This window comes from Pecten maximus, chromosome 16 (assembly GCF_902652985.1).
Source record: "Pecten maximus chromosome 16, xPecMax1.1, whole genome shotgun sequence".
NCBI classification, from domain to species: Eukaryota; Metazoa; Mollusca; class Bivalvia; order Pectinida; family Pectinidae; genus Pecten; species Pecten maximus.
This window is the reverse complement of record NC_047030.1, coordinates 5,041,311-5,165,945: the sequence shown is the minus strand read 5'-3', so window position 1 is coordinate 5,165,945 and position 124,635 is coordinate 5,041,311. Positions and strand designations below refer to the sequence as shown.

Sequence of the window (124,635 nt, the reverse complement as noted above, 5' to 3'; positions counted from 1 at the left end):
CTTGATCATGTTTGAACTGTCGGGTGAACATACACCATTAACTTGATCAGGTTTAAACTGTCGGGTGAACATACACCATTAACTTGATCAGGTTTAAACTGTCGGGTGAACATACACCATTAACTTGATCATGTTTGAACTGTCGGGTGAACATACACCATTAACTTGATCAGGTTTAAACTGTCGGGTGAAAATACACCATTAACTTGATCATGTTTGAACTGTCGGGTGAACATACAACATTAACTTGATCAGGTTTAAACTGTCGGGTGAACATACACCATTAACTTGATCATGTTTGAACTGTCGGGTGAACATACAACATTGACTTGATCATGTTTGAACTGTCGGGTGAACATACACCATTAACTTGATCAGGTTTAAACTGTCGGGTGAAAATACACCATTAACTTGATCATGTTTGAACTGTCGGGTGAACATACAACATTAACTTGATCAGGTTTAAACTGTCGGGTGAACATACACCATTAACTTGATCATGTTTGAACTGTCGGGTGAACATACACCATTAACTTGATCATGTTTTAACTGTCGGGTGAACATACAACATTAACTTGATCAGGTTTAAACTGTCGGTTGAACATACAACATTGACCTGATCATGTTTTAACTGTCGGGTGAACATACACCATTAACTTGATCAGGTTTTAACTGTCGGGTGAACACACACCATTAACTTAATAAGGTTTAAACTGTCGGGTGATATACACCATTAATTTGATCATGTTTTAACTGTCGGGTGAACTTACACCATTAACTTGATCATGTTTTAACTGTCGGGTGAACATACACCATTAACTTGATCATGTTTTAACTGTCGGGTCAACATACACCATTAACTTTATCAGGTTTTAACTGTCGGATGATATACACCATTAACTTGATCATGTTTTAACTGTCGGGCGAACATACAACGTTAATTTGATCAGGTTTTACTGTTTAACTGTCGAGTGAACATACAACATTGACATGATCAGTTTTTAACTGTCGGGTGAACATACAACATTAGCTTGATCAGGTTTAAACTGTCGGGTGAACATACACCATTAATTTGATCAGGTTTTACTGTTTAACTGTCGAGTGAACAGACACCATTAACTTGATCAGGTTTTAACTGTCGGGTGATATACACCATTAACTTGATCAGGTTTTAACTGTCGGGTGAACATACACCATTAATTTGATCAGGTTTTAACTGTCGTGTGATATACACCGTTAATTTGATCATGTTTTAACTGTCGGGTGATATACACCATTAACTTGATCAGGTTTAAACTGCCGGGTGAACATACACAATTAATATTAACTTCGTCAGTTGTTAACTGTCTGATGACAGCTATGAAGCTGAAACGTTTATCCTTCGATGATAATTGTTTGCTTTGTTTACACGTTTTTGTATGTAATATCAGCATTATAACGGAACTAATTATTTTGAGGATTCATGTGAAGAGATAATGTAGAAACGATAAGATAGTGGGAAAAGAAGCATTGACACAGTTGACAGTTAACAGTGGGGGAAGTGCTGTCTGTGGTGGGGTACTCTTCACACTAGTATAGAAATGTTACGATACTCCAGTAACCGTCGTGGTTTTCATTAAACGAGCCTTACGGTTGAAGTACATGATAGGAGTTCTGAATCAAGATTCTACTTCTGCTGACTGACTGAAGAACCGTGTAAGTGACATCTTTACGATAACGTTCCAGTCATTAATTACGGAGTCTACACTCCGCTCAGATTTTTATTGGAGAATGAACTGGCAAGGGACATAACTCTCAGGTGGACTCTTTCGTCTATCTTAAGCAATGGCTAATTGATATTGCATACCTGTTTAACGTAAATAAACACACATTTTCTAATGTTTTATAACCCCATGAAGTGGTTTTCGCCTGTGGTCTTCAGAGAAATACATTTGTTTTGGCCTATTTTAGATTTCCATTTTACAGCAGAGTCAGTTATGACGTAAATTACCACTTTGTGACATACTAGTAATTAAATATTTTCGGCAATCTAAGTAAATATTTAACTTCATCACTTGGTACATGGTCTTAATCCAAGGTATTGTTCCCATAGACATATCCTCTCCGCAACTTAGGAATAGTTCGTAGCGAAATCAAAGGTAATATTCAAGCCTCGACAGAACTTACGGAAGCGTTTATAACAGAACGTATGTGTCATAAGAGTTTACAACAATGAAATCCGGAAAAAGATGAAAATCATGGCGTGGCGGCATAACTTTCTGAAATCTTTGAAATATCAAACCATGATAATCAGTGCAAAAAAGATTTGTATATCACACTGTGGGTTTCCAAAGGTACATACCTTCATTCCCTCCATTTAAGAGCTAAAAATCCATTTCTAAGCCATTATCCGGACAGTGGTAGCCTATCGATCTCACGGAAACATCAGGTGACGGGTCTCTGTAAAGCTGTTTACGGGCATCATTCTGGAAACTAGAAATGCTTTTCAGTAGCAAAGTTGTACTTGGCTACTATTACCATTGTTTTTAAAAACAATACAATTTAAGGTGCCTATGATATATATTGTAAACTGTGCGTCCAGCACAAGAGCGAAAGTTACAGTCAATCTTTGAAGACAACCCTTATGCGACGATAACAACTATAGAAAATGTCACTCAAGAAGCACCTTGCTAACGATTTGTAAATAAATTTATATTTTTTAATTGGGGAACAAAGTAAATACTTAATGAAGAATGCGTTCTTTCTAGATAACATATATTGTATGTCTAGAAAATGACATGTTTTATCTTGTATGAATTCCTGCTTATCTTTGAAGGTTCGCATGTAGCAAATTCATGACAGGACTGAAATGGAGAGAGGACAACTGTCAAGGTGAGGTCATGTACAACATAACTTCTATCTACTCCATGTCCAGTGATTGATCGGGTCATGGATTGTATTCATGATACCATTTAACAACATGTCAAAGTCTCTGGACATTTTCACACTTTGACATATGCAGACACGCAAAACGCGTGTGGGGGAAGGTTTGGAATGAGCTATAGATGTTTCTACAGAGAAATCTGACATCTTCTGAACACTTATCTCCTTTTAATGTGTGAACAAATCATTGGAACTGATAACTTTTGACACTACGTTGCGGTGCGGAAGCTTATTGTAAACACGTTTGGGTGTTATCCGCCCATTATGATATATTATAACGCGGTCCGCCGTTTCTTGTAATTTACTGCGACGTTAGGATTGCCAAATTGATGGCAAGCTTAAAGCAAATCTAGGTGAGTGTAAGATATGATTTTTTTTTAGATCAAAATAATGATTCACGATTTTAAAACCGGCTCATACAATCCAAACAATATAGAATTGATGGACATTCTAAATTACCGGTTGACCACCTGTATATAGCAGGGCAGAACTTTGTGAATAATAATTTGAATCTAACCAGTATTTTAAATACACAAGGACAGATTACAATGTTGCGGATATTTTATGATCGAGATAGAGTCTGCCTGATTTTCATCTAGATTTTCTGGGATTCCTGAAACTTGTTTTGCAAACTGCATCATAATTATGACAGAGAGTTACAGATAGGTATCTATGTTAGACAGATGCTGAAGCCAAAGACAAGAAGCATGAACGTGTTAGAACGATATCTATATGTTACACATACCCTATTTTAACCAACCTTGTCTATGTGGTTGGCTTAGTATCTAAACTTGTTCACTTCTTTCGGGTTTTTAATCCATACCGGTATATGCCATTTACTTGCAATAAAATGTTATGATTCTCATATCTGTCTAAAGTCCACCTTGACAAGATTCCGAGTATTATACCCGTACATAAGTTTGACACTCAAATTTTAGAGTTCGATGTACATAAAACTATGATCATGCTATGCTGTCAGACGAGTAGATATCTAGGAACCATCTAATCACTCTCTGTAAACGTGTATATTCAAACTATGGTTTTGCGAGAATGTTATTAAACAGTTCAAAACTGAAATGTAACGTCATTGAAAAAATACGATTAGCGCAATAAGGCTCGCTGAAGTATGGAGATTATAATAATTATTCTGAATTGGGAATTGAAGTGTCAGTGTATCACATAAAGATCGCAGTGAAATGGAGAGGATATATCGAGGGTTTTATAAATCATCTCTTTTAGCATTATTTCTGTCACACGAAAGATATTGTTTGTTAAACCATTCATTGAAGCAATCGTATAGGAAAAGAAATAAGAAACAAATATACAAGCAAAGTAAACGGGACAACGATGAAACTATACGTATCTGATGATGTAAATAAAATACACAACTACGTCGAATGATAAAAGCTGCAATAAATCGCCGGTAAACAGCGAAAAAAATGCAATACAGAGTAAAATATAGCATATCGACAAAAAGTGTACAACGTTGTCATGAAAGACACGGATCGTAAAAAAATGGTAGTCATTGAAGATTTGGTGTCACCACAATGAAACGTCACACCTGGACACAGCATGACAACCACCCGGTCACATTAAGCTGAAAATAGAGTTCATCGAGTATGATCAGACCTGAAATAATAGTATAACCACTATGAGACGATTCTACCAAAAATATCCCTCGATATAAATACGGTAAGGTCAAACTACCGCTTAGTTTTCTAATACATATTTAAGTAATATAAGCACTAGTTAATTTCTGTAATTTAAATGTTTGCTGAATTTTAATTTCAAATAAACAAAGCGCACGCCGGACGCTCGAAGATTTCATTTCTATCATTTTACACTGATTGGCCTGCTTTTCTGTTGAAATAATTTATACTAAAAATCACTTATATGAAACCAGGAGATTACATAGGATCGTAAACATAAAATAATATGTATTGAAATTTCAAAAATATATTTGATAATAAGTGAAAGATAACACTTCTGTCTTAGTGGCGACACATCCTTCTAGGCCTTTAAATCTTTGTTCTATCTCTCGGCATTAGCCGGTGTTTCAGTGATGTGTGAAACTGGAGACGATACGATATTTTATCTCGATAGTGCCCCCACAGCATGGTACAGAAATCAACATAAAATAACGGAAATAACATTTCGTTTATGATACATAATGAAACGCTAATTAATTTTAACATGTTTCCTTTCCTCTATCTGACCAACATGAAGAAGAACCTGAAAATAAATATTATCATGATAGTTATGTAATTAGGGTCAAACATATTTTTTTATTTGTTATTTATTCTTGAATTAAATGGGAATAGGCAAACTTGTATACGTCTTTATTTATGCATACCATATACGAATTGTTAACAAAACAACCAAAACAAAAAACTACAGCATAGCAGACAAACAATTAATCAAAAGATATGGTGTAACAGATTGTTTATATGAACACCGGAAGTCGACACCCACTGCGTTTGAAAACGAAGCCAAAACTTGCATCTTTTATCAGCTAAAATGTTTCCAGGAGTCCCATTGAAAAGGCTTATTGTGGAATGCGTGTATTATATAACGAAGTAGACATTTTAATTACCTCTTCTTACCCTATAAAATAAATAATATAGTCATATTAAAAAAAACATTGAATCATTTTGAAATACATGTAATCAATTATTAGTTTTGATTTAAATGTTGATACATCATTGCATTATAATTATCGGTGTCCCATCATTGAATTACAGTTCAATGACAGGATTGTAAAGGTGTTGAATATTAAACTGAAATTGTTACGTATCAGTCCATCCGTCCTTCCGTCGTTACTCATTAGTCCATCCATCCATCCGTCGTTACTCATCAGTCCAGTCATCCATCTGTCCATCCGTCCATCCGTCGTTACTCATCAGTCCATTTGTCCCTCCGTCCTTCCGTCGTTACTCAACCAGTCCATCCGTCCTTCCATCGTTACTCATCAGTCCATCCGTCCATCCGTCGTTACTCATCAGTCCAGTCATCCATCTATCCATCCGTCCATCCGTCGTTACTCATCAGTCCATTTGTCCATCCGTCCTTCCGTCGTTACTCATCAGTCCATCCGTCCATCCGTCGTTACTCATCAGTCCAGTCATCCATCTGTCCATCCGTCGTTACTCATCAGTCCATTTGTCCATCCGTCCATCCGTCGTTACTCATCAGTCCATTTGTCCATCCGTCCATCCGTCGTTACTCATCAGTCCAGTCATCCATCTGTCCATCCGTCGTTACTCATCAGTCCATCCCTCCTTCCGTCGTTACTCATCAGTCCATTTGTCCATCCGTCCTTCCGTCGTTACTCATCAGTCCATCTGTCCTTCCGTCGTTACTCATCAGTCCGTCCGTCCTTCCGTCGTTACTCATCAGTCCATTTATCCATCCGTTGTTATTCATCATGCCAATTTACCCCTCCGAATTCACTCAACATATAGTTTTGGGGGTGCATTTATGATATCGATTCCGTCAAATTACCTTTGGCACCTAAAGGAGACGAAAGCAGCATTGATTTTAGTTTTTTTCTCCACTATTCCTCTTTAGACCTTTCTACACGTGTGCTTTCTAGCGACAGAATGAACAGAATTCAAAACAGATTTTATAACTTGTTGACTTGTAATAATTTGTAGGTGAAACACCTGATAAACAATAAAAATATGTGTAGTTATAAAATCGACACACAAACAGGTACTCTTATGATTCTATTGTTACACATTGTAGTTTAGCCTTTCAGGAACAAGATTATTTTTTCGCTTAACATTGATTCCCAGATATTCTTCGGAAATAATCATATTTATCAATCTAATCCCATTATGTCATGACAAAGTGGTAGAGACAATAGGATAGACAGAGTCAATGTTTTTTGAAGTTTTGATCTTCACAAGTCGCTTCTAAGTTTCTACTGAGTAATAGACATGCATTCACTTGTAACATGCAAGCCATGTTATATATTAATAGAAAGAATTTGTCTGTTTGAGTAGAGAACATAATTAATATGAATTAATGTCGGTTTTACGCCTTAATTAACATGGTGCCGATGGGCCGGGGTTGAAAGCACTATTTGAGGCTCATTAGGGGTTTATCGCGAGATTTCCTTTTATCGAGTGATTACAAGTGTAAAATAGGACAGAGGACACTCTGGTGCGTGTTATGTTAGTATGAGTAATGGGGATAATCACCAACACAAACAATTAAATACAAACACTATAATCTCATCACATTATACCCATAATGACATAACTTGTTACGTATAAATTGAAATGAAAGCAAACATCGCTGTCAGAATCTTCACACTCACTCTTTTGTAACAATGTTGAGCATCAACGGTTAATTTCGAGAAAAAAACACAATTTCAAAGAGAAGCTCTTTATATCAATTATCACAAAACATACTTCACGTGTACAGCTACACATGTACTATTTGTCATCCGATCGTGTTGATATTACCTTGAAGGTATTCTTATCATTAGTGCCTCCGGTACAGAATACACACGTACTACACACGTGATAAACACATATACAGTTTACGTTCTGATATAACTATCCAACATAAACAATACAAATTAATAACTGTAAATGTCAATGTACCTTCCATCCTATATTTTGATATTACTTTAGGTTTAGCCATTTTCCTCTGACTTCCCGTTTCCAACCTTCTTTCCTTTATCTCATTATTGCTTTAGCCATTTTCCTCTGACCTCTCGTTTCCAACCTTCTCTCCTTTATCTCAGTATTACTTTAGCCATTTTCCTCTGACCTCTCGTATCACCTTCTTTCCTTTATCTCATAATTACTTTAGCCATTTTCCGCTGACCTCTCGTTTCCAATCTTCTCTCCTTTATCTCAGTATTGCTTTAGCCATTTTCCTCTTACCTCTCGTATCACCTTCTTTCCTTTATCTCAGTATTACTTTAGCCATTTTCCTCTTACCTCTCGTATCTAACCTTCTTTCCTTTATCTCATAATTACTTTAGCCATTTTCCTCTGACCTCTCGTATCTAACCTTCTTTCCTTTATCTCATAATTACTTTAGCCATTTTCCTCTGACTTCTCGTTTTCAACCTTCTCTCCTTTATCTCATTATTACTTTAGCCATTTTCCTCTGACCTCTCGTATCTAACCTTCTTTCCTTTATCTCATTATTACTTTAGCCATTTTCCTCTGACCTCTCGTATCTAACCTTCTTTCCTTTATCTCATAATTACTTTAGCCATTTTCCTCTGACCTCTCGTATCTAACCTTCTTTCCTTTATCTCATAATTACTTTAGCCATTTTCCTCTGACTTCTCGTTTTCAACCTTCTCTCCTTTATCTCATTATTACTTTAGCCATTTTCCTCTGACCTCTCGTATCTAACCTTCTTTCCTTTATCTCATTATTACTTTAGCCATTTTCCTCTGACCTCTCGTTTCCAACCTTCTCTCCTTTATCTCAGTATTGCTTTGGCCATTTTCCTCTGACCTCTCGTATCAAACCTTCTCTCCTTCACCTCATTATTACTTTGGCCATTTTCCTCTGACTTCTCGTTTCAAACCTTCTCTCCTACACCTCATTATTACTTTAGCCATTTCCCTCTGACCTCTCGTTTCCAACCTTCTCTCCTACACCTCATTATTACTTTAGCCATTTCCCTCTGACCTCTCGTATCTAACCTTCTTTCCTTCACCTCATTATTACTTTAGCCATTTCCCTCTGACTCCTAGTTTCCAACCTTCTCTCCTTTATCTCATTATTACTTTAGGTATTTTCGTCTGACTTCTCGTTTCCATCCTTCCATCCTCTATAGTAATATAACACTGAGATGTAACCATTACTCCTTAAGGAACAATAAGCTTAAACAAAGCTTACAACGACATCAAGACAATGATTCTCTTATTGTACTTCAGACATTTCCCTCTGACTTTGCGCCTTCAACCTTTCCTCCTATATCTTATTATTACTTCAAACATTTCCTCTGAGTTCTCGATTCCAACCCTCCCTCCTATATTTCAATATTCCTACCTAAAGAGTACATGTACAAATTGTTATCTTTCCAATTTTCTATGTATGTCGGTTCATGCCCATTTTACTCTCCTTAACCTGTATTAAAGTTTAAATGTAGGCGCAGTCTTGGTCATGTAATAAACAGAAACTAAATCAGAATTATACTATTCGTTTTTACTGTTATTACATTACCGAAACTTCACTTGACCCTACATACATGTATCATAAAACTTGACCCTACATATTATAATATACGCTGCATGGTAAACGTAACTTATGTGCCCAACTCTTAATCTTTTTCTTGCAAAATCTAAAAAAAAATATTTTAGCAAAGTCTTTTTCTAGCTTTTTTTGATAGTGGGTCTATTTGATATAATTTTCCTTATATTTCCTCTAATGCTTCTCCATTGCCTGCCTTTCAGGTAGGGCCTAAGGGTTGTATATGTTGCCTTCAATACATGATTTGTAAGAGGCGACTAAATCTGGGATCTTATCTTTTCCTCTTCCTAATGTCTTCCTTGACATTGTCTGGTGTTCGCCCCTGTGAGAAAGTCAGATTCTGTAGCCTAATCGAGATAAACGAGTCCCTTAAATGGTAGTAACAACTCCTGATCAACGCTCATCAATTTGGGAGTGGGATGACTGGTTCGTCCGCAGTCAGTATAATGTGACATGCCACACAGGGCGTTATATATTATATTGTACCATGTCAATTAACTAGGAAATAAAATGCTTCAAGAATAACAGAAAGTACACATAGAACCTCCTAGTAAACTCTGTAGACCTTTGTTCATCAACTACCTCAATATTAACCCTACATCATGACAGCTTACAATTATAATGTACAATAAGCGAGATCATTTAAATGTTTAATTGTCCCCATCATGATCTCATTACGAAACACATGATTGATTCCCCTTGTGCTGTTCATAAGCTTGATTTGTGGTTTCATTGGCATTACCTTGGTTCCCGATTGAAGGATATGGTATCGCGTTAATGTCCCACTTTGATATGATATTAGCTTATCCGAGGACGTAAAACCTCTATTAGATTAAACAATAGATTTGCAAACGTGTATTTCATTAACTTATATTTATATTTCCACTTAATTCAGACTCAATGAACCTACCACAGTTAACTCAAGTCATTTTTCAATGAACTATATCAAGACCGGCGTAGGAATACATTTATCGAGCTGGGACTATATCATTTTCAAAAGTGATCATATTTATATGAAATAAATTCCATTAAAATAATATTTGTTTTAATTTGTTATTAAGTTTGTTCACGAAAGAAATCCTGAAAGTAATAACCATATGTAGACGAAGAGTGATGACGTACATTTCGGTAAGTTCCCTGGTAGACTTGCACAAGTCCCTATTTGTCAAGGACAAAATATATACAAAAATATCAAAAAATATAAATATAAGGATTGAATAAAGTTATGTTGAGGTGTATGGGGGTATAAACCTCAATAGGTCTTGAGATAAATTGATCATGAACTGCTTCGCAGTTTCGCAGTTCATAAAATTTGGCTCAAGACCTATTGATGTTTATACCCCCATACACCTCAACATAACTTTATTAAATCCTTAATTGTTCATATATTTCCTAGATTCATTCATTTACAGCCTACATTGTATGTATGTATTATATCGTAATGTGTGCTACTGTTATATAATGTACTAATGTGTTGAATGACCCCAAGGTAAAGATGTGAATCCCCTGTCGTAGTTGCACTGTGATGTATAATATTTATAGATATACATATATTGTATAGAGAGAGACAATATCAATAGATGTAATTAATGATGTTATATTGGCCTCTACAAAACCGATATAGCTTACATACAATAACACCATCCAGGTGTGACGAATGCCTGAAGTCATGCTAATATCTCGGCAGTAAAAATGTGTACCGTGTCGTAAAAACGTCGCTACATAATTATAAAGATGTTAACAGAATTTAAAATACATTTGTCAACATGTATCGCGAGTTTTATAATAAATAGAATCAAACACGCGTATTCCTGTAATACTACATTGAATAAACTCAAATAACGATACATACATGTATATATACAATGTATACTACACGATCCTCTTTATGTTAACAGGGTTATAAGTGACCAATCTAATTAAAATCTAGATGGTCATTCTCACTACGTTACATGAACATCTAACAACATCCCATAAGGGTCGCGTTCTGATGACCTTTTGTATTAGCCAATAAAATGACTACTTTCAGAATCTTGGAAGTGAATTTTATATGTCCGAATGCATAATCTGTCAATTTGTTACAAGTCATTTCGTCCTACATAGCATATAGCTATATACCTGCTGTGCTGAAATGGTTTAATTTAGATGCATGTTGTGACGAAATCGTTTGCTTCCAAGACATCGACAAATTGACAACTCGCCCTGAAAGTGAAATACACACATCTCAAAGGTCATCAGAACGTGACCCTGTAACGTAGTGAGAATGACAATCTAGACTTTAATTAGATTGATAAGTGACATAAAACTATGTTATATTGAAACAAAAAATAAGCCACCATAGGAAATATACTAATATCGCGCTCGAGTAAAATATCCAACCACAACTTGTAATAATGTGGAAAGACAATAATGTAATTTTAAATGTGTGTGATATTTTCTCTCCAAAAGTCTCGTAGACTATCAAAATGGAGGCTGCAAGTTTATGAGCAGCTTCCGTACCGTGTGTAAATCTGGCCATCTTACCTGCTATCGACCGTTGGTAATTAGTGGATCTGGAAGAGTGAGAACATGAGATAAGTACAGTGCATGTGAGAGAGATCTAATGGGCTAACGCGAGAGGCATGGACTGTTAAAAGTGGCGGCCTTACCTTTGATACCCCCTCCTTTACGTTCATCCCTACAACCTTCGCGCACGCTGTCACTTTCATGTTGTGTAAGACAAAATCAAAACAACTCAGCACTATGCCGTGTAGTAGGTATACTAGTAATGTTCAACTCAAATCAAATGCATAAGTAGGATATTTTGTCTGATACAACAACCTAGTTTCAGTTAATATTACAACAAAATACACGCTGTACTTGCAGTATTGACGTAACGTTTCTGTAACTTTAGGAATCGGTGGTTGTCTCTCAACTTCGTGTAAACAACCGTTTTATTTAGACTTTTTTTTTTATTTGAGCGTCAATATTTTGATGATGATATTTCTTTTTTGTTGTGTTCTGTTGAAATTGTTTGGGTTTCTTTTTTACAAATGCGCATATTTCCTTTATCCTTCAAACATTGACGAATCCCTGAACAGATAAGGTTATTCAAAATACACAGAATGAGAGTCTTGGTGTCTTTGAAAGCTTGGTTTAGCTAGAAGTTAGATTTGCAAACTTTATTTATTTTGCAACAACTGCGAAACATGTCATATCAACTTCTATTAATCATGATTGTTGGCCCGGATTGAAGCGTGCGAGTGGTCTTACTGTGGGAGGAAACCGGAGAACCCGGAGAATACCCTCGTTTTGGTGACCCCATACCTTTTCACTGCCGATCGGGGATTCGAACCCCGACCGCCAAGGTGAAGGGCAAATATGTTACTGGTCACCGTGGCACCCGAACACCCGACATACAGTTTTGTTCTATGTTTGTATTCTCTGTTTTTAATATATATCACATAAAACGTGGCCATGTTTAATATCATATGATTTATATGGTGGAACCCGTGATATGTTAAAACTAAACATATTTCAATTTAAATATTTTATCATTACAAAGATATACATAATGAAAAGTTTTTCATTTATATTCAAAATCGCATTATTCCCAATATTAGTGTACATGTTTTGATTAAGGAACCTGTTTATCTATATTCCAAATGTGTACTAAAAGGAAACTATACATGGAAGACTTTGAGTCCAATCGTAACACTGATCTCTTAAATTCACTCAATGAAACTATCGGTATTCTATCAGGTTCCATATAAAATAGAAATTTGGGTAAAAAACCCTATGTATGGGTTTCCTCGAGAGAATTTGGGAATTGACGTGATGTCAAGTTCGAACCGACACAAAAATTATTATCGATGTTTGTTGCCGAAGGAAATGCTTCATGATGGAAAAAAGACAGATTTTGTTTCCGTTAAACAACTGCTTCATCAATGAGTATAACAACTTGTTTAAAACGGTTTGATATTGTCTGGGTGTCATCAACATCAATGAGATCATTATTCGGGATGTTACTGAATGTTTGGTCGGGCGGCACAGTCGTAACACACCTAGACGTCAGGGGTTCGATTCCCCATTCGGACGTAGAAAGGTATAGCGTGACATCTCCGACCGACCCGTCACGAAGTTCTCAGAGTTCCTCCCCACAGTAAGAACCCTCGCACTTTTCAATCCCGGGCCAAGAGTAATGAAATTAGTTTTATCATTTAAATTCTATTGATTTTCAAAACAATCTTAAGACATTACAAACATATAATTCGACATGATCCATTAACCAAATGAAGATGTTTACACAAATAGTGTGCCAGAAGTAAAAATAATTTCTAAATTGCAATATTGCATACGCATACCGATATATGTTCTCCAAATGCTGGCCATCCTTCCATTAGTTCATCAGATTCATCCTTGATTTCAAATATTAGTGACCTGTCTGTTTCTGACAGTAACTATTCATTTGTCCATCTTAATATTCAAAGTATCAAACAAAAGCTTGATGTACTGTATACTGAACTAAGAAAATTTACTATATTATCCTTCACCGATACTTGGCTAAATGAAAATGATATTTCCCCGGAACTTAGCATGTCTCGTTATTCTGACCCTTTCGGTTATTGTAGGCCCGATCGTATTGGTGGTGGTATATCTGTATATGTTAAAGATTGCATATCTGTGAAACGAAGGCATGACCTAGAGCTGCCAACCATAGAATGTATATGGATAGAAATAGTTTTTGGTTCAGAGAATTTTTTTATATGGCACTTTCTACAGGCCTCCGAATTCTCCTGTTATCACTTGGCTCTATATCTCTCAGTCTATTGAATATGCTTTTAACACAGGTTTATCTAATATTGTAATTACATGCGATTTTAATGCTAACTTACTAGTTGAAAATCAGTCTTCTCACTTACGTGATATGCTTATTTTATTTAACTTGTCACAACTAGTAGAATCTGCAACATTTTATACTGAAGCTTCGTCTTCACTGTTAGATATAGTTTGTGCTAGTGATATCAATGTTATTAATAAGTGCATAGTTGGAGAAAGTTTTCTTGACCAACCTGTCAGATATCATTGTACACCTTACTGTACTTTTAACGTCATAAAGCCGTGAAGCACACTTTTAAGCCTAACGTTTGGCTCTTTGATCATGGTAATTATAATCTATTTAAAGATAAACTGAAATCTATTAACTTGAACGCATTAAGTAATGTTGACGATATAAATGTTTCGGTTAAGAATTTTACACATTGCTTCACATCGCAAAAACTTGTATCCCCAATAAAAATATTACTGTTAAATCTAACGAGCCTCCATGGATATTTAATAAAATTCAAAGACTAATTAGAAAACGGAAACGTGCACACAAAAGAGCCAAACGTACACGTATCAATGATCATTGGGCTAAATTCCATCAAATTCGTAATAAATGCATTAACACTATTAAACATGCAAAAATCACATATGTTAACAATCTCTGTGGTACACTCAAGAAACCATCTAATCTCAATGTGAAAAAGTGGTGGAAAACTGTATACTCGTTATTACCAAATTATAGAAAATCCCCGATACCACCACTTCTTCACAATGACACCGTACTTTCAGATGATTTCGAAAAAGTTTCCTTGTTCAACGATTTTTTCTGTGCCCAGTCAACTATTGATGACTCAAACTCTGAACTGCCAAACATCAATTACGAATGTAACCACACTCTTTCTAACATACATATCACTGCTACTGATGTAAAAGACGCTATATTAATTAAAGACTGTTCTAAAGCCATTGGCCCTGACCTTGTGAATCCTCGATTGCTTAAAGAATCTGTTGATATTATGCGTAAGCCCCTAAGCTCACTGTTTAACCTATCTCTAACATCTGGTGTTTTCTCAGCAGAATGGGAATCTGCTAATGTAACCCCTGTGCATAAAAAAGAAAAACAGTCTATATTGACAAACTATAAACCGATATCCGTATTATCTTTTGTTGGAAAATTAATGGAACAAGGCATTTTTAAAGATGTTCACAATTGTTTGTGCATGTCCACTCCCTACTATCTTCCCACCAATCTAGATTTAGACACGGCGACTCACCCGTTAATCAACTTCTTGTTATCACTCGTGATATTTGCTCTGCGTTAGACCATGGTAAAGAAATACGAATGGTCTTCTGTGATATGAGCAAAGCTTTTGACCGCGTTTGACATAAGGGACTACTAAGTTTGGTTTGGTTTGTTTTGTTTAACGTCCTATTAACAGCCAGGGTCATTTAAGGACGTGCCAGGTTTTAGAGGATGGAGGAAAGCCGGAGTACCCGGAGAAAAACCACCGGCCTACAGGTCAGTATCTGGCAACTGCCCCACGTAGGTTTCGAACCCAGAGGTGGAGGGCTAGTGATAAAGTGTCGGGACACCTTAACCACTCGGCCACCGCGGCTACTAAGTAAGCTTTCAAGTTTTGGAACTCAGGGTTCACTTCTAAAATGGTTCGAAATTATCTCTACAATCGTAAACAAAGAGTTGTTATCAACGGAAATTTTTCTAATTGGTCTGAAATTAAGGCCAGAGTTCCCCAAGGTTCGATATTGGGCCCCTTTTGTTTCTCGTATCTATAAATGACATTGTGAATGACATACGAGCTAATATAGAACTACTTAGTATTTGCAGATGACACATCTTTGTATGTCATTATCGACTCACCCAGGATTAGTGCAGTCGATTCATCCTCCTCTATACATGAACAATATTTTGCTTACTGAGGTTAGTTCACATAAGCATCTCGGTTTGATTTTGTCCAACAATGGCGGTTGGACCGACCATGTAAACTTTATCAAATCTAAGGTTTCACCAAAATTAAATATTTTACGCAGATTCAAATTCACTTTAGATCGTACTTCCCTTCAAACTCTGTATTTTACTCTTATCCGACCTATTTTTGAATATGGAAACATTGTCAAAGATAACCTTACAAAAACTCAGTGTGGCACGTTAGAAGATCTCCAATTAAAAGCAGCGCGTATAGTTACTGGCGGAACTAAACTCACAAGTAGAGTAAAACTTTTTCTTGAAACAGGCTGGCTTCCCTTAGAGCAAAGACGTAAACACCACAAAAATATTCATTTCCATGAAATAGTTCACGGTCTCCTTCCTCAGTATCTACAATAAATAACTTCCGCCCTCCTCTTTGCCGCACAAGTCTTTACATGAAATCCTTTCTGCCATCTGTAATCCCTTTGTGGAATTCCTTGCCAGGTGCAATAAAAAGTGATCCTTCCATAACAAAATTGAACAGTCATTTAAATATACCAGGCCACAAAGTTCCACTTTATTTCCTTAGCGGTAGTAGACTGGGTCAGATTCACCATGCTAGATTAAGGATGGAGTGCAGTCCACTAAAATTTTATCTATTTCATAGAAATCTTATAGATAGTCCTCTATGCACGTGTAATCAAGAAGATGAGACCAATGAACATTTCTTATTACGTTGTCAACTACTACTCTTCGATGATAACGGACCCACGTATGATGAAAATTTCTAAAAGATTTGAAATTATTTTTTTTTTCTTGACCAGTACACAGCTGTTACAGCAGGTTGTATGTTTCATGTTGTGGCATAAAATTCCACTCTAATCTTTTTCTTCTAATCTTTTCATCTCTCCTCTTTTCCGAATTTCCCCATTTCCCATCCATAAAAGTATTACTTGCTCACTTATGTATTCTCCCACTTGCTGCCGTTTACTTAATGTGTCATAAAAGGAAACGGATTGATATAAGTTTTATACCTGTTTCCGAAATCCCATTCAAATTATGATTGTATGATTATATATGTATGAAAGTTTATATTAAATCACAATCATCCATGAACATTTCAAGTATTGCACATTGTGCGTTATAATAGTGTATGTACTATTATTGATATGTGTCGCTATAATATATCTATGTTGTACAAAATGTATGTAGACATAATGTTCAACAAATCAGCATATTGTATGTGTATGTGGATATAATGTTAATCACAATTTGTATTGCAGCGACAAGATAAAACAAGACGAGACGACAAGCCAAGACTTTAATTACTTTTAGGAGTATTAATTGTATATGGATAAAAGTGGAAATAAAACTTAACAAGATGACAAAATTCCTTATTTTCATTATGCGTATGTTTGTAAAATTTTACATCAAATATTTTAATGTTTAGATTTGCAGAGTCATTTCACTAAGATGTCATATAGCAGACTAGGTTCGATAAGGTCGCCTTACTGGAATTGTCTCGGTCGGTCGGTCGGTCGGTCGTAAGGAAAGATTATTCTAACTTGGTGCAGGCATGTTGATCGAAATGACTTGGTGTTTGATAATGGTCTCTCTCATATGCATGTTAAAGAAAGAAACAATATTTTAAAATCTTAACGAATTTCTCGACGTTCAAAACGTCCGTGGACACTCTGGGACGACATCTTTCTCGGTCCATTATGCCCTTGCGTTTCCTGCGGACACTGCCTTGCTGAGCAGGAGACAGGAATACTTAACGGTATATCATGGCTTTGACACAGACTCCCAAGCCTTTCTAATTATCCAGACGAACGTTCTCATAATGACCAAAAACTAGGCAGTATAAACGGAAATATTAGGAAGAGAAAAAATATTATCAAAAAAAAAAGAAGATATCAGATCCCACATTTAGTCGCCTCTTACGGATCCTTACATGTTTCTGTTTTTTTTGTGGCTTGTTTGGAATAGTGTTACATTGTTCATAACGTCCTGGATTTAGAAAAAGTCGGAGTTAAATCCTTTATGTGTTTAGACATTGACACTATAATCTCGCGTGTTAACTGGTAGTCCGTGTATAATGACTGTAGCCTCCACGAGATATCCCGATAGATGTTTAACAAGAGACATCAACCCTACGTAACCGCACTTTACATTAAAACAAATAAACACAAAACCTATCGTGGTAAAGGGTATCTTTGAAGTATTAGACAGCTCAGGGGATTCTGTAGGTATTCTTTGATTTGTACAATAAAGTTGTACGCTCTGTATTTGATAACTAGCACCACAATCACGTCACGAGTTTTGTAGTGTTAGTTAATTAAAAGATATGTCATCCCATTCAGTTTGTAGATACCCCTGTGGTTAACTCCGTCTGGCATCTGGACCAACTTTTTCAAAACATTGTCAGCTTGGTGAATCGTCAAGAAAAAAATTAAAATGATTTTTTTTTCAAAAAGGTCTGAATTTTCATTCTTTTTATTTTTTGTTATTTCGTTCTTTTCTTCCGATAATCGAAGTGAAAGATATTCAGGTTTTGTTTTGAAAAACATAATGCATGAAGTTTTCTTTTTATTTCGTATCAAGTTGACCTGAAAGCGGTACATCGTTTTTACGTAAACTCTATCTGATGTCTTTGAAATACGGAATAGAAACTAATTAAATTAGCACCACAGGAACATTCGTAGCAGTAATTGTGTTGGGACAAATGCTATATTACGTTTATTAAGGATGTATGCCACCATCTTTCAGAAGCATGCACCTCTCTTCAAAAGAGTTCCACATGTACAAACCTATATACTATCTTCAATCAGCCAATTAGACAAGAACATTGGGTAATGGTACAATTGAATGGTGTAAATTAATTTATTTACTATCAGGGTTTCAACTTTCTGCCAACTCTCTGGTAAAAAGCTCGAGCTCAACTTAAAACAAGTTTACTCCTGAGTTAATATGGCAAAGATAGCTGTCTACATCACAAGGAGATGAGAGATTATATTAATTATGTGCATGTTTAAGAGAAAGAAATCATCTGCTCTCGTCCCCACCCCCACCAGACACCTCGACCAACACCTCCAATGCTTCAGTACTTTAAACACTTGCGTGTAGTTTCTATTTTATGCGACTAACGATGGAATCTTTTTCGGATTTGTTTTCCTATCCTGTCTAAGTCCGTGTCTGAATATGAAAGAAATGTAAACTTTATTTTACTACACTGTACAACTGCGAAACATATTATATCCACTTAGATTAATCACGCTTGTTGGCCCGGATGGGAACGGTCGAGGGGTCTTAGTTTGGATGGAAACCGGAGTACCCGGAGAAAATCACCTACTCGGACAGGTGACTAACCTTTTCACGTACAATCGGGGAATCGAACCCTGACCACCTACATACGGGTAGGTGAAAGGCAAGTGTGTTACCACTGTGTCACCTGACCACCCATAAACTGTCTGGGTATACTTACGGGACTAATTATAATATAAGATAATTACCAGGTTTAGTGTAGAGGTTATTTTAGCGCCGTTTGACTGGAATGATCTCGATGCTTGGTTGTTTTGAACGGCAAAAATAGTCGAAGGACAACAGAGTTGTGTCCCTTGTTTTCATATGGTTAGACTACACAGATAGCACAATATATCGGCCGTTAATTTGACGGGAATAGTGCGGCGTACACTTTATTTGTCCGCAGATCTTTTTACTGACCTTGAGCTCTTTGAAAATCGGTATGCATTATAATCATTCATAATATTAGTTATGTTTCGCTGAAAGGAATTTTTACTCCACTATTTTTTAAAAAGTCATTGTCATTCGCTCATTTCAGCATCAGAAATCTCCTACACTTTACAACCAATTTCTTTCAAACCAGGTAGGATTTTATGATCATGATATATAGTTGTGTTTCACTAGAACGCCATTTTTATTTGAACGTTATTGCAAAAGTCTATTTCAGTATTTTATTTTTGTCCCACGACATTTTTGAGCGAAATTCTTATTACATGTGAACGTCTATCTCACTATTATAGTATATATCACATCAGTGAAATTCTTTCTACTTTTACCTGAAGTGAAATTATTTACCTGCAATTTGTTCACTTAAGTGAAATTCTTTTTCGCTTTATTGAAAAAGAAATTCACTTACGTTTAAGTGAATAAATATCCCCTTAAAAATGGCTCGTCACAGATACAGTTAGTTTATAGCTGTTTCTACGACAGGCATTTTGATCCGACAATTTTTGCCGTGAAAACTTTATTTTTGGTTCTTTTAAATAGTGTCTGGAGATCTCCTACAGTTTTCTACTGATATCTTTGAAACTTTGATAAGCTTTATAATCATGATACATAATTCTGTTTAATGAATTGAAGACTATTCTTTGATTTCTCGTGTATTCCTCAAACTGTTAGAAATTTAAACACCGACTTTGTAGTGTAAGACGAGGGATAAACTAAACCATGTAACTACTCAAAGGTGATCAGGCTGACTTGGCCTTTCTTTTTCAATATACAAGGGAGGTAATAAGTCGGGCACTGCAGCATTAATCCTTCATTTACGATCTAAAACCCTTCCTATCCCCTTCACAACAAATTACCAAAATATTTCCCTTTTTTAAAGAAAACATAAAACTGGGTTACAAAAAAGAAGCTTTTATTATATGTTTTGATAGAAAATCAGAATTTACAAAAATTGCTGACAATCTATAATATGTGATTATATACCAGAAAAAAATATACTTTGTTACAAATGTATAAAGTTAGGAATTTATTGTTTTTGTTCATTTACATAAGTATATATTAAGATGTATATATTATTTTGTAAACCATTTCCTGTGGCATGACATTCTGTGCTGTCTAAGGTGACAATACTAGTATCTAAAAACCTAATCTACACACACCCTATACTACAAAGCAAAGTACTGGTCTTAATCAAGGCCCTTTAAGAATTGTATTGAACACACAGTTAACATAAAAACATTTGAATGTGATTCGTAGAGAAATGTATCTTAGATCTATATTTTATATTAATATTAGAAAGTATGATGAACAAGTTTAAATATAATTTGCATTTTATTTCATATATACAGTGAACTCCCAAATATCTGAACTGCTGAGGCTACACATGATTTGTTTGATTACAACTCTATAATAAATAAAAAATTCTGATGTGCCAAGTTCTACTGTAGAAAGTACATGTACTGGGGGTATATGACTCAAGAATTGTTAAATCCATTTCATCATCATTCTATAAATGCTGAAGATAAATATAAATCTGGAATCATATTGCACTTAAAAGTGTGACCAGTCTACTGGTATAGCATACTATCAAAAACTTCAACAAAGAATTAAATATTGTATATAGAATGTCTGGCCATGTTATAATAGGTAATAATCTGACAGTTCAACAATACCTCAAATATTACTGATAAACTAGCATATCCAACCATTAAAAAAAAATTAAAATTTAATTCACAAAAGTTTTCCAGTTGATTATAATCAACTGGAAAACTTTTGTGAATTAAATTTTAATTTTACTTTTGTTTTTCTTTCTATTCACAAAACGAATTGGAGCTCTTTTCTGATTGGAGATAAATACTGATTGGAGATAAATACAGAACAAACTGACTCTCTGCCTGAATTATACAGGAAAATAACACCATATTTTACTGTGATTTACATTATTTGTACAATGAAGTTTGTTGTCTGTCCAGGATGTAAGTAAACACAGGAAACAATTTATTGCTATATGTGCAAAATGCAATTGATAAGGCATTTTGTGGTGCATGTGGTGAGATGGTAAAATGTGTCTTTCCATTATATTGTCATTAATGGAAAGAACACAGGTGTCTGTTTCTGGTTAGTATTTATAGAAACAAATGTTAGACCCTACTCTAACGATATCAACAAGATCAGAAGATGTATCGACTGCTGAACGGAAGTGGGCGCTTGATTATACAGAGCTGTCAACCAATCAGATTACCCCGTTGCAGACTTACTTCTGTTCCACATGCAGTTGATACATCGTTGGCTATCACGACCGCTTTTGATCCATTTTCTTATCTTTAAATCATTGTACCAAGTCAAAAGAATAACATGCATTGATATTTAATGATTCTAAACCAAAGTACGTGACTGAAGTTTGTGTGCGTTTGATATTTTAGCCGGATCAAACTTAAATTCAAAGTGAATCAAAGTTCACCGCCTACTTCCAACTTTTCGAGTGTTTCACCTTGTTGATATTGTAAGAGTAGGGGCTAGAAGCAGACACCTATGGAAAAACTAAACAAACAATTAAGGAACAGACTATAAATCACTGTCCCTCCAATAACAAATTTAAGATACAAAGGGTCTTGATCAGATATGTAAAGAATGATATATCACTATGAATAGATGTTTCTGGGATCACAGCCTCACTTTGCAGAGAATTTGCTTTATGAATTATTCAGTATGATTTTGCTAAATAAATATACAGATCAGATGTTAAGGTATAATACTATAACATAATATTATGGCTTAAGCATACTTAAGAGATTTATTTCCAAATAAATTATTGAACAGAATGGATTTCAGGAATTATTAAGGAATAATTACTCTTATAATCAATTAATAATTGAAAACAAACAGAAAAAAAGATTCCATATTTGGTTTGGTTGCAAAATCTATAGCTGTTCTGATGAAGACAACTTTTATTTCAATTTTTTTATCAAATCAATGTCAACAGGCTAAGTTTTTACAAGACCTCTTCTTGCAGATATTTCTAAGTACCGGTAGTATATCCAAACAATTTAATACCTCTGGCACAATGAAACATTTTTTTGAAGATTAATAAAAGAAAACCAGGTATTTTTACTACCATTAATTGGTTCTTATGTACCAGAACAGTATCCTTAATTTGATTGTCAGTTTTGTATCAATGTTATATAGCTCTGATGTAGCAGTATTGCTCATACATAATGCACCAATTAAGCCTCATTCTGTCAAATATATACATGTATTGTTCTTTCAAGAATTAAATTGAAAAAAAAAACTTAAGTAAAAAAAATTAACAAGACATTAATAAGTAAATTCAACAATACCACAATTAACAGCTCCTGTGATAAATTATCTTGGTTTCACAGTATATCATCGTGAAGACAAAATTTCAACAAAATGTGGATATGTACAGCATGTTTGACAAGGAACATAATTTGATCAAAGTCCATCAATTGCTCTATTCTTACAGGCACAATCAGCGAATAGTAAATTAAATATACACATTCACTTCCTGCTCTAAAATGACGTATAATTACTTTTCTTAATGATCTCATTAACATATAGCAATACAAAGTTGGGTTTTTGTTTTTGTTTTTTTTTCTTTCAAATATTGATGAACCCATCCACACATGTCTACACTATTTCCATCTCTGACAAGCATTAGTAAGAATATCCGCATAAAGATGTATTATACATGTACATGTATATATATATGTATATATCAATTTCAGTTACTATATTTTCTACCTTAATGATATCTAACCAAGTCTTACTGACATATCTATCTGTACCAATCTTTCCTCTTCCATCAAATCTATTAAGTCTTTCTACAGAATTTTTTAAGCAAAACATCTTCCTATGAAGAAATCTACCAATATTGAAATGTTATTTTCAAATATTTGTGGTTGAACTAAAGAATGCTCAAAGCACAATCAGCAATCACTACAAGTCATGCTTTCTCATAAATTTTAACCTGTTGTCTATTGTGTTTTCTCCCTTTAAAACACTTAGAGTACCTAACAGTTTGGGTTTATAAGCATTTCTATATAGATACAGAGAACTACTTCTCAAATATAATTGAATTGTAAATAATTTAGTTCAAAGTACCAATTATAGAAATTCTTGACACAATTTCAGTTTTATGACACTTTTAGAAATACACACATGTAGCATATCATTTCGGTTAAATTCAAAATAATATAAATCTATAATCAAACTTCAAGCATAAGTATATAAGATACTTATCTAATGACCACAAACATAAGAAATATTTGTAAACTTCAAATTTCTATTTCCAAATATACACACTTTCTGAAGTTCAAAGACAACCTAAACTCCAAATCTTTCAACTAGAATAGAAAACTACATCGTTCTGAACTTATAAGTGTACGACATTAGACTTGGTGAATAACAGTCAATCACTATTATCGTCATTAAGCATCATATGTACTGGACGAAACTTTCCCTCCATGTCCTGTCCAGTTTGTGTGGATAAATTTACCCGGGTTGTCCAGTAGTTCGTACGTGTGTGCTCCAAAGTAGTCCCTCTGTGCCTGAAATGTGTTATAACAATATAAGTCAGTTATAACAATAGAAGTCAGTTATAACAGTATAAGTCAGTTATAACAATATAAGTCAGTTATAACAATATAAGTCAGTTATAACAATATAAGTCAGTTATAACAATATAAGTCAGTTATAACAATAGAAGTCAGTTATAACAGTCAGTTATAACAGTATAAGTCAGTTATAACAATAGAAGTCAGTTATAACAGTATAAGTAAATCTGATTTGGTATAAAAACGTAGATGTAGACCAAGAATGCTTTTAACATCACTACTGTAAAATGACGGTTTAAACCAAACTAACCGAGTTATATCTAGAATAGTGTCTTAATTTGACAAAAAAATAGCAGAATATTTTACTAAGATAAATAATTCAATCATTTATAGCATATTCAGTACATATACAATTTGATTCACATTTACTGTTATCTTAAATTTGGTAACTTTCAGTTGTGACATTGAAAATACCTGGAGTTGCTTCCCCTTATCCTTCAAAAACGATGTAAAAGCATGATTTTGTAAGATAATAAGAACATCTTTGTTCGTATTTTACATGTATACAATAAAACATTTATTCCTGATTCTAAGCTATTTATCATAAGTTTTCTGGATGATTGGAAGTGATTATCAATAGAAGGAAACAAAAGAGTGAATTTATTAATGATTAATTTGAACACCAGAAGTCTTAATTAACACATGAAATATATCAAATTTTGTCATGAGAAGCCTTTTTAAATTGGGTCTTCATAAAAATCGCTCTATTCACATCTCCATTTAAATCAAACCTGAGTAATCCATCACATTTCTGTTAAAAACAACACTATGAACAGAATTTTCCAATTCTATGAACTGCTTCTTAGAACAGGTCTAAGTGTTTCAAACTGAACCTGTCTAATCAAACACCTGTCTATTAAGAACAGGTATTTGATTAGATGTATAAATTTCACATTATCAAACTATTTACCTGTAACAAGTTGGCAGGAAGTCTGGCTGAACGGTAGCCGTCAAAGAAAGCGAGAGCTGTACTGAAGGCTGGTGTTGGGATTCCCAGTAAGACAGCGGTAGACACAACCCTTCGCCACGCCGCCTGGCATTTCTGTATCTCTGCCTTAAAGTAGTCATCTAACAAGAGATTACTCAGCTTGGAATTTTTGTCGAAGGCCTCCTTTATTTTACCAAGGAAACGGCTGAAATCAAATACAGTTTCTTGAAACATATATTTTTTGTCAAGCTATTTCACATTTCAATTGAAAACACTAAATGAATGAAAATCAACTACAGTCGTACATGTATATATAGATTGATGTGTATTGCACACTATTTTTATCTTGAAATTTTAAGTCAAGCCTTCAACTCATTTTGTGGTGGGTTGTGGGTTGTGGGGTTGGCGGTTTGCAGACTTATTGCAGGACAATGAATTAGTGTTTGGCAGCACTTGTTACTGATCTGTAATCAGGATGTAGTGTGTTGGTTACCGGTACTACTGTAAATCGCTTATATTTCGTGTGGGATTTATTTTCGCGTTAATTCGCGAGGAGAGTCAAACGCGAATTCAAATCCCTCGCGAATATTTATATAAGAATGACAAGAATAAGTGGCGTCCATTTTGAATATACTGTAATCTTTAGATGGTGAACAGACATCGTCGTTAAAGTAAGAATAGAATGATAAATTATATACATATATCAGAGTGTAAATTTATATCACAAAACACTATATATGAACGGAAGTGATAGCTTTATTTACATTGAAAACAACTCACTTCACTCTCCACCTTGAAATATCGCCTACCTAAAATTTAAAGTCATTTTGAGATCAGAATTCGCGAAATTATATATTCGCGAATAAGTCGAATGAGGTGAGATCGCGAAATTAAGTACTCGCGAAATATAAGTGATTTACAGTATATAAATTGGCCTACAGGAGGATGACAACAAAAACGAAAAACAATGCATGTACTAAGTTTTAATGAATCATCTGAACCAATAGTTATACACAAAATAAGATATAAAACGGGCTCCAGTGGTCGAGGTACATTTTATGATAAAACAGGCTTCATCCCTCCAGGTACAGTGTACATTTAAGTTATGTTATTTCAGGTATTTGTGTCAAAATAAAACTCGAAATTAACTATGGTTAGAAATTATGACCATATTCATATTTGACAGAAATATCTATCAAAGTTTACAAACCTTCGGATGATGCAACCTCCTCGCCACATCAAGGCAATACCACCGAAGTTCAGATCCCATTTCAGTTCAGCCCCTGCCTCCCTCATCAACATAAACCCTTGGGCATAGGAGACAATCTTGGAGGCATACAGTGCCTGAAGGAAAACATGATATATAACTTTACAGTGCCTGGAGGAAAACATGACTTAACATTATATGTTATATATAAACAAAACTGTTAGCGAATAACCTTCATGGTCAGAAAACAAGAAAACAATCTGTAACAAAATAACGGAAAATATAATAATTGTAACAGGTACAGTGTCAGGTATAACTATCAAACTAATGATCCTGGGTTGATAAAATTGGTCTCCTCATTGACGCCATACTAACATTTGTCTGCCATTAATTGATGATGGAACAACCAATGCATCAGCCATAAATTACTGATCGATCAACCCAACCATCGGCCATTAATGATGTATTAAACAACACAACCATCGACCATTAATGATGTATTAAACAACACAACCATCGACCATTAATGATGTATTAAACAACACAACCATCGACCATTAATGATGTTTTAAACACAACCATCGACCATTAATTATGTATCAAACAACACAACCATCGACCATTAATGATGTATTAAACAACACAACCATCGACCATTAATGATGTATTAAACAACACAACCATCGACCATTAATTATGTATCAAACAACACAACCATCGACCATTAATGATGTATTAAACAACACAACCATCGACCATTAATGATGTATTAAACACAACCATCGACCATTAATTATGTATCAAACAACACAACCATCGACCATTAATGATGTATTAAACAACACAACCATCGACCATTAATGATGTATTAAACAACACAACCATCGACCATTAATGATGTATTAAACACAACCATCGACCATTAATTATGTATCAAACAACACAACCATCGACCATTAATGATGTATTAAACAACACAACCATCGACCATTAATGATGTATTAAACAACACAACCATCGACCATTAATTATGTATCAAACAACACAACCATCGACCATTAATGATGTATCAAACAACACAACCATCGACCATTAATGATGTATCAAACAACACAACCATCGACCATTAATGATGTATCAAACAACACAACCATCGACCATTAATGATGTATCAAACAACACAACCATCGACCATTAATGATGTATCAAACAACACAACCATCGACCATTAATGATGTATTAAACAACACAACCATCGACCATTAATGATGTATTAAACAACACAACCATCGACCATTAATGATGTATTAAACAACACAACCATTGACCATTAATATTGTTAATACCGATCAAAAAACACAACCATTGACCATTAATTAACGTTTAACAAATCATACAAACTCATTACTTGTAGCAACATACCAGTTTGAGATCTTTAACTAATGCCTTCTTGTCACCATCGTATTTAGTTTTCTCTGGTCCCTGGATATGTTTACTGGCTTCAATTCTCTCTTTCTGAAGGGCAGACAGACATCGTGCAAAGACAGCTTCACCTAGAGTGAATCAATAGTGTCATTTATATCATCATTTATGACAAGATAGTTTTACACTTACATCACATACAAAAAAAAAAAAAAAACTTATTGTAGACATTTACAACTAATACAATTTACAACTGGGATACCATAGAGGTTCATGGACAATATATCGAATTAATAAATAAGATTATTTATTTATAGGTAATCAAATGTACATGACTGTATATGTTTTATAGACAATATTATAGCATATTTTTATTCCCCTTAAAATCAAGAAAAATATCCTCCTTTTTGAACTCCATGAAGCTATGAAATATCAAATCAAATTACCTATAAGAGACACTGGAACACCATATTCTAGTGCCGATATAGCTGTCCATTTTCCTGTTCCTTTCTGAAAAAAAAAAGAAAAAAAAAGAGGTTATATCATACATAATTAAACCAATTTTCTATGTACATGTATAGTAAGTGACCTTGATCTTTGAACTAAGTCCTTTATATACAAAATGTAATCCCAAGCAACAATTTATTTAAGACAGTATTGTACGATTCAAAATGTTCTTGATTTTACAAAGGCCTGCAACTTATACGAATGTCTTTTAAAGGAGAAATCAGAAGAAAAACGATATATCTACTAGGAATATTCTCAATGTGTGTACAGAGTAGAAAACTCACAGCAATTGTTTTAGAAAACCAGTAGTCATCCTGGCCAAAGTAAAATATACCTGTCCTGCTGTGTCTCGGATCTGTTCCAACAAGAAACTGCCATCCTCATTCTTGAAACGGAGGATATCCCTGGTGATTTCAATGAGAAAGGAATCCAGTTCAGTTTTATTCCAATCTTCAAAAACCTGTCAACAGAAACATATCTAAACTTAGAGGATACAAATCCCCTCACATGTTGAGTATACACACTGAAAATACCTTCTATAAATAGTAACAGTGACCTTGTCCTTCACCTTGGTACCCTGAAAAACACATTCTAGGTAATCTCCTTCTTGACCAATTTGTGAAGATTTATCAAAATTTGTTAACAGATGAAGTTACTAGACACAGCAAGAGTGCTGACGAAGATTTTCTATAAATAGTAAGAGTGAACTTGTCATTGACCTTGACACCAAAGCCCACTGAATAAAATGTTTACATATTGTTATTAAACTTTGTCAATGAAGTTAAAGCAAAGATAAGACAAATTCTTTTTGATACTAAAACATAGCTGTGGTACTCACATCGGCCATCTCCAGCTGGTTCATACCAAGTCCATCCTTCATCACATTGTAAGCCTCACAGATGAGTTGCATGTCTCCGTACTCAATACCATTGTGGACCATTTTTACAAAGTGTCCGGCGCCCTCACTTCCCACCTGTTACACAGTAAATAAAACATTCACACTCTTCCTTTATTTTAAGTGTGGATTTAAAGCAGAGATCACCATGACTATGTAATTATGAATAAAGTTTCATCTAAAAATGTAATATTTACCCCCATCCACTGATCAGAAAATAGTACACATTTGCCATCCAGCTATTTATAGATGTTGTGTTAAATAGGAAAATGTCTATTGACAGGTTTCATTAATATAACTGATATTTGTAGAAAAGCCCATGAAATACACGTCCATAATACCACACAGTCACATAAACCATTGTGTTGTGGAGAAGATATAGATTTTAAACTCACCCAATCACAACATGGCTCATTTCCAGATTTGGCAGCGATAGACTGGAAAATATTCTTGATATGTGGCCTGTAAATAACACCAATGTATTACCATAGACTTCATACTATATTCTTTATTAATTAAAAAACATTTGCAAATACATCACCAACACTCAATCTAATATGTAGTTTTGAAACAAATGTGTCTTAATGATCAACACATGCTAACTTGGAATTTCAATTGGGGAGATGGTGCATACTCAAATTCCCAAGCCTAAGGAAAATGTGTTTGTTGACCTTTCGACAAACTGAGTGTATAATCTAAATTAATATTTTTTTAAGCTGCTCTTTATTTTTCAATGAAAAAATTATATATGTTACCATGCTTCAGGTGACCTTAACATCAACAGAACTATCTAATTATATATATGTTACCATGCTTCAGGTGACCTAAACATCAACAGAACTATATAATTATATATGTTACCATATATCATGCTTCAGGTGACCTAACATCAACAGAACTATATAATTATATATATGTTACCATGCTTCAGGTGACCTAAACATCAACAGAACTATATAATTATATATATGTTACCATGCTTCAGGTGACCTAAACATCAACAGAACTATATAATTATATATTTGGTTACCATGCTTCAGGTGACCTAAACATCAACAGAACTATATAATTATATATATGTTACCATGCTTCAGGTGACCTAAACATCAACAGAACTATATAATTATATATATGTTACCATGCTTCAGGTGACCTAAACATCAACAGAACTATATAATTATATATTTGGTTACCATGCTTCAGGTGACCTAAACATCAACAGAACTATATACAGTTTAATTATATATTTGGTTACCATGCTTCAGGTGACCTAAACATCAACAGAACTATATAATTATATATTTGGTTACCATGCTTCAGGTGCTCCTCCGGGCATGAGAGAAGGTCCATATCTGGCTCCGTCCTCTCCTCCACTCACCCCACTCCCCACAAATAACAGGCCCTTTTCAGCCAGAGACTTACATCTCCTCTACAAACACAAACAATAATTTACCTACCTTGTAAAAACAAATCAGGACTACTTTGTTATTGTAATTTACAGATAGTAGACTCCATCATGAATCACATGACTAAATGTAATTTTAATCATATACAAAAATGTATAATATAACATCTGAGGGGTAATTTTTCTCATTTTTTTTTCATTTTTTTAGTAGATTTCAGAGATATTACGTGCCATTAACAATGAGTAGTATATATACTTAAATGAAACAGATGATGACTAATAACCATTTGTGTAAGCATCTTCATATAATAGATAAATTTCAAGTAATATATACAATAAGTTGTAAATGGAATGGTAATATACATGTAATACTATTGAGAATGCCTGAAAAAAGCATTAAATGTCAGTTTCTCATCTATAGAATAAATACAAATGTATCCTTAAAAACTGATCAAATCTGTTTCATGACAACAGTATGGTATTTGGAAATATTTACCTAGTAGGATGAACCTTATAATTGGATATCTTTGAGAGTAAGTTAATTAATATTACTATAAATGTTTGACCTCTATGACCTTACATTTGTGTCAGTGTATTCTGAATTCCCTCCGTCGATGATAATGTCTCCTTTCTCTAATAATGGTACCTGAAACAAATGAAATGAGAAGGAAATATCAAACATCTACAACGCCATTACAACTCACAGCTGTCCAGAACCTAGAGGGGCTGCCAACAGAGACATCTTGAGCTGTGTAACAATATACAGTGAGAAACTAGAGGTACTGCCAAATTAACAGAGTAAAGTTTAAAGAGCTGTTACAGTATAACTATATACATGTGCAGTCAAGAAACCAGGGGGCTGCTAATAGAGCAATGTCTTAAGAGCTGGGTAACTATTTACATTGTTCAGAAACTAGAGGAAATGTCTTAAGAGTTGGGTAACTATTTACACTGTCCAGAAACTAGAGGAAATGTCTTAAGATTTGGGTAACTATTTACACTGTCCAGAAACTAGAGGAAATGTCTTAAGAGTTGGGTAACTATTTACACTGTCCAGAAACTAGAGGAAATGTCTTAAGAGTTGGGTAACTATTTACACTGTCCAGAAACTAGAGGAAATGTATTAAGAGTTGGGTAACTATTTACACTGTCCAGAAACTAGAGGAAATGTCTTAAGAGTTGGGTAACTATTAACATTGTTCAGACACTAGAGGAAATGTCTTAAGAGTTGGGTAACTATTTACACTGTCCAGAAACTAGAGCAAATGTCTTAAGAGTTGGGTAACTATTAACATTGTTCAGAAACTAGAGGAAATGTCTTAAGAGTTGGGTAACTATTTACACTGTCCAGAAACTAGAGGAAATGTCTTAAGAGCTGGGTAACTATTTACACTGTCCAGAAACTAGAGGAAATGTCTTAAGGGCTGGGTAACTATTTACACTGTCCAGAAACTAGAGGAAATGTCTTAAGAGTTGGGTAACTATTTACACTGTCCAGAAACTAGAGGAAATGTCTTAAGGGCTGGGTAACTATTTACACTGTCCAGAAACTAGAGGAAATGTCTTAAGAGTTGGGTAACTATTTACACTGTCCAGAAACTAGAGGAAATGTCTTAAGAGTTGGGTAACTATTTACACTGTCCAGAAACTAGAGGAAATGTCTTAAGAGTTGGGTAACTATTTACACTGTCCAGAAACTAGAGGAAATGTCTTAAGAGTTGGGTAACTATTTACACTGTCCAGAAACTAGAGGAAATGTCTTAAGAGTTGGGTAACTATTTACACTGTCCAGAAACTAGAGGAAATGTCTTAAGAGTTGGGTAACTATTTACACTGTCCAGAAACTAGAGCAAATGTCTTAAGAGTTGGGTAACTATTTACACTGTCCAGAAACTAGAGGCAAATGTCTTAAGAGTTGGGTAACTATTTACACTGTCCAGAAACTAGAGCAAATGTATTAAGAGTTGGGTAACTATTTACACTGTCCAGAAACTAGAGGAAATGTATTAAGAGTTGGGTACACTGTTCAGAAACTAGAGGTACTGCCAACAGAGCAATGTCTTAACAGACTGCTTCAAACCTTTCTCACTAAATATGATGATCTCCATACCTCTGGCAGATTACTGACTTCTTAGACAAAAAATCAGTTAATCTCTGTTCAGGCTTATAGTTTACCTTGTTGATTGCCACATGATCTCTTCCTGAAGGAATGTGTACAAGGTAGATTGAGTTATGATCTCCCTTACCTTTCTATCATGTCCAATATGAACTTTTGAGCTACCGTATATCGGGAAATTTTAGCAGTCATAAAATTTGGCGATTTGGTCATGAAAACTGAAAGTTAAATTTTGGCGGGTTAAAATTTAGCGATTTCCCTTAAATCTAGGGTTTTAATTTGGCGTTGAGCATATATATTACCTACCGGTGTATATAGATAATTATGTTATGTCCATACCTCCGATCAATGTTGATTAAGTGTGTTGTGTATTATCGATCCTCTGTCTCGAAACCGGAAACTATTACCCAAAAATTTCAGGTGAACACATACATGTAGATTTGTCAAATTAGTGTTTATATGAGTATGTGTACAAGCAAAAGACAAAGAGAAATTTAATCAACCGTATGATATTGCAGTGGTCATCTATTGTGTATACATACATGTAAGTTTAACAATGAGTCTACAGGTAAAGTGTTAACATCAGTTCTTGCATATTGCTATACATGTATCGTGAGTAGTTGTTCACTAGCTATTTGTACCTATCAGCATTTTGGCCGACAGTTGCCAGGCAACAACCAACGTTATGCACCAGTCGTTACTCTCGGGAGTTATCAAAGGTAAATTGCGGTCGGAACGGAAACTATTGGCGAAATTGAAATTATTGTGTCTTTTTAATTGACGGTGTTCAAATTTGACGGGTTAAATTTTGGCGATTTATATGCGGACCCGCCAAATCGCCAAATTAAAGCCCCGCTAAAATTTCCTGCTACTAGTTTTTATTTCATTTGAAAATTTGCGAAAAAGCAATCTATTTATATGTTATAAATATATATAATACACGTATATGGAAATTGTAATTACAATAATCATAAACAAAGATATGATATTTAATATGTTAAAGTTCTATATAGATCTAGCTAGATCGAGTTATACACATTCACATGGCCCTGCTTGTGTCATAACAGGTTTGCTTGAATCAGAACTCTTCATCATTTTCTATATTAGCAGTCACAGGAGAGGTTTGCCAATGGGTTTGCTTTGTATTAGCTCAACAGTATGCACTATTTGTGTTCATTATAAAATCGACAGGAAATAAGCCTTAGGAAGCAATAAAACTGTGATCCCAGCAGAAATAATAAGTGAGTGATGTACACAACACACTTGTGTATCTACCCAATACTTCATAACATATATCATCAGTTGAGCTCTCGGTTCCGGATTCCCCAATACAATATTTAGTCAGTCTAATTATATACCGACAGACAGAAATTATTATTTGCCACCAATTTTGCTTGTCCAAAATGATGACAGGAAAGATGTTTTGATGTTGACAGTATAGGTCAGAAGAAAGTGTCCTTTTGTACAAAATACTGCAATAGTTTTACTTACAAGCAAAAATGTCAAAAGGCCCAATGGCCTAAAACTTTCACCTGAGTTCAGTAATATTTAAGTCAATTTCACCCTTTTTGGCCCTGCCCATCAGCCCCTGGAGGTCAGTCAGGGCCAACATGTGCATACCATCAAACTGTCACCCCATGCTGATAATGTTAACCAAGTTTGAACGAATTCCAATAAATTTTCAACAAATGATAGTCAAGTTTACCCCTTAAATTCCCAAGGGGCAAACATTAGACCTCAGGGCCATGAAATTCAACTCTTTGGTAAAGTACCTTGAGACCCTTCCACCTGGAGAGCAATGATTCTACCTTATTTAGGTCTTGAAAAGGTAATTTTTGAAAGTTCAGTCAGTTGGACCTCTTTTTGCCCTACCCATCATCCCCTGAGGATATAAGTCAGAGTCAACATACATACAATACATACGCTTTCATCAAACTACCCAAACTGATATCCCTTACTCTAACCAAGTTTTAATTAATTTCCGTAAAAATTCAACAAGTAATAAGTCAAAAATGTGATTTTCTTTTATTTAAACTATGGTTCATCCCCTTCCCAGGGGCAAATGCGAGAGCCCAGGGTCATAAAATTCACAAAAAAGCAATGTAAAGACCGTTCCGCCTATGAAGAGTATTTGATTCTACTTTATTTGGGTCACGATTTTTGAAATTTCAGTCAATTTGACTCCTTTTTGCCCGCCCTTAATTCCCATGATGGTCAGGTACTGTATAATTCATAATTTTGGTTGACCTTGTGCCATGGAAGGTTTCTGCAAAATTTCTTTGAAGATTTCAAAAAATAGTTGAAAAATGTAAACCTTTTATGAATGACAGACTAAAAGCAATGTGAATAAGTCACTTGAGACTTTCTTTCAGAAAATCCACAAGTAATCAATAAGAGAAATTACCAATTTGTCAATGAAGGCGTCGACGGCAGCTCCAGCCTTGACCAATAACATGACACGCCTTGGCTTCTTCAGAAGGCTGACCATTTGCTCCATCGACTTGGCCCCAATGATGTTTGTCCCTTTGGCTTCATTGTTCATGAAATCATCGACCTTGGAGACAGTCCGATTGAAGGCGACCACCTAAAATGTCAAGGTCAAAGTGCAAAGGTCATTACAATGCATTTAGATAATTAAAGCTGACAGTGCAAGTTAAAAAGTATCCAATTGAGATTAAAGAAAAATAATACATGTACAGATTTCCAAAAATCGTTTCCGAGACATCCCCCAATTATGGTAGTGTCGTATCTAAGGACGGGCAGACATTTTTCTTTTTCGTTATGCATGGATACGAACCGCTATAAAAGCGCGTGCGTTCATTGACAACAAGGATCAGTCTATCGATACATACGCAAAGCGACACATCTCTCCATTATTATATAGTATACGTTCTCAATACACACGTCAACGGGTTTTTGTTTTCATTGTACGCAATTGTAGAACTTGGATATGGAATTAAAAGAGATAATTATATCTATAAATTTTATTTTACAATAAAACTTAAAAGGAAGAAAAGAACATTTTGACAATACAATAAATTTTGGCATAAAAAAACCCATGTACCTAATAAAATTATAAACAGAGTATATATGAGTAAACTCCTACCTGAGTCTTTACAACTGTTACAGTATTATATCCATAGTTTCCATCGATATGTTTTCCTTGTCTTCGTATTATTTGTGCACGTGTCATAACGCAAGTAAAGCGTGATAAAACTGCACTACTGCACTACAACAGCCCTAGTGTAGTGTAGATAATATGAATGCATCCGAGGAGTTCCGAGTGCTAGACGCGAGTAAAAATTGGAACTCCTCAGACTGTTTACTTCTTATCGAAATGGCTGAAACCACGAAAAACACGTGAGAAAATGGATAGAGTATTTCGGATTAATTCGTTATGCATTTTCAGCATTTATTTGGAGATTTTATTTTGAACAACATTTGAAAGATAAACTGAGAGACACTGACCATCTTTCTGCTTAGGTTACAGGTAAGTGCTCCGTCTGTTTGGTGTCGTTCGCGAATTCAGTTGTAGGTCACGTGGTGTACAGATATAGTGTAGGTGATACAGGTGTGTCACCGTGAACACCTGAGGTTAGAGTGAATGCGAGTGTGACGAAGCACGTTCTTTTTATAGCAGCGGCGGCTTGGTTGTATCCATGCATAACAAAAAAGAAAAATGTCTGCCCGTCCTTAGATACGACACTACCATAACTGGGGAATGTCTCGGAAACGATTTTTGGAAATCTTTACATGTATTTTTTTTTTAATCTCAATTAGATGCTTTTTAACTTGCACTGTCAGCTTTAAGAAATCAACAAATTCTAATGTACAGAGGAAAACTGTGAATATTTATGACCGTTTATTATCGTCATAGCAATTCAGTGGTGGTGAGGAGGAGGATGGACGAACACTCCAATAATTTAACAATTTATTTTGCCACTGCTCATATCACTAGTCCTCATAACTATGACAGCAGCTGTGTTTTTCTTCATTAAGGACAAAGTGTACAATATTGATTACGATTACATCAACCAATAGCCTCACTCTACTAATGAGCTATAATCAGTTTACATATGCAACATGACACGAAACATTATTGGATCTCCCAAGGCCAATTATTGATCAATATATTGGTGATACCAGAAATACTAAGGCTAGCTAATGAAGGCTTAGTCTACAGGTTATTCTCCTTTCCTGGGGCTGCGGTGGCTGAGTGGTTAAGGTGTACCGACACTTTAACACTAGCCCTCCACCACTGGGTTGCGAGTTCGAAACCTACGTGGGGCAGTTGCCAGGTTTTTCTCCGGGTACTCCGGCTTTCCTCCACCTCAAACTCCCTGACAATCGTATAGTCCAGAAACTAGAGCAAATGTCTTAAGAGTTGGGTAACTATTTACACTGTCCAGAAACTAGAGCAAATGTCTTAAGAGTTGGGTAACTATTTACACTGTCCAGAAACTAGAGCAAATGTCTTAAGAGTTGGGTAACTATTTACACTGTCCAGAAACTAGAGGAAATGTATTAAGAGCTGGGTAACTATTTACACTGTCCAGAAACTAGAGGAAATGTATTAAGAGTTGGGTAACTATTTACACTGTCCAGAAACTAGAGGAAATGTATTAAGAGTTGGGTAACTATTTACATTGTCCAGAAACTAGAGGTACTGCCAACAGAGACATCTTGTCCTGTGTAACAATACAGTGAGAAATTAGAGGGATGCCAACAGAGCAAGGTCTTAACAGACTGCTTCAAACCTTTCTCACTAAATATGATGATCTCCATACCTCTGGCAGATTACTGACTTAATTCTTAGACAAAAAATCAGTTAATCTCTGTTCAGGCTTAGTTTACCTTGTTGATTGCCACATGATCTCATCCTAAAGGAATGTGTACAAGGTAGATTGAGTTATGATCTCCCTTGCCTTTCTGTCATGTCCAATATGAACTTTTGAGCTACCGTATATCGGGAAATTTTAGCGGTCATAAAATTTGGCGATTTGGTCATGAAAACTGAAAGTTAAATTTTGGCGGGTTAAAATTTAGCGATTTCCCTTAAATCTAGGGTTTTAATTTGGCGTTGAGCATATATATTACCTACCGGTGTATACAGATAACCATGTTATGTCCATACCTCCTATCAATGTTGATTAAGTGTGTTGTGTATTATCGATCCTCTGTCTCGAAACTGGAAACTATTACTCAAAAATTTCAGGCGAACACATACATGTAGATTTGTCAAATTAGTGTTTATATGTGTATGTGTACAAGCAACAGACAAAGAGAATTTAATCAACCGTATGATATTGCAGTGGTCATCTATTGTATGATGTGTATACGTACAGGTAATTTTAACAATGAGTCTACAGGTAAAGTTTTAACATCAGTTCATTGAATGGTATGGGTAAATGGCTTTGTTTTCAGAAAAATTATTATGATACGATATAAGTCATACTTGCATATTGCTATACATGTATCGTGAGTAGTTGTTCACTAGCTATTTGTACCTATCAGCATTTTGGCCAACAGTTGCCAGGCAACAACCAACGTTACGCACCAGTCGTTACTCTCGGGAGTTATCAAAGGTAAATGGCGGTTGGAACGGAAACTATTGTCGAAATTGAAATTATTGTGTCTTTTTAATTGACGGTGTTCGAATTTGACGGGTTAAATTTTGGCGATTTATATGCGGACCCGCCAAATCGCCAAATTAAAGCCCTGCTCAAATTTCCCGCTATAATGTTATAAATATATATAATATATGGAAATTGTAATTACAATAATCATAAACAAAGATATGATATTTAATATGTTGAAGTTCTATATAGATCTAGCTAGATCGAGTTATACACATCTACATGGCCCTGCTTGTGTCATAACAGGTTTGCTTGAATCAGAACTCTTCATCATTTTCTATATTAGTAGTCACAGGAGAGGTTTGCCAATGGGTTTGCTTTGTATTAGCTCAACAGTATGCAATATTTGTGTTCATTATAAAATCGACAGGAAATAAGCTTTAGGAAGCAATGAAATTGTGATCCCAGCAGAAATAATAAGTGAGTGATGTACACAACACACTTGTGTATCTACCCAATACTTCATAACATATATCATCAGTTGAGCCCTCGGTTCCGGATTTCCCAATACAATATTTAGTCAGTCTAATTATATACCGACAGACAGAAATTATTATTTGCCACCAATTTTGCTTGTCCAAACTGATGACAGGAAAGATGTTTTGATGTTGACAGTATAGGTCAGAAGAAAGTGTCCTTTTGTACAAAATACTGCAATAGTTTTACTTACAAGCAAAAATGTCAAAAGGCCCAATGGCCTAAAACTTTCACCTGAGTTCATGTAATATTTAAGTCAATTTCACCCTTTTTGGCCCTGCCCATCAGCCCCTGGAGGTCAGTCAGGGCCAACATGTGCATACCATCAAACTGTCATCCCATGCTGATAATGTTAACCAAGTTTGAACGAATTCCAATAAATTTTCAACAAATGATAGTCAAGTTTACCCCTTAAATTCCCAAGGGGCAAACATTAGACCTCAGGGCCATGAAATTCAACTCTTTGGTAAAGTACCTTGAGACCCTTCCACCTGGAGAGCAATGATTCTACCTTATTTAGGTCTTGAAAAGGTAATTTTTGAAAGTTCAGTCAGTTGGACCTCTTTTTGCCCTACCCATCATCCCCTGAGGATATAAGTCAGAGTCAACATACATACAATACATACGCTTTCATCAAACTACCCAAACTGATATCCCTTACTCTAACCAAGTTTTAATTAATTTCCGTAAAAATTCAACAAGTAATAAGTCAAAAATGTGATTTTCTTTTATTTAAACTATGGTTCATCCCCTTCCCAGGGGCAAATGCGAGAGCCCAGGGTCATAAAATTCACAAAAAAGCAATGTAAAGACCGTTCTGCCTATGAAGAGTATTTGATTCTACTTTATTTGGGTCAAGATTTTTGAAATTTCAGTCAATTTGACTCCTTTTTGCCCGCCCTTAATTTCCATGATGGTCAGGTACTGCATAATTCATAATTTTGGTTGACCTTGTGCCATGGAAGGTTTCTGCAAAATTTCTTTGAAGATTTCAAAAAATAGTAGAAAAATGTAAACCGTTTATGAATGACAGACAAAAGGCGATGAGAATAGGTCACTTGAGATTTTCTTTCAGAAAACCCAGAAGAAATCAATAAGAGAAATTACCAATTTGTCAATGAAGGCGTCCACAGCAGCTCCAGCCTTGACCAATAACATGACACGCCTTGGCTTCTTCAGAAGGCTGACCATTTGCTCCATCGACTTGGCCCCAATGATGTTTGTCCCTTTGGCTTCATTGTTCATGAAATCATCGACCTTGGAGACAGTCCGATTGAAGGCGACCACCTAAAATGTCAAGGTCAAAGTGCATTTAGATAATTAAGAAATCAACAAATTCTAATGTACAGAGGAAAACTGTGAATATTTATGACTGTTTATTATCGTCATAGCAATTCAGTGGTGGTGAGGAGGAGGATGGACGAACACTCCAATAATTTAACAATCTATTTTGCCACTGCTCATATCACTAGTCCTCATAACTATGACAGCAGCTGTGTTTTTCTTCATTAAGGACGAAGTGTACAATATTGATTACGATTACATCAACCAATAGCCTCACTCTACTAATGAGCTATAATCAGTTTACATATGCAACATGACACGAAACATTATTGGATCTCCCAAGGCCAATTATTGATCAATATATTGGTGATACCAGAAATACTGAGGCTAGCTAATGAAGGCTTAGTCTACAGGTTATTCTCCTTTCCTGGGGCTGCGTTGGCCGAGTGGTTAAGGTGTACCGACACTTTAACACTAGCCCTCCACCACTGGGTTGCGAGTTCGAAACCTACGTGAGGCAGTTGCCAGGTTTTTCTCCGGGTACTCCGGCTTTCCTCCACCTCCAAAACCTGGCACGTCCTTAAATGACCCTTGGCTGTTAATAGGACGTTAAACAAAAACAAACCAAATTCTCGTTTCCTGTAGACATATTTCTATAACACTCAGCTTCAAAATTATATACACCTTTTGTTTGCTAGGTTTTTTGCCAGGTGAACAGCCAGGGTCACTATGAGACAGGGTCTCCTTGTAGTAGTTGGTGACTACACAGAACAGCACACGGGTGGTGTGTCGTAAGCTATCAATAGCAATTTGCGTAAATTTTCTTACCTTAGGACACTACCACAACAGCACAGACCGGCCTGTTTCCCAAAAACACAAACTGACAGAGAGTGTCGAACCACACACCTCGGATCTTTACCCGAGGTTACGTGGCCAATACTCTCACCAACTGAGATATTGTGCCCCCACCCACTCACATCCAACCATGCACCACTAACTATAAAGACATAAATATAACTGGTATCACAGAAAAAGAAATATTTAAAAAAAAAAAAAACAACACTAGCTCAGGATATAGGAAAAGTAGGTTTTATTCAACTGTATTAGCTTTTAATTAAATTGTAATACTAAGGACTGTAGAAAAGGCATACAAGTCATAGCAACTTTCATCGCAAATTGAGAGTTATAAAAGTGGAGTCAAATTTTATTAATCTGCATCATACTTACTTTAATATATGCATAACTTTACCAGTTTCTTGAATTAAACGGCTTCAATTCAACACTTTGATACAGTACTAATAGGTAAGTTACAACAATACCATGAAAGTTCAAATTTAATATTACAGATGTCACACTCATAATACAAAAGTGAAATCTTAATCTTAAAAACAGCATTTCTTATGGAAAAGATTACCAATAGAATTTAAACACAGTGTCTGGAATCTAGAGCAAGTCAGTTGGTGAACCATATGATGGAGTCCTATTAACCATCTTGGTTACTTTTACTCAAAATATCCAGAGTTTGCTGTGAAATAGTATCCAATATGAATGATATTAGCTACAGCATACAGCTTTACGATACATTACATAATTTTTTAATTGTCTAGATTTTTATAAATTCATTTAAAATTGAAGTTTCTACATCCAATGAATCAAAGATATCAGCTAATCAGTTCAAATCAATACAACAACAAAATTTATTTTTCAACCAATTAATTCTTTTTAAGTTTGATAAGATTTAACAAAGTTTATTGTCCTTATATGACCATAGCTGTTGATAGGATATTAAACAACACAAAACTAAACTAACAAAGCTTAGACCTTGATTCCTTTAGTTAACTGCCTATAAATGAAATGTAATGGTTAACAGAAAGGAAGGTTTCAGTGAACGTATCAAGTTGCTAAGGATTTTTTACCTAACAACAGTACCAGGTATGACTCGTCACTGATACACCCAGTACCCACGCTATGTACATGATCTCGGGACACGCATCAATCAACCCAAGGATTTTTAGCCAAGGTAACAAGTATAACACACAGTATTAACACTATACATTTTAACTTCTGTACAAATTGTCCATCGAAGCAGAAAACACCACAGCCAGTTTTATCTCTTGAGCAAATAGTACAACAAAATTGATGAATAAATGCAATACATATTCAGCTTTTTCGAATTCACATTAACCATCCGAGGGGGATGCATAGATGATAATACGAGTACCTAACAACAGGAACACACTTTATATAAGGGGGAAAGTTGAAGCTCAGATAATTGAAATTACAGCTGTGTTCAACTTTGTAAAATCCTGTGACAGATTACAGAACACAAATCGTGTTTCACATACTCTATCATTAATGTACAAGGAAGAATTTCTAAGGAAACTGACAAAGATGTGAGCTGTAACACTTTGATGATGTATTTAGTTTGCTTTGTCTGATGAAGGAATTTAAATTTTAAGTCTTGAGGATATATAAGTCATTCAAAGTTTAGGATTTACTCTTCCAAATAAATAGATTAAAAGATAGATTTTAAATTGCCTTGATATCAAAAGACATTGAGAAATGTAGTGTGTTGTGAATGATTCAATTATACACATGTATTCCTGGGACCAGCAACCAAGCTTTTAATTTGTTAACCAAGTGTACAGAAAACTTGCATGATTGAGTGTAATAATGGGCAATTACAGGGGATAACCTTTACCGAGACCCTCCCACCTTCTGTAGGAGGAAATATCAGTAGGCTAGGTCATATCATCATTTCAATTTATAAAGTTACAGATTTTCACCAAAGGAAAGAGACATGTAATACACAAAGTGCTGTCAAATTCACTCCAGTCACAAATAGGCCATATACACAAAATTATCACCGTTTGATCAACTTTAGTCACGCAAATCTAAACCTGTCAAAAGATGTAGGATCATGGAATATGACTTTTTAGCTATAAAGAATCACTCTTACCATTACACCCACACACAGTGAGAACATGGCCATCATTATTTTAGTTTTATCTAAAACATTGATTCTTTTTTCACAAATTTTGTAAAGCTGACCAGACTTAGAGGACGTAAAATGTTGGTTAACAGGAGATACACAGACAGGAGAGGTCTAAGGCCATAACACATCCTTGTAGTACACCAGGACTTCCCACAGGAAATTGTTAAGTTTGAGAGGTGTCCATGTTAAATGTATCATAAGCCTGGAAGATTCAGTATAACAGACACACAAGGGTACATAAACTGCTACAAAAACTGAAAAATCATATAAGATATATACCAGTTATTAAACAATCAATTATATTATAGTAATTTCTTATACAAGTACATTCCAATGAATTTTAGAATTGATTGTAACAATTAAGTCTCTCATAGATGCCTAATTAATCGTTGCATTAATTATATATATGCCTTAATTCTCACCTGGCCGTTACTGATTTATTAAGATTTCCAATAGTCAAATGAAGATTATTATTTTAGACATTATTTCATCTTTGCAATGCACATCAACAACAAATCTGAAACTTCTACCCCTGTCCCCTCGCGGTACCCCGAGCTACATACTCAGAATTGATATATGTAAACATGGTGTGTCTACACAGCTCCGAGCTGACTACATGTCTAGATCTTCTGAGCACATATCTCGGGGATCTGACTGTTTACAAAGTTAAATTGATTTCTTGTAACTACGTTTAATTGGCAGATCAAACTGAGTTGGTTTCTGGTTTCAATTCACATAATATGAACACCAGGTGCTACATGTATACAGGAGAAAAGTTTTAGTGTCAATGAGAATATCAAATTTTACATTTACTAATGATATCATGAAGGATATACATACTGGAGGAATGTTATGTACATTAAATTGAGTGCAATATTGATCATTATCATTTGGTACACAGTGAGTATATATATACATGTATACAGCCCTTGCAGCAAAAGACAGCTATGTAGATATAGTGAGAGAGAACTGATTATTGAGATTTAATGAAGAGTCGTACAGAAGTAAATTATGAAGTTCAAACTCTGCATTAAAAAATTCAGAAAGCCAAATTAACAAAATAGAAATTGATAGAAATCTTGAATAATGTTCATTTCCCTTATGCAAAAAATAACCTCTTAAACAACAAGAGGCTCAAGAGCCTTAAAGGTAACCTGGGTTCTGATATACTGATAGTTGATGTTTTTGGTTTTAGATCAAGTATTTAATACGATTGACCAGTGTGACCTTGAAGGTAGACCATGCAAAGGTCATTCCATTGAACAAACTTTTCAGTCAACTATCAAAGCATGCCACTATCCTGGCCCAATATCATGACCCTGGGCCTCTTGGGTCTTACATCAAGGTAATTCATTTAAACATCTTTGTTATCCCTTCATCCCACCATGATACTGCTGCAATATCGTTGTTATGGGCCTCTTGGTTATTAATAAGTTGTATAAGATTCTAGCATATTTGACCCATGAGACCTTAAACGTCAGTCAAGGTCATTGATTTGAACAAACTTTGTAGCCCTTCCTCTGATCATGCTACTGGCCCAATATCATGACCCTTGGCCTCTTAGTTATTGAGATGAAGTTGTTTAAAGATTTTTAACATATTTGACATACTTTCAAAGTCAGAAGCATCTTAAAATCTTTGATAATATGACTGACTGAGGATGCATCAATTACCTTTAGACATGCTCCTTAGTGGTGTCATGGTAAAGAATTGATATAACTAGTAGTATTCTGATCGTTTCCAGTTTGAAGTGTGATTGGAAATTGAAGTAGAATGCTACTGGGCTGTCTCTGTGTTGTCTAATTGGTGTGGGTGTTCAAAGAAACGGAGACTAAATTCACGTTAAATTTGATCCCCACTGTATTATGCGTTAGGATCAGTTGATCAAGTAAACAAGAATATCTTAAAATTTTATCTATATGGGTGCTATATATCTCCATTACAACATTAACACAGCATTACACTTAGTGTTCTTCTGATTATGGATTATAATTGATTAATCTAATCCGAAAGGCAACCAATTCCCGATTATCAGTTATCAGATGTCAACATTGACGATTGTTTTCAAAACTGGAAGTGCAAGTTAAACTTTCATTTTCATTAAGAGAGAACAGAAGCTCTATATCATTTTACTCTTAACTGATAACTTGTTATCAATCATGCTATTTAACTATTTTAATAATCAATTGCAAAAACATATATGATGTACTGTTTATCAACAAAGATTATAACATTTAAATGGTATGATAAAAAATAAATGATACAAAACTACTCTGAGTAAAGCTATAGTGTAAAATCAAAATGGCCGCAAAATCGGCTTTGGAGAAAATATGCCTATTCAATCCCTGAGTAAAGAAGAAGGAATATTTTTAAATGATTATGTAACAGTAGGCTAACAGATTAAAAATTTAAAATAGATCGGCTGCATGACACTTATTTTATTCAATCAGCGATGTTGAAATCTCAACCGATTCTCAACACTAATTTTACCCAGTTACTGGTTTACCACATACATCACTCTGTCTATATTGCTAGGCTTCGACCACTCCCTCAACACCTTTGAACCTGCTTTGTCCATCATTATATATAAAAAATAGTATTCTTGCAAAATGTTTTGACAACATCTATGTTATCAAAATTACTTGAAAATGTGAAATATTTACATAACAGACAAGGTTGAACTCTTAATGTGTTATATTTATATGGTGTCAGATGTGTCAATCATTGTATCAGTGACTTACCGTAAATCCATGATCATTCATGTTAAGGATGATGTTCTGTCCCATTACAGCCAGTCCAATCAACGCTATATCTCCCCTACAACATAAATACAGAATTACAGCTAGTCCAATCTTATCTCCTCTACAACATAGACACAGAATTACAGCCAGCCCAATCATATCTCCCCTACAACATATGAACAGGATTATAGCCAGTCAAATCATATCTCCCCTACAACATAAATACAGAATTACAGCTAGTCCAATCTTATCTCCTCTACAACATAGACACAGAATTACAGCCAGCCCAATCATATCTCCCCTACAACATATGAACAGGATTACAGCCAGTCAAATCATATCTCCCCTACAACATAAATACAGAATTACAGCTAGCCCAATCATATCTCCTCTACAACATAGACACAGAATTACAGCCAGCCCAATCATATCTCCCCTACAACATAAATACAGAATTACAGCCAGCCCAATCATATCTCCTCTACAACATAGACACAGAATTACAGCCAGCCCAATCATATCTCCCCTACGACATAGACACAGAATTACAGCCAGTCCAGTCATATCTCCCCTACAACATAGACACAACATTACAGCCAGTCCAATCATATCTCCCTTACAACATCAATACAGAATTACAGCCAGTCAAATCATATCTCCCCTACAACATAGACACAGGATTACAGCCAGTCCAATCATATCTCCCCTACAACATAGACACAGAATTACAGCCAGTCCAATCATATCTCCCCTACAACATAGACACAACATTACAGCCAGTCCAATCATATCTCCCTTACAACATCAATACAGAATTACAGCCAGTCAAATCATATCTCCCCTACAACATAGACACAGGATTACAGCCAGTCCAATCATATCTCCCCTACAACATAGACACAGGATTACAGCCAGTCAAATCATATCTTCCCTACAACATAGACACAGAATTACAGCCAATCCGGTCATATCTCCCCTACAATATATAAACATCATTACAGCCAGTCCAATCATATCTCCCCTACAACATCAATACAGGATTACAGCCAGTCTAATCATATCTCCCCTACAACATAGACACAGCATTACAGCCAGTCCAATCATATCTCCCCTACAACATCAACACAACATTACAGCCAGCCCAATCATATCTTCCCTACAACATAGACACAGAATTACAGCCAATCCGGTCATATCTCCCCTACAATATATAAACAGCATTACAGCCAGTCCGATCATATCTCCCCTACAACATTAACACAGAATTACAGCAAGTCCAATCATATCTCCCCTACAACATCAATACAGGATTACAGCCAGTCCAATCATATCTCCCCTACAACATCAACACAACATTACAGCCAGTCCAGTCATATCTCCCCTACAACATCAATACAGGATTACAGCCAGTCCAATCATATCTCCCCTACAACATAAACACAGTATTACAGCCAGTCCAATCATATCTCCCCTACAACATTAACACAACATTACAGCCAGTCCGATCATATCTCCCCTACAACATAGACACAACATTACAGCCAGTCCAATCATATCTCCCCTACAACATAGACACAACATTACAGCCAGTCCAATCATATCTCCCCTACAACATCAATACAACATTACAGCCAGTCCAATAATATCTCCCCTACAACATAAACACAGCATTACAGCCAGTCCAATCATATCTCCCCTACAACATTAACACAACATTACAGCCAGTCCGATCATATCTCCCCTACAACATAGACACAACATTACAGCCAGTCCAATCATATCTCCCCTACAACATAGACAAAACATTACAGCCAGTCAAATCATATCTCCCCTACAACATTAACACAACATTACAGCCAGTCCGCTCATATCTCCCCTACAACATAGACACAACATTACAGCCAGTCCAATCATATCTCCCCTACAACATAGACACAGCATTACAGCCAGTCCGATCATATCTCCCCTACAACATAAATACAACATTACAGCCAGTCTAATCATATCTCCCCTTCAACATCAATACAGAATTACAGCCAGTCCAATCATATCTCCCCTACAACATAGACACAGCATTACAGCCAGTTCAATCATATCTCCTCTACAACATAGACACAACATTACAGCCAGTCCAATCATATTTCCCCTACAACATAGACACAGCATTACAGCCAGTCAAATCATATCTCCCCTACAACATAAACACAACATTACAGCCAGTCCAATCATATCTCCCCTACAACATCAATACAACATTACAGCCAGTCCAGTCATATCTCCCCTACAACATCAATACAGGATTACAGCCAGTCCAATCATATCTCCCCTACAACATAAACACAGTATTACAGCCAGTCCAATCATATCTCCCCTACAACATAGACACAACATTACAGCCAGTCCGATCATATCTCCCCTACAACATAGACACAACATTACAGCCAGTCCAATAATATCTCCCCTACAACATAGACACAGCATAACAGCAAGTCCAATCATATCTCCCCTACAACATCAACACAGGATTACAGCCAGTCCAATCATATCTCCCCTACAACATCAATACAACATTACAGCCAGTCCAATCATATCTCCACTACAACATAGACACAACATTACAGCCAGTCCAATCATATCTCCCCTACAACATCAACACAACATTACAGCCAGTCCAATCATATCTCCCCTACAACATAGACACAACATTACAGCCAGTCCAATCATATCTCCCCTACAACATCAATACAACATTACAGCCAGTCCAATCATATCTCCCCTACAACATAAATACAACATTACAGCCAGTCCAATCATATCTCCCCTACAACATAGACACAGCATTACAGCCAGTCTGATCATATCTCCCCTACAACATTAACACAACATTACAGCCAGTCTGATCATATCTCCCCTACAACATAGACACAACATTACAGCCAGTCAAATCATATCTCCCCTACAACATAGACACAACATTACAGCCAGTCCAATCATATCTCCCCTACAACATTAACACAACATTACAGCCAGTCCGATCATATCTCCCCTACAACATAGACACAGGATTACAGCCAGTACAATCATATCTCCCCTACAACATAAATACACAGTTATAACCAGTTAAATCATATCTCCCCTACAACATTATCACAACATTACAACAGGCAGTCAAATCATATCTCCCCTACAACATTAACACAACATTACAGCCAGTCCAATCATATCTCCCCTACAACATAGACACAGCATTACAGCCAATCCGATCATATCTCCCCTACAACATAAACACAGGATTACAGCCAGTCCAATCATATCTCCCCTACAACATTAACACAACATTACAGCCAGTCCAATCATATCTCCCCTACAACACTAAGTATCACAGCATTACAGAATTTCTGTTAACCTGACCACTGTTAGGCTTGCAAGTACATGTTGATAATTACAGTCATATATCTGAGTAAACTTGGTAACATTTCACTCTAGAATGCTGCTAGGTCTTATTAATGCCATGACCTTTGAGAAAAAAACCATATTTATTGTTATTCAATATATTTGATACATGTAATCTTCAAAATAGGTTAAGGTTATTCACTTGGGCAAACTTAGTAGCCTTGATTCTAGCAAACTTACTAGCCCAACACAATTATCATACCCGGACTTTGACTATACAGTTACATTGTACATTTGTATATACATATAAGAAGATATCATGTATATATACCAGTAAGGCAACAGACACTATAATACAAAGGTTAAATAGCCGTCGAAAAGGTGAGCAAAAAAAAAGAAAATATTGATTTATTATATATGCAATAAATATGACTTACATGTATATGATAGAGTTATAATACCACCATTATGTATAAATCAATACTCAATGATCAGATGATAATACCCATTTCACTTTAAAACGTTTCTGCAAACAAACAATAAAAAAAACACATTTTTTAACCTAATTCTAACCTGATGCAGTGACTTTTAAGCATTAAATGTTTCCATCTACATGTTATCTACTAGTTAAATAGACAAGCTCTTACAATCTAAAGATCAAAACTGTTTGTGTATAGGCTTATGATCATTTGGCATTGACTGGGGTAAACAAAATGTTTGCCTCGATCAGCTTCATTCCTACTTAAGTCACTTAAGATGTATACAGGGATCAGAAATATGTTTTTATTGTGAAAAGAACTTTCCTTTTATAGGAAAATTAATGTAACATGCACCAGGGGTACAACGGAGCTGTCACCCATCCAAGAGCTGCATGACCTTGCTCAATGTTGCTTAACTTCGGTACACAGACACAAACACTCAACCTCACAGCCACAAAAGCTAGCTATTGGACTAAACAGCTTGAATGCCCATATCCAATCCATGAACCATCACATTTAAGTCTTTGATTTACTGAATATTGGATACAGGATATAAAAAGTTGGTAGAACAAGTAAAATTAGGAAATATTGAAACAGACTTCTTTTTTTACCCATCTATTCCAACACCTAACTGATTAATATGTTACTTGTACATTCATTTATAGTGTAATTTATAGTCAGTAACTATTGACAAATGAAATTAACTGTAACATAGTAACTTTTTAAAAAGTTCTCAAATCCACTTTAAACCCCAACAGATTTTGTTCATGGTTGTTATCACTTTAAATATTAGTTTATTTAGTAGCTACCAAATGTACTCCTAAGTGATGTTAAATGTTATTACGAGCATCATGATTCACAATGTTTTGTCAACCATGACAATTTAAACCCTGATTTGATCAACAGTATTTTTTTCATACATATGATATTGCAACAAATAAGAACTTTTAATAGTGTGTTAGAGTAATTTCAGGTACCACTTAGCCATTTATTATGGGCCAGCATTCATGAAATATATTAAATACTTTACCCTTGCAACATCTGATCATACTTACTCGACTAGTGATACCATGTTTTAAATAAGGCAGTGAACTGGAACAGTAGTAAGTCAGATTGAATGTTGGACGTTACATGTATATTAAGTTATTTGTTGGTATTTCATATGAAGGCAAATAGAGTTCAGGTTTATGGACTAACACTAGTGATTTCAATGTATCAGAATTTATTAAGTTTTTTGCAAAGAAATAAAAGTAAATATGAAACAACTAAAAATAGCTACATGTTAAATATTGGCCTCTCTCTCTAGGTTTTTCTTACTACCTTAAAGAATGCTTGACCTGGGCTTTCACTATTCTTCAAACTAATCAAGGGAAATTTTCTACTGATATACAAGATTGATACTTGTATAATGAACATTAAAAAGACTTTTTCTGAGGCCTTCTCTAGAGAGCATTAATTGAAATAAAAATAATTGATAGCCACTCTCACCAAAATGGAAATCTAAATATATTCTATGACTTCAGCTCAGATACTAAGTTTTCTAATTACTTAAAGGGTTAAGACTTTTTCTTTCAATTTCATATCATTGTAAGATACCTGTGCCATAGCCTCAGTATATGATTTATTACCAGATAATTCTAAGAAACCGTTAAAGAATGTTTAAAAGTAGAAAGTATAAGGTCCTCACTAGCTCAGTCTAGCAGGAATTTCCCAATAGCCTAGAGGTAGGATGTTTCCCTAGAGAGCAAGACGTCACTGGTTCAAGCCCCAGAGCAGGCAGGGCATTTTTCATAGCTCCTTCCTATTACACATACATTTGTACATTGTTAATGGATTTGAAAATTTATTTACACTAATACATAATGGCCGGCTTCTTTCAACTACCTTTTCCATGTACATGTAGTTGAAAATGTCATTTGGGTGAGTACATAATTGATTCTGATCACAAGTGGAAAATATAGGATGGTCATGGACTGATAAAGGTATATCCTGGATGTATAGTATTTCTCTTTAAATGACGTCAACATTTAATTTTATAATGAATATTTAATTGCAGTTAAAAAAGTTTTTTTTTTCAAAGTCATATTTTAACTACATACTATACTAGTACCCCACGCATTTTATTCACAATTTCAACGAGTTACATTAAAACTTTGCCCTAATACGTGACAAGCACGTACTGAAATAGTGGAAGTGAAAGCAATACAACAAGGTATAAACTTGCAAGTCACGACCCGGTACTGGTAAATTCGACTCTTGCTTTTTACCGATAAATAAAACAAATTTACATGAAATCGTATGAAGGCAAACATAACAACATACAGTATTTACTTACTTAGGTTCAGCCATTTTTTCTTGTTCTAGTGGAAATCAATTTACGCTGAGCGCTGCTGTTCGATACAAACTTGTAGGAAGATCCTGCTCCGCTTTCTCACTCAACCCGGCTGTGTGACACTTACGCTGAAAAGGTCAAACGGAACCGGAAACCCCTAGTTTCACTTTAAAACTATCTAGAATAAAAACCGTATTACGGATGGTTTCTTACGGATAGGTAAATCAATATCTAAGAACATGCATGCATATTTTCTATATATGATCGATAAAATGTATTTACAGTACGCGCTTATTATTTATTCAGATGACAATATATATATTAAGTATCGTTAAAATATCTAATATAACATAACATTATCAAAAAATATAAATACCGATTTCCGGAAAGTGTTACTCACCGTCACCACATGTTTTGTAGTGTGATTATCAAAAAGCATGGCCGCTGTCATTTGACTTTTAACACGGTTATCACGTTTTAATCATGGTTTTTCTGACACCACTGAATCTCATCAGGTCTAGAGGTCCGGATAAAGGATGGAGAAAAAGGATGTATTTAAGGATGTCATGGGTACGTCTGGAAAACTCTGAATCACTAATTAGTTTTAATTAGTAGTTTTAATTGACAACAGTGATTAGTTTTTAGAATCTACCCTTAATTATATAATCTGCAGTACAGGGGCTCGATTTCTTGATTTGAGTTATATGATTCAAGTTAATAATTACAACACTAAGATAGAATATTTATTGGGGATGTCTGAATAAAGGACGAGATTTCCATATGAAAATTACATTTTGATTATCTGTTGACCACTTTTCACATTATTATAACAGGTTCTTTTTCCACTTATTGAACCACAGTCGCTTGCATAGAAAATGAGAATTTTAATTTTGAAAAAAAATGATATCAGTGGTATGTGTAGTGTGTAAAAGTGAAGGCCTGAAACTCCGTCAAAAACAGCACCCCATCTCACTTAATTGACTAAAATCACATCTATAAACTCACCTGGGTATGCCGTGTTGTCCTGCGCATGCGTCCTTCGTCTGTTGTCTGTCGTCCCTCTGTCCGTCCCTCCATTAACAATTTTTGTTATTGCTATTTCACAGAAAGTGCTCAAGGGATCTTTCTCAAATTTCATATGTAGGTTCTCCTTGGTCCATAGTTATGCAAATTGCATTTTGGGACCAATCGGAAAACAACATGGCCGACAGGGAGCCATCTTGGATTTTGACAATTGAAGTTTGTTATCGCTATTTCTCAGAAAGTACTGAAGGGATCTTTCTGAAATTTCATATGTAGGTTCCCCTTGGTCCCCCATTAAGTAATGATTTAATAAAAGTCAGAAAATTGTATAGAGTTGATAATAGACTGACACGGCTCCAGCTAAAGGAAATGTTGAGTTGATTTAGTGACATGAACTGTATAAAAGTAGAGATTATCTCTCTCTATATATATATATATATTAAGGTATTATATCCAAAAATAAAGTTCAAATGACATTTTATTTTAGAAAAAGGTTTGGCAATTATATGGCCATGGCTTCAAAAAGATGTGGTTACCGACTCTAAACTAGCTATAGTCATTGGGCAAACCAGAACTGAGATCAATTCAATATAACTTGTGTAAAATTTTCTGGAAGACAAATAAGGTGAACACTGGGAACAGCTGAACACCTCAATTTTCCACTTTTACCAATTACTTAACTAGAATTTAATTGGTCCAATAAGAATTATTTGAAATTCAAGGGTACACTGGGAACAGCTGTACTTTTAAAACCAATTATGCTATAAAATTGCAAATACAAATTGTAACTTCAGAAAGTAAGTTCAAAATAAAGTTTTCATTAACCTGACTACCCAATGTTTATTATGTATATCAACATAAAGAGAAATGTTTCATTTTATTGACCTGACCGTGGGTCAACAATTTTTTGACATTGTAATAACATGTATCTGATGATACTGATGCTGTGTTTCTTTTCCACAGAGTTACTATGGAAGGAAGAGGCAATGTTTTTCCATTGCTGTACGGTCTGTGAGGAAAGCCATGATGTATTCAACAAATGCAAGATATGAAAAAAGAAAAACAATGAGCAAAGTAAGTTTCCTCCTCGGATCTATGGATTGTTCTGTGTTATTTAATAATCAAAATTATCGATCTATAGCAGTATGGGATTGTTTTATTTAGGGATGTCAAACCAGTCAGTTTTTTTAAAACTGATTTGACAGAATATCTTCTGTCCATTAACCAGTTAATTGGTGAACCAACAATAGGCTGGTGTATCCCTATATATTAAGTTAAATATAACAAACAAGTAACAAGAAAACATAGTTTATTTATGATATTTGTAATATTCCAACATATTCACATTTTTACATCATATTTCTTACAGATATGATACACCTATATTCCTTCTTTGGCGATTGTTTTTGTTTTTGTTTTTCTCTAGCTCTCTCTCACAGTAAATATTATATCAGTTCTATATATGATCCAAAATAAAGGAAATTCTTTCAATCTTGAACCTTTTGAATGCAAAAGTTTTACATTACAAAGTTCATATTTAAAGTAAAGGGTTTACTTGGTATATCCTGATGCTATCAAGTTCACAAACAACAATGGCAACTGAAGTCATACACTGTTGGGGTTGTTTTAGATGTTGTGTAAATTTATTCTTGAGCGTCCCAATGTAACAGGGAAGACATCCCCCAATTACTATGGACAAAAATTCATACATAAATGTACAAAGGTTGTCTCCTCTCATCTACTTTGTACATCAGTCAAGTAAGAAATTTGAATTTAAAAAATAACCTTTAAAGACCAAAAAAAGAATGATTTCTTGCTTACTCCTACTTGTAAATGGTTGTCAAAGTTGAAATACCATTGATTATCTCCCTTCAAATATACAAACTAGTACATGTTTGGTAGTATTTTCATTTGTAAGTGGAAAAGTGGAAAAAATAGATTACCTTACTAGCTCAAGCTAGCGAGAATTTTCCTTAATCCTAGTGGTACAATGTTTGATTTAAGATCTAGAGCAAGACAACAAGACAAAAAAGTCGCTAGTTCAAACCCCAGCATGGACAGGATGCTTTTTTCAAAGTGCAAAAATTTATTTACTTACAAATATGGTCGAATCTGTACTTATTATATATATATATATATATATAAAGATAAAATATGTTGAGATTTAGGATGTTTTTCAATTAGACATTTATAAGTACAGAAAGGATATGGCCACAAAAAGATTCCTTTAGTAAAGTTTACTAATTGGGATTTCATCGGATTGTTTCAGCTTTGGAGGCTAAGGATAGGAGCTGCATGTACAGAACATAACCTTGATTACTACACTTTTATGACAACATTGGCTGAGGTAAGATCTAAATGTATTGGTTTTGCATTGATTATTTATTTTACCATGAAATAATTAACTTCCATAGGAAAATAGAGAATGGTGTTCAACAAGTCTCCGAAATCATTAACATCATGCTATAATCTATAATTTGGGTGATACTTACTCAGTATCACATCAAGATCTATACCTGATTACATTTTGATGGTCATCAGCCAAGGTTAAAGTGTCAAATTCACACTTAGATTTAACAACCTTTGATTAAAAAAGTAGAGAGTAAAGATAAGGTGGGCAAGGTACCATTATGTCATACAGACCTCTCAACAAACTTTATTGATATTCACCCTAAAGTGTATAGCACCATGTTCTTTACCAGATTACATTGAATATATGTGCCCATAGTTCATGTCTAGACCAAGATACTACAGGTCATGTACATTTAACTTGAAACTAAAACTCACAGTGATTCATGTGTATGAGTATACAGATAAAATAATTCATCAGTTACTTATGATCCTCTATTCAAGTCTTCAGTACCTATTGCAATCTCCTTTTGTCCAGCGCCGTTCGTTATGCCTCATGTCTCGTCCGTCATAAACAATTTACATTTTTAACTTCTTCTCAATAACCAACAGGCCCAGGGACCTGATACTGGGTCTGCTGCATACTGGAATGAAGAGCTTCGTTCAATGTCACAGGAGTTAAATGTGCTAAAATCTTTAAAGACTTCTTCTTAATAACCAATTTGCCCTGAGACATGATATTGAGTTTGTAGTATGCTGGGATGAAGGCCTAGGGCTACCAAGTTTGTTCAAATGGATGACTGTAACCTTTATGCAAGGTCACAGTGGTCAAATATGCTAAAATCTTTAAACGACTTCTTCTCAATAAACAAGATGCCAAATGTACAAATGAATGACCTTCACTTACATTCATGGTCACAGGATTCAATCATGCAAGATGTCCAGAGACTTGATATTGGGCCTGTGGCATGCTGGGGTGAAGAGCTATCAAGATTGTACAAATGACTGACCTTGAACTTCATTAAAGGTCACCATGCAGGGTCAAATATGCAAAAATATGAAAAGGCCATTTTCTCAATAACCAAGAGGCCCACAGGCCTGATATTCGGCCTATAGCATTCTGGTATAAAGCCTACAAATATTGTTCAAATGAATAACCTTGACCTTCATAAAAGGACTCAATAATTGTCAGATTAAAGGATTTGTAGGGCTCAGTTATTGTCATATTATAGGATTAGTAGGCCTCACTATATTATACATATAAATTAAGTATTAGCAGCTTGTAAAGGAAATATGTATTAAAACATGATTTTTATGTTTCAGTCCAATATAGCACTCAACAGAAAAGTATTAGCAGACCTTGCCATTTACGAACCTAGGACATTTCAGGTAACAATGATTTAACAAAATATTGTCATCATTAACTAAGCTTTTAGGTTCTGTTAATTATTATAAGGATGTAAGTATGTCATTGGAAATGATATAAAAGACAGTGTTGTATATATCTACCAATTAATTGTGCTCCCTCATCAGATTTGATAGACTGTATAGATGATGCTTGGGTGACGATTGGTTTGTTTTGTTTAACATCCTATTAACAGCAAGGGTCTTGGGTGACGAGCTATCTTCCATAATAGTAGTACTTACATAGTTTCAATACACAGATTTATATATACATACCTTTTTACAGTCACTTTGGGATAGTAGATTTTGTTTATGTTTATTTTCAATGTATAGTAAATACCACCTGCAGGTGAAATCAATCTAAATTTTCTATTATCAAGTTGTGCACATAATGAACATTGTTTTACCTCAAAAAGCATGAGCAGATTTTGCATAGAAGTAATAGTGTTCTACCTCAAAAGAACATGGCTATTTTGATTTGTTTTGAACTAATTAAATGATTTTTCATTTCAGAGTCTCACAGTTTATGTGAAACAAAGACTAGAAGAAATGGGATTAGAAGATGCTGTGAAGCCTCCACCAAAAGGTGTAATGACGCGGGCCATGCTGAAGGTCCCAACATTTAGTACCTAGCTAGTATCTCGTAGTGTTAATAACAATGAAAACAATTATGTTGACAAATGTTACATGATCATTGAGAATGTGTGAAATGCAGCATGATCATCTCAACTTCAGGAACTAAATACCATACAGAATCTTTATATGGCTAGAAGCTGGTCCCAGTCAAGACATTGGTAGTTCCAATTTTAATATGTTCTGGCTAATATTAGAAGGCCCCATTGTATCATCATCTTCCTATGATTATGGGAAAATATAAAAAAAAAACAAGATACATTGTAGCACCATTCATTTGTGTTTTGTACGGATTAACCTCTATAATATAACCTTTAACAAAAGCTGTATCTGAGAAAGATGGCAGTTTATTTTCATTATCATGTACAAGGTGAATTGAATTGTTTTGTGAATGAATTTAGATATATATGAAATATGGACATTTAAATGTCGGTGTACTCCCTCAAACTGTGAGAGATTTGATTTGTTTTATCATACGAACAACATTTCAACACAATCACCACATTATCATTTCTGTATTGGCACAGATTCAGACTTGTCAGATCTCTACAGATCACATCATGTGGTGTTTTGAGATATGTACAACAAGACAAGAATATTGAACATAAAATGTACATACTAATTATTTTCATTTTGAGGTAAAATATAGAAGATTTTGTATGAACGAGAGGGACATCCATTGTATGTCTATGTTAGTGTTAATGTGATGTATGTTATGATAAATTAGATATATATATATCATGATGATAGGACTCCTAACAGGAGTATTGTGTCTGTGTGAGATGTATGCCACAATTAAATTAATACTTGTGTGATATATGGTTTTGTGTTTTCTATTTTATTAATGTTATGAAACGTTGCCAAAATCTTGGTCGTTCACGAGAGGGATACCAAAGTACATTTCACGTTTTTGGGACATGATTAAGCGGTCGTTAGTCGGGTTAGCGGGGTGGTCGTTTAGAAGGGGTAATTTATCGTTGGAAAACGTCGGTGAACGCGAAACTTGGTCACATACAGGGAGTGGTCGTTCTTGAGATTGGTCGTAAATAGGAGGACCACTGTATAGCATAAAAAATGCTGCAAATTTTATCTTTTAAAAGAAATATTGTTGAATGCATTTGGTCTGTAACCCAGGATTGTCATTCTTCTTCAAAAACTTAGTGTCCCAATGATAATGTCTTCTATACGTGAAGTTCTATAAAAAAATTTTTTTTTTTAAAGTTCTATACGTGAAGTTAAATTTCTTGGGACTGAAAATTAGCGGTTGTCCCAGTTTGGCCTTTAACATATTACCAAAACCTGGCCTTATGGACATTGTGCAGTATACACTTATATTCCCTGGGTATTTTGTTTGTGCTATCTTGATTGTGAATCTGGGAAGTGTATTAAAGCAAATAACATGGACTTCAAATGAAAATTACAGACGTCAAATTAGATATCACAAACATGAAAACAATGATATTGGGCTTGTAGCATGCTGGGATGAAGAGCCGCAAAGTTTGTAAAAATGAATGACCTTAACCTGCATTCCAGGTAACGGGGGTCAAATAGGATAAAATCTTTATAAACGACTCCATATCGGTAATCAAGAGTCCCAGAGACTTGATATTGGGTCTGTAGCATGCTGCGACGAAGTTCTACCAAGTTGTTCAAAGAATGGCCTTCACTGACTATCAAGGCCACAAGGGGTCAAACATGCTATGATTATTAAACAAACTCTTTTCAATAACCTAAGAGGTCCAGAGACCCGATATTGGGCCTATACATGGAAGGGGTGAGCCATGTTTGTTCAAATGAATGATAGTCACTGGAGTCATAGCCTGAAATCTTGAAATTACTTCTTTTTAACAATGAGTCCCAGATACATGATATTGGGCCTATAGCATGGTGTGAGTGAAGGGCTACTAATATTGTTCAAAGAATGACCTTCACTGACTTCCAAGGTCACATGGGTCAAATGTCCTAACATCTTTTAAAGAAATCTTTTTTTTTCAATAACCAAGATGTCCAGAGACCTGATATTGGGCCTTTAGCATTCAGGGAATATGGCTACAGAGTTTGTTCCAATGACTTGATATTGGGTCTGTAGCATGCTGAGACGAGGTTCTACCAAGTTGTTCAAAGAATGACCTTCACTGACTTCCAAGGTCACATGGGTCAATTGTCCTAACATCTTTTAAAGAAATCTTTTTTTTCAATAACCAAGATGTCCAGAGACCCGATATTTGGCCTATATCATGGTGGGGGTGAGCCATGTTTGTTCAAATGAATGAAAGTCACTTGAGTTATACAGCCTGAAAGGTCACATGGGCCAAATGTGCTAAAATCTTTAAAAGAAAACTTTTTTCAATAACCAAGCCGTCCAGAGACCTGATATTGGGCCTTTAGCATTCAGGGAATATGGCTACAGAGTTTGTTCCAACGAATGACCTTAGCCTTCTTTCAAGGTCATGGGTTAAATATATCCAAATTTTGAAACAACTTCTGATTAACCAAGGTGCTTAATGTCATGATATTAACAGTGTAGCCAGTAGAATGTTGGGATCAATGAAAACGAAGTTTGTTCAAATTAATGACATTTGACCTGCTGTCAAGGTCACAGGGGTCATTTTAAGGAAAGGTAATGCTTCATGCCATATTTTCACTGGTTAAGATATCATTGTTGAAGCCTTCTTGGTTGTAAAGCAAACTACTGGGTCCCTGGATTTCTTGGTTATTCAGGGCGATTGCAAATATATAGGTAAATATCATTCATTTCAAAAAACTACTCCTTCATCCGGGCACGCTACTGACCCAAATACCATGTCTCCAAATCACTAGCTCTTTGGACTAAACGCCTCAACGGGGAACAATAAATTGAAATATGACCTTCTTGTATTAAGGTCTTTCATGGGTAACGAGCACCTGTATTAAGGTCTTTCATGGGTAACGAGCAAAAGCATGGGCAAGCACAACTTCATTTCACAAAATCACTACTTCAAAGTCGCTTCTATAATCTTTAACATCGGTGGTGTCGATATATTAGCTGCAAATGGGCTAGGTGAAAGTACCGTAGATCGTAAGTCCAAGGGTCGGTCGTGGCACGAGTCATGCAATATTGTCACCCATGTGATTGTGTTACTATGTTGTATAATTATTACCACAATGTGTCGTATGTACTATGTGTTGTTGATCCGAAGGTTGAAGATTTGAGTTTCCAGTGTAATGCTACTCTGTTGAATATAAAAGATCATGGGAAAGTCATAATATTACCATAATCCACACAACACCTAACCCAATCCAAAACTCTCTCAACACCCTTCGAAAGTTAATCATGTCTTTGGGATTGTGCTGTGTGCAACATCATTACGTCTGGAGAACATGACATTGCCTGGACTTGACCTAGATTTACATACCGAGAGTCGCCGGAGAACGACTTTACCTGGACTTGACCTAGATTTACATACCGAGAGTCGCCGGAGAACATGACATTACCTGGACTTGACCTAGATTTACATACCGAGAGTCGCCTGTTATACGGGAGACGCTCACCCTGCTGGGACTACTGGTCTGATATCATTTGTTAAGGGTTTTGGTTTTTCTTTTGATATTTTACCTGGGTTTTATAGAGTTCGAGTCATAGCTACATTAATTGTCGGCATTCTTCATTTTCAAAATCGCACTATCCTTAATTAGCAATAGTGTGATGTTCACCTCGGACCGAGGATGACACTCTCTAGCTGTCAATGTCAATACTGTAATCACATTGGCCTACTATGATGTAGCTATTGATAGGACACTGAAATGTTAGTCCATATAAAATGCTAGTCCATATAATACCACGTTGAGTTTACGTTCAGAAACTGGGACTCCAATATTTCTTTATCAGATGATATTGATATAGGGTAAATTACTTCTCTGTCACCCATAACAGCTTACACGAGGATGGCGGGGCTCTTCTCTCTTTGTCTGATATACCTGGGGATACTTTTGTCCGTGCAGGCTAAACCACCCCACATTGTCTTCATTGTTGCCGATGATCTGGGTAAGATGGATACATATCCTCCCTTTGGTGACTCCGTTCACAGTATATAACTTTTATCTGTTTAATTATGGCAGCTGCTCAAATTCCATGCCAGTGTAGATACTATTTCTCCTTTTCCCTATAATTTATTGCATGCGCTCACCTAGAAATGCTTACTAACTTTTAGGGACAAGGCTAAGAAAACTCCTATACCCTGGTGGTATCATTGTAATCACCTCTCTGCCACGATAATTCACTGTCATACCGCTTTAAGTTCAGAGAATTTAGTTATAGTCTCTGTTTTTGTTACCAGCAGACTGACAGTCGTGATGTTAAAAGTTTATTATGGGATATTTACATTTCGAGGTTCGACAAATAACAAAAATGTAAATATCTGATAATAAACATTAAAATAATACAAACGAACCTTCGAAATCATAAAGGATTACGCACATACACCCGTAACGTACGAGCTTTCCACACTAGCGATGATTTAGCTTGACAGCCGCGATGTGGTACAAAGAAGTTATTTTACGAGCTTTACCTAGATATGTGTACTTTTTCACTTTTAAACCAAAATTAAATATTAGTCATTCTCAATAACCCTAAACATTACTACCCCATATTAAGTATTAATATCGCGACCTCTATACACAAGACTAACTTTATCAGAATATAACTGTTGTATATTCATGTACATGTGTTTTAACAAGGGAGGGAATTATAACAAAATTTTCTTATAACTATCATCATTTCATATTGGTATAAGGTGTTGCATAACAATCATTACCTTGGAATGCGAGAATGTACAGTTTGATTTTACAGGGTGGAATGATATTGGATTCAACAATCCCGATATGAAGACGCCTCATCTAGACAAAATGGCGGGAGAAGGTGTGATACTGAACCAGTCCTATGTCCAGCCACTTTGTAGCCCGTATGTGTAGCTTTACTCCAGTACCACGGACAGTGGATCTCTACGCATTCTATATATAAATTTGAAAATTGGTATACGTCAGCAGGTTTGAAATGGAGAGCCAACTGTCTTTGTCTATATATTGTTTGTATGTTTATGGTAATGTTTTCTCGCAAGCCTTAATGGCTTAGCAAATTGACATCAAAAGAATTTTGTGTTAAACGAAAAATTTTGTCAAATTATAACACCTAATAGTGAGTTTAAAAAAAACGTGTTACAGATCTCGTCATTCCTTTATGACCGGGTATTACCCATTCCACGCAGGACTGCAGGTATGATCATCCATATTCTGGTTGCAAGGAATTATAACAACATACATGTACATGCGAATTCTAATATATGTATGTGATAAAGGATTAACTTTCATTGCAATTAATGTTTATTAATACCAGAAGGAACTGCTGGTATCACTGAGTCAGTGTGCCACTCATTACCACCCACTAACCCTGTCCTCATATGACCCTGCATGGGTGTTGCAATGATGTTAAATCCCCCCCCCCCCCCCCCCCCCCCCCCCCCCCCCAAAAAAAAACAAAAAACAAAAAACAAAAAAAACCATTACCTGTCACCACCATTAATACACCACTTTCATTATCACTATCACTGCTAGGCATCTGAATCTACATCATACTACCACGTACCACTGTCAACACCACCTACAACTAGTATACCATGTCAACGAACTGCCGCCGCGCCACCAAACCGCCGCCTCTACAAACGCGCCACCAAATCGCCGCCCCTGTCACCAAGTCTACCGTCGCCATTACAACCACCGCACCACCACGTCCATGATCTCCTTTGCCGCCACCGCCCCACCAAATCGCCACCTCTGTTATCATGCGAACGATCGCCTTAACTGCAACCACGTCGACAAACCGCCTCCTCTGTTACAAACACTAAAGTCGCCTTTACCGCCACCGCGTCACCAAACCGCCGCCTCTACCACCACGTCCATGATCGCCTTAACCGCCACCGCGTCACCAAACCGCCGCCTCTACCACCACGTCCATGATCGCCTTAACCACCACCGCGTCACCAAGCCGCCGCCTCTACAAATGATCGCCTTTACCGCCACCGCGTTACCAAGCAGCCGCATTTACCACCATGTCATTGATCGCTTTTACCGCCATCATCTCACCCAACCGCAGCATCTGCTACCGCGTCACCAAACTGCCGCCTTTGTCGCCAAGTCTAAGGTCGCCTTAAAGTCACCACGCCGCTAAACCACCGCATCTGCCACCACGACCTTTATATACATTGTAAATTCATTATTCCTTTATTAGTAAATTGATATTAGATGTGAAATGAAACAGAAACAGTCCACCTCCAATGCGGATATACATCTGACTGGTTTATAATGCTTTGTTCCCAGCACCGTGTGATTATGCCAGAACAGCCGGTGTGTTCTCCTCTAGACATGCAGTTCCTTCCAAAGTACTTGAAAGATCTCGGTTACGCCACACATATGGTCGGCAAGTATGTCTATTGTACCTTCAATTGTCTTTTGTATTTGAAATCTAATTGGATTCATTATTGTAGAAGAAAATAATATCTTTCCTTTACCGATATAACGCGTTAGTTTCGCGTTATTACGCGAAAAAGTATTTTTTTTTTCCTACGAAAATGAACCCAACTGGCTTTCGCATTTTTAAATGTTCCAAAGCACCGTCTTCCAGGAAAACTTCATTGCTTTGTTTCAAGTATATTGTGATGGTATCACGAATTCAATATTTAATTTTGTTGAAGTTATACTTTGGGGGGGGGGGGGGGGGGGGGGGGGCACAAATGAGAAAAAGCCCATACTCCCGTGATCCTGATATTCAATACTATATACTAGTATTGAATCTGATATCAAAAGCTATATTCATATTGATTATATTAAAGATATTTGAGGATTATACCTCATTTTGACTGCGTTTACGGTAGTGTGCCCGTAGTAGACAACGAACATATCCGAAGGCGCTCCATAGGATATGTTGCTGCCAACTACGGGCATACTACTGTATACGCAGTCAAAATGAGATACGAGGGATTATTGATCTGTTGTGAGCCCCGTATTGAAGGAGGTACTCAAGGTTGTTTTTTTTAAGTTTCTTATTCTCTGACTATATAAGGCCGTGTACCCAAGGACTGGTCTCATTTGGTTTGTTTATATCGAAGAGGTAGCACTCTAAAGTAAACAAGACAAACGGCTTTTGCAAAATAGACAAAATCCGTAAAAGAGCAGTGATCCAATATTTGTATAAAAAGGAATGGTCAATAAAGTTTCTGATATTGTTATAACTGAAAGACAAGTCACAGAAAGATATATATTACTAGAGTTGGCATTTTACAGGAAAGAGTATATTCTATTCTGACCGAGGATCAATGAGAAAGCTTTCGGCCCGATGGGTACCACCACTTCTGACAGTTGATCAGAAGCACACCAGGCGCACATTATCGTGTGCTAATCTTAACCTTTTTGAGGAAGATCCTGCCTACTTTGATAAGTGATTTGTCACTATGGATGAAACATGACTCAATCATTTACCCCAGAGGCCAAACAACAATCGAAACGATGGACACCCTGGCTCTCCCAGGCCAAAGAAGGCAAGGACTGTTCCATCAGCTGGGGAAGGTTTTGGCCTCGGTTTTATGGGATGCAGAAGGTATTCTGCTGAATGATTATTTACAAAAGAGACAAACAATCAATGGCACATACGATGCTTCACTTCTGAGGCAGTTACAGGGAAATATTAAACTTAAGCGTCTCAGAAAGCCCACTAAAGGTTTGTTATTCCATCAGGACAATGCTCCTGTTCACAAGTTTGTCATTACCATGGCTGCCATTCACGATTGTGGCTTTAAATTGATTGAGCAGCCGCCTTATTCACCTGATCTCGCTCCATCAGACTTTCATCTATATCCAAAACTGAAAAGAGATATTTCAGGCACCCACTTTCAGTCCGATGATGACGCCATACATGCATTGGACGACTTTCTGAACAGGTAAGAAAAGGAGTTCAGTAAAACTGTCATTGAGGTCCTTAAACACCGCTTGAAAAAGTGTAAAGAAACTGAAGGGGATTATGTTGAAAAATAATACAATATGTCCGGTAAAATTCAAATCCTTCAGTATGAGGCTCACACCATATCAACCAGTCCTATGACAAACCATAACTAAATAAAATGCAAAACCATAAATTTCTGTCGAAAGTTTGGTAAGCACTAGTATGTCATTAAATTAGTGTATCCACGACACATATTCATATGTATCTATGACATTACTTTCCAGGTGGCATCTAGGGTTCTGTAAGTGGGAGTGTACACCGACACATCGCGGGTTCGACTCCTTTTTTGGGTATTACAATGCCCAGGAAGACTATTATACTCACGATTGGAGTACGTAATGAAATATATCTGAATTAAAATAACCAAAACATATATTCAAATACAAATCGTTTGATAAATTGAATAAATGTATGATATTTATTTTGTCATTTCAAACATTAATTTCAAAACATAAAAACGAAAAGTAGTAATTTCTTCACTAAACAAAGTTTTAACATACATGTATCCTGGATTTCATATAGCATGAAAACATCCAGTCTTATTATCAATTCGTAAGGAAGTCTTCAGACTTTAAGCTTAAAAGTCAATGTATAATTCATAAATTAATAGCTATACATTTGTGTATATCTTTTAGAGGGTGGATATGATTTAAGGCAAAATGAACGTCTTGCTACCGAATTTAATGGAACCTATTCTTTAGTGAGTATTTAAAAGTACCTTACAATCAATTGCACACACTGTATATATAAGGATATTTAATGAGTTTTAACGAGTCTTAGAATTTGTGAGCCTTGGCGAGCAAAAATTAAAAGTTCGAGACGAGTTTCATAAAACATTTTTGGAATTTAATTGAATTGGATTAAAACTTTTACAGATTTTTACATTTTGTATCTACAGCTGTATCACATGTCATTATATGTATTAACTTATATGACGGTCGGATTTAAAAAAAAAAAAAAAAAAAAAAAAAAATCTTGAATCATTTATATTTTTGAAAATACAGATACCCTGTTTCCGATCATTCCTTCTGAATGAAATATTGATGATATTTACCGAAAAAGATATTTCAACAATGTCTAATTACTATTTTTTTAATCTTTTGTTTGAATCACTTTCGAGAAAACAATTAAATTGTTGTAGGATATGAAATGTAAATTCCTCCACCGTAAAATACTTTACAACAGATTGTATATTTTATCATTAAGATATGGTTTTTATTCTGCTCTATTATAGTATTCCTACGACCAGGCAGCAGCAGACATTATCATAAATCACAACACGAGCGAACCTTTGTTTTTATATATGGCTTTTCAGAATGTCCACGATCCAATAGAGGTATTTATTCATAATGATTTACGTGTTTGAGCATACATGTACATTCATTACATAATGCAGTTTGATAATCTACATGCATGTAGCCAATATTTATAATGACGATTTCAACGTATATTATATTTTCTGTAACACCTTGTTTCAATAAAAGGTTATACGTTTTAAAGTAATGTATGTTTCATCACCAAAATACAGGTTCCAAAGAAATATGAAGATATGTATCCCAATATTCAGAATGAAGGGAGGCGTAAATTTTCAGGTGGGTTATAGATATCTATGCGACATTGATGTATACAAATAATTGTACTTTAGGGTATAGCGTAGAATGAAATCGACATAAAACACTGTAGATTGGTTCTACTTAATAATATAAAGGTTTGAACAAAAGTCACAAACAGATGAATAGCAATTTTAGCTATAAAATAAACTAACAAATATAGTACACCGAGATACTATATGTATGCCAAGAAATGAATAAAACCAGAGTAACTTGTCACTACATGGCATATTATATATTCATGATAATCGTCATAATTTTAGCTACTGTACACACTCTCAATTATACATCAGTCAATTAAAAGCGATGTTGTGAATGGCGAAGACATTTTTACGTTATTGATTGAAAAATATTTTTTAATGAAAATGCTTGTAACATGTACAAACATTATTTAGATAGTGTAAAATACATAATTACTACCTTTCTAGCATATTTACACTTTAAGTCTGTATTAAGATTTTTTCTCGCTGTATAAGGCATGGTGAGCGCGCTGGACGAAGCTGTAGGGAACCTTACGGACAAGTTAGCACAGAAAGGGATGAAGGACGATACGCTCTTTGTGTTTACTGCTGACGTAAGTCTTTGTTACCTATTATATCGATATCATGCTTGTTTATCAACTTAAGCTTGGTATAGATAACATTTTAAAACAAATATAGTGACGGCGATATGAACTTTTTTGACCTATATAACAATGTGACGCTGTCGTAAATGAATACAGTTACTAGAAGGTATTGAGTAGTTTGTAGGGTTAATTGACTTTTTTTCTCTTTCGATGGTCTTTCTATCTCTATTTATTATTCACATTCCATCGAATATTTGCTCTCAGTTGTTATTTTAGATCAAGGGTACTTTTATATTCAAATGTTTAAGCATTCCGAATAAAATGTATCTAGCATTTTACACATTAATATTTCTAACTACCATTCTAGGTTCGGGGCTTCAGTCCTATTGGGATGCTTTTTAAATACGAATTAAAATGTAGATTTAAAGAAATTGAAAGGTCTTTTGATTATGTTTTAACCTTTTAAGATTGTAATCTCTGTTCTCTTGTAATGAGCATTCTTTTCAAGACGATAAAATTGCATAGTTGTGAACTATACGGGGACCCTATTTCGTTAAACCAACAACAAGGAACATACACCGAAGATAAATCTTGAACATGATGGAATGTCAGAATGAAAACATCTTAATTTGTTGAGATTGGTGACAGACGATTATCATATCCATGGGAACAAACTGTGCGGCTCTGTTGGCTAACTTGTCTATATTCTCATAAGAAGCTGCTTATATCTAAGAGCCTATAACAGGTAACAGAAATCCTGCAGCATCCTTCAATTCAACATTTATTTATATTGACGATGTGATTTATATTCAAATAGCAAAATCTTAATTGACCATATCGATCGGATATATCCTGTTCAACATAAGGCTAAGGCTAAACATCAGCCACTAACCTCGATCTTTACTTTAACATCAGCCGCTTACCTCGATCTTTACTTACAACGTACCCAACAGGGAAGCTTACAATTTAGCTGTATGATAAGCAAGATAAGTTCAATTTCCCAGTTGTTAAATTTCCATTTCTAGATAGCAACATCCCTTCATCCCTTACCTACTACGGTATCCACATGTCCCAGTTCATTCGATATTTAAGAGTTGATTCCCATTATCACGATTTCCGTGACAGATGTTGCCTGCCAAAGGAGAAATCAACAACAAAATGTTTAGAGATACACAGTTTGATGAACACCATGGTAGAGTTAAAAGGTCGACATTATGATCTCTTTTAGATTTAGACATATTTTATTTCCCTGTTGCGATATGAAGTCGGACGTGGTTAGTGGTTCCGTTGTTACCCATCTTTGTATGGCGGGTGTCGTTGATTTGGTCCAGATTTGTATGGCGGGTGTCGTTGATTTGGTCCAGATTTGTATGGCGGGTGTCGTCGATTTGGTCCAGATTTGTATGGCGGGTGTCGTCGATTTGGTCCAGATTTGTATGTCGGGTGTCGTCGATTTGGTCCAGATTTGTATTGCGGTTGTCGTCGATTTGATCCAGATTTGTATTGCGGGTGTCGTCGATTTGGTCTAGATTTGTATGGCGGGTGTCGTCGATTTGGTCCAGATTTGTATTGCGGTTGTCGTCGATTTGATCCAGATTTGTATGGCGGGTGTCGTTGATGAAGCAGAAGACGCTTACGCTTCCGGAGCACATGTTGCTATTCTCTGAATCTATGTTTTTGTTTATGTTTTGCCTTCCTTGAAACGATTTGGAGTTTGAATTACGGTTTCTTTATCCTATCTGTATTCTGTATATTGTTGTAATTGTTTGTAATTTAGACATTACAAAATAACGATGACTAAAAAAGAGTCGAACAAAGAACATTACTTACATGTGAAACTACGTTTTCAGATTTCGATTTTTTAGCGAATTTCAGTACAGGAATGTGATGTTAGGAGAGCGTGAATGAGCATCTTGGATTACCATTATTTACATGTGTGTAACTAGGATTTTAGGTTATTTTGGGGTATGCGGTTTTATTACATTTCAATATAAAAGACCATAGCCAGATAAAGTAGTTTATGGTACTGAAACTTTTATTTAAAAATGGAGAATTGTCAATGTTCTAGCGTGTAACGCTTCCATTATAACTGGTGTTGTGATGTTTTTGATCAATTTGTTTTACTATAATACATTCGTAAGAAATGTTATTACCAGAATGGCGGCTGGCCTTTATACTATGGGAACAACTATCCACTAAGGGGAGCTAAGTTTACCATATACGAGGGTGGTACTAGAGCTGCTGGCTTTGTTAGGGGACCAGGATTGAACGTAACTGGCAGGCGGTTCGATGGGTAGGTACTATAGTCTTTTAATTCAAATGCGAAATTTCTAAAATTGATGTAAAAATGGACATCAAAACATGATTTAATTAGTTTGCATTAAATTTTGCATTAAATTTTGCCACTTTCATCTAATGCTTCTTTGTTCCCACTGGAAGAACATGTAACTATCAGTGGAATTTCTTACTTATTATGCATTAAACATCACATCGGACATCGCTCCGAGTTTATTCATCTTGACACAACTCGACAAGAAGTGACGTCTATAGAGATATCAATTTTAATAGTTATATATAACAAGAGCCGATAGATATTATATCGATGTAAATACAGTAATGCTCCTGTGTGCAAGCAGGAAACTACGGGGAAAGCAAAATAGTATTATGTCGAGGGCATCCAGACAAACGTCCACTATGAATGTCTTGTTATAGTATGTATTTCGTTAGTTAGTGGATGCCTATATATTGCATTTTTGTTACTCTGGTAATCACATATTCGTATGAAACTAAATTGTATATGAATGTCTTGATCAAAGGATCATTTGTGAAATTGTCGAGAAAAAAACATTATCGCACACATTTATAATCCTATATACAATCCGATTTCCTTTAACCAATCAAATCCTTTGATAAATTTATCGCAGTTTAATGCACGCAGTTGATTGGCTTCCTACGCTGGTGTCGGTAGGCGGCGGGGAGTCTCCCCCTGGTGAGTAGTTCGGTATTTCCATAATCGAAATCATGGTATCCTAAATATTCTTTTGTTATATGACGGTTACTATATATATCGTATAAGCGATATTCTTAAGCGTTTTGTATTAAGTTTATACCTTTTCGTTTGAGCTCAATCTGAACTTCTGAAGAATAAAAGAGTGAGCTCAGTATTTCAGTTATTAGCATTATTTACAATGTATCCATAATTTGCTTTCGTAAAGTAATCTATTTCTCAACATTATCCTAACAATCTTTTCTTTTAAGATAAAGATAATAGATGCATTCTAGTAACATGCGTCAGAAAAAAGGTTCTGAAACTGAGAATGTCTTATACTAAGATATTCATACCTTGAAACCTAATAACCTATTATTAGAAATCTAATTCACAATATTAAATGAAGACAGTAACTATATTTTATTCCTAGTGGGATATAAGGGGGACGGAGTTAACATGTGGCCTGCGTTAAGCCAGCTGTCATCCTCACCGAGAACAGAGTTAGTCTATAACATTGATGACCTATTTCCATATGAGGAAGGACATGCCGCAATAAGGTGGGAAATGACACGTGCTATTAAATAGGTATTTAGATTTTTTTCAGTTTTACTACAAAATATCTGAAACATTTTTTAGCGGGAAATCTAGTTTGCTGTATCCATTCTACATGTCTATCCGACAAAACATGTGTTGTGTATGACAATGGAAGACGTATAGAGTGGATTTGGGAGTCGGTTATAATCCCATCCACTGGTTAGGTTACATGTATATAGTGGTATGCCATCCAAATGTAAATATTCAGTTCTAAACGTCATATTCACAACTGTATGAGATAAACACATTGAAAACCAATTTGTTGTAGTTATATGATGTAACTCCAATCTTCGTACATTTTAACTCATAACAAATGTCAACTCTCTATATATTTACGAGCTTTGCATACCAATATGATGTTTGCATGTAATGTTTTGTCATTTGATTCAATCGTATCATGGCAGTTCAATACTTAAATGATTTCCTAATTCATCGGTCACCTGATGGATCCCAAGAGAGAGAGAGTTTACTACTGCTAGGAACAGAAATTGATTATTGTAAATGTTACGGATTTATCATTATTTCAGAGTTGGGGATTATAAACTGATTGACGGATACCCCGGACTTTATCCGGAATGGTACAAACCACAGTCGGTGGAGAAGGACTACAACATAACCAAACTTGACATTGAACAATTTGAACAGGAACAAGTCAGTCGGTACCAGTTGTATAATCTAAAAGGTTAGCACTTGTAAAATATTTTACTTTCAGAAAGTCTTCCAATTAAAGTGAAGATCTGTACTATTACTACGTGACAGTTGTCTCTGGAGCTGTCTGTGTGAAATAGGTATAGATTGTCTAGTCTATTATGAAATATTGTCGGAATATTTTCATCATAAATAATTGGGTTCCTGACACAATAATCCATTTTGACAGTTTTAAATGGCCTTCAACCCAGCTGTCATGGTGTCAGGTATCAACTGTACAATCTAAAAGGTTAGTATCGAATAGAATGTAGAGCTAGTTTTCCTTGTAACAATCCGAAGATAAAGAGATGATTACCTCATTATGGAGTTAATTGTTAAATCTGTGCGAAAATGTTAACACTGTATTTTTATTATTAAAAAACAAATATCTAATAGGCGATCAAATATCATCTAAACTAACATATTAATCAATGAAAATGTATAACTCTAGTTTTGTCTAAACAAACCCGCTTTAGCTTGATCTAATTGGCAATCACCTTTACATAAATCCTGACATCACAAGTATGATGACGTCATCGCTCGAAAGGAATAATGAAGGATTTCCAATTTGTCCTTCAACTTGATAATATTGTGTGATATTTTATGAACGTCCTTGTTTTTTCGCCCATTCTAACTTTGATAAGACGTATTTTTTATTTTTATTTTTTTTATTTTCACAGACGATCCGACAGAACACAATGACCTGTCGTCAAATAACCCGGACATTGTCAATAAGCTAGCCGCTCGACTGAAAACTTATCATGACACAATGGTACCCGCGAACTACCCCCTCCCGAATCCCTTCAGCAACCCAAAACTCCACGGTGGGGCATGGACACCAGGCTGGTGCTGACATATAATGTTCGTAATATGGATTGTGATTGGTTATCACATACTATTCATATCCTTTCTGGTTAAATCGGATTTTTGGTTCAATATTGATCCATGAAGTAAAGGTATCACGCTATATCAAAGTGAAATCGGACGTTTTGATATTCTGTATTTAGGATCTTAGATGAGTTTTCATTTTATATGAAATTTTATGAATCAGGTGTATATATTTTCATAAAATTTTCATAAAAATCTCATATGAAATGGATATTTTTCACACATAACGTCGAGTCATGTTCAATATTTTGACGTCACAGTCGATTTATATAAGACGTACCCTATGAAAATCGTTCTAGAGAATATTACACAAGTGTAACACTATAACACGGACGAATTCATCAGATAACATTCTGATGATGTGATATAAGATCATTAACCCTAGTCCTGTCTGTGATCATCCTAACAGTAGTTGTTTTAGCAACACTAAGCAAATATAAAGAAATATTGTATAAATAGCTAAACACAGCATAACTTGTAAAATAGGGTCTGTAACTAACTTGTGATGTTACCAATTTTAAGTAATATTAGCTTTTAGTCTTAGATTGATTTGTGTTGATGTGATTTTGTACCGGTTCTTTGTAATGTCTTTGAATGTTTGATGAATAAACACAGAGTAACACTTGAAATAAATGGGTCTTAAGTAACCCTGTGTTTCATTTTTGCACTAAACCATATTAGTATTGCAACTTAAAAATACATGTGTTGAAAATTAGATACTTGACATGGGTGATTCCTTTTGACCAGCTGGATATACAATGTATATAAGCGACTGTTTTCCATCATTGAACACGTTGTTAAACACCAAGGATTTTCTTCATTAGTTGACTGTTAATCATCTCCATATGGTAAAGAATCGACCGATGCTGTTAGGTATTTCGCTAGCAGATGATAATGAGAAAATTAGCACGCCCGAGACATAAAGTGTCAGCGGAACCTACCTTGACTGGTAGTTCACAAGCAAAAGACAGAAAGAGAGCAAACCATACTTCTAACACAAAATCGATAAGAAGACGGCAACATATGGAGCAAATATATAATTGCATGAAGAACATTACACAAGAACTATCAGACCAGATGTTTAGGAAGGATAAGCGTCTTCATCAACGACATCCGTCTTAAAAATAAGTCAAATCCAGAGAGGATGCTTAAACAATAAGTTGTATAACACTATACTACGTCCTATTATACACTATCTTGTTGCAATGAGTTTACACTCAAAGAGTTCTTTTGAATAGAATCACACAATTACTCTGTTATCAGTGTTATTTAACCAATTGGCGTACATTTTGGTATTAGTGTTAGTGTTAGAAGGAATGTTTTGATTGTGCCGTTCTAATGTCATGACGTCACACGCAATGTGACGTCCCCCAAGACGAAAGAAGAGACAGAAAGGGAAATATATATTGATACTGATGTTTCATATCAATCTGATAAAATGCTGCTTAGACGAATGTTTGTTTTGTGATATATAAAATCTTGCATGCGTTTCAGTCTCATACAAAATTGATGTCACTCGTTTCATAAATCTACCGATATGGAAACTCGTGTAATATCTCGATATCTGTATCTTTTCATCCAGCTTACTCCCTCCTTTATCTTCTTATAAATCGGGGTCATAGGACAAACTAACTGTCTAACACAGATATTTTGTTACGATGAAGATTAGGTGGATATCAGATATGAACCATAACTATAAGCGTGTGGCCGAATAGAATGCTTTTCTCATATGTTCTGTGTTTACTTCTGAGATGAAAAAAGATGTTTTTTAAAGTATTTTCTTTGTAGAGAATTGAATTAAAACCTATGTAGTCGTTAGCAACATACATAATATATAGTAAACGGGCTAGATTCTACATTGCGAGTGCATGCTAGCTTACATAGGTTTATTAACAGGAAACAATAAAATGGTCTACGTCTCCAACAAACAGTAATTAGGATTTAAAACAATGATAGTCTGTTATATATTCGTATATACAATATCAAAAAAATAATGTTGTTTACTTTAGGCCATTACCTTCCTTTCTGTTGCATGATTACACAGTCATCGTTTTCCCAAGCAACGCTTTTAAACCTCTTTTTCCGCCAATGGGATTTAACTCAAACTTGCCTGAAATGAAGATTGTCCTGACCAAGTGTTCTTATTTTTTGAGTGTCCGAAATTCAAGATGGCCGCCATATTTATTAGCCCGCCCTCATCAGATCGTAGACTATTCAAATCACCCTTCGTCTGTGGTCTGTCGTCCATGCGCAAATAATCATTGTTGTATTTCTTGAAAATACTGACGGGATATTTCTCAAAACTTCACATGTAGGTTCCTCTTTGTACCTAGTTGTTCCCACTCAATTGTGAGTCTGATTTGGAAAACAAATACTGCCGACAGGCAGCCATCTTTGTTTTTGACAAAAAAAAGTTACCGTTATTTCCTGAAAAGTGCTGGAGGAATTTTTCTCAAATTGCACAAGTAGCTTCCCCTTATTTCTTAGTTGTACCCATTTAATTTTAAGTGTGATCAGGAAAACAAAAATGGTCGACATGTGGTCACCATGGATGTTGACAAATGAGTTTTATCGTTATTTCTTGAAAAGTACTAGAGGGATGTTTATATAATATATAAATCAAAAACATAAATGCTAGCTGCTAGTATAAATTGATGTCACTCTAACTCTATAAATTGATTTTCATTGTCCTCGCCTACAAACTTGGGTTGATTATCAGATATGTGTAGTTCGGTTATTTCAATATCCTTTCAGCTATTATCTCCTATTATGGTACTTTACAGTATTTCCTCAGCGACATTGTGGTTATAGACAATCTCAACTTTTCTTATGTATTGGTCAATGTTGAAAAACAAGAGGATTTGTATCGCTTGAGATGCCTTCTTAAAAGAGGGACAAAATACAGTTGTATATTTAGATGAGGTGGAGGATAGTAGTTCCTATGTGCCTGTGTCACTTTTGTGTGCTGATTTTTCCCGACAGTACGATGTGCGAGTTCTACGATTTGGCTGTATCAGAGGCATGAGTGCCATGTCCTAAGGTAAGGCTTACATACACTAATTTTTGAAGACCCACATGTAGATACAAAGATGAGGAGTAATTCAAAGGATGGATTTTCGATAATTCCTAGGTAACCCAATTACTTATCGTAATTCTTTAAATTATACCCCTGCAACAAAGTTAAGGGCGAGTTATACTAGAATTGGGAAATGTTTATGTGTCTGCATTGTCCAAATGTGGGCTCCTCCTAGTCCCTAGCTGTGCATATTGAATTCTGAGATTTACTGGAAAACATAATAGCTAACCAGTGGCCATTTTTATCTCACCGGGACGAAGACCAGAGGAACTGATGTTTTATCCCCGACATCGGTGCCTCGTCTGTAGACAATCTTTTTTTTTTTTTTTTGTATTTGTTATTGGATCATAGATCATTGTGATCTTGACTTAAAGGTCAAAGGTTAAAACCAGTGCCCAGTAAGAAAGACATATGTTTGTGTTCACACAAAAATCTGTAGTTGTATATTAAATTTTGAGACCGACCGGAAAAAATATGGTGATCGTTTTTTGAATTTTGTTACTGGCCAACCAAAATTGGCCCGAATTTTATTGTTTATGAGATCTTGAGCAGGAAGCATGTGCGAGTCATAACAATAATTTACCTGCAGCAGCTCTTTAAAAAGAAACACAGGCTCTTGTATAACATGTTGACCGTTTCAGACTGACCATCTTTGGTTTCATGTTGACTTTTCAATATTAAATATTAATTGGTTTCTGTCTGTAACTAACAAAGCCTACGATTTTGCCGTGCTTCATCCAAGAACATCCTTAAATGACCCTGGCTGTTAATAGGACGCTCGAGGAGTCAGAGACAATATGAACGAAGACTGTATTCTGCACAGATTAAAAGATATGAATGCCGATATATACACAAACGTTCTACACTTGCAATATTTTTTCTCGATACTTCTAATGAATCGTTGAACAATTGAATTCAGTCTTCAAATCCATGACAGGTAATGGAATTTTTCGAATGTCCGATATGTAAGACAAGGCGTCAGTACGCCCCTGTAGAGTAGTCATCAGGAAACTGGAGACAGCGCCCTGGACGAACTGCCGATATTCGGATAGTCGTGTGTTATTTGTCGTCTTGCAGAAATGGGTAAGGTGGCATACTGTAGCAAGAAATGAGAAAATATTCTGTTAAAATTGGGAATAGAAATATGAAAAAGATAAAATTTATGTTTTAGTCCTTTGATCATCTTATATACAGTTTCGCATTCATTACGCGTCGAACCTTTTATCGAACCATCTACAAACTACTATGAATTGATGAAAACGTCCACATCTGAATTTTAGATTCGTGGAGAGGGGGAGGGGTTCAACCTCACAGGTTTTTTTGGGAATTTATCTAGCGATCTACCAGCAAGACTGATTGATGTTTCCTTTGCTTTGAATAGTTGTAATAGCTCACCTTCCCACGCCTCAGGGTCGAGAATATCACAGTGTCCAAATCCCTGAAATTAAAAACAAAATGAGAAAATTATTATCCTTTTTATCTTCGTTCTACCGAAATATCACCCGGAAGCTACAATGTACACCAGACTTTGTCGTATGGTTACTGTAAATAAAGGAGTGTTGCGCGGTTATAACTGGACCATACGTACACTAGCTTCTAGTTTTATTTTCGGGCATTGCCAGACGTCGTAAAACTGGTTCCAGTCAAAGCCTTTAATTGCACATGGCAGTCCTTCCTCCGAGAGCTGAGTTCCATACATCAATGCAGGCATTTGGAAACCCATCTTTGTCTTAACATTTTTGCTGTAGGGTTCCAGGAAAACTGACGCCTAGAAAAAAACACGTATTATAGGATAAAATGAAACCTACATAAACCGTTTGGATTCTCAGATATTTACTCAATCTCTAACAGAGTGCATTGCTGTTCCCTTCATGAGAAATTGATATTTACTTTGGACTTTTAGTCTGATGTGTTTCAGTAAGACAGGCTCCCTGTCTCTAGAATATCAAAATTATAAATAAAATTGAGCTTCATGATTTTGGTCCCCAGGATATGTCTAGAGTTTGAAATTAGGGGCAGATAATCTAGTATTAGAATTCAACTTGGCAATTCTTAACAAAAAGAACTTAGGGTCTGGTGGCCAGTTTACGTTTCAGTCTGTAAGACACTAAAAATTAAACTTAAAACATATATAATAATACATTCGAACTTTGTAATCACGAAGTCGGCTGGGTCATTAAAAAAATTGAGCTCTCCAGATTATTCGAGGTAACCTAGTACAATGTATATTTTATGTATAATTTTAAGGTCGAAATTGATTTACTTTTCCTTTGAGTTACGCGTGCTCTTTGAGCTATCAGTTCGAGATAACAAAGTTTGAATGTTATTGAATTCATATACTTTCATTCATAGGAATTGTGATAAAATTACGGTCATGAAACTACATACCAACTTTTAACACTTTATACACATCCATGTACTGCATATGGTACACAGAAATAGAAACTGACCCACATTCTGTCTCCTGGTGAGTTCATTTGCGATGGTACACAGACTCACTAGAAGAGCTGTTAAAGGGGCATTCCTTAATTTCCTTAATTCGTTCGGACATCAGAAACATGCACAATTTCTATTGATGAAATGTGTGTCCGAACGATGATTACAAGAGTGTTTGTCCTAAAAGTAATGAAATTAACGCCAAAATGTAAAGGAAAAATGTGTATTGTATACAAATACCATATGTCTTTGCGGTAATGAGTGATACTTCGGGTCGTATTAAGAACTTTCAGAACTTAATACTCGAAGAAGTTTGGTTTATCTTGAGAGTAAAACTGCGATATTTATGTAGAGATTATAACTTTTACTACTTGGAAAAATACATAGTTTCCAGTAAGTTTAGTGTTGACGACCTACACTAATTCAAACGAAGGAATGCCCCTTTAATACCGGACGTTTGAGTGCAGACTGTGCGTGTTATCACAGGTGTCTGCAATCTTAAATAGTTATTATTGATAGAAACAAAACTTTAGCCCCTACAGTAACTGTATCAACATAAGTATTAGTAGGTGCTAATATTTATATAAATACAAAACAGATACACACGCCTGTGGTGTTACAGTTATCATCCAGGAGAGTTTATTACCGAGTACATTGTACGATTTCCGAGGATAAGTCTGAGGGTGTCATCACATCCAGCCGAATGACAAACGAGAGCTAACTTGTCCCATGCTATCGTCGATAGCGTCTGGTTCCGCATGTAGGACTGCAGCTGAATTATTAAAATATCACAGTAAGATTGTAATGAAAGAGATGATAGCGTTGAAATAGCATTTATGAGTACATTGGTGTAAGCATGATTGGCAGCACCAATAACTCTACCTTATTTTGCATACAATCTTGAAAATGAGCCGAAGCTTATATTCCTTATTGGAATAGATTGATTACATGGATTATTCTTCCTCAACCAAGGGCAATAATTCCCTTTCCTTTATTCGAGCAAACACTGTCGAATCTCTACACCTTAATTATTCATCCTTCACAACCATAACTAGACCACAATTTCCTCCTATAGTAAGATTGACACCAGTCTGTGTCTCTCTTCATGAAACATCAACCGTGTTTTTTTTTAATAGAGACTGAATTATTTACAAACTATGTTGTAATTCGTAATCACAGCCTAATCATCCGTGTCGTACACAGAAATTAAACGCCGTTTTCGCGTGGTGTACTACGTTGTTGTACATTTAGTCCTGAGGTATGTCGCTATCCTGCAAACCACATCTAAATTTTATAGGCTTTTCTCACGTTTAGCTTCAAGCCAAAAGGTTTTCACGAATAATATATTGGGGCATCATCTTACGAAGATATGCTAAAAAATTTCAGAAAGTCTTATCAGTTATATTTAAACTTCTTTATGATTTTTAGATTTTTTCTTAACAGAGAAAGGATGAAATCTCGAACTTAGTTGCCTCTTTTATTATATTGCCATGGATACTGTAAACACAAATCATGTTACCCAGGGACTAACACTATAGATTAAATCTGCGGTGTAATGTATTTGTGATTGAAAAATTTGCTAAACTTAAGTTTTGTACATTTTGTACATTGCTTTTGTTGTTTTATATCAGAGTCTAAAAGGATTGTTTTATAATATTGCGAAGCAGTGATAAAATCGTATGTTTACCCAAATTAACTGACTGTAGTATTTCTCAAGTGCATCACCGATGTTCTTCCTTCTTGATGCCTCCTGGGGTGTAGAATGGGCAGAATACACTGGAAACAGGATGTCAACACCAAAAACGAAAAATCCATGTGAAGCTACTTTTGATAGAAAGATCTCGTACGTCTCCGTGGGAACCAGCCCTCCTAGTCCTCCAATAAAATAAACAGCCGCGTAGGTGTCAGGTTTCAGTGGAAAGAATACTGAAACAGAGGACAGTTATAAATACATGTATGAAAGAGTTAACTAAAACAAGTTCCGCAAACTACATTGGTTTCGATAAAACAGAAGCTTAAGTTTAACCACTGATGTAACCAAAGCTCCATTGCGATTGCATCCATTGAACTGCGATTGTTTCGGAACAAACATAAAAGACAAATTTATAAGAAGCGTTGTCGAGAGGCAGAGCGCACACATGGATCCAAACAATTCGTTACGCTCTTAAGAAAGGTGTATTTGTAATTACGGAAATCTCCGAGTGTTGCCGGAAATTTCCCCGAGATGTTGCGATTGGCATTCGAGGGAGTAGATTTCCGAGTGTTGCCGGAAATTTCCCCGAGATGTTGCGATTGGCGATTTCTCTGAAGATGTTACGTCATACTTACTTTTGTATTGTACATTTTTTTCATACAATATCAAATATCCAGTTTATTATCAGGTATCTTTTTCAGAAAACGTTTCCTCATCTAAAAAAAATCTTCGGCTTTAATCTTTAGCTTTATATAGATCATTATATACATGTAGGTAGTCACGATCCTTTTATAAGATATGACGACATGCCTTCCATATATGTATATTACTGACGTCCTAACATTTATCGTAAGTTAATTATGAATTTGTGATATACAACAGTTTATACTCTAGCTTACAAGTATTGTATGTTTGTATTGTGTTTTTCAGTTATATGCAGTAAACTCTTCTATACATTTCTGTGTAAATTAATATTCGCCTGGTATTTATTTTCGCGAAATACTTAATAACTGCGAATAAAGCAATAACAAATTATCATAGAATGCTTCATAATAGCATGATATTTACCTTTGCTGTGAAGCGAACTATTCACAATAGTCTTCGCTAGACTTAACTCGCCAACACGTAATGGTCCATCGGCGTAAGGGTTCCCCTGGTCAACAAACACACTCTGACCTGTCCATAAAATCATATGAATAGTCATCAGCTGCTGATCATCACGACGTTGTACATAATCCCCCACGTTATAAAATCTAGAGAAATATCAAATTCCACACATATACATGTTGCTTCCCTTCAGATGTCCTTCATCCATTGACTTTAGTGGACAGTCTAGTGTCCAGCTTGACCAGAAACTTTTTTCCTATCAGTAGTCCTGGTCCGTCTAAAGGCTATATTTGAGCGAGTGACGAGATGCTATTGAAAGTGATGCTACTTTGTACAGTTGCATTAGTTTATATAATAGCGTAAAAATAATACGCCGGTCCCGGGCGAGATTCCAGTACCCGGACTCGAGCTTTTCTTTTATTTCAACAGCGGTTTTAACAAAGATGGCACGCTCAGTTTTGATAGATGGTTTGATTTTCGATACGGGACTGAGCATATAGTATTACTGATGAAAGAGTGGAATTAAATTTTCGTGAATATGTTAACATTATTCGATAGCAAAAACATATACGTGTATAGATATACATTATACATTTTTGTACATGTACAATATTGCATTTGTCGGACAAAGATAATTAAAGGTGGTCATTGTCGAATCAAATGACAATTTTCTGATTAGATGGAACACAAAACCCAAATGTACGATTGTTGTACAAGTACATTGTATAGCTGTACATGTATCTATGTCTAGATTCCATGAGGGTACTGATACATAACCTTGATATATATTTAACAGACATATAACACATAGAATAGTGACCTAACAACAATATACGTACCGCCATAGAGAAGTGCCAGGTATGTAGCGCACAACAACAGAAATATATGTGGTCCCATGTTTAATTCAGACTAAACACAAAGTATGTCAGAATTTAACCGCATCATAAATACAGTTTTATTTACTCACTCGGTTTATCAGCGGCCGATATAGATTATCGCCTGTATCTTGTTTATGTTCATTACAGCAGATTTTATCATACTCAAGTTTATCTGTACTAACCACTGACGTCATCATGTCGCTGTTTATCAGCGATATTTTGTATTCTTCCTTATTTATAGATGAAAATAATAAAGATGTTCTACCTAGACCTAGAGTTGTATGATCCTTATCTGTTGAATACATAGACCTAAAGTTGTATGGCCCCTATCCGTTGAATACCTAGACCTAAAGTTGTATGGCCCCTATCCGTTGAATACCTAAACCTAGACTTGTATGGCCCCTATCCGTTGAATACCTAAACCTAGACTTGTATGGCCCCTATCCGTTGAATACCTAGACCTAGTGTTGTATGGTCCCTATCCGTTGAATACCTAGACCTAAAGTTGTATGGCCCCTATCCGTTGAATACCTAGACCTAGAGTTGTATGGTCCCTATCCGTTGAATACCTAGACCTAAAGTTGTATGACCCCTATCTGTTGACTACCTAGACCTAAAGGTGTATGGTCCCTATCCGTTGAATACTTAGACCTAAAGTTGTATGACCCCTATCCGTTGAATACCTAAAGTTGCATGGTCCCTATCCGTTGAATACCTAGACCTAGTGCTGTATGGTCCCTATCCGTTGAATACCTAGACCTAGCGTTGTATGGTCCCTATCCGTTGAATACCTAGACATAGAGTTGTATGGTCCCTATCCGTTGAATACCTAGACCTAAAGTTGTATGGTCCCTATCCGTTGAATACCTAGACCTAAAGTTGTATGACCCCTATCCGTTGAATACCTAGACCTAAAGTTGTATGGCCCCTATCCGTTGAATACCTAGACCTAGAGTTGTATGGTCCCTATCCGTTGAATACCTAGACATAGAGTTGTATGGTCCCTATCCGTTGAATACCTAGACCTAAAGTTGTATGACCCCTATCTGTTGACTACCTAGACCTAAAGGTGTATGGTCCCTTTCCGTTGAATACCTAGACCTAGCGTTGTATGGTCCCTATCCGTTGAATACCTAGACCTAGTGCTGTATGGCTCCCACCCGTTGAATACCTAAACCTAGACTTATATGGCCTCTATCTGTTGACTACCTAGACCTAAAGTTGTATGACCCCTATCCGTTGAATACCTAGACCTAAAGTTTCATGGTCCCTATCCGTTGAATACCTAGACCTAGCGTTGTATGGTCCCTATCCGTTGAATACCTAGACCTAAAGTTGTATGACCCCTATCTGTTGACTACCTAGACCTAGCGTTGTATGGTCCCTATCCGTTGACTACCTAGACCTAAAGTTGTATGGTCCCTATCCGTTGAATACCTAGACCTAGCGTTGTATGGTCCCTATCCGTTGAATACCTAGACCTAGACTTGTATGGCCTCTATCCGTTGAATACCTAGACCTAGAGTTGTATGACCCCTATCCGTTGAATACCTTGACCTAGAGTTGTATGACCCCTATCCGTTGAATACCTAGATCTAGAGTTGTATGACCCCTATCCGTTGAATACCTAGACCTAGAGTTGTATGACCCCTATCCGTTGAATACCTTGACCTAGAGTTGTATGGTCCCTATCCGTTGAATACCTTGGTCTAGAGTTGTATGGCCCCTATCCGTTGAATACCTTGGTCTAGAGTTGTATGGCCCCTATCCGTTGAATACCTTGGTCTAGAGTTGTATGGCCCCTATCCGTTGAATACCTTGGTCTAGAGTTGTATGGCCCCTATCCGTTGAATACCTAGAGTTGTATGGCCCCTATCCGTTGAATACCTTGGTCTAGAGTTGTATGGCCCCTATCCGTTGAATACCTAGAGTTGTATGGCCCCTATCCGTTGAATACCTAGACCTAGAGTTGTATGGTCCCTATCCGTTGAATACCTTGGTCTAGAGTTGTATGGCCCCTATCCGTTGAATACCTAGAGTTGTATGGCCCCTATCCGTTGAATACCTAGACCTAGAGTTGTATCGCCCATATCTGTTAAATACCTAGACCTAGTGCTGTATGGCTCCTACCCGTTGAATACCTAAACCTAGACTTGTATGGTCCCTATCCGTTGAATACCTAGACCTAGAGTTGTATGGTCCCTATCCGTTGAATACCTAGACCTAAAGTTGTATGACCCCTATCTGTTGACTACCTAGACCTAAAGGTGTATGGTCCCTATCCGTTGAATACCTAGACCTAGAGTTGCATGGTCCCTATCCGTTGAATACCTAGACCTAAAGTTGTATGACCCCTATCCGTTGAATACTTAGAGTTGTATGGCCCCTATCCGTTGAATACCTAGACCTAAAGTTGTATGACCCCTATCTGTTGACTACCTAGACCTAAAGTTGTATGACCCCTATCCGTTGAATACTTAGAGTTGTATGGCCCCTATCCGTTGAATACCTAGACCTAAAGTTGTATGACCCCTATCTGTTGACTACCTAGACCTAAAGGTGTATGGTCCCTATCCGTTGAATACCTAGACCTAGAGTTGTATGGTCCCTATCCGTTGAATACCTAGACCTAAAGTTGTATGACCCCTATCCGTTGAATACCTAGACCTAAAGTTGTATGGCCCCTATCCGTTGAATACCTAGACCTAGAGTTGTATGGTCCCTATCCGTTGAATACCTAGACATAGAGTTGTATGGTCCCTATCCGTTGAATACCTAGACCTAAAGTTGTATGACCCCTATCTGTTGACTACCTAGACCTAAAGGTGTATGGTCCCTTTCCGTTGAATACCTAGACCTAGCGTTGTATGGTCCCTATCCGTTGAATACCTAGACCTAGTGCTGTATGGCTCCCACCCGTTGAATACCTAAACCTAGACTTGTATGGCCTCTATCTGTTGACTACCTAGACCTAAAGTTGTATGACCCCTATCCGTTGAATACCTAGACCTAAAGTTTCATGGTCCCTATCCGTTGAATACCTAGACCTAGCGTTGTATGGTCCTATCCGTTGAATACCTAGACCTAAAGTTGTATGGCCCCTATCCGTTGAATACCTAGACCTAAAGTTGTATGACCCCTATCTGTTGAATACCTAGAGTTGTATGGCCCATATCTGTTGAATACCTAGAGTTGTATGGCCCCTATCCGTTGAAGTAGAGGACGCTTACTCTTCCTGGACACCTGATCTAATTCCCTTGTACTTTATAGGAGTAATCATGCAAATATATATTATCGATTATAAGTTGGAATTATTATTTAGTTATAGTGTTGGTATTCTTGTATGCCATTACATCAGATATATTTACTATGAACTCACTACAATGCATTATTTTCAACAAGAAACAAAGCTCGCGTATTAATAGAATATCTCATTATTGCCAACAAAATAGTACAGAAAATCGGGTTACGGTATAAAAAAGCTGTTTTCATATAACAATGTTTTATTGCTTCAATTTTACCCTTTGCACTTATTTCAACCGAATTTTCATAATTACATACAATGTATATAACATAGTTGCTTTTTACATATAAGTTAATTTCAACTGTTCTTGATCGTTTTTTATTGTGCTAAATTTCAGTGCAAATTGTAATTAAAACTGTTGCACTTACTTATGTTTGTGTAACCACAAGATCGGTACCTCATTTGAAGTTGTTGTAAACACTTAATATCAATTAGCTACTGTACATACACTGTTAATGCTGATGTAGCTAAGCTAAAGACATCGTTTGTCTATTGCTTTAGGAATAAACAAATGTCTGATCATAACGCTACATATCTTGCGTTCCTAAAACTGTACGTCAATACATTTCTGTGTAGGCTTGGAAATGTTTAAAGGTGATCAAGAATTGTCTGTACATTTGTAGACATACTTCGCGAAATTTTCTGTCCCCAACACCGTAAATTAAAAGATTTATTGCACGATTAAAAACATTAAATCTGTTAAAAACTCGGCGAGTGGACCGAAATTATTGTTCCAGTTTAAATTCCTTAGAGCTGCCAGGACGAAATATGGTAAATTAGTAAAGAATGACAGTATAGAAACAAAAAGAAACAAACTTGCCCGGCTTAGTGTCTGAAGACGTCTCACATTCACACGTAAAGTCGATGTGGTATCGCTTTGTTCAACATTGTTACAAGAACACAATATGGTAGATTCCCGTTTGTCAGCGCAGGTCTATTCTGAGTCTTAATTACCGATTAAAAACGACAACCATTAGAGAAAGTTGGCATAGATATTCAATATTGAAACAACTTCCTCGTCAAATATTTAAAAGCCTTGTCCAATAGAATAATTTTACTGACTTATATCCTGATTCCATTAAGTGTGTTAATATCTTATGTATATACTCAAGTCTCCAATCATTTTTATCGGTCATTATTTAAACGCAAACCGCAAAAATTGTTGCTGATTACCCTATACTCCTTTAATGTTGTGTTTGTGACTCAATGACCACAAACATGATGTTTACGCCTCGATCTACTAACGCTCCAAAATACTTCACTGGGTTGACCGAGTTTTAATAAATCATATTTAAAATGTGGGGTCTCTGATGAGGATATTTTCAATCATTGCCCGGACCTCTCGGCAAAGTGACGTGTAAGATCGAGCGATATAAATGTATTAGGTGATCCCGGTTTAGATATCTATATAAACAGCCCATATTCATTTACGGGGAATTCCCAACCATTGGCCCATGTAATGTGTATGACACATATAACATATATAAATGGGCAGCTGGTTGTTAATTGAGATTTTCTTCCTCACGGCTTATACTGACTCTCCTCCGTCAATAATGACGATTATGGGAGTGTTGGTGCACAGGGGCGCTAATTAAAAAAGAGAGAGAGAGAGTTTTATATCAGTTTTTCGGCGAGAAAACTGTTTTGGCTAAATTAAATCATACACATGATGGTCATCCAGTGTATGATCATTGGTACCTTCCTGTACACCAGTTTAGTTCTACTTCAATGTCGCTATCGAACATTACATTTGTATTTGAGTATCGTAGTTTACACATTATAAGTCGTATAGCTTAAATGATATACAAAGTGAACACTGAAACACATTGTGTCTATTGCTTAATATTGGAAGGTTGGACCAAGCTTTTTCCTGAAAATTAGAGAAAAAATCAAGCAGGATCTCCGAGATATTGTGATCAGAAACTAAATGCAACTGTTAAAATAAAAGATGGTCGCCTTTTTCACAGCTAGGGGATAAGAAGAACCTCTAATCAAGAAACAGTAATTACAATAATTGTATAAGGATAGAAGGACCACCAACTACGTACGTACGACCAACATGTATCTGATCATTTTTGGCTTAAAATAGTGTATGTTCAAACAAACAAAAACAAACAAAAACAAACAAAAAATGGACATAAAGTCAACCATTAGTTTAGGAATTATTTTCATTTGCAATGCATGAGGGGCTTTTGGTTACATTTCCAAGAAAATGACAGTTCTGTAAAATAAGAGGCCCAAGGGTCTCAACGGTCATCTGACCCTTAAGTCCCTTGTACTATTGTAGAATACATACTCGGTAGCGTGTATTGTGGTACTGATGGCCATGGCAGCCATGGCGGCTACCTTGGATTTTGGACTATGGCACCTATGGACTATCTAAAGATCATCCACGGTAACTTAGGGCTGAAACCCACTAGTGAAACGTGAGAAGTTTAAAATAGATGTTGTTCAGGGAAACCAATGTGCAATCATGTTACATTATGACCCCCATGACTGTATATTAAGCAACACTTTGTATGCTCCCCTTCCTTAAAATTCCTACCAATTTTCAGCTCAATGGTGAGAAGAACTTAGGAGAAAAATATTTTTCAAGATGGCAGTCATCTTGGATTTCAGACAGACCTGAAAAATAACAACATTTGGTCAGAACCATCTCAGGATCATTTACAGTAAATTAGGGATGAATCTCGCAGGAAGGATCCGAGAAGTTTATAGGTGTTCTTCAATACAAGAATTCCACGGAAGTGGATGTGTCGCCTTCACAGCAAGCTAGGATTTGATTTTTTTTAAATTCATTGTATTCATTGTAGCTATTCCAAGTATTGTAAAAGGCGACACAAAAATTGGAAATATATAGATCCATCAGTTTTCCGATCAGTACAAATATTTGTAGAATTTGACAAAAATCAAACTGATCTGCTTTGCAAACTTAAACAAGTTTCATGTAAAATTTAAGTGTTTTTCATACAGAAACCAGAAAGCACTATATGAAGTTTTAGGTTGATTGACCCAAAGGGAACTGGACAGATTTTCTATTTATTTACAGTGACCGTGCAATCCCAAGCAAGCACTTTGATAAGGAAGTACTATACAAAATTTGAGTTAAATTGCTCCAAGGGAACGCAAGTTATCAAATGGAAACCGAGTTTCTATTAATAGCAACAGTGACCTTGGCCTTTGAACATCGAAATTTAAAGCAATCCCAAGCAAGCACTTCCTATAAAAAAGCAATGCAACAAGTTTGATTTTGATTGGCCCAAGGGATCTCAAGTTATCGCAAGCAAACCTATTTTCTATTTATAGTAGCAAGGACCTTTGACCTCTGAACCTGAAAAGCAATCCCAAGCAAGCACGTTTGGTAAGGAAGCACTGTATGAAGTTTGCGTTTGATTGGCCGAAGGGAACTCAAGTTATTGCACGAAACCAATCAGTGGCCTTGACCTTTGAACCTGAAAAGCAATCCCAAGCAAGCACGATTGGCTGAAGGGAACTCAAGTTATTGCATTGAAACCAATTTTCTATCAATAGAAACAGTGATCTAGACCTTTGAACCTGAAAGCAATCCCAAGCAAGCACTTTTGGTAAGGAAGCACTGTAAGAAATTTGAGTTTGAATGGCCAAAGGAAACTCAAGTTATTGCACAGAAACCAATTTTCTATTAACAGTAACAGTGACCTTGACCTTTGACCTTTGAATCTGAAAAGCAATCCCAAGCAAGCACTTTTGGTAAGGAAGCACTGTATGAAATTTGAGTTTGATTGGCCAAAGGGAACTCAAGTTATTGCACAGAAACCAATTTTCTATTAATAGTAACAGTGACCTTGACCTTTGAACCTGATAAGCAATCCCAAGCAAGCACTTTTGGTAAGGAAGCACTGTATGAAGTTTGAGTTTGATTGGCCAAAGTTATTGCACAGAAACCATTGTGCGGATGCCGACGCCGATATAGTAATACCTATATGTCACCTTTTCAAGGCCACACAAAAACCATGATTGCGCAATCATGTTACAAAATGGCCGACATGGCTGCCATGAAAACGTTTTTACGAGAGCAAAAAAAAACAACATTTTGTTCGCTTCCTTAGCATCCTAAAAGAAGTTTAAAATATGTTACTTAAGGTGGTGACTACATTGGATTTTGGATAACCTAAAAAAGCAACACTTGCGCAGGAAGTCAGAGCTTGAACTTGAGAAGAAGTTTGAAATGTAAAAAGTTTACGCACAACGGACAGTACACAACGGTCGATGCACCACAAGAGACAAAGCATGATGACCAAGGTCATTCTGACCCTTTGGGTCAAATTACCTAAAAAACACACAACACATGATATATAATTTAAACATGTTTAATTTATATCTCAAAATGAAAATCATACAAAACAACTTAATCTGCTCGAACAACAAGACAAGCTTTTAGATAAAATTCCCATCTTAGGAGAATCAAGAGTGCAGATTTATATTGCTGTAGTGTTAGTTTTTCTCTGGCCCTGACACCATGTCTGGTATGGTGACAGGGCCAGAAGAAACTCGGGCTGTAGTGTTAGTACGACAGACCTTATGGACAATGATTATGAATTAAAAGCAGGATGAATGTTGAAAGCTAGAAATGACAAATTCCAAAAATACATGCATTTGTACTTTTTACACTGAAGCAAAAAAGATACAGAACTGTTTATTATAAGTATACATTTTAGAGACTGATATTGATAGTTTATATTCTACTTTTCCTGCTTAAGATTAAAAACAATTCAACAGGGTAATACCTGGTATATAAATAAATGTATTAACACCAAACACAATGCCCCTTAGAACATTTCCACATCAGAGAAGATGGTGTTACAAACACAACCATTCAATCTATTGGTTTTCCCTATATGTCAATCTTACACAAGGTATTGCAAGCCACACCCTTTCTCAAAACTATTGAAAATTAACAAACAGTATTAACTTAATATAATAACACTTTAAATGTCAGAGTATTAGTGTAGCACTTATTTTTACACACTTCAAAATGGTTAGACCTTGTGTTCCCCTCAACCAAACACTTTTTAGTTAATACATTAATTATAACCCGAGACCTACTAAAATGCACCAATTATTGCTGCACCAAATTTACCACTGGTATCTATCAAAAATAATTAAAAAGACTTTTAAAAATGTATTTCCAACGAAATCTACATGATGAAATACATAAAAGGCAATGTTCTTTTCAAAGATATTTTATAAATGGCAGGATCACAGCATATATTGTACTTTCAACAAAAGTCAACAGTTTTCTCTTAATCATGAAGTATAAAGACATTCCATAAACTATGTTTCCAGCACTTTTGATTGTACATGTATACTTTAAAATATCAAAGAACAGTTATTTGATTTTAGATTAAGAAAAACGACAAAAGATTACTTCACTAAAGAAAAAAATATTTAATATTTACATACTATTAAATAAGTATAATAAATATCAAGGTTTTTGTAATTATTTGTTGAGATATTTGTTTTTTTGTTGCCTTCCATTAATTAAGGCAAAATGAAAATATTGTTCTAAAAGCAAAACCAGAACAAAATTCAAATTCACAGTTTATACTCATTTCTCATACTGTACTGTAATAGCAGGCAACATACCATGTATCATGGCTACTTTGGTCACAAAGTCAACTCTCAAAATTTCTAACTTAATTGTTTAACATTAAGCTTAGGCAGACATTTTCAACATACATATTATGTATTCCATCAAGTCAGTGAAGATATTTCATTTAACAGACTTGGTAGAAATTTCTCTTAAAGAGTCCCATAAAAAACATACTTGGATGTAAAATAAAACAAACCTGGTACATTTGGTTTGTATACCATGATTGTAAAACACCAACAAACCCTTAAACACACCTCACACACTCAATATTTTCACCAGGAAATATGGAACAAATGTAAATAAAACAAAAAACAATTAACCGGTCCAGATTAAAGTCTTAAAAATGTCTGACCCTGTCATATACAGAATATCCAATGTGTTCTTGACTGTGATTTATTGCTATCAATGAACTATTATAGCTATGCTGGAATAAGCCTAGAAACATATAAACTGTTACAATGACCCAACACAGGGGGTGGGGCTTATTTCAGAGCGTTGCAGACACAAGTATTTTTGTTATCAGCCATGGGACTATTGCTAGATAAATAGAGAGGGCTTATTCTATGATAGTGGGTAAATTGTCAGATATCTAAGCCCACTCTATTTATCTCGTAATATTAGTCTATTCTATGATAGTGGGTAAATTGTCAGATATCTAAGCCCACTCTATTTATCTCGTAATATTAGTCTATTCTATGATAGTGGGTAAATTGTCAGATATCTAAGCCCCCTCTATTTATCTAGTAATATTAGTCTACTATATCTCTCAATAAGTTTATTGCCAGATAAAAAGAGCGGACGTTTTATCAGATAAATAGAAGGGACTTGTTCTATGAAAGTGGGCTTATTCTACGACAGAGTGGGCTTAATTGTTCTATATTTACCATTGTATGGCACTGGCACTATATAACCCTACCAATTCAGTTGCGAGTTCACCAGCTTATGAACTGCCAACTGAAAATTTCAAAAAAAAAATCGCATGACAAATAAAAAATCGCAGATGGTAAATATAAGCATTGAACGGCTTTCAGTTGGCATTCATAGTCAATATGAATGCCAACTGAAAGCCATTCAATGCTTAAATGATAGAGTGGGCTTAATTGTTCTATGATAGAGTGGGCTTATTTTATGATAGAGGACTTATGATAAAGTAGGTTTATTCTATGATAGAGTGGGCTTATTGCAAGATAATTATTTACTCTATTATAGAGTGGGCTTGTTCATTATAGGGTGGGCTTGTGCTATGATAGTGGGCTTATTTTACGATAGCGGGCTTATTTGATGATAGAGTAGGCTTATTCTATTATGACTAGAGTAAAAAAAGCAGCTAGGTACAGGTGGAATTCATCGGCATTTTCAAACCTGCTGGCAGTATGGTGATATGTATATACATTATTTTATATTTCATTCAGAAAATGACATTTTTGTTTTAAAACTCCTCAACTACAGTTTAAAAATCATACAAAATAATCTTTTACAAATATTAAGGCACTTTGTCGTCCTCAAAATCAAAATAACAGAAATTGAAAATGACAAACTCAACCTTGTGTGTTGTGGAAAAAAAATGAAATTATTTTGTTGGGCTGAATGAAATAAGGTAAATGAATAGAGGACTAGAGAAAAATGTTGTACCAATGGAAAACCTACATACTTGGGTTAGTCACCAATCCCACGGTAAATGACCAATCCTCGTACCCATTATACATTGTATGACTGTGCAGTTTCTGTTGGTGTATACTCTACTGGTATTACCTGATAAATAGGACAAGTCAGTAAATAAGGACTACATGATATTATACATTTTGAAATTTTTTAAAAATGTACCTAACAATTTATATAAGTTAATTTGTTCATATCAAAGAAATAGTCAGTTCCCATGTGGTTATCATTATATTTCTTTGAGTATTATACAACACATTATTTAAGTATGACAGGGTCAAATGAAATTAAAAATAACAAAAACATAATCTAACATAAATTATAACAGATTAATATACATGTGTATTATAACTATAAGCTATAACAGTCTATATTACTGATATAACACATTGTACTGAAGATATTTCGACATATAATCAACGTACAACATTGTTGACGAGTAATTTAGCTGAAAATATATTTACAGAGTAACTTCCTCAGTTATAGACAATTCTATATATATTTCAGTCCAAAGGACATTCAGTCATTGACAACCAAAATAAAAGGGACTTCCTTATGTTTCCTGGTGGCTTCACTGTCCGTCTTTTCTCAGTCCGTCCGTCAACTTTTCCTAAAAATTTCAACTAGACATTGAATTAAAATAAATGATTGATAGAATAATCATTGTTGTTTGGTATTTTACAGACTTAAATCTGGTGATATGGATTTATATATAACCTGTCTGGATTTCAAAGATGTTTGAGGTATCTATGATGAGTTTTTCTTTAAGCCATTTTGGGTGAATCAGTCTGTTACTCTATCAAATAATAATGGTTCAATGTACATGTACAAAGTAATTTGTAATATGAAGTCTCTATAACATTGTGTCAATCTGTCCTATCAAACTAATGAAATAGATACTGTTACAATGCTGTACTGATATACATTGTTTAGAATCTTAATAAAAAGATTTTATGATGCCAGTATTGTCCAGTCTTCATTTTTGCAAGCCTTGGCAAGCAAAAATTAAAACTTCATGACACGTTACATAAAATTTCATCTGAAATGATAAAAAAGTACATGTACTTTTATCTCCTACTCAGAAAACTATGTTTTGACATTTATTAAGGTCAAAATGTGAAGGACAAAATCAAACAGTGGCAGCCATTTTGTTGTGCCATTGATGATGTGATGTCACTGTCCATATGATGTCACAGATATTTTTGGACTGGCCCTACCAATGAAAAATGCTCCAGGGTATAACTACATGGGCAAATTAACTGCATAACTGGCTGATTATGTGATAAACCTTAATTTCTAACATCTGAACACAATCCTGGTTGAGTTTTGGCAGCAGATCTACAAGGTCAATTGATAGGGACTTATACAATAAGAGGCCTAATAGTACTGTATTGCTCACCAGTCCACTATAGATATAGTACAGGTTGTTTATATTTTAGCATCAATCCTAAAATGTAAATCTGATGAAAAGAAATGATATTTTAACTGACCATAAAAAACAGGTCATGTCTGCATAGTTAACTAGCTAGTTTTTGATGTCTTTTACATAGCCATGGATTTTTTGTGAAGAAAATATCAATGTTGATCAACAATGACACAAACAAATGAATCTGTGAAAACACTCCGATATGATTGTGTGATATATCCTCACAAAATATTATATTGTAACTCCATGAAGCGGACAGAACATATCACAGATAATCACTGAGCAGCACGTCACCATATCCATTACACCACCACAACGCAATATTTCTAGGCTCCAAAACTTAACAATTTTTTTTTCATTTAATTTCAAGAAATGGAAGTATATTATCAGTTTTGGTTGTTAAGAAAAATGTATTAATCAAGGTTCTGTACCTCACAACCTATAACATTGGTCAAAACTTACTTTTAAAAATTCTATAGAAACAACTTTTTGAAATTATTTACAACAGCTTATGGTTAGCATGTTATTATTGTTTTGTTTAACTTAACTTTCTAAAGAGTTCTTTTGAGAATTTCTGAAGTAGATGAAATTGATTCTCAAGCAAAAAATGGTGGAGAATCAAATTTCAAAGATTTCCTTCTCAACAAAGATTTAGCGTAATAAAGAAACCACCAAATCTAATTCAGAAACCTGTACAACACTGATGAATGTTATCAGTTGATAATCAGCTGTACACAACAGACTTGAGTTTGATAGCGTATTCAAATCAAATGTGATGATTTAACCCCATACATTTAATTTGGTTATATTTTTGATCCATCATTTTCTACAGTGGTTAAAAGGATATGGAAAACTATTTGAGCATATATTGCAAAAAAAATATATTTTTCCAACTTCAAAGTGTGCCAAAAGAGGCACACACCCAAAAAGGCAAAAATATGATATGATTGACTGAAACAGTGAAAGAGGTTGTATAGATTAATTATATATCTACCACAATGCTATCTCATGCTAAACATGGATTATACACTTTCAATAATGTCGATGCATAGACAGTGAAAGTGGTTACGGAGGTGTTTAATTTTTTGCATTTTGGGAGTTATTTCAGCAACTGATGTACTTTTTTTTGCTCATATTCCAGAAAACAAACCTCCATATCTTGCAAAATAATATGCCAGGGGGAGTTTTAGCAGCTGCATGTTTTTTTGCATATTTAGCATATATTTCCATGTTTACAACAAAGGTTAGTAAAATGAAATTGATATGATTTTTTCGTTAATAAAAATCTCTGTGCATTCATTAATTAAGTGGTAAGATATACAAGTAATCTATCTTCCTGGCTTTCACAACACAAATCCACATAAATATTTTAACAATCACTTAAATTTACACTATACAGATATATACAACATCTAATAAGGCAAATCCTACCAAACATGGATACCCTCAAACAAACACAAACATAACACAGTTTATAGATAATTATACACATAATATTATGTACAACTTCAGGGCAAACTGTAGTATGCTTTCTATATTTCTTCAACATTTAATTATGACCAAACTATAGTCAAAGAATATATAAACCAAGATATTTGGTATACACAAGTCACAGTGACAAATGATACTTTTAATTTCATAATACCAAAGTAGATATTACATCCATAACACGATAAAAATTTAATCCTAATAACATTTGAAATCTTTTGCATATTATGTTTATACATTAAAAGCAGTAGAACAATAATGGCTTTATCCGACATAAAGGGTTGGATCATTTAAACCAGAGCTGTTTATGAAATAGGGGAAGAATCACTGGGTCTGGTAATGAATCATTAATGAGGACTTCTACATGTATTCCAGATACATACCTTTTTATTTCAAATTAAAAGAAAACAAGGATTAAAATTTTGTCATGTTTTGCAAAAAAAGTCTTTGATGGCATATAATTACACAAAGTACATTATATACTTGTATACATGTATATAGACTAGCTCAGTTTGACTACAATGAAGCAGCATTTTAATAGCAAGTAATTCAGCGATTTAGCGAGGACTGCTATCTAAGTACATTGTACACCTAACAGGAACGTGCTGTGGTGTTTCCAAGCATGCAGAAACTCGCATCCAAGGGATTTTTAAGACTCATTTTTAATAATAGAATTTTTCCAAGTACAATGTACATATATTCTGTTTTTATAACAGAAAGCCTTTTAGCTTCTGAAAAAAAACATTCAAAATCTACTAATTTTTTTCTTCATTGTTAGTATTTTAATAAAAAAAAAACCTTAACTAAAAACAAGGTAATGGACTTTTATATCAAATCACAGCCTCAAATGACCCCTAGGGCCATGGGAGTGGTCATATGTTTACCTAAAAGCCAGTTAGATTAAAACACATCTGACAATAATTCTCAACATATCTTGTATACAATCCAGGTATACAGCTGAATTATGACATCCTCATTACACAGCCTCTGACTGAATTATCTCCCTTACACATACAACTAAGAATGCTTTCATTGATTATAAATATATGGCAACTTAAATAAAACTTTTTTCAAACTACGGCTCGTTGTGAGCCTCATATTGAAGGATTTGAATTTTGCCGGACATATTGTATTATTTTTCAAAATAATCTCCTTCAGTATCTATACACCTTTGCCAGCGGTGTTTAAGGGCCTCAATGCCACTTTTATAGAACTCTGTTTCTTGACTGTTCAGAAAGTCAACCACTGCATGTTAGGGTTAGGGTTTCGGTAATGGTGCCTGAAATAGCTGTTTTCAGTTTTGGAAATAGATGAAAGTCTGATGGAGCGAGATCAGATGAATAAGGCAGATGATCGATCAATTTAATGCCGCAATCGTGAATCGCAGCCATGGCAATGACAGACTCTTTCACCCTAACCCTGACCGAATTGTCCATATTGCAAAAACTGCCTCTCTTGTTTATTTTAGAGTGCTACCTCGTCTATATAAGCCATCCAAATGAGACCAGTCCTTGGGTACACAGCCTTATATAGTGGGAGAATTGTAGGATTTAAAAAGAACATCCTTTAGTATCTCCTTCAATACGAGGCTCACAACATATCAATCAACCCTCGTAGCATTATCGATTGCATGAATTTGGGATAAAAAATATGGACAGTATAGCTTGTAAATAAATAATCTGATAGACTAAGTATAACTTATAAAGCATTTATAATATACAAATTGTACATACACAATGTATAAATCACCTCTATTCATGTAATGATATATGTAAAGTTTAATTTCATTGTAAATAAATATTCTAACAACCTTTATATTATGTGGTATGTACATGTATGTAAAGGCTGGTATACAGAATATTGCCCCCAATAATGTCTGGAATTACAGAAAACGGCAACCTGTAGTTTGATATAATAGGACTCTATTATATATGCATTATGAATTTTTTTCAAATTCCTTTTAAATGATTGTAAATTGTATCTATAGATTTATCTATAGATTATGTTCTAGTCTTGAACTTATTTGCATGATATAGAGTATGTACAGGTACCAATGAACTGTAACATATAACATGTTACATAATAATAATTAATTTTCATTCTAAAAAGGAAAAAGATATTTGAAATCAAGACTATGAATTAGTCTAAGAGGAGATTATCAAGCTAATAAAAAATATGTCGGCCATATTAATTACTGGATTTTCTGAAGAAGAAAAAATTGCATACCAGGTATATGATAATTTCTCTGATACATGTACATGTAACTGCGGGACAATATATTCAGGGAATTAGCAACTCGACACAAAAATGAGAAATTTAATGTTCTATAAATAGGTATTATTTTACTTACCTATGAATTATTTGTTATTATGTATGCATGATCAAGTCATATTTGATACATAAGATTTAACTGGAGAAATAGATATTATTTTACAGATGTTAAAATGGTTCATATATCTTAAACAAAAACCACAATATATATTATTCATTCTAAAATTAATGACCATGATTACAGTATCAATAATGAATATTGTTTATAGATTTGAAAATAGGTAATAGGTTATTTTTTTCAGACAATCACAAAATTACAACATTAATGCCATTTCTCAATTCTGATTCTTTTTGTTGACATTCACTTTCACAACATTAACTTGAAAAAGCTCTGATAATAATTTAATGAGGGGATAAAATCTTTGGTTACCTATAGTGATATATTTGACAAGCTAGAAAAATATATGAACTACCCGAGAATTTAATGCTGATTGTTGATGTGTATACTCAGGTAACATATAAATAAAGAAAATAATTAAAAGTAAATAAAGCTACTTAAGTTAAGGATATATGTAACCTTACACATCTAAAATAAAAGCCAAATAAGCAGCAAATGTTTAAGGCTCACACAGAAATATGCTAGTATATGTATACCCCATTACTCTTATCAATGAAATCTCTCCAGGGGTCCACAAGATATTTGCTACACAGTCATTTAAAGCTCGTTATTTTGAAAGTGGTCATGCATGTACAGCCTCTGTCCCTTACCCTTGACTGATAACCAATGAAAGCTAAACAGATGTAGATCTTGATGGTGTAATGTTAATGTGTGAATATGAAAAAGATATGCCAAGGGGTTCATGCAACATCTTGTATCATTATATATAATTAGGTACATTAAATTTTATACATGAATTTTCATGGACGCATGGACATATCTGCATGAACACACAGCACGAGTATTTCATAAATTTCATTTCTAAATCATGAATTTCATTTGAAAAAGATCTTAAGTCAGATTGTTTTAAACAGTAGGTGCATGAAACATATAAGAAGATGTAGCAACTTAATCATATCTAATCATCAAATTTAACCAAATCTTGTGTACCAGATAGTGGGTCAGTTTTGATACAGAAACAGATATTAAACAGTACCTGTTTCAGGACATTTTTCAATTTATGTACCTGCATTGTAGCAAAGGGACAAAAATTGGATTCTCTGGAAGGAATTTCTAAATAACTGAACAAGAGTCCCAGAAGGACATCAATCACCTGGATATTTCAGTAATTATGTCAATATACTCTCAAATAAATCATATCATAAATATTTCCCTGTTTCCCTCTACCAACAACAATGCTTCAAACCAAATGTGGCAAAAACCAGTCGGTTTTATAGGGAGATGGCTTTAAATAAGAGCAAACTCTTGTTGCCAAATCCCTAACTTCCAATTATTGTATATATTGACCCATGTATTGTATATACCATTGATAATAAATACTGTTTAAACCAAAAACCAGTCATTTTCAGAGAAGAAGGATATTAAAGTTTTTAAGTATATTCTAATTTCCCCTATTGGTCCCCACCCCTCCGGCCCCACACCCTCTGGCTCTGTTTATACGACATTGAATCTCCTTTCCCAAATAACGCTCGATCAAATATCATCAAAATCCATTCAGTCATTCAGGACTAGCAAAAATTTAAAAGATTTGTCTCAATTTCCCTAATTCAGCCCTAAACCATTGGCTCCAGACGGCCATACAAAAATTGGGTGTCCTAATTTCCCAATAATACTTAATTCAGACCAAATTATCAAAATCAATTCAGGCGTTCCGGACAAGTAGAGATTTAAAGGAAATGTTGATGGACAAAGGCTAATAGACGATGTGCCATGGCATAAGCTCAGCAGACCTTCAGCTAGGTGAGCTTATGAAATGTTGTCACATTTTAATGCAAGTCATCTAAATTTCAACTTAATAATTAGTACTCTTTGCCTCATCAATGTTATGAGTTTAATTTTATATCTAAACTGATTGTGAAAAACAAACTGTGAGTAAAAACAAATTATCAAATATCTTACACTTAACAGACACGATCCATATCTTACACGAAGCAAATAAAAATATTTTCAACAAATCATCACATATCAATAACATATATAATGTATACATCCTATCATTTTGTAATTACCTATTATCACATGGATAATATTACATATTTATACATTATCTTTAAACAACAAATTGTGGAGAAGTATACAGAGCAGAATTAATAATCCCATTGTGTACATTAACATGTACACATGCACTGTACCTGTGTTACTATATTTACACGTGATACCAGTGTATCTATTTGCATACTTTTGTTTTATACTAACTACTTGGGCAATGAAGAGGCAAATAATATGAATCCAACAAAAAACTTCAATCTAAAATTTCCATCGAAAAGTATTCTGACTTACATCAGTTTTTTTCTTTAACATTTCACTTTTTAATATTACATACCAAATAATTTCCAACTTTAATCTATGATAGTTATAAAGTTGTTGATGTACTGACTACTAATGCTTTAAAGATTGAACTTCTCATATTTCTCCACTATAAATCATATAAATAGATCAATTTTAAATTAATAATAAATTACAGATCCAAAATTAATTTAATTTCAATTCTGTCGACATTAACTGACATCCATATCATGAAAATCATCTTTTCTTGCCAATAGGGTTCAATACAATACTCTCCTTTTCACTGTGAAGATAGAGGAAGTACTGGATTTTAATGCTTGGTAAGCAAAGAGGCATACAAATCTGTAATAATCAGTTTCAGAGAAATATTCTAAAAAATATTAAAGTCTTATCTGTTGTTCTTGGAAAAGCTTTAATTGATAATTTTGAATTAATTGTGAATGTATTCAATATATAAAATATATACATTACTTGATAAGAAATATTATTATAACATAGAATCTCGAATTTTGAATAACTTCCCTAAGTATCTACCCAGCTCTTTGAATGTTGAAATGTCCTACTGGCATTTATAAATTTTAGAGAAAGTTTTCCTAATTTAACACATTATGAAAAACTTTTCTAGTTACTCTATGATCATAATAATATTCATATTTAATATATTATAATATTTAATCCTCTTCTCCTCTATTCACAATAATTGCATTAAAACAATATGAATGTACATGTACAATATTATCCTCAAGTATTAGTGAAGGAAAATATGCATCGAATGAAATATATGGAAAATGAAAGTAGAGATCAAAACATGCAAGTAAAAGTAAATAGTATGGGTGATGCACTGGAAATAATAACAGCACCGGTTTAATTCTATACATTTTCCCTTCCCAACATGAAATACTTATTTGAGCCCCTGACTTGTTATACTCTTGAACTTTGTTGCTTTGTACACATACAACACCTAAGTTATTCTGAACAACCAGTGCAAAATGTTACAAAATTCATGAATACTTCTACTATCACGTTTGTGATAAGCACAGTCTCGAAATCAATGTGTTACTTATGCAGTGTGAATTTCAAGGATATGATGAACAAATTCTACTTCTGTTCATCACCAGGTAATATCACTTTTTGATAAAGCCAATCTCCAAATCAAAGGAACACACTTTATGAGAGAAATAGTGAATGTAACCTCTGGAATTTTGAGACTTCTACTTATCCTGGTAATATCACTTTTCTGATGAACCTCCATATCAAAGGGTTATATTCTGTGTCTTTTTCTGATGTACAGAGAGTAACAGTGAATGCTATCCAGGAAATTTTGAGGATAGTTACGATAAACAGATGTTACATATCTGATAAATCAGCTTCAAATATTTAGGTAACTTACAAAAATCTAAAAAAAAACAGCAAATACCTTACCCTAAGTACCATTGCATGTACCGAAATTTGAGCAATAACTCATAGACGGAATTATTTTCACTCAAATATCAGTTTTGAAAATCCATCCTTGTGATAGCAAATCAATAACCATCAGATTAATACCTTTTCTATACACATGGGCCACACATAATCTCCTTTTCATTAAAATTTCATTTACTGATTATTCCCTTTGGGGAAAATTCTTTTCTGCCTCTAGATCTGTGCTAGAATCCCTGCTGTATTTAGATACTGGACTCCTGCCAACATGACTCTACCTATTGCTTGGTTTCCTCACACTGAATATTGCTGATGTTCAGTAAACGTATTCCTTCTGTCTGTTATTATCAAAAGCTTGATGTCTCCAAAGATAAAACATCTTCACTAACTATATTCTCTGAAGCCCCATTTGGCCTTTAGAATTCAAACACTCTCCATCCCCACCAGTTAAACTGCTTTCAAACTTTTGACTGTAAATGTTTTTCCAATCTGTGTATAATAACCGTGTCAGTTTTGATGATCGAAGCTTACCAGGCACATCAGTTTAACTTATTGACTCTCCACTTTCTTCTGAATATTTTTTTAAAAATTCCTTCTCCTGCAGTTTGCTGACTATCAGATTTTGATTCTCCTCCCTCAGACCCTCAAAGACCATGTCAAGTGTACAGCGGGGAGACTTCTTGGTCCAGTCACTCAACACCTGGTAAATCACTTCCTTCACATCACGGGGATAGTTATGTGTATGTTCATTAATGAGGCCATCTCCATTTAAATAACCCGATTTTCCTGAAATCAATGAAATCAATGATAATTATTGTACATATATCTCTTCTAGACTAGTATTGTTGTGCAAGATAGCGTATATACAATGTAATATACAAAATATCTGTAATGCCGACAATGGCAGATGTAGTCTACGATCATGCGAGTGAGGTACGTAAATACGTCCTTGTACAAGCTGGACCAGGTGTAGACCACAGCGATAGTGGTCACTTACGGCCGAACATCAACTCTGGGACGAGGTGACATAAACACCTTCGCTTAGAGAAGTCAGTTCATCACATACATTCACAACAGTATCATTGAAGAGTATTATTTATATATTGTTGCTTTCTGTTAAGGGGCACAATAGGGTGATAGTGTTGTTGAGGGATGGCACAACCCAAGCCAGAGGGTGATAGACAACAGAATCAGACCAAAGTATGGACAACAGAAAGCACAAACAATATCACACTAACTTACATTTTACTTTGGTAATTTCAATATTCAACTGAAATTTCACATCCCACTGCAGAGTCTGTCATCAGCTGTCATCTAACTTTAAAGACCCTTGTACTGTCTTGTACTATAATTGTAGTATACGTACTCAGTAGTGAGTAGCGGAACTGTTGGCTATGGTGGCTATCTTTGATATCTGACCAAAAATATCAACACTTGCATGTGGTCAGGGCCATCTCCGTATCATTTCAGGTAAGTTTGAGCTGTTCCCACTGATGGAACTTGAGAAGAAGTTTAGACTGTGTTTTCAAAATTGGGACCAGGCATGGTGGTCATCTTGGATTTCAGACCGAATCTTAGAAATAACAACACTCAGTCAGGACCATTTCAGGCAAGTGTGGGCTGAATCCCACAGCTGAACCTTCAGAAGAAGTTCAAAATCTGAAAATTGAGTTTACGAACAGAGATAGGTGAAGCAAGGTGGCTTCAGGTCAAATGACCTGTAAATCTTTGTCATGCAGATATCAAACGTCGACACACAAAATAATCAATAATATGGACTAAAAATTTCCAGTATGATTTAAGTCTGTACGTAGGTCCATGATAAAAGCCATGGATGTGTTTCACAATTAACAGCAGTATCACATGACCATTGGTGGTAAAACTAGCTAGCACACTGACAGGTTGGCCATGGGCCATGCTATGAGTTCCATCGGCCTAAAGGAAACTCATGTTATTGCTAGGAAACTGATTTTCTATTAACAGTAACAGTGACCTTGACATTTGACCTTTCAAAGTGTAAATCGATACATCAAGCAAATACTTTGTGTATGGAAGTACTGAAAAAAGTTTGAGTTAGATTGGCCAAAGCAAATTGGATGGACACAGTGATTATTATAGGGAAACTGAAAGTTTATCACTTGCTGGTACCTTCGTAAAGTTGTCATGACATTTATCTGCTACATCGGCATCTTAAGTAATCTTACACACCCATTGGCATGAATGTTTACCCAATTTTTGAAATATATACTGACAGTTGATGTTTTTTGAATTTAGGAGAAATTAACACTTTTGACCAGTGTGACCTTGAAGCCAGGTCAAGGTCATTCAATCGAACAAACTTTTCAGTCTGTTATACAAGCATACATACTACTGTCCCAATATCATGACCCTGGGCCTCTTGGTTATTCAGAAGTTGTATCAAGATTTTAACACAATTGATCCCCTGTGATCTTGAAAGTATATCAAGGTCATCCTTTTGAAGAACTTTGGTAGCCTATTATCCAAGCATAATTCTGATCATATATCATTACTCTGGACCTCTTGGCTAATAATAGGAAGTTGTGTATAGATTTTAACACATTTGACCCTTGAGACCTTAAAAGTAGGTAAACATACTTACCCATGATTGACCGTAACACCATTCTGAAGTCAGGAGATCCACAGAGCTCAGAAGATAAAAACTGACACACTTGATCCCATGGTACACGTACCTTAGGGGGCTTTGGCTCTGAAACTTAAAGTGTTTTTTTACATGTACTTACACTAATTAGCGTGATGAATAGCAAGCATTCATTCCCATATACTAGTGGTAACAAAGACTTCTTCATCTTTCTTAGAATATTTTATCAAATTTCAGTTTAATCAAATACCTCTTATATACAGCTGATATAGTTTTAAAGTACATGTATATGATCAAACATTTCTAACAGCTCACACTACAGGATTTCTGGTGAATCATTTATTGGATCATATTTTTAAAAATCTTTTACATGTATTATAAAGCTACATATTGTAACATGTAAGAATTACTGTTATACAAGAGGCAAAATGGGTCTGCAGCATTCATCTTGTATTCACTTCTTTGATGACTTCCTGCCTTTTGGTTACTCAGAAGCAGATTTTTGAGAAGTCATTGAAAAGTTGATACTGGATGGACACCAGATGCTGTGCCACATCATACCAGGGCATGAGCTCACCTTGCACTTGTGTCTATGTGAGCTAATTACTGCTCTACTTTATATTGTATGTGTTACCCTTGTAAATACTAGCTGCAATATACCACGTGCACTCAGCTAGAGAGAATACATGTAACACTGTTAAATAGGAGCCACAATATACCGCTCAGCTAGAGAGAATACATGTAACCCTGGAAAATACTAGCCTCAATATACCGCTCGGCTAGAGAGAATACATGTAACCCTGGAAAATACTAGCCTCAATATACCGCTCGGCTAGAGAGAATACATGTAACCCTGGAAAATATTAGCCACAATATACTGCTCGGCTAGAGAGAATACATGTAACCCTGGTAAATACTAGCCTCAATATACCGCTCGGCTAGAGAGAATACATGTAACCCTGGTAAATACTAGCCTCAATATACCGCTCGGCTAGAGAGAATACATGAAACCCTGGAAAATACTAGCCTCAATATACTGCTCGACTAGAGAGAATACATGTAACCCTGGAAAATACTAGACACAATATACCACTCAGCTAGAGAGAATACATGTAACCCTGGTAAATAGGAGCCGCAATGTACCGCTCAGCTAGAGAGATCTTCTCTTCAGCTCGATCAGTTAAGGGCAAGACTAGTAAGACAGAGATCATGGGTTTGATCCCGAGCACTGGTAGTGATTCAAATTTAGTATTTACATGTACTAGGGTTACATATTAGGTGCTTACAAACACAATGAAAGTAAACTCATGCTTATGGAAAACACAAATAAACCACACATAAATGATCAACCACAGCTACACATCATACAATAGGGTGCCACATGTTTTATTTTAATCATTATCACATACCTTCTGGCAAGACGCCATTGACTCGATTCCTGACCGCTGGTACTGTTGAGTCTGCTGTTGTGACTGGTGGTGGGTTTGTCTGTGGGTCTGTTGGTGGGTCTGCCGGTGGGTCTGCCGGTGTGACTACTGGTGGGTCTGCCGGTGTGACTACTGGTGGGTCTGCCGGTGTGACTACCAGTGGGTCTGCCGGTGTGACTACCAGTGGGTCTGCCGATGGATCACTATGTGGATCTACTGAACCGAAATTTACAATATTACAGCCAAAGCTACCAGCATGATATTTGTTCATAACATCCACACATGATATTAATTGATGTGCTGCTGTCTTCTTTGTGGAACTATTTTTCAAAACACAAGTTTGACTTAGTATACAATAGATCCAGAATAACTGTATTTCTTACCTGAATATGGCAGTAAATATTTGAAATTATTCTTACTACATTTCTACAGAAGAAGGATCTGCTCCCTTCCTATTTACAGAAAATTGTTTCCCATTCACACAAGGATGCTTCATGAACAGACCAAATATGGATCCCCACTAAAATTGGTTCTTTTCCACCCAAGAATGTTAACCATTAAGTATAAAACCTACTCATTGGTTCATGACTAGATGATGCAGTGAAAAGTTTACAATAGACAACAGATTCTGCTATATGGCACAAGCTCACAAGTTATAAGGAACCGTGAGCTAATACAATGTTTTTGAAAAGATATGCATTACATTAAACAAGTGATTTTGTTCCGCTTTTTCTTTTACTTCCTAGCTTGAAGATACAGAAACAATATGCTCACTTACACTTTTGACTTTAATCTTGATGATTAAGGGTGTCAAAAAATTGATATTAAATTTTCCTTGAAATTATGTATCCCTCTATCTAAAAAAATACTGACCATCTGGTTACTGTTCAAATATATAAATATCAAATAATATTCAAAAGAAACTTTTCAATTAATTAATATTATGTCATACTTGTGATTCAGAAATATGAGACACCATACTTGTAAAATGTGATATTTAATAAAAAAAACCATGATAATGAACTTGTAAACCATTAAATATCTCCATATTTATGTTCAAGTAAACCTACAGTATACATTCTACCATCTAGAAAGACAGCATTTGTTATAAAAGCCACACATGACCGAGATTGCCTGGTCAACACATCAGATAAATTATATGTACAGTACAACAGGTAATAACTCGTACCTGTAGGAACTGGGGTATAATTGCCGTTAGACTCTGCGTTTTGCATCTCTAGTGTAGTTTGATCTTTCAACCTGTTAATAATCATACATGTGCATTTCATTAGTTACATTCACTCTGTATGTATTATACAAGTCGTCTTAACAGAAGGCTTATCTTTGACAATGAGTAGTGTGTCGTAAGCTGACTTGACACCCTTGGACGGAATATCACACATGTACAATTATCATAAAAATAATGGCACAATGTTTTATTGCATCATATCAATAGAAACAAAATGCTATAACTGTCAAAGTTTACATTTTGTTTACATTTTGGCATCAAAACCAGAGTAGAGTAAAGAGAGCATTAACATCATGGTATGGTTCCATGCCCATTTATATTACATCTTATTCCATAATATTCACCCTAGGATCATAAATACTGCACACTCATTCAACATGGCGAATATGGGTTTGACAAATTTGACTGGCTGAAATTATGTGACTTCACAGAACACTCACAGTAGTGTGTCATACTTTATCATTGTCACAGATCTAGAGAGTAACTCAATGTTAAATGGAGTAATACATAATCAGAGCTAGCTAGACCAATCAATATATCTGATACAAAATTGAAAATGTAAGAAACCATTATATTAAATAAGCTATATCCCTATAATGAATGCTTTACATGTAAGGAACAACAAAGTTATATAAAAGCAATTAAAAACAATGAACAGAGGTAGACCAATCATCATCTATTACAAAATTACCAAGAGTAACAAGAAGCCTTTGAGATTTGAAATATTTCCGTTAATTTAATTAACCCTTTTTGGCCCCACCCATCATGAATGTCATTTCATGCTGATATGTTAACAAAGTCATAATGAATTCCAATAGGAATCAAACAAATGATAGTCCAAAACTTGATTTTAGCAAATCACCTTAAGACCCTTCCATCTATGAAGAGTATATGATTCTACCTTTTTTTGGTCTTGAGAAGAAGATTTCTGAAATTTCAGTCAATTTGACCCTTTTTAGCCCTGCCCATCAGCGCCTCGGGGTCAGTCAGTCAAAAACGTGATTTCCCTGTATGAACTATATTAAAGTTACCCCCTCCCTAGGGGCAAACGTGAGACCCATAGGTCATGAAATTCACAACTTTGACAAAGCACCTAAAGACCCTTCCATCTATGAAGATTATTTGATTTCATACCTGAACGTAGAGAAGATTTTTGAAGTTTTAGCAATTTTGACACTTTTTGGTCACACCCTTCAGGCCCCTGGGGGTTGGGGACTATATCATTCAAAATTTTGGTTGATCCTTAGCCATAGAAGCTTCCTGCCAAATTTCGTTGAAAATTGTTTAAGGACGCACGACGTACCCTATATTCCTCAAACTATTAACAAGGTTCCTATCAATTCGAGTTAGCAGGGTTTTACTGTTTTACTTTAGTTGATGCCAAGATTTGTGTGAATATTTTAAGTGAACAGATTTCTTACATTTCAGGTTTTTTCTTCCGCCTTCTCCAGCATACAAAGATAACAACCACAATCCCCTAAAAGTACTATAATCGTTATAACAACTGCAACAATAATGGCTGTCAGATCATTCCCTTGGTCTTTATCTGGAAACAAAACAAAAGGCAGTATTTTAAGGTAGTAATTACCAGTTTACTGTTAATATCACAAAGGAGAGTAACACTAAATCTAGACTTGTCTTGGAGTAATCTCCTTTGCATGTCAACTAGGGTAGGTTGTTTTGGAGTAATGGGTTTAAGTATTTTCATGAAAATTTGCCATTGCTTTTCAAATGAACATTTTAAAGGAATTACAAAGTTGAAGTATATATCATTTGAACAAGTCAAAAGAATGTGTTTATATAGGAACTTATGGAAAGCAGTAGATACTGTAAACATATCACCCAATTAGAATCACTAGTACTGTCATAGATATACAAACCTGTACCTTTCATTTCACAAGACACATCCGTCCGTTTTGTTCCTCCCCTGGGTACAGTTCCTGCCAAGCAGTTTTTATAAGAACGACATGCTGAAGTTGAAGATTCTTCATCAGAGAATGTTCCATCTGGACATGGCTCACAACGCGTGTCGTTATCTGGTGTACCTGGAACAGGGTATTACTTACAATATAGCACACCTGTACAAAGATATCAATGACGTTTACTAACAACAGGCCTAGTAGACCTGTATTGCTCACCTCCTACTGCTGGAACTTTAAAGGTAGTCTAGTTCATTAATGTAGATTTTAAGTTGAATACACTACATATCCATAACCACATTCACTAAAATGAAAAGATATATCTAACCTTGTTTGGAAATGTTGCCTTATACATTCTGAAAAAAAAATCATGTATTCGCTATTTTGTTCAAAATCACTTTTCAGATTAGTAAAATCACCGTGAATCTTTCATGTTATGATCGATCAAAGAAAATCATGATGTATTAGTCAAAGGTAGAACAATTGATTATCCACTAAAATTGATTAATCAGAACAACAACAAATACACTGTCAACGGAAACACTAAAAAGATACATTGATAAGTTATGACTTACCTAGGGCTTTCACACCTTCCCCAACCGGACATCGTGAGTGAAGTTCGCAATCTCCCTCATACTCTTTCATAGGATTTGAAGATTTCGAAAGGTAATAATAACCATTATTACATACACAAAAATTGTCTGTTGTAGAATTACATGTTATGACAAGACGGGCATTACGTAACGGGCAGCCTTTTTCTGGTGTCCGACAAACAGCACAAGATTCTGCCCTATTGTAGTTGATGGAGAATTGACCAGTATCACATTCCTTACAGACTGAGTTGGTTAGGTTGTGTGTACAGTGGGACTTTAGGTACGTCCCTGGTGAACACATCAAACACAGTATACCAGGTATGTTGGGATTTGAATACCTGGGAGGTGCTTCTAAGTCTGACGGATTCACAGCTGCTGCACTACTCAATGAGAGTGTCAATGATACATGTATTAATGTGCAGACCAATATCCCCAGCCAGCTCATGGTCCTAAAACATACAAATATCATACTTATTAGCAGCTCTCACTGGTATAAAATATTATATAAACCTTTTAAATATCTATTTCACAACAATTGCAGAACAAGTTATAACTTGTATTAATCTATTTTTTTTTTTGCCACAATGGATCCCGGTAGTGATGCACAATGGATGTTACTGTTGGAGGAAACCAGAGTATGTACCCTGGAGAAAATCCACATGGTTAGCAGGTGACCCCATATACATTTTCACATCCAGTACTGCGAATGGAAGCCGAATCCTAGCCAACCAGATTAGAGGCAATTTAGTGTGTTACCATCACTGTGCATCCAACCATGTAACATAAACATATAAATGTGCATAACACTATCAATACCTAGTTTTTACCTGCAACATTCTTCTTTTTTAATCCCCACTAAAAAGCTGTGGTACTTTCTCTCTATTTTTCCAGTAGATCATTTAAAGGTGTTTTATAGAGACCACTAAATGATTAATTATGCAGCTGGGCCTTGTTTTAACAATAGCATTCAACTACTTGTATATGATTCAATGAATATTATTTAATCTTTTTTTACCAATTTATACACTCCTTTTTCTTCTAAAATTCACTACTGTTTGATAATCAGACTTTTTTTTGTATAGATTTTTCTGCGGTTTAATTACTACTTCAACATTCCTCTGTCAACCCCGATGGTATGACAAATAGAATGTGCTGGCAACAATATATATTGACATCATGGCAAAAATACAACAATGTCATGATTGATTCAATCACACATCAATTGTGTTTCATTACGATATTTTTACCTGCACATCTACCTGTCAAAATAACACAGTATGAAAAATAATCATCCTCTACCTAGCATGAGATTGTGACAGTGAATTCCCCAACTCTCTGGTCAATATTCTGACTGCCTTATATATAACCAAGAATATATATCACCGATTGGATATTTCTCTGCCACAATATATGTACCCTCAAGTTTATAAGGGGAAAATTCTATTATTATCCTTTCAGCTTGATGATATATACATGTAAAATTTTGCAGATTACATAGAGTATTAATGAAGTTGATCTCTGTAATCTTGAGTAAAGGACAAACTAAATACTCATCATCTACCTTAATATAAGGGTGTGATAGAGAAATCTCCAACATTTGGAATGATATATATTATTCTTGATTGTCTAAACCTTGGCTCAATCACACCCTTAAGGTCGGAGAAGATTCTATATCAATTCCATCAAAATAAAGAATGTGAATTTAGACGAGGAAATCCTCGAGTGCCATAATCGCTTGATTGGAGAAAATGTATCTATAGGTATACACTAGTGCCATGGGCTGTCTTACAATGTCTATATTGACATTGGCCGAGTGAGTTGAGGATCATCATACGGTACCGAACTATATCAAATACAAAACATATGTGAAGGCAAGCATGGTATCAATAAAGGGATGTTTTCATTGTAAATCAAGGATTTATGCTGCTGTTATGTAAATACTAATGGTGGATGCCAACAGGGCACTTATATGTTATATACATGTACTGAGTAATTTACATATACATGTACATGTATATATACGTACATTCAGTTCAGATTTCACCTGGAATAACAGTGTCATTATTGTTTTACACCACTGCAGTTCAATAGCAGACTCATTGCAATAACATGTCAACAGTTTTCAAAAGGAATGAAACATTGTAGAATATATGAATATATACCATATATATTTGTCAAAGAAATGAAAATTTAAAGGTCACCTAATTGATATGTAATTATGATCCTTAAAATTCATGGCAAGGCCGGAGCGGAAAAAAAAAAAATCTACAGGGCTTGCTGGATATATCATATGTGACTATATAAAGGAAACTTATATTTAAGGGTACAAATTTTGTTTGCATTGAAGAAAAACCCAGTGAAAAAAACAATCGATTATCACAACCATGCTGTTCATTCACCTAAAATCTATGTCTGACTATATATAGATGAGATTACCCTGTGTAAGTAATGGTCTGAAGCTTACGATGTGCAACGTTACTCACCGACAAGTACACCAAGTACAATTTTACACAGTAACTGTCAATTAGAATTAACATTCACAGGATCCACTACAGAGACAACCATCTCAATTAAGATTTGTTCTACTATTTTGAGTCCAAGTAATGACCTCCTTCATCTGCTACCTGAACAGGTTGTTCTTTCTCCAACCTGGATATAATTGGCACTTTTACTTCAACATTTATTCCAAAACACTGCAGCTGATCTGCATGGTATGCGTTAAAAAATCCAACAGACAGAGAAGATAAGTAATCACGGTTTGAATTGATCTGACAGGGAGTGTTTAGCACAAGTTTAATTAAATTAAACCTTTCAGACTTTCTGCATATTACCAAAGTGGTAATAGAAGTATTAATTATTTTTTTACATTTGAATTGTTTTATTACAGGTATCTCTTGCACTATCTATTTTAATACATGTTGCTGTCATCCCTGACCCTGGCTGTTAATAGGACGTTAAACAAAACAAACCAAACCAAACCAAACTGTCATCCCTTCAGACTACTGGACTTATAAAAGGTGTTTTGATTTAATGAACTGCCATCAGCATTAGGTGGTGTACTGCTCCAGCGACATGCATGAGACACATGCCCTATGTAACCGACAGTTACATTATATATTGTCACATTGTATGTGACAGCCTAGCTGGTATTGTACATAAAACATATATATCCTAGTGTTATTTAACTCAATAAGATGGTTACGTCGAATTGAGCGAACTCTAGGTTAGGCCTACGTCAAGTGTTGATTCCAGAATACTGTCACTGCTTGTCCTATATAGTAGCAAACGCGTTATCAGAACGGGACAGGCACTGTTTTATATGGGATGGACCAATATGGCAACCTAATTATTTGAACACCGAGTACATCAATTTGTAAAATCCTGAACAATTCTAAAGCATATTTATGTTTTATGATTATATTTGCGCCTCGATGGAATGTCGTGGAAAGGATAAGGCTAACCACAGTTTGTTGTGGAGGCTGGTTATGGTATTGGCAGCCATCGTTCTGCAGACATTCCTGTGCTAATTTCATCTACTTACGCATTGCTGTTCAATCCTCTGAATTGAGTAATGTGTCACTGTCACCTACTAGAATGAAGTGAAAATGTGGTCTTAGATTAACATGTCTACGACACACTGCTATCACTGCATTATGATAATATCCATACATATAAATGATTAATTTTCGGTAACGCAAACCATCCTCACTAGGAAAAGTCCAATAATAGCTATGCTCAGGCAAAGGGGAGGTAACTTTTTTGGTCCCCGTGATTTCGTGTACGCCGCACCCGGTCCCGGACCCGATCCCCGTACCAGGAATATTGATGTTATTTTTTTTCTCAACAACGACTTAATGAATAAATCTCATGTTTTTCTTGTAAATCCAGATTTATATTTCCAAAATCTGACATCTCAAATGAAATGGAAGTTATACAAACAATTTTAGTAATCGTCGATTTACATTTTTCAGGGTGTGATTTTGTGTACGCCGCACTCAACCGTGAAAAATTACGGTTTTTGGCTGTTTATTCGTAAACAAGGGTTAATGTTTATGATATTTTCGATTCCATACTTCAAGTAAACCTAGTTGTTGATACAAATATAAGTTTTAATTACAAATAATACTCATTTTATTTCAAATCTTGCCTTTTTTGAGATCGCGGCGATGATCACGGGAGTTTTTGTTTACGCCCGGTCCCGTACCAAGGGCAGACTACTCTTGAAAAATGTAAACCTGACTTATCACTGACACATCTATTATGAAACCATGCATACCTAACTTGAGAAGGGGACCTAAGATTAGCCCTACCCTGTAAGCTACCCTTAACTTGTTTCTCTGTTTGATTCCTCTTAAACACCGATGACGGATTACTATCACTAGAACTAACTGATTTAACCTGCTTTAAAACGGATGGAAAAGTCCTCCTATAATCATTCCCATCTATGCCATTCCCGTGGACCCTAGGGACAAAAATAGTCTCAACACCTATGTACTGAATAAACCTGTAAGTAACAGTCCCCTTCTTCGTCATATACATTCTACGCTGAAAGTTTTTGGAACCTTTAGTATCGCCCTTCCCTTCACTTATGTAATAAGTACGTTTCCGCATTTTTGGATTTGCTTTAGGAATTCCATGACCACCCTTATTAACCCAAAAATACAAATCTAATGAATTTAATGAGTACATAATATATAATTGTGAATTAAACACAGTTCAGCAAATTAAATCAATGTCGTACTATATTCCACTGATCATTTTGTATACTTCAATCAAAGATTGATATGCTTGTATTTGTATAGATACCATGCAGATTGCACTTGGTGCATAACTATTCATAAATATTCGTATTATACACAATATTAAGTGGTTATTTTTTACTTTTTCACTTTTGTAATTTTCGCGGAATCTTTCACTAACATCACTAAAAATCGTCCGATCTAATTGATTACTAATGTATCTAGAATAAAAGTCATGTATAATATCTGGTATTACACAATACACGCTACTCATAAAAAAATATAAACCAGTAGTCCTAGCACGGTGGATCGGGAGTAGTCTGCCCTTGGTACGGGACCGGGCGTAAACTAAAACTCCCGTGATCATCGCCGCGATCTCAAAAAAGGCAAGATTTGAAATAAAATGAGTATTATTTGTAATTAAAACTTATATTTGTATCAACAACTAGGTTTACTTGAAGTATGGAATCGAAAATATCATAAACATTAACCCTTGTTTACGAATAAACAGCCAAAAACCGTAATTTTTCACGGTTGAGTGCGGCGTACACAAAATCACACCCTGAAAAATGTAAATCGACGATAACTAAAGTTGTAGGTATTACTGCCATTTCATTTTAAATGTCAGATTTTGGAAATATAAATCTGGATTTACAAGAAAAACATGAGATTTATTCATTAAGTCGTTGTCGAGAAAGAAATTAATATCAATATTCCTGGTACGGGGATCGGGTCCGGGACCGGGTGCGGCGTACACGAAATCACGGGGACCAACTTTTTTTTGTCACCTTACCTTATACCTAAAACGTCATTCTCAAGCGCCTTTTTATAGCGTTAAATTAGCACATGAAAGCGTATACCTTTCAAACATTCGATTGACCGATGATGCAGATATGATATTGAGGCTATGTTAATGAGAAAAATCTTTGAGAAAATCAATGGCGGTAAGATGAGGTCCAAAATTGAAATCTGTAAATCCGTGTATTTTTCTTTTAACGCTGATTACATGTCAAAAATACTCTTATTTAGTTTAACACATGTTCTATCTATACATACATACCATAAAAGATGTGTGATTATTCCGCTTTTTGTTCGAAATGACCATATGTAAAAATTAAGATGGGGTCCGTTACGACTATGGTAAGCCACAGACCATGTTGACATTATCTACTTTCACTTTCATGCAGGTTTGGTTTTAGCATTTGAAAATGCATAACACTTCAATTTTGTCGATGTATAACTTAATTAAGTTATTAATTTAAAAGATAGTAATGGTACTGCACCAAATGAAACATTTTCATGAAAGAATTTATCTATATAGCATATATAATCCACTAACTTATAGTTGAGTATCGTAACTCACGACAAGTTACGTAAGCGATCGTTCCGACGTGATTGTGACTAATATTGTGCAAGTTTGTTACTGTGAAATTGAAGCTAGTGAAAGTAAAATCGGGACTGATATTGACTTGGCATGTTCCTAAAAATCTCAATGATTATTTCCAAGTGTTGTTAAGAATACATTTTCATGTGATTTCAATATATTTGACAGTCGTCTTAATTCTAACAATGTCAAAGATACGGTCACAGACACAGTCCCTGGTTATAATTTGATGCTTTTCATACAGATATTTAAATGTTACTTCTTATTTTTCTAGTTTGCATGTTTTAGACAGGTGTGTGTATTTTCTTTGGCGAAGAAAGCAAAATTGTAGATAATTGCAAAGGGAGATAATTTGCTTGTTTTTTTAAAAAATTGTGGCATCTTTGCGCAGAGATAAAAAAATTGTTTATGTTTTAGACGCCAAATTTGCTTTCATATGATAAAATACATATAGTTTTATATTGTGGTTTATGTAAATATTGCCGAAATCACTTTGAAATTATTTTTTTTTTCATACTGACGCATTTTTTGAAAAATGGTTGACAAAGCTGACAAGAATTACCAAATTTCCGAAATTAAAAAAAATCATTAAAAATCCAAAAATCCACACATCTTCATTCTGTTTTTTTATTTGCATGCCTAAGAGATGCTTCATGCATAAACATACAGGTTGCAAGTATATTGATATAAAATAAAAATGCCTGAGCATAGCTACCAATAACATTTTCCTCGGTCTGAAATCGGAAGTTATAGATATATTCTAATATTAGAAACGACACATCCGGAACGTTATCTGTATAAAATACAATATATGAAAATAATAAAATGTATTTATACCATAAAATAATATTGGGTCGAGATTCTTAAGAATACAATATATGAAAATAGTAAAATGTATTAATACCATAAAATGATATCGGGTCGAGTTTCTTTATGAAATTATCGATTAAACATAGTAAACAATAGGATTACATCAGATACTAAAAATAAAACTTTTATCTTTGATTAGGTAAAATGACAATTTACGCATTTAAAAACGATACTGGAAACTGATAATCTATTATTAGGTATCTAGATATGCCCCCAAATATTTGAATGATTGTTCAAATGCTGAGCATACTGAAATATTACACCTTTTGAAAATACGTGTTAATATTAACAGTGTAACGGTTAGAACGGAACTCCGTTAAAACTTGGAATCTGGTACCTACATGTATGATATTGAAGTGTATTTCACCAACCCGTTAAAACTTGGAATCTGGTACCTACATGTATGATATTGAAGTGTATTTCACCAACCCGTTAAAACTTGGAATCTGGTACCTACATGTATGATATTGAAGTGTATTTCACCAACCCGTTAAAACTTGGAATCTGGTACCTACATGTATGATATTGAAGTGTATTTCACCAACCCGTTAAAACTTGGAATCTGGTACCTACATGTATGATATTGAAGTGTATTTCACCAACCCGTTAAAACTTGGAATCTGGTACCTACATGTATGATATTGAAGTGTATTTCACCAACCCGTTAAAACTTGGAATCTGGTACCTACATGTATGATATTGAAGTGTATTTCACCAACCCGTTGAAAAGTGAATCAAACAGTTCCGTACGTATAGTAAAAATTCATGTGCATATGTAGCATATGGGGATAGTTGAGATCCTCAGCTTAGATGCATATTTATGGAAAAAACTATCCCCTACTATAAAGCCAATGTAGAAAGGGGCTGCCGTCAGGGCGACCCGATAGCATTATATATCTGTATGCTCTGTGCAGAAATCTTAGCTCTCAAACTGCGAAATGACAAGAAAATAAAAGATATTCAAGTTGACAATTGCTCAATTCTTCTCTCACAATATGCAGATGATACCTCTTTGGGTTTAAGAAGAAATCCGTTGATAAATTAATTTCCTTTGCTAAAATATCTGCTTTTAAAACTAATGAATCCAAAACACAGCTAAAAATCAGCGGTAACACCTTCCTCTCAGAACTTAACCTGCAATGGGACAAACACAAATTTATACTTTATGGTTTGGGTTTCAATTAACTTGCACGACATGTATATGAAAAAAAAAGTTAAAACCTGGAAAAATAAATTTAACTCTCGTTGGTAGAGTCCATATTATTAAATCACATCTCATTTCACAACTCAACCATCTAATCCTGTCCGAGACCTATATACTAGGTATCTGATCCTGTGGAGTATTTTCTTTCAGGTTAAATTCTTTAGAGGTTTTTCTTTTAAATTCTGTAGAACAGCAAAACAAAGTTAAAAGAAAAGTTATTACCCAAGATTTCTTATTTTACTTAAATTAGACACTATCCTTGATGTGATGTGAATATAAAGACGTTTTAAAATTAGCAAACAGAGCATGAAATTTCGGGGAGGGTGTGTGACTTAAATTAGTGTGCATAGCGGTATCAGAAATTAGTATTGTCAGAGGAGAGTAACACTACTGGCTACAGGATTTTCCGCTGCACAACGTATGCTCAATGTGTTGAATTATTGCGGACTGACACATTCACGCGTATCAATGTGGCAGAATATCCATATGTTCTATGATTTATGTTGAAGTTTATGCTGACGTATCTTTATATAAATCACGAGGCAGGACACGTATTTGAATTGTCTCCCTTCCCTCGTAGTGAGGACAGTGTATGGTGACCTCCGTGGTTGCATCATAGGCCTATAAAATCGTATCCAGATCATTTTTAATTGCATAGTATTATTTTGTTTAGTTTATAATTGAAAAGTGTTCGAAAAAAACGAGATTATTCTGTCACGTTATTCTAGAAAAAAATATCATTATATCAATAATAATTGCTCCGTATCTATAACAATTAAAACATTATGTTAATTTATTTATAAATATTTAGATAGGCGCTTGCTGTGTTTTCGAGTTTTCGAAAACGTCTGTTCCCCATGATGTCAAGCACATGTTTTTCGAACCCTCACAAATACCGTTTTTAATCGCTGTTGATCTTTCCAATAAATCATCATACTGAATTACTGATGATTCTCCTTCTGTTCCATATTAAAGTTCAGTTCTGAGAGCAACTATTCGAGTATTTGGTTCTAAAAACAACCGAGATGAGTTGAAACTACAGCGATATACATATATATTCGACATTACAAAACTCATCGATAAAAAAGTTATCTATCTAATTTGGATGAATTGAAAAAGAACGACAGAGGACTCGATCATTAAAATTAAAGCGAGTTCTATTAAAAATAGAGACTGTCTCAAACAAATGACGCAGATTAAATCGGTTACTTAATTGTCGATGTTGTCACAGTTGACAATATAATGATGTGTGTCGAACGTTTTAGCTCTGTTAAATCTAAAAACCTAGAAATCGTTACAAGTGCTTATTTTGCGTTACCTGTAGTTGTTGCTATTGGCAATCATATTGCTATGGCAATGGATAGTAGATTTTGTGTACCCCCATCGAGTGTCAAGTATTGTCGCATAACCCCTTCGAAATGTATTTCCCAATCTCGCACGAGGGGTCATACAGAGCAGAGGTTCAGCATGGCAATACCACATTAGTAAATGCCAGAATGTATCAACAGACTCATATTATGGAGTTGTACATGTTACCAGTATTTCTTCCACATTCAAAATCACTTCTTTAAATGAGGCACATATGGTGTCGATCACCTGAAGGTCAATTTACTATTCTTCTCATAATCTAATAATCACTCTCAAATATGAATACTTGTTTCATTACATATCAAAATTAAAATGGTACTTTTCCTTTTCAAATTTCATTAATTTTTAAATGGTTCATTAATTTATGTTGTGATTATTATTGTTTTAAAAGATTTATAAAATAATAAACATTATTCAACGTTATCATGTTCTCATATCTGTACGTAATGGTGAAGTCACCACAAATTTATGAGGTCATTTTCAGCAATAAAACGTAAACTCAAATAGTAAATATAAATATTCACTGGCTATTTATAGACAAATATGGAACACTTCCACTTAATCGAAAAATTATATCACTTATTCAAATATGATCTATGTGATATCACCTAAATCACTTATTGAATAAGTAAGTGACCAGCAATTCAAGACTTCTAAGTGATATCACCTAGTCGTTTATGTGATACCATTTAAATGACTAAGTGATATCACCTAGTTGTGTATGTGATGTCAATTAAATGACTAAGTGATATCACCTAGTTGTGTATGTGATACCATTTAAATGACTAAGTGATAGCACTCAATGGAATACAAACTGACACGGCACCTCGTATGGTAAAGACACATGATTTACCAGTCCGTTCAACACTATCATCCCTCGAAATTAGGAGAGTTTGGGATTTCAAATATTCAAACTCACCCATACACAACCGTCAACATACCTACGCGATCTGATCAATATTACAGAAAAATCCTACAATTTTATAACACAACACAACAGATATACCCTATGTAAGGACCACTAGGAATGGCGAATACTCGTTTTGATCAGAAGCACAAAAACTCCAGAATGGTAACTAACACAGTTCAAAACACTTGTGATCAGCTGGAAAGGGACAAAATGTTAATGCAACACATGCGCGCACATAAAAATAGTTATTTAAGTCGCCTTGTGATTATTTTTTTTAAATTTAACCACGTGTGTATTGTGTATTTGTGCTAATGAATATTATGTGTTAGTTTAAATAGCTCAACAGAGTTGATACAGAGAGACGACATTCAATAAAACTGATTCGACTTGATATCGTTCAGATTTTACGAATAAGATTAATATAAAGCCTAGGCTTATGTATACACGCAACAGTATAATGATCGAAGTGATGAATAATATTTGTTGTCAAGAATGTATGCTATATGTCACGTGGTTTGGTAGGCCTATACACGGACGTCTAGGCTATTCGAATATATACTATATGTCACGTGGTTTGGTAGGCCTATCGGAAGTCTAGACTATTCGAATGTATACTGTATGTCACGTGGTTTGGTAGGCCTATACACGGAAGTCTAGACTATTCGAATGTATACTGTATGTGACGTGGTTTGGTAGGCCTATACACGGAAGTCTAGGCTATTCGAATGTATACTATATGTCACGTGTTTTAGTAGTCCTATACACAGAAGTCTAGGCTATTCGAATGTATACTATATGTCACGTGGTTTAGTAGTCCTATATACAGAAGTCTAGGCTATTCGAATGTATACTATATGTCACGTGGTTTGGTAGTCCTATACACAGAAGTCTAGACTATTCGAATGTATACTATATGTCACGTGGTTTAATAGTCCTATACACATAAGTCTAGACTATTCGAATGTATACTATATGTCACGTGGTTTAGTAGTCCTACACACAGAAGTCTAGGCTATTCAAATGTATACTTTATGTCACGTGGTTTGGTTGTCCTACACACAGAAGTCTAGACTATTCGAATATATACTATATGTGACGTGGTTTAGTAGGCCTATAAACGGAAGTCTAGGCTATTCAAAGTTTTACTTCACGCAAGCATCAGCAAAGGTAATTCACCAAAATCAAGTTGTCTATATGCCTCAATATTATAATCACTTGACCATTTATATTCATGATTTATTCCAAATATAAAGAATGAGGTAGAAAGTAAACCTATATCGGAAAGAACCTGGCGTAGATTTTAATAGGGATCTCAAACCGGTTTTTTTTTTTTTTTTTTGATAACCTGTCGGTCGGAAATCATTTCACTGGGTAACCGGTTATCGGTTAGTCTCACAATAGGCTGTTAGTCTAAATATAGGCTGTTAGTCTCACAATAGGCTGTTAGTCTAAATATAGGCTGTTAGTCAAATACTAGGTTGTTAGTCTAACAATAGGCTGTTAGTCTCAAATAGACTGATAGTCTACAATAGGCTCTTAGTCTCGAAATAGGCTGGTAGCCTAGCAACAGGCTGTTAGTCTAACAATAGGCTGGTAGCCTAGCAACATGCTGTTAGTCTCAAAATAGGCTAGTAGTCTATAACAGGCTGGATGTCTCGAAATAGGCTGGTAGCCTAACAATAGGCTGGGCTCCAGTGTACATGTAGCTGGTAAAACCTATAACAATCAAGTAACAATAAAACACAGTTTATTTATTGTATTTGTAAGCCATATACATGTATATACATGTCATTATATACAACGCTCAGACTTGGTGTAAGTTAGTATAATCAACATATTAACGAGAACTGAAGTTAAAACCAGTGATCACTTTCCTGTTCAGGAAGACAGTCTGTTTGGGAGTTTTTAAATGTGACTGTTGAAAAAATTAATTCCAAGTAAATAATGGGGAAAAATAAGTATGGAATTCTATATTCTCTCTGCGTATGTACTTCCGCGTGTTCTGTATCTATATATACACTGTTTGTAAACGTGTTTCTACCCGGCTGAGTGAGTATTCATTCATTCCGTTAACAATATGCATGTTGCTTTACAGATCAGGGACGATTTGCCAAAGGATGGCTGTTTTGGAAAAGAAAGGAATAGAAAGCGTTTACTAATTGAATGCCAACTTGCGTTATACAGAAATGTCTTATAAAAGAGGTATGTATATTATGTTTATTTACACGTTTAACAAAAACATTGACCCTTGACCTGCTTTGATGACAACATAATAGTTTCAGAACTGACATGACAAGAATTCACTGTCCATAAACTGCTGTATGACTGTAAAGTGGAATACAATCCTTTCTATCTAGAGTTAGCCCTATCACATTTTGGTTTGCATATTAATCTAGATACTGTTTTTTTTATATTATAACCAGATCATTTATTATGTACACTCTGATAGATAATATAAGTGAGCTAATATTTTCAATCCGCTTAAAATATGTTTATCTTTTTCACTTATACTTTTATCAGTATTAATTGTCAAGATCCCAATGGCGGGGGTTGTGTGATCTGTCGGTAGGGATTGACCCAGCCACTCTCGTATCTCTCCCGCCGCTGGATCTAAGTATATTCTGATTACATAATAATGTGTACTCTACCTTATTATACTGTTTGTAGAAGTTGGAACACATGTATATGATCTATATAGCGTGTATATCGGCGTTAAAACTGGTTAACATCAACCGGAATGTTTGGCTCTGTCCCTTCATATCGAATTAACTTGGGCATTTAATACCATAGCATCGGAAAACAGGAATGTTACTACATAGTAATGGAAAATGAACCACACCCGAATGTAATGAGTGTGATGATTCAAATTCCCTGTTGTAACGTTTCCATTTCAAGATACATATACTCCCAGTTTATTTAATTTCTGATGCCGATCACTGACGGAAAACAACTAGCAGCATAGGGTTTAGAGAGTTGGATGTCTATAAAAGTCATGGGAAAAAATTATGGTCTGATCTCATCTGGAATCACTTTATTTCCTTGTGCAATATAAAGTCAGACGTGTTCGACGGTTTTTATCCCTGGTAGTTCCGCTGTCACCATCTAAGGCCTTATTTTGATTAAAACTTGCGGATATCGTGGATGAAGAAGAAGACGCTTACCTTACGCTTATACTTAACATTCAATCAACAACGATTTTGATTGATTCGACTTATGTTTACTTATGCGTGACCTTTGTACAGTTTGATCGAAATATCTTAAGAACTGAAGTTGCTAGAATGATATGTCTAAGCTGGTGTATAAGTTTTTATAAATAGAAATAGTGAATTGTGCTTCGGTACCTTGCAACATGGAGTTATACGGGCTATTGACAAGTTTGTCTTTTTCTAAACATCTTTTTTTTTCAAAATATCTGAAGACATGAAGATGGGACTAGACGGGACAGGAACGACACGGGAAGGAGTAACAACATTTCCCAGTGTCCGGGTACATCAAAAATAGTAAAGGCATAGGCTTATGTATACACGCAACAATATAATGATCGAAGTGATAAATAATATTTGTTGTCACGAATGTATACTATATTACGAAAGCCGGTTGAGACCATTTTCGTAGAAGAAAATAAAAAAAATTTCGCGTTATTACGCGAAACTAACGCGTTATATCGCGAAACTTTCGCGTAATTACGCGAAACTAACGCGTTATATCGCGAAACTTTCGCGTAATTACGCGAAACTAACGCGTTATATCGCGAAACTATCGCGTAATAACGCGAAACTAACGCGTTATATCGCGAAACTTTCGCGTAATTACGCGAAACTAACGCGTTATATCGCGAAACTTTCGCGTTATTATGCGAAACTATCGCGAAATAACGCGAAACTTACGCGTTATTACGCGAAACTAACGCATTATATCGCGAAACTTTCGCGTAATTACGCGAAACTAACGTGTTATATCACGAATATATATAGATAGCTATAAGAAGTATCGACTACTTTTGAAGAGTATTGACATGAGGCACGACAGTTTAGTGAGATTTTATTTTGAGCTTGGCCTATCCCAAGCTGAAATTTTGAGTTTTTTTTAACAAAAGTGGATAGTGTTGTTTTCAGCAATTCAACACTTAAACGATATTTGAAACGATAGTGTTTAACAATAGGGAAATTAGTTCTCGGATATATCCGATGTTGCATTATTCATTCTCAATGAATTACAAAATTCTGGACAGAAAAACAACTTCGTTCTCGCCCTCCATCTTTAGAGTCATTATCTGATTCTCTGAAACCATTTCATCGTCTTATAGAACCTGCTGCGCATAATAAAGCAAAACTTTCGTGATATTATACAATTATCGACCTGTTTTCAGGTGAATATTATGATTGATAAACTCGAGAAAATGATATTTCCCGAGGCCGAAGGTCATCGTGTTCACCTGAAAACAGGTCGATAACTGCTTTATTATATGACAAAACTGATACATTTTCATATTACAGAATGATTATCATTACCTGTCATAGGATTGAAAAAATAATAGTGATCGACCGGAGAAAAGCTCAAAATGACAATTAATAAGTCAAAGTCAACAATGAATTTGAACTATATTGTTTATTGTTGCTTAAAATTCAACAAAATGTAAAAGCTAAAA

General features: G+C 35.2%; 5 protein-coding genes across 7 annotated transcripts; 2 read left to right on the top strand and 3 right to left on the bottom strand.

Annotated features, from left to right (window-relative positions):
• Positions 1 to 20,525: 20,525 nt before the first annotated feature.
• Positions 20,526 to 52,215, bottom strand: LOC117344556 (6-phosphogluconate dehydrogenase, decarboxylating-like). Of its 2 annotated transcripts, XM_033907339.1 has the most exons (13): positions 52,084 to 52,215; positions 45,877 to 45,952; positions 39,964 to 40,143; positions 31,208 to 31,273; positions 30,533 to 30,651; positions 29,618 to 29,684; positions 29,166 to 29,300; positions 28,662 to 28,787; positions 28,267 to 28,330; positions 27,821 to 27,951; positions 26,402 to 26,535; positions 25,174 to 25,396; positions 20,526 to 24,197 (listed from the first exon to the last, which is right to left on the bottom strand). In XM_033907339.1, exons 1-13 carry the CDS (start codon positions 52,095 to 52,097, stop codon positions 24,078 to 24,080), a joined length of 1,455 nt encoding a protein of 484 aa, XP_033763230.1. In that variant the 5' UTR covers positions 52,098 to 52,215; the 3' UTR covers positions 20,526 to 24,077. The 2 variants fall into 2 exon arrangements, with proteins under 2 accessions (XP_033763230.1, XP_033763231.1); XM_033907340.1 differs by lacking the exons at positions 39,964 to 40,143; positions 45,877 to 45,952; positions 52,084 to 52,215 and adding an exon at positions 35,148 to 35,346.
• A 282-nt stretch (positions 52,216 to 52,497) lies between these two features.
• On the top strand, positions 52,498 to 58,304 carry LOC117344555 (39S ribosomal protein L20, mitochondrial-like). The gene is made up of 5 exons (XM_033907337.1): positions 52,498 to 52,650; positions 54,067 to 54,177; positions 55,373 to 55,450; positions 56,776 to 56,841; positions 57,370 to 58,304. Exons 1-5 carry the CDS (start codon positions 52,564 to 52,566, stop codon positions 57,487 to 57,489), a joined length of 462 nt encoding a protein of 153 aa, XP_033763228.1. The 5' UTR covers positions 52,498 to 52,563; the 3' UTR covers positions 57,490 to 58,304.
• Positions 58,305 to 61,413: 3,109 nt separating this feature from the next.
• Positions 61,414 to 73,492, top strand: LOC117314550 (arylsulfatase B-like). The gene is made up of 14 exons (XM_033868618.1): positions 61,414 to 61,513; positions 62,318 to 62,429; positions 62,689 to 62,740; positions 63,841 to 63,944; positions 65,743 to 65,849; positions 66,154 to 66,218; positions 66,753 to 66,854; positions 67,047 to 67,110; positions 67,605 to 67,702; positions 69,850 to 69,986; positions 70,618 to 70,682; positions 71,113 to 71,239; positions 71,804 to 71,958; positions 72,644 to 73,492. The coding sequence occupies exons 1-14, from the start codon at positions 61,414 to 61,416 to the stop codon at positions 72,814 to 72,816; spliced, it is 1,461 nt and encodes a 486-aa protein (XP_033724509.1). The 3' UTR covers positions 72,817 to 73,492.
• Positions 73,493 to 76,399: 2,907 nt separating this feature from the next.
• On the bottom strand, positions 76,400 to 82,203 carry LOC117344891 (chlorophyllase-2, chloroplastic-like). The gene is made up of 7 exons (XM_033907762.1): positions 82,003 to 82,203; positions 81,125 to 81,232; positions 80,051 to 80,289; positions 79,010 to 79,135; positions 77,516 to 77,695; positions 77,323 to 77,365; positions 76,400 to 77,023 (listed from the first exon to the last, which is right to left on the bottom strand). The coding sequence occupies exons 1-7, from the start codon at positions 82,058 to 82,060 to the stop codon at positions 76,818 to 76,820; spliced, it is 960 nt and encodes a 319-aa protein (XP_033763653.1). The 5' UTR covers positions 82,061 to 82,203; the 3' UTR covers positions 76,400 to 76,817.
• A 15,694-nt stretch (positions 82,204 to 97,897) lies between these two features.
• LOC117344890 (gibberellin-regulated protein 14-like) lies at positions 97,898 to 107,005 on the bottom strand. 2 transcript variants are annotated; one of them, XM_033907760.1, is made up of 4 exons: positions 106,941 to 107,005; positions 105,734 to 105,967; positions 104,325 to 104,438; positions 97,898 to 102,490 (listed from the first exon to the last, which is right to left on the bottom strand). In XM_033907760.1, exons 1-4 carry the CDS (start codon positions 106,984 to 106,986, stop codon positions 102,249 to 102,251), a joined length of 636 nt encoding a protein of 211 aa, XP_033763651.1. In that variant the 5' UTR covers positions 106,987 to 107,005; the 3' UTR covers positions 97,898 to 102,248. The 2 variants fall into 2 exon arrangements, with proteins under 2 accessions (XP_033763651.1, XP_033763652.1); XM_033907761.1 differs by having other exon boundaries at positions 105,734 to 105,964.
• Between the last annotated feature and the right edge of the window lie 17,630 nt (positions 107,006 to 124,635).

Coding starts and splice junctions, on each gene's coding strand:
- LOC117344556 (XM_033907339.1), bottom strand. Junction 29,301..29,617: donor ATGAGCCATGTTGTGATTGG/GTGAGTTTAAAA, acceptor ACTGTGTAACAG/GTGGGAAGTGAGGGCGCCGG. Junction 27,952..28,266: donor TGTTCCAGTGTCTCTTATAG/GTAATTTGATTT, acceptor GATTCACTCTAG/GTGAAGCTGTCTTTGCACGA.
- LOC117344555 (XM_033907337.1), top strand. CDS start 52,564: ATGGTTTTTCTGACACCACTGAATCTCATCAGGTCTAGAGGTCCGGAT. Junction 54,178..55,372: donor AAAGAAAAACAATGAGCAAA/GTAAGTTTCCTC, acceptor GGATTGTTTCAG/CTTTGGAGGCTAAGGATAGG. Junction 55,451..56,775: donor TTATGACAACATTGGCTGAG/GTAAGATCTAAA, acceptor TTTATGTTTCAG/TCCAATATAGCACTCAACAG.
- LOC117314550 (XM_033868618.1), top strand. CDS start 61,414: ATGGCGGGGCTCTTCTCTCTTTGTCTGATATACCTGGGGATACTTTTG. Junction 63,945..65,742: donor GCCACACATATGGTCGGCAA/GTATGTCTATTG, acceptor ATTACTTTCCAG/GTGGCATCTAGGGTTCTGTA. Junction 71,240..71,803: donor GAAGGACATGCCGCAATAAG/GTGGGAAATGAC, acceptor TCATTATTTCAG/AGTTGGGGATTATAAACTGA.
- LOC117344891 (XM_033907762.1), bottom strand. CDS start 82,060: ATGGGACCACATATATTTCTGTTGTTGTGCGCTACATACCTGGCACTT. Junction 79,136..80,050: donor ACTACAGTCAGTTAATTTGG/GTAAACATACGA, acceptor TTAATAATTCAG/CTGCAGTCCTACATGCGGAA. Junction 77,366..77,515: donor AAATAAAACTAGAAGCTAGT/GTACGTATGGTC, acceptor TTTTAATTTCAG/GGATTTGGACACTGTGATAT.
- LOC117344890 (XM_033907760.1), bottom strand. CDS start 106,986: ATGCAAAACGCAGAGTCTAACGGCAATTATACCCCAGTTCCTACAG. Junction 105,968..106,940: donor TTATACCCCAGTTCCTACAG/GTACGAGTTATT, acceptor ATTTCGGTTCAG/TAGATCCACATAGTGATCCA. Junction 104,439..105,733: donor CAATGGCGTCTTGCCAGAAG/GTATGTGATAAT, acceptor AAACACTTTAAG/TTTCAGAGCCAAAGCCCCCT.